A 130,158-nucleotide genomic window follows, 5' to 3' on the forward strand; every position below is an offset into this window, starting at 1 on the left:
TTTAACATATGCTAAACAACCCCAAACACGAAAATAACTCAGATTAGGTTTCTTACCAAAACACAATTCATAAGGTGATTTATCAGATTTGGAATAAGGAACTCGATTAAGAATATAACAAGCAGAAAGTATAGCCTCTCCCCATAAGTTGGAATGCAAACCCGTATTAAGCAGCATAGCATTCATCATTTCTACAAGTGTTCTGTTTTTCCTTTCTGCTACTCCATTCTGTTCAGGAGTTCTAGGAGCTGACGTTTGATGGATAATGCCATTATCTTCACAGAATTTATCAAATTCTCCACCTAAGTATTCACCTCCTCTATCTGTTCTTAAATGTACAATCTTTGTTTTAAACCTATTTTGTACTTCAGGTAGATAAAGAAGAAATTTGGAAAATGCTTCAGATTTATGTTTCAACAAATAAACATAACAAAATTTTGAGTAATCATCTATAAAGGTAATAAAGTACCTATTTCCACCACGACTCAAAACATTATCCATCGTACACACATCAGAATGCACTAATTCAAGCAATTTATAATTCTTTTCTACACTAGGAAACGAGAGTCTAGTTAGCTTAGTTTGAATGCATGTCTCACACTTATGTTTATGTTCTATTCTCACATGACACGGAAGAAGACCAAAGTTATTCATATTATGAATGCAACAAGAATTTATATGTTCTAATCGTGAATGCCAAAGAAAATAGGAGTCAACCATATAAACAGAAGTAGTAGCTTCATTTATGCTCATCTTGAACATACCACCAATGGCAAACCCTTTTCCTACAAAATTTTTCCTTTGGTCACAGTTACAATCCCAGACTCAATAACAATCTTAAAACCATTTCGTGACAGGAGATCTGCAGAGATTAAATTTTTTCGAACTTCTGGAGCATAGTGGACATTCTCAAGTGTTAGGACTTTCCCGGAGGTGAACTTAATTTTCACACTCCCTTTTCCCAGCACTTTAGTTGAGGAAGAGTTTCCCATAAAGAGATTGCATCCCTCCCCCACTACTTCATACGACTTGAACAAGTTCCTGTCGTTTGCCACATGAACAGTGCTTCCAGTATCCAGGTACCAGTCCTTATTTGCAGCAACCATAAAGGTTTCAGAGATTACAGCAACAAGCCTCTCCTCTGACTCATTTGGCTTAGGACCAGTCCTCTTCCGTTCTCTGCATTCTCTAGCAAAATGGCCAAACTTGCCACAAACATAACAACTAATTTTCTTTTTATCAGTTGGCTTTTTCCCTTTCACAAAATTCTTTTTGATTTTATGGGTTTTCATGATTTTGCCACCCTTATTACTAACAAAGTTCACTTTAGGATAACCTTCTTTAGGACTCGAATTCTTTTTGTCACGAAGACGAGTCTCTTCCTCAATTTGGATGTCCTTAAGAAGGCCATCTAAAGTGATTTTCTCATTTTTATGTTTTAGGTGATTCCTATATTCTTTCCAGGAATCCGGCAGTTTCCCAATGATGACAGCAACTTGGAAGTCATCATCAAGATACATACCTTCTCATTTGATCTTATAGGCCAGTATTTGCATCTCATGAATTTGAGCAAGTATAGGCTTATCATCAACAATAGAAAAATTAACATACTGATCTACGATAAACCTTTTGTTACCAGCATCTTCTGCATTGTACTTGATCTCGAGAGCATTCCACAATTCTCCAGCCGACTCCAATGGTGAATACAGGTCAAAGAGTGAATCGGCTAAAGTGTTCAGGATATGCCCTTTGCATCTGTAGTTGTCAGTATGCCACTTCTCTCGCTCTTTCTTCTGTTCTTCTGTCTCAACTTCTCCAGCAATGACAGTGGGACAGAGCTTTTTGAGGACATAGTCGATATACAGCTCGGACAGCAAGAAAGATACCTTTGAATGCCACCGCTTGAAGTTTGACCCATCAAATCGATCGAGTTTTTCAAGGTCACGGCTAAGCAGATTGATGGAGTTGGATGTCGAACAAGAGGCCATAATTGAAGTTCTAAAATTGTTATACCAACCTCTTGAAAATTGGATTTCTGAAAAGAGATTTCAAGCCTAGAGGCACGTTCTTAAGATCGCTATCTTTAGAACTTCAATCACCCCACTCCGGAAATTCCGAAGATGCGAAAAAGGGTTTTGTTACGACTGAGTTCCCAGGATACAACTAGGCTTGAACCTCAAGAGAGTCACTGCTTCGCAAGAACAGATGACCTCTCCCACACATGAACTCTGCAAGCCAAACCGAGAAGAAAGAAAGGAGAAAAATTGGAGAGTCAAAGATTCTGATGATGCTTAAAAGACGAAAATAAAAGAATTTATAGACTTTTAGAGTGGCCAAAACGTTTTGCGATAAATGAGATTAATGGCCATAAATCTGACGGTTTGAAAATAGGACAAAAAGGTACCTGAACGGTCACCCACCTTTGACTGTTAATCAAAAGCCTCCAAAATCGTCCAACAGTCACAAAGCGCCTTAATCTCAATATAAATGATATTAAACTTTTCAAACGGCCAGATATCTCAAAACCGAAAAATCAAAACGGATATTTGCGTCTCATATGCACCTCGCACCGCTGCGAGCGTGCGAAGTGCGCCATCAAAATGCCACATTGCGCCTCAAGCGCCCTTGCGCACGCACGCGCGTGCGCGCGAACGGCGTCCGCAAGCCACCCATGGACACAAGGCTTACCAAAGTAAAGAATGGAGAACAAAGTTTGTATTTAAACCACTAGAAAAACTGATTTCTCTTATATATGGGACTAAAGTTTTTAAAAACACTTTTGGTGGAAAGAAATCATCAATTTTAAAACTTTCCTAACAGTCTTCATCCAATTTAAAGCCTCTTCCAAGTAAGCCATACTCCATCTCAGATTTCATTCCCATTCAAAAAAATTCCTATGCTCGCTGTGCTTTTTTAGCATCCATTACCTGCCAGGTTGAACCTCAAAGGTTTAATGAAGTTGTTACGCATGAGCATTGGTGTAATGCCATGACTGCTAAAATTGAGGCTTTGCAAAAAAATAATACATGGCAGGTTGTTTCTCTTTCTCCCGGTAAAAAATCAATTGGATGTTGTTAGATTTATAAAATTAAGTATCGGCAATACGATTCAATCGAGCGTTATAGGGCTCATCTACTTTCAAAAGGCTACATTCAAGTTGAAGGTTTTTATTATCATGAGACATTCGCATCGGTCGCTACACTTGTCACGATGCGATGCTTGTTGGCACTTGATGTCATCAAAGGTTGGATCATTTCTCAATTGGATGTCAACAACCCTTTTTTGCATAGAGACCCCCAAGAAGAAGTCTATATGGACCTCCCTCCTGGATTTCAAAGTAAGGGGGAGCACCAAGTTTGCAAGCTTCAAAAATCATTATATGGACTCAAACAGTCTTCACAAAATTGGTTTGCCAATTTTCATCTGCACTCAAAGAAGCTGACTACGTGCAATCAGTCGTTGATTTCATGATATTCACCAAACGGTCTTGGTCCATATTTACCGCCATCCTTGTATATGTCGATGATATCATTTTTCTCGACAACGACCCTCAATCTATCACACAGCTGAAGTTTTTTTTAAATACTCGATTTCATATCAAAGACCTTGGTCATATCAAGTATTTTCTTGGCATTGAGGTCATTCGCTCGCCTACAGGAATTTTTTTAAGCCAACAAAAGTATGTTCTTGATACCTATCAGACAGTGGCTTATTAGGCACATGACCAGTGGATTTTCTCATGGAGCAACGCCATAACCTTTCAGCTGAGCAAGGAGAACTTTTGGCTAATCCCACATGTTATCGTCGATTGGTGGGTAGGCTCATTTATTTAACTATCACGTGACCTAACATCAACTATTCTATCAATGTTTTAAGCCAGTTTATGCAACCTCGCCAACCTCATATGGATGTTGTATATAGAGTTCTACGGTATTTGAAATCGACACTCAGCAAAGGCATTTTGCTTTCTGCTAATAGCTCTCTGCAATTCAACGCTTACTGTGATTCGAATTGGGCCAGTTGTCCTACTATCAGACAGTCCACCACTGGCTTCTTCACTCTCTTGGGTCACAACCCTCTTTCATGGAAAACTAAAAAGCAACACACAATTTCACGTTCTTCAGCTGAAGCTGAATACTGATCCATGGCCGCTGCTACATGTGAACTTATCTGATTGAAAGCTCTTTTATTGGATTTTGGAGTAAGTCATTCTCAACCTATGCAGTTATATTGCAACAATCAAGCTGCCCTTCATATTACCGTCAATCTAATCTTTCATGAGTGCACTAAACATATTGAGCTAGATTGTCATTTGGTTTGTGAAAAAAAAATTCAACTTGGATTAATTTCTACTACTCACGTTTTCTCCAACCAACAGCCAGCAGACATTCTCACTAAAGCTTTGGGTCGGGACTAGTTTCATCACTTCTCACGCAAGTTGGGTCTAACATATCTTCAAGCACCAACTTGAGGGGGAGTAATAACCGTCATATCCAGCACATACCTAAACAAGTAGATGAGTCAGCCCATCCTTATCTTAGAAAGTTGCTCTTATAAATTGTTGTAATGCCTGATCATCCTCATCTTAGAAAGTTGCTCTTGTAATCTGTTATAACGTCTGATTTCTAAAATCTCTAATCCCTACAATCATGGGATTGACATATACAAATGTATATCGTGTACAGCAATTGGTGTGTTGAGAAAATTATTGTTTATATTCACTCTTTATCATTTTTCACCTTTCTCAGTATTAAGGGCATTATGTAGGACTGTTGCATCCCACATAAGAATGTAAATCTGATATGAATTTACATTCTAAAAATAGATCTCACTCTTACCACACATCCTATATTTGCTAGATAGATGAAAACCCTTTGACTTTAAATACGAATATGTTTTAACTTTGTCCTTCAAAATTAAACAAGCAAAGATAGAGCAACGCACTGGAAGACCATCACCCCAAAGGGACCCCTTAGGTAAAAAACATACAGCAGGACATAGTGCTTTTTAACATGAATTCACCAGAAACTGTTCATCGGTGGAAAGCCTCCAAATGATTCTATCCTCTCAATCCCCAAAGTGAAATTGAGAAGAGAGAGAAAGAAAGACTTCATGTTCACCAAGGGCCTCAACAGATAACCCACCACCATTTAACCATAAAGGCCACATTATTCCAATGGAGGTCTCTAATGCTCAAGCCACCAATCTTAGTGGGCAATGCAACTGATTGCCAACCAAGCAAGCTGGGAGAGGTACCTCTCATCCTACCAGCCCACAAGAATTTTTTAAAAGCCTTTTGTACTCTTTTTACTATCTTCTTAGGCATCACAAAAACAATCATACGGTGTTGAGTAATTGTGGCCAACACATGCTTCACCAAAGTGATCCTTTGTTGACCACATGTCCAATCTAACACTAACCTTATCCTCCACCTCTGCCCAATATTGGTCCCGAGAAACACCTTTGTGCATAGGAATGCCCAAGTATTTAATAAGTAATTCTCCTTTGCTACACTCAAACAAGCATGAAGCAAAATCGCCCAGAGTCTCACTGTTATCATTAAAAGAAATGACCTTGCTTTTTGCCCTATTTATTTTCAATAAAGCCAATTCTAAAAAACATCTTAAGACCTACCAAAGAGATCTAAGATTTTCTTTTTCTCTGACGCTTCTCCAAAAATAAGAATATCATCTGTAAATAGGAGATGCAAAAAAATTTGTAGACCAAGAAACTTAGGGCCCTTAAACAAGTCTTGTTCGCAATAATTATTCATTAGACAAGAAAATCTCTGCTAGACAGAATAAATAAAAGAGGAGATAATGGGTCACCCTGCCTTATACCTCTGGATGGTGAAAACAAAAAGAACTTGTCGAAAGAACAACTTACTATACACAATATTACGTGGTTTGGTGTTGGGATCACCTACGTCCACGGCACAAGCTCTCTACTCAATTCCACGACTTGAGTAGGTTCCATTATTAAGAGTCTTTATATAGTTTTTGCAATCAGATATTTCAAACATATTCAGACTATCTCTTTTTTTATCATTCACGTATTGAGCATTATCGTGAACTTCTCTTTGCCTTAGTCGATCCTCCATTTGCCTTAGCCTCTGATTATCGATCATTCGGTTATACCTCTTCTCTTGATCAAGACTCTTCACTTGGTTATGCCTCTTATCATTCTCCATTTGCCTTAGCCTCTGATTATCGATCATTCGGTTATGCCTCTTATCTTGATCAAGACTCTTCATTCGGTTATGCCTCTTATCATTATCATTCTCCCTCAAACACGAGTTGGGGTGAATCCACAACTTAAGTTTGCTTCGAAGTCAATCAAAGTCCACCCGAGGAAGCACCTTGGTTAAGATATTGGCTATCTGTTGTGACGAAGGAACAAACTTAGTGATATGAATGCCACGAGCCACCTTTTCCCGAATAAAGTGAAAGTCAATCTCAACATGCTTCATGCAAGAATAAAATGTCAGTTTGATAGTCACTTGAAGAGCTGAAAGATTATCACAAAATAGAATAGGTGGTTTAGATAAATATATCCCAATGTCCCAAAGATATATCTCAATGTCCCAAAGAATTAACGACAATCATGTAAGTTTCATTGTTGTCGACATCATTGCTTTGTATTCAGCTTCAGTACTTGAATGAACCACTCTGTGTTGTTTCTTAGCACTCCACGATATGCAATTTGTGCCAAGGAAGGTGCAAAAACCTATGGTGGATCTTCTGGTAAGAGGACAATCGGCCCAACCCACATCAAAAAAGGCATAAAATTGAATTGGAGTGTTACCCAATAACCGGGTTCCATACTCAATAGTTCCATGAATATACTGTAAAATTCTTTTCACCATTTGAAAGTGAAACTCAGTAGAAATTTACATGAATTGACTAACATAATTTACACTGTATGAGATGTCTGGTCTAGTAAATGTCAAATATTGTAATCCTCCGACCAGACTTCTATACAAAGTACAGTCATAGAATAATCTTTCACTTTCTTTGGTGGGGCGAAGGTTAGATGTCATAGGAGTAGAGATTGGCTTGGCGCCTAGCATTTGAGCTCGATCCAATAGGGCATAAGCATATCGTTTCTGATTCAAAAATAAGCCTTGAGCGAAGCGATGAACCGCTATTCCCATAAAGTAGTGGAGATATCTCAAATCTTTCATAGCAAACTCATTGCTAACTTTGGTAACAAAATCATTTATCATGGTAAGATTATTTTCTGTGAGAATGATATCGTCAACATAAAGCAGAAGAAGCATTATCCCATGATGACTTCGATAAATAAATAGAGATGAATGAGCAATACTAGAATAAAATTCGATAGAGAATAAAAATGTAACAAACTTGTCATACCAGGCTCATGGAGCTTGTTTCAAACCATATAAGGCTCTATTTAATTTGCACACAAAGTCAGGTTTATTTTTATCTCTATATCCAGGTGGTTGATCAATATAGACATCTTGATTCAGGAACCCATGTAAAAAAGCAATCTTAACATCTAACTATTTGATATCCCAATTGTAGGCAAGAGCAACGGTTAGAATAATTCTAATTGATGGAGGTTTTATGACAAGAGAGAAGGTTTCTGCAAAATCAACTCCAGGTATTTGACTGAATCTTTTAGCCACCAAGCGAGCTTTAAGACGTTCTACGCTCCCATCACTTTTTATTTTTGTCTTAAAAATCCATTTTCTCCCTATCGCATTCATGTTGGGCCTACGAGGAACTAGAACCCATGTATCATTCTGTTCTAATGCTAGCAATTCTTTTTCCATAGCTTGATGCCAGTCAGAACTCTTCAATACCTCATTAATTATTTTTGGTTCTAATGGTACAGTTAAGGTTAAGAAATACTTTGGATTTGGTTTGATTATTTCTTTTTTTGATCGTGTGACCATATGATGGATATTCTGAACATCTGTCCCAACATCATCTGAGTTCTCGGGTTGAATAACACTTTCTTCATTTTGAACTTCAAGTTCAAGAGAAATCGAATTTCCATGATTCTCATGGTTATCAAGGTTTTGATGATCATTTTCACTCTCAGTAGGAAAGCTGAAAGTATTATCTTGGAGAGCACTAGTTTGGTGGTCATCATTAACGCAACTCCTCTGCATAACATTGTCAACTTGATGACAATGATTTGAATCAATAAAACTTACTAATTCTTCATTGGCAATTATAGAAGCAAACAGTTTACCAGGAGCTCTGTATGGAAAAGTGTATTCATCAAACACATGTCTAGAAATAAAAATGTGGCCAGTATGAGGATAAAGACATTTGTATCCCTTGTAGAATTCACTATATCCCAGAAATACACATGGTAATGATCGTGGTTCAAACCTATTTTTGTTGTAATCTCTAATATATGGAAAACATTTGCAGCCAAAAGATCTAAGGTATGAAAAATCTGATTATTTCTTTATTAGCAATTCAAATGGAGACTTCATGTGAAGATTTGGAGAAGGAAATCTATTAATCAGTCACACAACCGTGGAGAAATCTTTCACCCAAAAACGTGTTGGACTATTACTCTGAAAAATCATAGTTAATCTCAGTTCAATAATAAAGCGATGTTTACACTGCCATTCCATTTTGCTCGAGCATTTTTAGGCAGGCTTTAATATGTTTAATGTCTTTTTCTTTCAAAAAAAATTCCAACACAAGGCGATTGAATTATCCTCCATCAGCGGTTTGAAAAACTTTAATTTTTTTTCTCAAACAGAGTAATCATCAAATTATGAAATTTAATAAATTTTTCTGTGAGCTCAGATTTGGCATTTAATGGATAAAACTATGTGAATCTCAAATATTCATTAACAAATATAGCATAAAACTTGAATTATTGAAAAGAAGATATAGGTGATGGCCCCCACAAATGATTGTGAACAATGTTCATCAATATGAAGGAACGATAACCTGCACACTTTGCCCATTTGACAACTTGGGCATACTAAAGGAGATTTATTCTGTGCAGTTACCTCAATAGAATTATTTTTAACTAGAAAATCAACCAGCTACATATTAGGATGGTTGAGTCTTGTGTGCCAGACATCCTTTCTAACATATTGGGATCGTGAAGAATAGTAGACTTGCTTATTCTCCTGTGTGACTCCAAACAAGCCACCGATTCTATTGTCCGCCACCACCATCTTGTTGTTGGCTTGATCCTTCACCAAAAAACCATCAGACGAGAACTCAAATGAATAAGGCATGTCAGACGTTAACTGACTAACAGAAATCAATTTTTTCTTAATCTTAGAAACAACAAGAACATTCTCTAGTATCAATTCTTTGCTTCCAACTTTTAAGTTTGTTATCTCAGTGTGAGAAATAGCAAGTTTAGATCCATCACCAAACATGATTTTTTTCTGAATCACAATACTTATTAAGATTGTCAAGTTTACCTACATCTGAAGTGACATGGGCAATCGCTCCTGTATTTGAAAACCATGCATTATCTTGACCATCAAAGAGTTTTAGTGTTGTGAGCCCTTGAGAGACATCTTCTGCCTAAAATGCTTGATTAAATCGATGTTAACAATTGATAGCGCTATGATTTGGGAAGCAAATTTGATAGATCACGCCTTTCTCTTTAATTTTTTATTGAATTTGATTTCCTACTTGACCATAAAATTGCTTCTTTAGGGTTGAATTATTTCCTCGATTTATGGTTTGACCTGCTTGAGTGAACTTATGACATTTTGAAGAAAAATATTGTTTTTTTGTTGGAATATCGATATTTTTTATTTTTAGTTCTTTGGCTAAAAAACGTTGAGTGGTTGTTCACTCCTTCATAAAGATTGCATCAGGTTTGATGGATTTGCAACAACTCAACGACTTTTTCATATGACGGGGTTGGTGGCTTTAGCATGGTTATAACAAATGATTCATAACTGGATCCAAGCTCATTCAATAACCAAAATACCTTGGTATCATCATCAATTGTCTTGACTATGGCCGCAAGCTCATCACATATATTTTTGACGCATTTTATATAGTCAACTATAGGCATCTCATTTTTTTGATGCAATTATACAATTTTTGAACTAGCAAGAACTCTCGTTCTTTAGATACATGAGCAAGGGAGGTTATCAGAGCATTCCATACCTCTCGAGAGGTTTAAAGTCCAACAAAAATTTCAAGGACTTCTTCTGCAAAAGTCCTAGTAATCCATCCTCACAGTAAACGGTCTGATTTTCTCTATGTCATGTACTCGGGATTCATAGGATCACCAATTGGAGTCTGCATATACTGAGCCGGTGTGGGGTATTTCACATTAAGAAAGCTTGTCATGTCTTGACTTTCTACAATACCAAGAAATTGGGTTTGTCATAATAGAAAGTTGTTATGGTTAAGTTTGATTGTTACAAAATTGGTGACATTAAGGTTAAACGGATATGTGTATTTCACCAATGAAGTCGATTTGGTTGAAATAACAGCTATAATAATAAAAAAGAGCAATATGAAAGCAAAAACACCCTCACCAGGCAAATGGCTTTGATACCATGAAAACAAAAAGAACTTATCAAAAGAATAACTTTCTACACACGATATTACGTGGTTCGGTGTTGAGATCACCTATGTCCATGGCACAAGCTCTCTACTCAATTCCACGACTTGAGTAGGTTCCATTATTAAGGATCTTTATATAGTTTTTACAATCAAATATTTTAAACATATCCAGACTCTCTTTCTTTATCATTCACGTATTAAGCATTATCGTGAACTTCTCTTAACCTTAGCAGATCCTCTATTTACCTTAGCCAACCATTATCAAGATTCTTCATTCGATTATCAACCTTATCATTAACCTCCATTTGCCTTAGCCTCTGATTATCGATCATTCGGTTATGTCTCTTATCTTTATCAAAACTATATTGATCAAGACTCTTCATTTGGTTATGCCTCTTATCATTATCATGAACCTCCATTTGCCTTAGCCTCTTATTGATCATTTGATTATGCCTCTTATCTTGATCAAGACTCTTCATTGGGTTATACCTCTTATCTTAATCAAGACTATCTTGATTAGGACTCTTCATTCAGTTATGCCTCTTATCATTACCAGATAAGTGAAAATATTCACCCTGCTCACCATTGATGTGTATGAAAATAAAAGTAGAAAAAAGGATGGTTCTAACCCATCCTATCCATTTGTCCCTGAATCCTGACTGCTCCAAGCATCTAAAGAGAAAAAATCATTTGATAGAGTCAAATGCCTTACACAAGTTAATCTTGATAAGAAAAGCTTTTTGTTTGGAGGTGTGGATAGAATGAATAGCCTCATGCGCCAATACCACACAATCATGTAATCTTCTGCCTTGTACAAAAGCACAATGTTGGAAAATAATCAATGAAAAAACCCTTTTGACTCTATTTCTAAGAGCCTTAGTGAGCAATTTTTGAGTAGTATTTAATAAAGAGATGGGTCTAAAGTTTATGATATCAATGCTGCGGGATGAGAATGAGAAGAAATTGGCCCCAACCTACCAGGCAACCTTCCATTTTTATGAAAGTCTGCAAATGCTGTCAACAGATCCATCTTGCATGATTCCCAAATGGCTTTAAAAAAACTCAACTGGAAAGCCATCCGATCCTGGCGATTTTCTGAGAGGAAGTCCCCACACTACATTTAATTTCCTCTGAGAATGACACCTCCAACCCCAATGCATTTGCCCCAGTGATACGTGGTAAGGCCAACAAAATTATACCATAGTCTTCATATCTGAATTTCGAAAACTTTAAACGAAAGAACTTTGTGACATTTTCCATAACGTCAACTCCTTAGCATATGTGCCCTTCAATGGTGACAGCACCCAGATGATTAGTTCATCTACTGGAAGAGGCAAACACATGGAAGTATTTGCTATTAGCATCTCCATGTTTTAACCAATGTACTTTAGTCATTCTGCAATATTCTAAATAAATAAAAAATCTCTCTCTTTGCTAGTGATTCCCTACCATCCTCAAGAGACTCCCTAGCCAATTCTTCCTGAATGCTTCCCAGTTCTGTTTCCCAAGCCCTAACCATATCGAATTTTGCCTTCCCTTGATCTTTGGACCAATTTATCAATTTTCTTCTGGTGAAATCAAGCTTGGCAGAAATTCTGACTGCTGCCCACCAAGCCTCTTGTTAAACCGACCACCATTCATTCAGTTGTGAAGTCATGTCATCCTGCCTGAGCCACCATGTCCCAAATTTAAACCCGCCTTTCGATTCCGCCAACCCTCCCCCCATGATTAGGGGTGGCAATCGGGTCGGGTTGGCGGGTTGGCATGTCAGCATACCTCAACCCGAACCTGACCCGTTTATTAAATGGGTCGGCTGTGGCAAACACGAACCCGACCCGTTTAATAAACGGGTAACCCGACACGACCCGCCAACCCATTTAATAAATGGGTTGGGTCGGGTAAACGGGTTTTCAGGTTGGCGGGTTGACGGATCGGGTTGGCAGGTAGGCAGGTTGGCGGGTCGGGTTGACGGGTTGGCGGGTCAGGTTGGCGGGTTGGCGGGTTGACCCACCCACCTAACCCGTTTATTAAACGGGTCAGCCGGGTTGGCGGGTTGGCATACCCCCAACCCGAACCCGACCTGTTTAATAAACGGGTTACGCGGGTCGACCCGTTTATTAAACGGGTTGGCTTAAGCCCAACCCGAACCTGCCTAAGAGGCGGGTTGGCGGGTCGTGCCAGAAATTGCCACCCCTACCCATGATGCACCTCCGCAAGATCCCAATAATGAATGAATTTTGCAAATTAGCGCATGCTCTTAGTAAGAGATTGTGGTTGATTTGAGTCTCCCAAATGCAAAATGCAATTAAAATCCCCTCTTACACACCAAGGGGCTAATTTTCTATATCCCAATTCCAATTTCTGTCAGATATATTTTTTCATGGTACCAGTGGGCGGGGTCATACGCAGAAGTAATATCTATTTCCTTGGAACAACATCAAAAATTCTTTACCACCCAGGTGGTATCCCATGTGATAAGCGGGGTCCTGTATCAAGCTGAAGGCCTAGGATTGAATCCCTCTGCCACATGGGGGCGGCTGTTGTTCTGATAGGGATCCGCCTAACCCCAGCTTGCCTTTCAAAAAACATCAAAATTTCTTTATTTGATGTAATTCGAAAGGAACAATTGTTTAGGCATGCTGCCCAAACCGTGCATATTCCACATTACTATCTTCATTTTCCGCAACCGACACACCCCCTATGCCATTGTGGGTTTGCTCTTCCGATTGGAGATGCAATGGTTTTGAATTTTCATCTCCGAGATGATATTCTTTTTAGCCTGACTACCCAAGCAGATTCGCAAACGCCTCAGTGCTTCATTCAATGTTGTTTGGTCTGGAATTTTAGATTCCAATGATGGGTTTAGTTGTTCAGACTGACTAGTACCATTTTGGACCAGGATCTGTCCCAGGTCCACCCAAATTTCATGTATCGGAATGGTAATCACACCCTTCTAACGTGGCGCCGGCAATAGCTTTGAAACTGCCGGATAACTGGAGCTCATATGTGTTTCCGGATCAGTAGCAAGGTCCCAATCCACAAACCAATTAAAGTTCAATTTTGACCCCCTGATAAGGTACAATATCTATTTTCGTTCAAGATACTGAAAAGGAGAGACTTCCCTGGATGTAGGCCTCACCTCAAAACGGAATATGACTTCACGTTTTATTGAATGAGGATGGCAATTTTTAAATTTCCATTTATGGACCAAATGGACGCATGAAAGCTAGGCCCTACCCCCCTTCCTCCGTACAAGTATAGGCTTCCTTTTGGGCAAAATCCAAGAGGAAGTCTAGGCCATGTGGCAGGAGCTCCAACCCGCGGACCAGGGTGCCACTAAACTCCCTCATACCAAACAGACCTTGAAGGTGTTCAATTCGGAGGCACAGCATACCCGACTTCCTTTGCTTGAACAAGCTAAAATAGATCTGGTAATGGGTTCATCTTCTTGGCAAGCTTGATTATGGATAAAAACATGATCCTTAAGGATGATCTTGATGTAAAATAGCCTCAAGAAATTCAGAATTTTCCATTACCATAACCTAATGATTATTTTGATATAAAATGAAAATACCAATTTTCAGTATGATATTTTTTTTTATGATGAGGAACCCTCATCAAGAACCGGGTCACTTAATGGGCCTCCTCCCTTGCAAAGTAAACCCCTGGTGGGGTCACAGACACCCAAGCCCTTATGGAGCCCACCAGTTAAAGGCACCTGAACACCCAGTCGGAGTCAAACCCAGCATAAAGGGGTCAGCAACGGGCCCACTGCCACTCGGACCCAGGCAGTGTAGTTTGATATTCAGTATTATGTAGGAATATAATTCCACAGTTTGGTTAGTAATCCAGAACCCCGACTACACAGCATCGGACACCCAAAGTTTGTGGTACCACTCACCAAATTTCAAATTAGTAATAGGCTTAATATGACTTGTATCTAGGCCAATATCGACTAGTTCTACTCTGAAACTGACTCAGCAGTTCATCACTAAGCTTTTCTCAAGTTACTCAAACCCTGTTTTAACCAAAACATGAGAAGGGCACTAGATCAACATAGCCACTCATGACACCTCTTCCAGAGAAAGGATCACTCTTTTCTACATGCAATGTGGATTCCTGACCACATTTTCTATAAGTCCTACAAACTCGGGTTACCAAAGAAGGGAGCAGGAAAAAAAGGTATCAGCAGCAACTGCTTCTATTGTGAGAGTTCATAACATTCATATTAACCTATTATCTGACCCTGCATCTAGGATTGAGTAAAACCCCTATACACTCAACTGTCGTGGTACTAACTGTTATCTTTTGCTTCATTCCTTGTTCCTCAGGAACCAACAGAAATCCACTTTTGATCATAGACCTAGTTATGGGATTTCATTCCCAATCTCAACAATGAACACATATTCCTGAATAACACACATACACGCCAAATATATTAGATTCAGTACCATCCAATTTACTGCATGAGAAAACTCATCCACAAAAACCAAAAGACCACTATCGCTGATAGTAGTGTTGGTTGGAAAATCATAACGCGCACCGGCACGCTCAAGAGAGAGAGAGAGAGAGAGAGAGAGAGAGAGATCTACTTTCATGGTTATGAGTAATAGGGTCCCTGCATGGATGGTTGATTGGATTCTGGATCCAACTCGAACACATGTTCAGTTTTGGATCTAATTAGAATCATTAGATAGGTCTAGAGACGATAGATGACAATAACCAACACTAGGTCGATCTGCCTGGACCTATCAAGTGTTTCAAACCGTATCAATCACCACATTCATAGATTAGCAAGAATCTTTAAAGATTACTTTGAATGAAATACATGAGAGAACCGTACACACACAAGAGCTACACCATACACCATCATGCACAAATCAAGGATTTTTAAGAACTTTTGCATTAAATACAAGTCCATTCTCCTTTAGATCCAACTTGTTCAATTCACCTTTTCATTTTCTTGAAAATTCTATTTTACAGATTCATATGCAGGCATACAGGCTCATGCTTGGCAAGACAAGAAAGAAGTAGATGGTAGTTAAAAATAATCAGTTTCAGCAATTTAAGCATTTTTCCTGATAAACCTGTCGGTCTGCTCTCATTTTGAAACAAACAAAAATAGAGCACAAGCTTTATGCGCATGAACCTCTAAGTGAGATAAGAAGACAGGAAGCAATGCCTATATGCTTTTAATTTACATTAGTGTTAGTACTAGAAACAGGTCTCAACATGGAATGAGAAACACTAGGATTTGGAGGTGTAGAATTAACCACCACAGAAGCAGCCGGTGCAGCTGGTGGAGGGTGCAACGCAGAGAGTGGAACACGAGGGCCAAAAGTAAACATTGGCTGCCGAGGCATGAAAGACACAGCTGGATGATTTACCTGGTGATTAAACGCAGGAACTGTTGTTGGTGGAGTGGAGGTTGGCATCACTGGCCGATTATTGGTTGCCATTGCTGCTGCTGCAGCAGCTGTAGGAAGAGGCGATGAGACAGTTCCAGCAAATCGGCCTGATAGCAGACGTGCACGGTCAGCTGCAATCCTCTGTCTAGCCCTCTCAACCTGATCACATTCCTTTAACAGTAGAGTCTCGATTTCACCAATTTGCTTCAGCTTGAGCTCGATCCGTTTCAGCTGCATTAAGTCACCATTGAATTAATAACAGGAGAAACAAAACCCATCAAAAGAATTAATAGGCAAAACTTGGTATGGCTATTTTTAAACACAGCAAAATTGAAGACTGATGTAAGCAGAGTATGAGAAATCATCGCGTTGTAAGGCATTGAATTCCATGTTCTTATTGTTATTTCCAGTCATGAATTTTACCTAATATTTATTTTCTTTTTTGGATAGGCACGCTGGGGTTAGGCAGAACCCCACCAGATTACAAGAGCTGATTCAAAACTCATAATCTACATATTTGAAGGAAACCAATCAGGTAGTTTATCCTTCCAGCATTTATCAAAACCAGGCACTCCTAATTTTACAAGATTATCGGCAACATGAAGCTCGTCTTTAGGAGTCCAAACACAGTCTAATTCCGAGAACCTGGAAAACTACGTCACAGTGACACAGCACTTAGGGTCTGTGTTTAGGACACGAATTGGACATGCTGACACAACTCAGACGTGTATGGTTAATAAATTTTATTATATTTCAATAAAATTGCAGTTTTATATATCAAAATATCAAAAAATAGTTTTTTCTTGATTCAAAAATTAAACAATGTGTCCTGTGCCCTACTTGTAAAAATCATGTATTTGTGTCTTGAGTCCATGCCACATCTGTATCCATGTGACAGGATCGACACTAATTAGTTCATTAAAGAGTTCAGTCGATGTGTCCATGCAACAGAGCTGGAAAAGAAGATGCTGAGCAACAAGATAGTGAACAGACATAAAGGATAGTACTATGATCATATTTCACTCATTGATGATTTTCTATATCACTTATGACTTTCTAGCTCCAAGATATCTGAACTTGTCATCAACTTATGTTACAATATGCAAGTCCACAGTAAAACATTATGGATCAGAATATTGCATGATGCAGAAATCAAGTCAATTACATACTAAGACAGATATATGCTAAAGAAAATTGGAAGAATAAATGAGCAATCCAGATAACCGTGATGAGACAAATGCAGACTGTCAGCAAAAAGGGAGTGTAGGAGGTCTCCTACAGAGTCTCTGTACAATGAATAGAAAGAAAGTAAATCCTTAAGGATCAAGAGAAAACTGCATTTCAAAGAAAAGATTCATGGAATATGGCTCTTGACTTAATGGGGAAAGAAACCACACATAAACAACATGGATAGCTGACATTGGAAGCCTGCTTCCCAGAAACTCGCTTCGGAAGCGCGAAACTCCTCGCTTCTGAAACTTGATGAGAACCTCGATTCCCCCACGCTTCTTCTATGCTTTCCACACGCTTCATCTATTCTTCTTATATGTTCTCTTACTCAACTTTTCATGTTTCTTATGTGTTTTCTCTCTCTTCTCACTCACTTCTATGTGCTTTCTCTAAAGAAATTGGTAGTCATCATTTTTAGATTTTGTTAAAAATTTAATTCTTACACTAAAAAATAGTCACTTTTATTTTAGTTTTTATTTGTATTTGATTTTGATTTCCATTCAATTCTTATATATATATATATATATATATATATATATATATATATTATTCATCACTTCATATACATTTTAAATACATTGCTTCTCGCTTTCGCTTCCCATATCGTTTCCCACTTCCGCGTCTGGTAACCTTGGTTCCAAGCATCAGCCACCAAGTTAAACAATGCACGCACATCAAAGTGGAAATTGATGTTTTTTGTTCAAGGCATGTTTTGCCAATATGGGAACATGTCGGTGGCACAGAAATGAATAGATTCATTATTTCATATTTATTGGCAGTATCATGTAAACAGTATAACGTGAGGTGAAACAGCCAAATCTTAAACCCCAACATGCACAGGTGTATTTGTTCATCTGAAAAGAACTACAAGAACAAACTCTCTCTCTCTCTCTCTCTCTCTCTCTCTCTCTCTCTCTCTCTCTCTATATATATATATATATATATATATATATATATAGTGTGTGTGTGTGTGTGTGTGTGTGTGGTAGCTGCGCAACCCTTAGGTGCATAGCTACCTGCACAACCATATTGGCCATCAATCACGCCTGTGATGGACGGCCAGCACAAAAAACAGCTTTAGCGGCAGAAATTGGAGCCTTTAGTGACGGGTTTCTGACTGTCACTAAAGGTCCCAGTTTCTGCTGGGACGTTTAGGTTGATGCATGAATCAAGACACTTGATTTACTGCATGCACAACATATGGTCTTGTAAAGGTTCTTGTATTCAGTAAGATCAATATACATCTTTCCACCATTAACACTTAACTGCAGGTGTAGTGAAACATGAGTTAACAAAGGCTTACAATCAAACATACATGTTTTGCACAAGAGATCCATAGTGTACTTATACTGAGTTAAGACCAGACCATCTTTTCTTTTATCAACCTCAACTCCCAAGAAGTATTTCAACTAACTAAGATCCTTCATTTCAAAACGTTTTGTTCAGCATTTCCTTTATTTCCTAAATATGTTTATCGGCGCTCCCTGTAATAATGATGTCATCCACCTATATAAGCAAAAGAGTCATATACCCCATACCTTTGTGGATAAACAAAGAATGATCGAGTGAAGACCTGTAAAAGCCATGTCTCTGTATTTTCAACGAAAAACTCTCGAACCATAAATAAGAGGCTTGCTGTAGGACATATATAGCCCTCTTAAGTTTACACACATACTCAATTGGATCATTCTCAGCATAACTTTATGGTCATTCTATATAAACCTTTTCGTTCAAGTTTTCATGTAAGAATGCATTCTTAACATCAAGTTGGTGGGTTCAAAGCCCAACCATGATCTACTGCTAGAGACAAGATGATATGTATTGTCCTAATTTTAACCATGGGTTTGAATGTCTTCTCATAATCCATGTCATACTCTTGAGTATGTCATACTCTTGAGTATGTCATACTCTTGAGTATGTCATACTCTTGAGTGAAACCTTCTGCAATAAGTCGGGGCTTATACCTTTCAATAGTCTCATTTTCAACATAACTTTATACTCATTTTATATAAACCTTTCCGTTCAAGTTTTCATGTAAGAATGCATTCTTAACATCAAGTTGGTTGGTTCAAAGCCCAACCATGATCTACTGCTAGAGACAAGATGATATGTATTGTCCTAATTTTAACCACGGGTTTGAATGTCTCATAATCCATGTCATACTCTTGAGTGAAACCCTTTGCAATAAATTTGCTTAGACCGAAAGCACTTTAACCACTTTTCATGTTTGGCATTCATGCAACACTTTCATTTCATTATTCATGAATCCATTTCTTATTTTGGATAGCTCGAGAATAAGAAATTGGTTCTTCTTGTTTTTTTATTTGCATAAGAAAAGTCTGATAATCTGTACTAAAATTTTTATCCTACCCATCTTTCAACAGGATGTCTAACCATGTTTGATCTTCTGAACTCTAGTTGTGCTATGATTTCATCACATGGGCTGATGGTATTTTCATGAATATTCGTGTTTCTTGATTCCCTTTGTGCCCCGACTTCAAAACTAGTTGCCCCTTTATTTCTTTGGGTGTATACATGGCCTTCTTTATATATTTCATCCATAGCTGAATTTTTTTCAAAGAAGGTAGCAAATTCCCTTTCCAAACCATGGTCTTCTATAACTTCTTGTGGTATGGAACAATCATTAGGTTCAGAAAACAACCCCTCCTCACTTAACCATGGCTGATAATATTCAATGCTTCCCTCCTTTGTTTTCTAAACTTGTTTTGCATTAGAGCCATACTCAAAAGAACTTTCATAAAATACCACATTTCTGGAGATGTGAATATATTTATTTCTGATATCCTTTATAATTATCAGCATAGCCAATAAATTTACAAACATGAGCTTTGGGTTCAAGTTTATTTCTCTGAAACTTATCCAATATGAATATAGCAAATACACCCATAAGCTCATAAAGAATCATAATCAAGATGTTTTACGTACAAAGCATAATAGGGAAACTTGTAATTTAGAATCTTCATGGGCAACATATTTATAAGATGCACAATTGAATGAAAGGTCTCTATCCAAAGACATAAAGGGGTTTTTCTCGCATGTAAATCGCTAGGGCACTTTCAACAATATGACGATGCTTTCCTTCAGTTAGTCCATTTTGTTGAGAGGTGTAAGGGCAAGATACTCTTCTATTGATTCCATTATTTTCAAGATAAGTATATTACTTCGAAGAGTATTCGCCTCAACCAAATTCAGAATAGACATAGACAATTGATTTTTAATTAACACAATGGAATTTCGTGAATATGTTGAATACTGTTGAGAGTAGGTGGTTTAAAGTAAACTCTTCTTAGTTTTGGAGGTTATTTGAAAAGTTATTAAATATTGGACTTGGATGTAATTTATTAATTTGGACTCTCTCTATTTAACATAGAGAGAGCCCTAATGTCGATTAAGTGAATTAAGTTTTCTCTGTATGTGCTGCTCTCTCTCTCTCTCTCTCTCTCTCTCTCTCTCTCTCTCTCTCTCTCTCTCTCTCTCTAACCAGGGTTCGGTACAACATCCTTTATCATTCTACATGGTATCAGAGCATCGATCGTGGGATCTTACTCGATCGTGATCAAACTGTTGCCGAGCTTCTCCCTGCACCAACGAAGATTTTTTTTTCCAGGTTAGCTGCTTGTGATTTCTGTGTAAGATCTGATAACAGATCTGGGATTTGACCAAGGTCATGGCCCAGATCTGTCATCAGATCTAAGGAACAGGATGCGTGCCTCTAGTTTCTTGTTTTTTTTTCGTTCGTGATTCTCTGTTGCCGTGATCTCCCTGTTGCCGTGATTCCCTGGTATCGTGAATCCCTGCCGTGATTCCTTGCCGTGATTTCCTGGTGCCGTGATCCCCTATTGCTGTGATTCTTGTTGCTGTGATTTCCTGCAATCTTCTGGTCGATATTTGTTTATTTCTTGTCGTGACTTCCTGCTATTTGGGAGAAACAGCAATTGCACTTGTTGTGCTGTGCTGGTGATTAAGATATGATTGTCGAGCCCTATATGTCTGGGAACAGCCTCTGGTATGATTCAATTTATGCATATACAGAGTTGTGTTGGTCGTGACTTCATGATGTGCTGAAGAAAAATTATATTTTGGAACTATTACTCATGTGTATGGGCTGCTGTTCACTAATGTCGTGGAAACTGTGTTGAGAAAGTAACTTTGTTGTGGGCTGTGGATTCTTATTGTCGTGGTTTTGTGTGTGTGAACAGCTGCTGGTTGTCGTGTGAATGTAACACACGCTATCCCCTGTATTGGTTGAAGTCTCTCCAGTTTTTGTTTGCTGAAATAGAAGTATATCTTCAGTATGGCTGAAAGTTCGAAATGTGATTCCAAATTGGAACATGTTGGAGAGTATAAGGCATTTGCCAATCCCTTTTCGTATGGATCCTCTGTAAGGTTGAATGAAACTAACTATGTCAGGTGGTCCAGAACGTTCATGATGTCAGTATTTGGACATCGTAGAAAGCATATCTTGCTGGAAGAAGAACCCACTGAAAAATTGGGAAAATATGCTACCTGGGATGAAGATAATGACATAGTTATGTCATGGATCATGAATAGTGTTGAAACCCACATTGCAGATGGTTTAATTTATTATAATACAGCCAAGCAGATGTGGGACAATCTTAGAGATACGTATTCACAAGAGACCAATGTGAGTCGTATCCTGCAAGTCGAACAAGAGATATATAATTTACAGCAGAGAGATCAGACCTTGGCCCAGTATTATGCATCAGTAAAAGCTGCGTTTGAAAGACTCAATGCTCACAGGCCTCTTTGTTGCTCGAAGCAGAAAGATCATCAAGAACAGACTATGGTTGCTCGGTTTCTTACAGGTTTATCTTCAGAATTTTCTGTTGCAAAAGTCCAAATGTTGACTGGATCAGATGTACCTACTCTTGCTGATGCATATAATCGCCTTAGTAGACTTGCGATATCTCTTCCACAATCACAGCCTGTGACCCAGTCATCTGCTCTAGTTGCTTCCTCTGGTTATGGGCGTGGAAATATTCAGAATATCAGAGGACGAGGTCGTGGACGAGGTATAGGAGGCAGAGGAAAGCTTCAATGCACATTCTGTGGAAAATCTGGACATTTAGAAGATCGGTGTTGGGATAAACATGGCAGGCCAACCTCTTCATCATCAAATTCTTATGCTCCTAAAGCAAATGTTACTACTCTGGAGGCAACAAAGGTACAGAAAAATATCTCTGCTGGTGACAGTAGTATCACCCTCAGTCGTGCTGAATATGATGAGCTGATAGCCCTTCGTTCTGTGAGTTTCATCCCTCCTGTAGCTGGTGTTGCCTATTCAACAGGAAATCACCTACATCCAACAAACAGTAAGTGGATTATTGACTCCGGTGCATCCAGACATTTGTGTGGAAATTCTCTTGTTTTTTCAGATCTAAAGGATATTAATGCTCATCGAGGAGTCTCATTAGCCGATGGGAGTTCCTCACCTGTTGTTGGTCAGGGCAATATTTCTATATCCTCCTCATTACAGTTGCAAAATGTTCTTCATGCTCCAAACTTTCCTCTAAGTTTACTCTCTGTTAGTTGCCTTATAAAAGAACAAAACTGTAGAGTAATATTTGATCCGATGGGGTGTCATTTTCAGGATTTGCTGACAAGGAAGAAGATTGGTGGAGGCTATGAAGCAAATGGAGTTTACTACCTACATCATCCAATGGGTAATGTTCATGCTGCCGTGGAACATTCATCCAGTCCTGTTCAGTGGCATCGTCGTCTGGGCCATCCTTCATTGTCAAAGTTTCGTTCAGTCTTTCCTCAAATTCCTTCCACCACATCATTTCAGTGTGAAGCTTGTCAACTGGGCAAGCATCATCGAAGCTCGTTCTCTTCAAGTCAGAGTCAGTCTAGTAATAAAGTTTTTGAACTTCTTCATGCAGATGTATCTAGTAAGATTCCTACTAGGACTCAGTGTCGTTACTATTTGGTTATTGTTGATGATTTTTCTAAGTTGTCATGGGTGTTTTTAATAAATGAACGATCTGAAGTTCCACGTATTATTCAATCCTTAATTCTTGAAATAAAAACTCAGTTTGAATCTTTTGTCAAGATTGATCGCACTGATAATGCTCTCGAGTTTAAATCAAAAGGTCTGTTACAATTTTACCAAGATAATGGCATCCAACCCCAAACTTCTTGTGCCTATTCTTCTCAACAAAATGGTGTGGCTGAGCGAAAACATTGGCACTTGCTTGATGTTGTCAGGACTATTATGATTCAATCCAATGTTCCTGCGTTATTCTGGGGTGATGCGATTACCACTGCTTGCTATCTGATCAACCGCATGCCTTCGTCTTCTGTGGGCGATCAAATTCCATTTCATATCCTAAAACCTAATGCCTCACTCTTTTCTTTTTCACCCAAAATATTTGGATGTGTTTGTTTTGTACACAAACTTGGCCCTGACCGTGATAAATTAGCTGCTCAAGCTACAAAATGCATATTCATAGGCTATCCCAAAAATCAAAAGGGATATCGATGTTATGATCCTATTTCTCGCCGAGAGTATGTCACTGCGGATGTATCTTTCTTGGAATCCACTCCATATTACTCCAGTACCGGTTCTCCACTGCAGGTTGATCCAGCTGAGTCTTTTCCTTTACCTATACCTCCTTTTCCGTTGGAGTCTGTGCCCTCACTACCGAACCAAACTTCATCCGCTTCCAGATTTCATAATCCTCCATTGGTATATGTGCGTAGAGCTCCATCTCCGCAAGAGCCTTCATCTTCTTCTTCCCCTGAGGTAAGTTCTACTGACAATAGTGATCTTCATGATGATGATAACAGGCCTATTGCTCTACGAAAGGGGACACGACAATGTACCTTATATCCCATATCTCATTTTGTCTCCGATGTCAGAATTGGAAATCAGATGAAGTCTTTTATTTCAGCCTTATCTGCTGAAACTATTCCACTGAACTATCGGCAGGCAGAACTTGATAAGCGATGGAAACTGGCTATGCAAAAAGAAATGGATGCTTTAGTATCTCAGCATACATGGGATCTAGTTGATTCCCCAACAGATGCTGACATTGTTGGATGTAAATGGGTATATACAATAAAGTACAAATTTGATGGTTCTATTGAAAGGTACAAGGCCAGATTAGTAGCAAAAGGGTATACTCAGACATATGGAATTGATTTCTTTGAAACTTTTTCCCCTGTTGCACGGATGGGTACGATTCGTCTTGTTCTCTCAGTAGCTGTTCAGCATGGTTGGAGTTTGTACCAATTAGATGTGAAGAATGCGTTTCTATATGGGGATCTATCTGAGACTGTTTACATGCAACAACCTCCAGGATTCGAGGTTGAGGGGGAGTGTCAGAAAGTGTGTAGATTGAGAAAGGCGATTTATGGTTTGAAACAGAGTCCTCGCGCATGGTTTCAAAAGTTGTTTGAAGTGATGTCACGCTTTGGCTTTAATAGGTCAGCAGCCGATCATACACTATTTATCAAGAAAACTAGCTCTGGCATAGTTGTTATGGTGGTATATGTGGATGACATTATTCTTACAGGAGATGATGTGAAAGCCATTGAAGCCACAAAGGCTCATCTTCAAAAACATTTTGTTACAAAAGACCTTGGTTCACTGAGGTATTTTCTGGGTATAGAAGTTGCCAGGAGTCGTGAAGGGATGGTTCTGTCTCAACGGAAATATGTTCTTGACTTATTAAAGGAAACAGGAATGTTGGGAGCCAAACCAGCAAATATTCCCATGGACCATAAAGTTCAGTTGTTTGAAGAAGCGTCAAAAACGGTTGATAGCAAAAGCTATCGCTCCCTAGTAGGGAAGCTATTGTATGTGACTGTGACCAGACCGGATATTGCTTTAGCAGTAAGCAAGGTTAGCCAGTTTATGGACAAACCAACTGAGGTACACTGGAATGCAACTATTATGATTCTCAAATATCTAAAATCTTCTCCTGGAAAGGGGTTATTGTTCAGGAAAGGTGGAACTCTGGAGATAGTGGCCTATTCTGATGCTGACTATGCAGGATCTGTAGTGGATAGAAAATCTACCACAGGATTCTGTGTGTTTTTGGGAGACAACTTGATCTCATGGAGAAGTAAGAAACAAAATGTGGTTTCTAGGTCAAGTGCAGAATCAGAATATCGGGCTATGGCCCAAACAGCTGCTGAAATGATGTGGGTTCGTACTGTTCTTCATGATCTTCAGGTGAAGGTTTCATCTCCTATGACCATGATGTGTGATAACAAGGCTGCAACATATATAGCAAACAATCTGTCTTTCATGAGAGAACAAAGCATATTGAGGTTGATTGTCACTATGTAAGAGATATGGTCCAAGCTGGATATATCAATACCAAATATCTTAAGTCAGAAGATCAAGTTGCAGATATGTTTACAAAACCCCTTGCTAGACCAAATTTCTCAAAATGTTGTGACAAGCTGAACATGATTGATATCTATGCTCCAGCTTGAGGGGGAGTGTTGAGAGTAGGTGGTTTAAAGTAAAATCTTCTTAGTTTTGGAGGTTATTTGAAAAGTTATTAAATATTGGACTTGGATGTAATTTATTAATTTGGACTCTCTCTATTTAACATAGAGAGAGACCTAATGTCGATTAAGTGAATTAAGTTTTCTCTGTATGTGCTCTCTCTCTCTCTCTCTCTCTCTCTCTCTCTCTCTCTCTCTCTCTCTCTCTCCCTTTCTCCTCTCTCTCTCTCTAACCAGGGTTCGGTACAACATCCTTTATCATTCTACAAATACTTCATGTTTATGTTTCATAAAATATATCCACGTATAACGAGAAGTTATCAATGAAGGAAACATAATAATAACTACTGGAAGAAGTAGCACTGGTTGTTGATCCCATACATCAGAGTGGAGAATTTCAAAAGGTTTTGAAATTCTTTCATTCAAAGAACTAAAAGTACATGATTCTTTGAAATTTGACAACTTGGACAACACTAGCAAACTCACATTCTAAACTAAACTCGGGAATGAATTTATTAGAAACCAAACTTTCAATGAAACCACAACTACAATGAGCAAGACAATTGTGCTAGACATTAGCTTTACTTAATATAGAAGTACTAAACAAAACTGATGGACTGGGTGACTCTAGACTAGGCTTCGAAATATAACCAGCTGATTTGGATGTAGGATCTTCATTGAAGATGTACATATTCTCAATCTTTTGCCTTCAGAGAATATCCTCTTCGTGTGAAGATCTTTAGCACAAACAGATGACAGAGTAAATACCACACATGAATTTATATTATCAACAAGTTTAGAAACAGAAATAAGATTCTTCTTGATGTTGGAAACAAAATAAACATTAGAGATATTTAAATAACTAGACTTAGATAAAGGAATAAACACATTTCCAGTGTTTGTGATGGGGTGACGAGTCCCATCACCAGTAGCAATACTATCTTTACCATGATAAGGAACCAAAGTTAAAACTTACCCTCATCACTTTAATGTGATTCGCAGTCCCATAATCAAGATTCTACACTGCTTGCTCATTTTGCTTTAAATTGAGTCTTGTAAGGGCAGCAAGTAGCAATTGTTTATCTATTGGGAGTCGGCCTTCTCCATGTACTACTCTGACCTCCAAATTGGCTCTTATCTTTATTCATGTTTTGTGTTGCCCCTCGATTATATCCTAGGATCATCCTTAAACCAACAATTCGCTTTGACATAGCTTGATTTCTTTCATATGAAGCAAATAAGAATAGGGTGTTTCCTTTAAGCAACAGTGTTAAGAAGAACATTCGGTGTGGGTAGTATACCTCGGCTTCCCGGATTGCCCCCACGACTACGTCCCCTGCCTTCTCCAAAGTATCCACGGTCTGGTGAGACATTAGTAACCATAACTTCCTAAGTTTCATTAGAGATATCAACATCAACAGAAAGGGTCATCTCATAATGTAATAATTGGGCCCTCAAATTCTCAAGCATAGAAAGCAACTCCGAATACTATAAGGTAGTAGAGAGGACATGATAATCATGGCCAAGACTGCTAAAACCCTGTTGAACCATATCCTTATATGATACTTCATAGCCAACCATGGCAATATGCTCTTCATCGTATTCATATACTCCATGATTGACATGGAACTTTTCTTCAAATTCAAAAATTCTCTCTTCAAAAACATTACCCAGTATTCTAAAATTTGATAATATGTCTAGACTAATCTAATCCAGAGTTGCATTGTAGTGCAATCATCAGGCACTCCAATAAACACCTCATGTAACAAAGTGGAGATAACATAGGTGACCAATGCTTGATCTGCTTCATCCATGAGATAAAGTCAGAATTTTTGACATGAACAAAAGAAATCACAACCTCTTTGTCATTCTTTTTTTCTTTTAAAATATACTCGGTGGAGGGACGATGGACCAGAGTTACCGAAGCGCGCTTTTCCGAAACACATTTCGAAAGCGCGAAACGTCGCGCTTCCAAAACGCGCAGGGAAGCGTCTTTTTTTTGGGAAGTGTGCTTCCCATAAATGAGAAGCGTGTTTCCCTTTTATGGGAAGCGCACTTCCCTTTTATGGGAAGCACGCTTCTCCCTTTTCTCATTTTTAAAAAAAAAAAATCCTCTTTTTTCGCTTCCCCCTCGCTTTCTAGGTCGCTTCTGGTTCGCTTCCTAGGTCACTTCTGAAATGGTTCGTGATTCGTTTCTAAGTCATCCCACGCTTCCCGCTTCCTAAAATTTTGAAATTGCCTCGTTTCTCACTCCCGCTCCCGCTTCCTCTACTGGCAACCATGCGATGGACCCGTTAAGGTGTCCAAAGAGATCTTGACTCCTAATGAAAGGAGTTATTTGCCTATTCCAAGTTAGAAAATTAGAATTGTTCAATTTTTCAGAGACTAATTGACGTAAAAAGGTAGAAATATTCAGCCTATCACATCAGAATAAGAACTTAAAATTTTGCCGACTTTTTTTTGTCAGAATTTCACAGCAGGCATGTACCAAAATTAATCAGATCAGAAACTTGAAGTTTCTGATCTTAAGAAGAAATTTTATGTAATCTGGAGGTAAATGACGTGATATAGGGAACCCAAATAAATAAAAATCTGCAAACCTGAATATGCAGATAATAAACAGAGTATGCAATCAGTTTTGGATCCAAACAAGATGCGATAAATAACAGAGTGCCAGAATATCTATGACGTCAAGGCCAAAAGAAACGAAAGAGAGAAATCTGAGATTAACGTCAAACAGGGGTTTAGAAAGAAAACAAGAGATCACGATATCAGAGTTTTTTTTTTAAGAAAACGGAATCACAGCAGCAATAACAACAGTAAATCAGAGTAAGAATAACTGAAGATAGAAGAAAGAGAGGTTTAAAGAAGAAAAGGAGAGAAAGAATAAGTAGAGGAAGAAGAAAGGATGAACAGAAAAGAGGAAAACTTGAAGAGAGGCAAACAGGAAGATGAAAAACCCAAGATCTCTTAGGACGTACCTCAATAGATGCGAACAGACACTCTCCTGCTCTGATACCATGCTAGAACTGGTATTTTACGAATGGCCACAGTACAAACAAAGAAGAGAATACACTATGAGAGTTGAGGTTGTTTCTTCTTTCCAACGATTCCAATGAGGGATCATGGTGGAGTCTTTCACATTATATAGAAAACAATATACAAGGCAACTTTCCATATTTGTCCATAATACATACTTTACAAAAGGGAGCCCGTATTGAATCTGGGTATTGGATCCGGATCCAAAACTCAGATCCAATATTGTTATCTCTCAATAAGTTGTAGGTTGCATCTTCTCAATCAGACCTTATAGATGTACTTAACATAGTTTATTTAATAGGAACCATGTTTTGATTATGTTTTTTGGACATAAAAATAAGATTTTTTCATGAAATTTTGGTATATTGTGAGCCATTGATTTTTTGAAGATCATAAAAAACCTGCATGTATGTCATAATCACATGATCCAAAACTTGTTTTCCACTGAATAATGACTGTAGATCATATCTGTAGGGTCTGATCAACAAAAGATGCTCAAAATTTTTGAAATTTTGAAGCTTTTAATAGGTGGGAGTGGAGCACCTTATCATTACTAATATATATATATATATATATATATATATATATATATATATATATAGAGAGAGAGAGAGAGAGAGAGAGACGGCCATCCTAATGACTTGGAGAGGTAGATGAAGCAACACAAATTCAAAAAATAGCCATGCACCAATATCCTTTTTTCTACTTGTCCCATCAAAATATAAAAAAAGAACAAGATTCTTTTAATTTCTTCTTCACTCATCTTCTAATCTCTTCCTAATATTATTTAAGACAAGGAAATTATCAAATGCAATGCAGAGCATCTGAATTAAAATGTTCAACCAGTGATGAGGGTTTTCAGCACCAAGAGACCCACCACATGGATATGGAAAAAGAAACAAATACAATACCTTGGAGAAGATTAGGACACAAGAATACGTGTCAAATTGATAGTTCTTGATTAAAAAAAGAAAAAAAACCTAATCTATCTATTTTAGGGACTAATAGTTATTTGGTTGAAACAAGTGGACCCAATAAAAGATCTAGAAGTAAAGAAATCAATCACTTTTGAAACTTAAGAGAGAAAGAGAATTGCATATATAATGTCATATAAGAGAACCCATGTTGGATACTTGGAGTGTATGTGTGTGTGAGAGGGACTTCTCTATTCAGTTTTAATTATTTTTAATCTTTATCTAAATTATTTAAATTTTTTGGACAAATATAATATTAGACACTACTTTGATTCTGCTTGACATAGCCGACCACCATTGACTGAGTCAAACGAGGTTAAAATCGTGCCCCAATCAAGCCACTTGAAGGTGCCCAGTGATAGTGGAACTATCAAGGCAATCTTCTACTTATTTCTGGTTTATGTTGGATAAAATTTCCATCATCTTTCTCTTGGCTAAAGCATACAAACAGGGATATAGGATCAGCATATCAAATTAGCCTTGGGATATGTGGTGTGAGTTCATTGGCTTGTCAGGTAATTCTCGTATCTTTGTGACAGTTTTTATTCCACTTTTAGCTTCCTTGTTCCTCTCCTTTTGTCCACCTTTATTTCTTGTTCTATTAGATATCTTCTTCTTTGAAACCTACTCTTTCTTATCATTTTCTTCCTTTCGTCCCTTTTCCCTCTCTTCCTACGAAGGTTTTCCTCTGATCTCAGATGGATGAAGGATCAATATAACTTCAGTGCATTGCTAGAGGGAAAGCAAAACTTGATATGTCATCATCCACTTTTCTTTTCCTTATTGTCTTAGATTTTTGACACTCAACCAGAACCACTAAATACAGGATAAGGATCATCTTTTTGAAACATAAATACAGGATATGCGACCATTTTAAACACTCTCAGGCAGCAACTTACCTGGTGGTTTATAATAGTGGCACTCATACGCTGAATATCACGCTCCTCATGATCAGCAAAGAGCTTTGCTTTCATTGCTGCAGCAGAAAGACCAGCTATAGCAGCAGCTTTCCCAATTTCTTGTGATAAGAGTTCTGCAGCTTCATCGTTGTCAGCTTTTTTTTCTTCTGCATCCATCACAGAAACCAAGGTTGCAAAGAGCATTGTAACACGTATCAGCTGAGCCCAAAATAAGATATGTATCATATCATAACTAAAAAATCGCAGTTTTGATTAAAAAATATAAAAATATAAAAAATCAAGAAAAATCTTAAAAAATCATGACACAAGAAACAATGATGAATTGCAAAGGATAAAACCATAATATCACATATCAAACAGTCATGAGTTACATAAGACATCAACCCAATAACCAAGATAATATGCTACAAATGGCATGCATATTTCACAAGCTATGCAACATGGGTGCTTCTGTACCCCTGAAGCACCTGCGTCAACATTGTTCAGTGCGGGTGCAGCACCCGACACGACTGAGTGCAGGTCAACACGTGTCAGGTGTGGTCAACCTCACACAGGGATGTTTTCATCTAATTTTTAACTTGGTCAACTTTGAAAGTCCAAAATTGTTTAAATTTAAAAAACAAACTTAAAAACCTAAAGAAACTTATAGTTATGTGTGTGAGTATAGAATGCAAATTTGCTACAGTCATTTGTACATGCAATCTAATAGAAAGAGCAATTTTTTCACAAATTTTGTAAATTTAAATTTACAAATGTTACTATATAGTTTCTACAGTAGAAAACAAGTTTTACATCATTTTTTTGCAAAAAGGGTTTTTCAAGGGCTTTAAAATTAATGGCCCATAATGTACCAAAATTTCATGACTCATAAAATCTTACTTTTACATCAAACAATGATCCATAGTATGATGTACAGCAAACAAACCATGCTAAACACAACTATACATACATAATACCTACATACATACTATGTCACATAGGTGCGGATGCGGGTACAAATACGGTGATGCGGCATTTTAAAAAAACTCAGGTGCTCGAGTGCGGGAGGGTATATATATAAAAGGCTTGGTAGACCCGACCCTTCCCTCCCCAGACCTTCCTGCCCCACCCTGTCTCGCCCGACCCGCCCTGTCCCCCCGTCGAGCCCTGGGCCCTCTCTCTCGGCGAAGGGCAGTGGAGTGCAGCAGAGTGCAATGGAGGAGGTCATCTCCCGTTCTCCCTCTCTCTTTCTCATTCTTCCCGATTGAGGGGAGAGAGGGGAAGACTATCTTTCTCGTTCTTCCCCTCTCTCTTTCTTGTTCCTCCTGATTGAGGGGAGAGAAGGGAAGACTCTCTCTCTCTCTCTCTCTCTCTCTCTCTCTCTCTCTCTCTCTCTCTCTCTCTCTCTCTCTCTCTCTCTCTCTCTCTCTCTCTCTCTCTCTCTCTCTCTGCTGACTCAGCTCAATCTGTTGTGCGGAGCACTTACAAGCTAACGAGTCAGGCTCGGTTCCCAACATGAGTTCATTTTGGACAATGATAGCCCTGGTTGCAGGTTGACCGCACTGGGTTGTCCTTGAACGACATTTTATAGTTTACCTTTGCATTTGAAAATACCTCCAAGAAAAAACCTCGCTGATAAATTACCTTGAATGACATAAATAACTATGAAATATATATATATATATATGTGTGTGTGTGTGTGTGTGTGTGTGCACCCCCACACCCAATTTTTTTGAAATTTCCATGTCGCACCGGCACCCGCACCTATGTGACATAGCTCATAAGAAAAAAGTAAACTACAAAATAATATGCATATTAAATAACAAGATTCATAATAGTGTGTGTTTACATTAAAAAAAATAACAAAGTGTTTTTCAATACTTAAAAAATTTACATAACCAATTTTTTTTTAAATTCCAACAAAAATGAACTAGATAATATCAATCATGATCATCTTCTTTTTCTTGCGAGAACTCACCCTGACATCACTCTCAAGGTCTTTAGGAATGAGTATGAAGTGGCTTTAAGGGGCCTTATATGTTTCAAAAAACAAATCGAAATCAGTGCAACTTAAATAGCACTAATTACGTATCGTAGTATACAGGATGTATTGTAAGATACATCATGTATCGGTGCAATATACACCTGTATCGAGATGCAAGTGGTTATCATATGATACTTGCAACACTGACAGAAACTAAAGATTGAATATCAGCAGCATAACTAATTGAAAGACCATGCACACTACCAACCTTTATGGTGACCTAAGCTCCCCTGTATGCCGTCTTGATGCATATTTTCTGAACTTCCCCTTCAAAGAAAACAAAAGCTTCAGTGTTTTCAAATACTAGGAAATAGTGCCTACACATATGATAGCTAGCAACTGAAAAAAACAAGATGTATTACCAAAAATTGTAGCATAACAGAATATCATAAAAACATTTTGAAGAACTAGCAGTTAGTAAGCTTACAGTAAGCATGTTTAATGCCACAATTAGAATAATAGCTATGATAAAACTTTAAGATTTGCTAAAGGGATAAACATGTAAGAACTGCGTCCCACCTATCGCCTTGAGAAGAACAGTCCATCTGTAAGAGGCTATTGGTAGATACAAAATTGCTGTCTGCCTTAGATAATAGCGCAAGTGCTGCATGTGCAAAAGCAGCTGCAACCCGTGGACCCATGGCAGAGGCCAAGAATGACACCTGGAAAGCTTCAAATAATTAGATGAACAGCACATGAAACGCATTTTTAATCAAAATTTATAAATAAATTGACCGACTATGGCTTAAGGAAAATAAGTATGACAGCACAGCCTCTTAAAACCCCATTCTACACAAAACAAGACAAAATTCCATTGTGTATCAAGAAAATTATTGACAAATCACAAAGTCACTGCACATCAAAAACAGATCCAAACTCCAAAAAGAAAATTGCAGTAACAATAGATAGCCTCATCAGTATTTTATTTGGAAAAACCATAGAAAAACTAGAAGAGCAAAGGTTTTTGATATTCCAGAAGAGTTATTACAGGTAGTCGTTTCCTTCCTAATACTCGAAAAGGAAACCTTAGAACTTAAAAAATTTAAGCAAAAGAAGTAACATCTCAATGTTTCTTCTAGAGGGATTGTAACCCATCTTGATACCAAATATGGAAAATGTGAGGGCTGCCAAAGAGAGAATCTTTAGAGGGATCAAGCATACAAAACTCATACATACTGAAGATCTATCTACTATCAGGTCCCTTGTTGGGGGTTAGTGCTATGTAGTCAAAAGCACTGACTAGGCGCCTAGTCAGGCTAGGCGTCAGGAAACCTAAGAATCGGTCAGATTCCTAGGTTTCCCAAATTAGGGTACCATTTTTGCCAACTAGGCACTGGCGCATAGTTGGCTCCTAACCTGCCCTCACCTAGGCGTGATGGAAGTATTTTTTTATGATAACACAGGGGAAGGGTTATAACCTCTCTCTCTCTCTCTCTCTCTCTCTCTCTCTCTCTCTCTCTCTCTCTCTCTCTCTCTCTCTCTCTCTCTCTCTCTCTCTCTCTCTCTCTCAGGTCGTCGCCTCCAGGTACGCCTTCTCTCCCCCTCTACTTCTCTCCCCTTTCCCTTACCTCTACTTCTCTCCCTCTTCCTCGGCCTCTTCTTCTTCTCTCTCTCTGCCTCCTCTTCTTCTTCTCTCACTATTTTTTGTTGTTCCTCCCTAGTTTTGTAATTGTAGTAATTGTTTTGTCCCTGTTTTTTGGTGCTGCTGATTTTGTGACTGTGTTGAACTTGACTTTTAGGTTTACTTAATTTATGTGCCTTTGTTGCTTTTCTTTTTTAATTAATTTGTTATGAGTGTTTGTTTATGTAGATGTGACTTTGAATTGTTGTGTGTGTGGATGTGACATTGAATGAATATACATGTGTATATTTTATTTGAAGGTTAATTGGTTGTCTTTTATTTTAGATTTACTGATGGAACATCAATAGGGGTGGCAGTGGATCGGGGCGGGGGACAAGGTCTCCACCCCCGCCCCATCTCAAAATCCTGCCCTCCATCCCCGCATGGGTTTTGAATTTAACCTCCATCCCCATTTCATGTCCTTCATCCCCGGTCCAAACGGGGCAAGGCGGGGCTGGGCCCCGTTTTCCCTCGGTCCATTGCCATCCGTAAAGAAGGATTGGGGCCGGCCGGGGCAGGGCGGGGTGGGGAAAGCATAAGTCCATCCCCGCACGGGTTTTGATTTTAACGACCATCCCCGCCTCCATCCCCAGTCCAAACGGGGCGAGGCGGGGCCTGTTTCCCCCCGGACACTGCGATCCCTAAACATCAACGATGTGGATGTTAAGACTTGATATTATGTTTAAATTATATAACATGTCTACTATGCTTGACGATAGCAATAACTTATGCTTGGTGCATTTTTTTTATTAATTTTATGTTGGATACATGTTTGTTGTTAGTTTTGGCACTTTATTTTAAGAATTTAAATTATTTTTAAATCATTTGACATTTGTTGATAATCGTTTGCTTTGCTTATTCAACTGTTTTTAATATTTGGGCAGGTTTTGTAATGTTCAACATGTTTTTGTTATCTTTTGCTTATTGTTGATTGATTTTATGTTGCATACATGTTTGCTATTAATTTTAGCAGTTCATTTAAATATTATATATATATATATATTTTAATTAAGGTCCAGATTAGTCCGCCTAGTCTCTGACTAGTGTTTTTAGGGGTCCACTGACTAGACACCGCCTAGCGCTTTTAGCTACATAGACAATATGAGTTGCAAAACTCTAGTTTTGCCAATTGCCACTAGTTGACAATGAAAATAGGTATTATAAAGCGATGGAAACTGAAGCAGAAGGATGGAGAAATTAATTGATCACTAAAAGCCACCACATTACCATCTAACCTCATCATGGCACAATTTGAGGAATATGTAGTAGCTCGTTTAAGACCTTTTCTAGAAATGTATGCAATTGCAAACAGCTCTTTTAATATACAACAGATCAATTCAATGGCGCCATGGTACAATGGTTGTTGATTTAGGTAATGACAAAAAGACTCTTGTAATAGGTAGGGTTGCCACCCATCACAACCACATGAAGTAAAAGAGAGGAAATTCCAAATCCATCACCAGCCTAAATGATCATTCCATTTGCAGAATGTGTTTGATTGTGCAATTGACTGACACCACCTTTTCCACAACCATGCTGGTCAGAAGAAAAATGAACGATGATACTGTTTCACTTCTACTGGAATCCAGAATAACATGGTGGATCCTAAAGTCTTTTTTTTGCATGCCTCTCACTAGGTACGCTTTATGTACAACAGCACGTAATGACTGATGAAATTAAAAAAAATAGTGTTAATGTGCACCCAGCCCATTCTTATAAACAGTGAGAAAAATTGGCAAGCAAATTAAAAAAATTAATGAAAATTATTTAGTTTAGATTTTGATTCAACTTCATCGGCAGTGAATGAATCCAGAGACAAAGTGAGATAACAGGCATAAGAATGCAATATGACCTACCAAAGACATAATCAGGTTGCTAGAATTTGCAAAAGGGAGTCGGTCTTCAGAATCAACCTCTTCATGATGATAAGCTAAAACCAAAGGAAAACAAAAAAAAAAAAAACAAAAAAAGGTCATGATCATGAGACGAAAAAGATCTCACGAAAAAAGATCTTAGTAGGCAATCGGAAGACAAACAAACACATAAATACCTGAAGAATCTCCATTGGCAATTGGAAATTTATTAGCCTTTCCTTCTTTTGCAACATCAGATGAAAATATTGAGGTAGGAAGCTCAATACTTTCGAGAAAACTATCCTCCATAGGCAGACGAACAAATTGAAGTATGCATTGTGCTTTCGATTTTGTCCCAACATGTTCTGCAATTTCATTCCAATTGTCATTATAAATTTCCAAAGCCTCAAGCAACAACAGCGTCTCGTGGTCAGTCCAGCTGTCACTGTCAAGATCACTTGAATCTCTTGTGTCCATCTTCAAAAAATCTATACTTGAATTGCCAACAACAAATTTTCCATCGTGAAAGCAACCTGAGCACAGTATTGCATCAGCCTGTTCAGAAAAGCCAAACAATGTGATGAATAAGCTCAGTAACTAGGTCAATTGTGTCAAACCAAATCGAAATTTCCGATGACAGGAATGCATTAACACGAAACATCAGAAGGCAATCTGTTGCAGAATTGTGCCCGCCTGTTTACCAGGAGCCAATCAAAGATTAAAGAGCAAACAACGTTTTAACTGATTCAAGAACAGAAACCAAAACAAATTCATTATCGAAATAATATTAACTGAAAATCAGTGACTGTATGGCAAGGAAATAGAAAACAAACATATAACCACCATTTTCCCAAAATGTGGCAGTGCTATAAGTTTTACCTCATACTTTTGCTTCTCAACAAGATGCAGCTACTGTTGCATCAAAATGGGGATGTGTGAGTGTGTGTGCGTGAGAGAGAGATTTTCACCATTAAGTAGCAATTAATTTGTCCTTATATGGTAGTGCAACAACTTAAATGTTCAGAGAAAAGGTAGCATCTAGCATAAGAAATCAAAATTTTGATGGTAGACAGAATTCACAAGCAAACAACAAACCTCTTTCTTTTCATAACAGGGAGAGAGAAGCCATCATTTTGGTTTGGACATCCCATTACAGGTCAAGAGGTGCCACAATAGCCCCTGTTTAAGAGTCTGCGCTGTAAAACTCCATGAATACTCCCACTGTGCCTACTGAGATAGTTTTCAGTTGGCTTTGGGCTATTGGGACGTGATCTGGATCAGATCCAGATACAACACATTCAACCTGGGGTGTTATGTTTATTCACATGTGCCTTTAGTATTATTTATGTTTCCTTTATTACCCTTATTTGTGTGTATTCCCTTTTGTATTAATGGGGTAATGTCGTAACATTACAGAAAGGTAAGTTTATATATAATAGAAAGTAGACCCACATGTTCCCACATTGGAGAAAACGTGATTTCAAAATTCTGTCCAGCCTTATTCTCCTCTTCCTCCTCTGCAGCATCTCTGAAACTACAGCAAGATACCAAAATCTTTCATGGTATCGGAGCAGGGTTCCATTGATTGGGCTATCCAAGGTAAGTTCTTATAGATCATGATTGTTTTTCCAGATCTCTCCTTATATTTTGTTTTTGTTCTCTCTTCTTCTCCATCTGGTTTCTTTTGAATATCTTCTTTCAGTAGGTCACTTTGTCTGGTTTTCATCCTGTTTCCCAATCATTCTTCCTATTTTCTCGATTGATATCTTATCGCACTAACTTGCTGCACAAGTTAGGTTATTTTCTCCTTCTTTCTTTCAAGGATCAGATTTAATATTAAAATGCTGCATATCATATCTGATCTGCGTTTTTTCTTTTGTGATGAACCTATTTCAAAGAGAACTTTCTTTCTGATTTGCGTGAATCTTATCCTGAATCCCTAGAATCTTTCTTGGTATTTTCTCTAATCTTGTGCAGCCTACATCCTTTTGTGTTAAAAGGTTTCTATTGATCCATACTGATTAAAACAAAGTTGTGGATACAAGGGATCTGATTTTCTGGTACTAGCAGGAAAAAAAATGCTGCTTTTATGATCCCATTTATTTCTCATATAATGATGGATTGCATGGAATAGGTTACTTTTCTCATTTTTTATGTCTTTCCTTCTTCTTTTCTTGAATCATCTCTGTGTTACTTTTCTTTATTTATGTCATTATTACCTATATCGTGTCATGGATTCTCTTCAATCTTCTCCAAATATTTCAGCTAATTTCCTTCCACAGTTAGTTTCAGAAAAGCTCAATAATTCCATTTTTTTTTATCTGGAAAAGACAAATTACTCCTTTTATAAGTAGTCAAGGTATGTCGGTACACTTGGATGGCTCTGTCTCGGTCCAGCCAGAGTTTGTTTTGCAGAAAGAAAAAGATGAAAAATGACAGATCGTCAAATCTATGTAGGTTAGGAATCCAGCTTTTATCGGTTGGATGAAAAATGATCAAGCACTTGTTGCTTATATCACTTCGTCCCTTTCTCAAGAAGTTTTGATTGGGATTCCGGATGATTACACAACTATGCAATTGTGGATACACTTGGCTCAGACATATTCTCAGATATCTGAGTCTAAAGCCATGTATTTGACGCGAGAATTCCATAATTTGAAAAAAGACAGCAATACCAGTATTCTAGATTATCTGAACAAGATTAAAAGCATATCAGATCAACTTGCTCTTATTGGGTGTAAAGTTTTAGTTGAAGATAAAGTGCAGCAAGCCCTCAATGGGCTAGGTTCAGAGTATCATGTTCTAGCTACCACCATGTCATGCCTTGAGAAGCACCCAACCTTTGAGAATCTGAGACCAAAGTTACTTGACTATGAGATGTCGCTTAAGGGGTTGTCCGATAATTCTAACAAAGGACAAGGTGATGCACTCTTTCAAAAAAAAAGACAAGGTGATGCACATGATGTACTCTTTATGGGGTCTTCCCATGGGAGAGGTCGTAGTTTTCATGAAGGAAGAGGTCGAGAAAGGAACAATGGAAGTGGACGTGACTTATTGCCCACACCCAATATGCACCCGTGGACAAATAATCAAGGAGGGCATGGTGTTCCCACTTGCTTTTTGTGCGAGAAACCTGGTCACATAAAGGTAAAGTGTTGGTACAAAGATGATCCCAAGTACAATTCATAGGGAAAGAAAGTAGAAATCAAGGTCAGGAAAAGGCTCAATCGAGTGGGACAAATAGTTCAACCAACATTATCTTGGATTAGAAGTGCTATTGGCAGCAGCACTTATCGGGCTGAATCTGAAACAGAACGAGCAAGGGATAATGGTATATTGATTCTGGAACAGCAAATCATATCAGTGGTGATATGGGTAAGTTCTATGAGTTGATTCCTTATCATGAAAAAAGTAATGTCGTAACTGGTGATGGAACTCGACATCCCATATCACATATTGGTCAAATTTTCATTCTCATGTCCAATTTCAAGTATGTTACCTTGTCCACTATCCTTTATGTTTCCAAAATCAAGAAAATTTTAATTTTTGTTTTCTAACTTGTGGATGATACTAATTCTAGCATCGTATTTACCTCAGATTTTGTTTATGTGAAGGATTTTCTCATGAAAAAGATGTTCACTGAAAGGGAAAGATACAAGACAATGTATCTTCTCAAGGAGAGTCGTGTGAAGGATCTTCTCATAAAGAAGACGTTTGTTGAAGGAGAAAGATGCAAGAATATGTATCTTTTCAAGGAGAGTTGTGTAAAGCCTGTTAAGCCAAAGTTGAGTGTGCCATCAAAGTTGGAGTTGTTGTCATTGTCATTATCATCGTTAGTCTATGTTTTCAATGTTCAATAGTCAAATAAGCCAGAAATATGGCATAACTGTTTAGCTCATTGTAGTAGATCTTTCATTGAAAAACTTGTTTCCAGTCATTGATTCGTCTAAGAAAGATAAGTGAAGGCTCTTTATGTTGTAGTTGTCAAGTGTGCAAGAGTCATGTATTACATTTTTCTTTATCTGACAATGGCACTTCAAGGCCATTTGAAATTATTTCTTCTAATGTTTGGGGTCTGGCACCCAAGAATTCATGGTCTGGAAGAAAATATTATGGTATCTTTGTTGATGATTTTACTCGTTATTCATAGATTTATTTTATGAAACACAAATCTGAAGTCTTTCCTATCTTTTGTAAATTCCATGCTTTTGTTATGAATCAATTTTATATTCCTATTGCTAGTCTAGCAGAATGAAGGAACGAGCCCCACCTTCCCTCTTTCTATATGAAGTAATAGGGACCTTATATGCTCCAATAAGAGGGGACCATCCTTTTCCCCGAGTTTTCGGTAAGGAGAACAACCATGGAATAACATCATTTTGAATAATGCATGAAATGAGTAAGAAGACCCCCTTCTCTTATTTTAATAGAACCTGATCAAATGAAGCATTACAGCAGGTCAAAGGTACAATTGAACCTAGATCAGATAAAACCCAATCAAACAGTCATTTTGTTTTCCTCCATGCAGAAATCAATTTTGTCCCAAATCTAGCAGAAACTAAACCTGATGTCTGAAGTCAGATCAGAGTTGCTAGTCAGGGAAGCGGGAGCGGGAAGCATTTCAGGAAGAGAAAGGGAGAAGCGAGGCACTTCCAAAATTTTAGGAAGAGGGAAGCGCGGGATGACTTAGAAGCGAACCAGGAATCATCTTGGAAGCGAGAAAAGAAGCCAACCAGAAGTGATCTAGGAAGCGAGGAAGAAGCAAAAAAAAAGAAAAAGAAAAAGAAAAAAAGAAGGAAAAAACAAAAAGAAAAAGAAAAAAGGAGAAGCGAGCTTCTCATTTAGGGGAAGCGAGTTTCCCATTAAATGGGAAGTGTGCTTCCCAATTAATTTTGGTGCTTCCAAGCACATTTCGGAAGCGCCACGGTTCGCACTTCCGAAATGTGCTTCCCCGGGTCCTATGGCGCTTCCGGTAACCCTGAGTCAGATTTCCATCTAAAAGAAGTAGATCTCATCTGATTTTAGTGAAAGACATGAAACAGTTCAAAAAAGTGCCACAAATATCAAATATTCAAATTAAGCTATTTTCTGCAAGGGTTTTTATTGGGAGGTTTTAAAAAAGTGGTTTTCCTATGGAAATTCTCATAATTGAAAAACAAGAAAAATATAGAAGTAATACAAAAAATGGAATATGTTTTAGAAATATTTCTTACAAATATAAAACAACAAATAACTTCTATGATGTTATTGTGATTGTAATGTGATATTTTCAACATGGTGATATTTGAAAACATCATGATGTTTTCCATTTTTTCTGAAAAATAAAAATATCAAGATTTATTCAAAATATTACTGATCGACTATGGTTCAAACACAGCTCTTGTAGATCCTACAGATTATAAAGTCTGAATCTGGATACACCTTAATCCAGCCAAAATATGACCAGCCTAGTAGTAATTCAATGTGTTGAAGTAATGGTTAATGACAAACTAGAAGGATTAGGGGAAATCCCTTCATTCTGATATAAGAATTAAATATGGAGCCAAGAAAAGTGAAGCTAAGCCTCACAAAAGCCAAGCACCATAGTATTTCAAGTTCGACTACAAGTTGCTGTTCTGAGCTTGAAGAAAGCCAGTAAATGATTGCAAGGAAATTTCATGAGATTAAAAACTAGTACTAGAAAAAGAAAAGAAAAGATTCTACTGATATATCTTGCAATAACATCAAAATCAAAGTTGAATATTTTCGGTATCGTCAAAAGATTAGTAACAATAAAGGATTTAGAAACAATAATCTATTGAAACAGGAAAAATAAAAAAAGGGAGAAAATGGTGTGATATTTTTCAATTTCTGGTGTTTTCCACTTTCTGCTAAGTTCATGACATTTTAGTGGCATTTTGAGAATACCAACAATGTTTGCTACTATGAATGTTAGATGAATGATTGTAAGGATATCATGTGTAAACACTTTATGTCAGTAAATGTTTACTAAGATAGCAAACATAAACAAGGAAAATTTTAGGTGCAAATATTAGAAATCGATCATATTCCAAATGCTCCTGAAAACATGCAGGGTCTGCAATCAATACTTGACACCTCTATGTTATAGACTAATACACACTAATTGCAAGTATTGAATTCCCAAAAATGAAAAATACAATCAATTGACAGAGTTCTGGCTTTTCAACTATCTACTACTTATGGCCGACTATCAATATGTGCTCTCACTCGAGTGCTAGAGCACACACCTCCATAACTACTTTGTCCCCACCGATGGGGATGCCCATATAATAAGGACATCAGTCCAAGCCATTACCGCTCAATCTCTGCACTTATTACAAGAAAGTCCTCTACCAAGAGAAGAAATAATATAATGTAATACATCATTACAACAACTTCCAGGTTCTACTCGTTTGCTTCCTCAAAATACTTTCAAAAGGAATACTATGTGCCCTCATCATTATATCACATAATCAGAATTTGTTTGAACATGTGCTAGCAAAGTATAAGTTAAGACCTCCTTTTGCTACATTTACAACAGTTGCTGTTTGTAACCTCCATTTGCTACATTTACAACAGTTTCTAAACTGCAACTTCTTTCTCTGTTTGATATGTGAATCACCTTCCATTTCAAGGCAATGTGCTTGTTAATCCCCTGCTCTAACCCAGAAATCTTGAATTCACAATAGCTGACTAACAGCAAGAAGAACTGCCAAAAACCTATGAAGCAAATAAGTGATTATCAATTTTTACCTCAATGCACTTTTACTGGCTTAATGTGCTGATAATCACAGGCTATGTCATACTCCATTTGCCCCCCATTCTATGTCCCCTTATATATTACTGATTTTAGAAGCTTTAAAAAAATGGCTGTATCCCCACATCTGCAACCATATTTGTGTGATGTAGATCACATTGCATAAGCTCTAACAAACGCAATGGAAATATGGAACTGCTCAAAATGAACAGAAAGATTTAATATTCATGTGCAAATGCATATGATAGTATGTGCATGTGGATGTACAGTTTTGTGCCACCATTGATGGGTATGCATAGGCATACAGAGGGTTGTGAGAGTACCCCACAATAGCAGCATGCAGATAAATGACACTATTAATACCATCCAAAACAAAGAGGAGGCACTGATTTCAGACTGCTAACAAACCGTACTGCATAGTAATATAAACCTTTTGTGAGAATAGCTAACACATACATTCCCAGCTCATGAGAAAATATTGAAACAGTGACAAGGTACCACTACAGCCTAAATAAAGGGCATCCATCAAAAGTTCCCAACTAAATGTGGAAAATCAGATTGAATCCAATTGAATAAACACTATGAGAAAGAAACAAACAAAGAGAAAGGCATCCTTCAGAGGAATAGAGATCGAGGCTTGTGCACACACACCTCCTTCTGTGACTGGTAATAGATCTGGGGACAAGGCCGTGTACAGTGATGACACCGGTTTTCGTATAGCCGTTCCCGAATTCTCTTGTCCAAATCTCGCATGGCTTCGATAGAGCCTACATAAAGTGACAAAACATCTTCTTCTCTCAGCCGGCTCCTTGGTTTATCAAAATGAATCAGGCTGTCAATGGACCTAAGGTACGCAGATGGAATATGGATCTCTCCATTATAATCCTCCTGAAGAACTGGAGCACCACCTGAACCAGAATAGTCACTCTTGCGGGCACTTGCCGCCCTGTAATTGATGATTCCCCAGTGGTCTAGAAATCGTACTATCCTGCTCAAATCTTGAATACTAACATCAACCAATCCCTGTAAATCATTGACCATAAGCATCTTCTCAGGACACTCCAAATACTTTGCAATGATCTTATTCCTTATATCCATATATCTTTCTGGCGTGCAATCACTTGTTTTTCCAGTAAAATATCTTGGAACTACCTGCCTTTCTAGTCTATCTATCTTAGTGGAGCAAAACCAATCTGCAACGATGTCCCACGAAAGGATTGATCAAAAACAAGCAAGAAATAGATTGATACTAAGACATAAAGGTTTCACATACATTAAGAACAGCCAACTTTTTCCAAAGGCAAAAACAGAAAACACACACACACACACACACACACACACACAAAGGCAACTCAAACTACTGAATTTGGCCAATATTTGAGATATAATGGCCTAAAAGTGGACTGGCTTTTACAACAGACTGCAACCAACTAAGATTCAAGAACAAAAAGAGATACCAACCAGCGTGTGTGGGCAATATATGTAGGAGCCCACGCTCTTGTTCACGAACTTTAAACCGTTGAATAATGCCTCTTCCTTCCATCATACTTGGAGAAGTGCAGACGAATGCTGAAGACTCCGGCTTCTCCTGATCCGGTGGAACAAGGGCAGGACTATCAGCAGGAATCCTGGACAAGGATTGGAGCTGCCCATGAGAAATGTTCTCAAGAAAAAAAGCATGAATCTTAGATTTCTCATCGGCGGGCTCCGGTGAGACAACAGCCCTCTCTGCCGCTACAAGGGCGAAAACAGAGGAATGCGGCCGGCCAACCTTCTGCTTCATGACCGCGGGGAAGTCTGAGATTCGAACTCCTTTATCTGGGAAGACCTCCGGAGGAGGGTCGGTACAAGAATCCGAGTTGGGTATGGACGGACCCTCTCTCCCTTGCATCTTGGCTAACACAGGTTCATCGTCCTCAGAAGTTCCTCTGTGTAGACCTAGGCTGTTCTCTCTCTTTCTCTTGAGCTTTATTCTTATACCTGATGGTATTAAACCCAAGAAGAGAGAAGAAAAAGCATCCCATTAGAAAAAAAACGGTACAATATAGGAGAAGTAGATGAAATGTCGGAAATAGTCCATGTTGAAGGGAGAAAAATAAAGTGTTGAGGGACATGCCCAAAGAAATGCATCCTCAAAAAGGGAAAAGCTAACAAAATTATTCATATAAGACCAAATCAAAACGCGAGAGAGAGAGAGAGAGCAGGAAAAACGGAAAGCTGAACGATAGCAAGAGAATAAACTCTAAACTCACAACACCAACAACCAAGATACAAATATCCTGCCAAATAGCCCAAACCACCACACGGTCAAAATCAAAATGAAAGTCCGCCAACGGATCGACACTAGACCTAAAAAACAGATAACCGAAAAAAAACCACCAAACAAGAAAAGTAGGAACACCCAACAACAAAAAACCACAAAAAGATACGGAGGGACAATAAAACCTACTCCGAGACTCACAACACCTAGAATCTTGAATAAAACATGAACACCCAACAACAGAATTTACACAAGGTAGACACAGAGACGGCAAATCGAGGGCAATAAAAGTAGTAAACCATGGTTTTGAAACTCACCAACAATAAAAAATAACACAAAAAACCAACAAATTGTTCTAAGGAAATGGATGTAGGAATTTACCAGGAGGAAGAGAAGGGGAAGCGGACATAGTGAGGAGCTCTACTGATGATATATGGAAGAGAAAGAAGTTTCATAAATTTCCCCCTTTTTTCTTTCCTTTTTTTCCCTTGTGGGGAGGAGGAATGCTGACACCAAGTTGAAATTGGATCCCCAACGGCTAGCAAAGATCAAGAAGGGTTGTCCCCATTTGAAGGGGAGATGGGGAATTACGATTCTTGGAGTGTTTGCCCAATCATGCTTTTGTTTGGAGAGGAACAAACACCAGGCAAAAGAGACACTGACGAAGCTCCCCATTATTATTTTTTCTTATTTTATATAGTGAAGCTGAAAATTACAAATATGCCCTTTGACTTGTTGGTCAATGCCTTTTAGTACCTGGGTCTCAAGAGCTCTGGGGCCGAGCCAACTTCAAACCAATTAGCTGATATGATTTGGGTCAGAAGGACCAAGGGCAAGTTTGGTAAGGTAAAGTTTTGAAAGGTTTGGAGGTGTGGTCCACGTTAAGTTCAGGCCGAGCCAACTTCATAGACCTGTTGTTTTCTGTGCTTAAAATGTTAGGGCTGTAGGGATGGGAAATGACATGAGCTCAGCTCATGTTCGGCTCTTAAAGAGCTCGTTCCAACTCGTGAAATAAGCTCGACAACCTCGAGCATGAACAACCAATGTTCATCTCGGTTCAATCATATGACCTCGTTTATTATTAATAAATAAATTTTATATTATAGAATGAAGATGGTTAAAGTGTGTGGCCTTTAAGCTCTAAAAGTTCAAATCTTACTTTGAAACAGTCATTTATTTTATAAATGAGCTAGCTTGAGTTTGGCTGGGAAGGTTTATGGTTTAACTTTTATTGTTTTTAACTTTATATACATAGAGAGAGAGAGAGAGAAATGGGTAGGTGCGAAAATGATTCGTGATTATTGGATTTTTCTGCTCTTTTGGTGTGTTTTTTTTGGCAGTTTCAACCCCATAAAAGTGTTAGGCATGGTTGATTTAAGAGGAATCTACACCTGGATCATGTGTTTTTTATGAAAAAAATGATATTTGGAGCCTCAAAGATTTTGAACCATTGATTTTTTAAACCTTATAAAAACTCACCTATGTATCCAAATCTAACACTTCAAGAGCTGGTCCTTATAAAATCAAGTACATAGATCAGATCTGTATGGTCAGAATTTAAAAATAAAATTATCAAATACATTTAGCATGTATCATTTGACACCTATCCATTACTATATATAGATATACATATATACCAAAATGTAGGGGTGGCAATCGGGTCGGGTTGGCATGTCAGCATACCTCAACCCGAACCTGACCCGTTTATTAAACGGGTCGGCTGTGGCAAACACGAACCCGACCCGTTTAATAAACGGGTAACCCGACACGACCCGCCAACCCATTTAATAAATGGGTTGGGTCGGGTAAACCGGTTTTCAGGTTCGCGGGTCAGGTTGGCGGGTTGACGGATCGGGTTGGCAGGTATGCAGGTTGGCGGGTCGAGTTGGCGGGTTGACGGGTCGGGCAGACGGGTTGGCGGGTTGACCCACCCGCCTAACCCGTTTATTAAATGGGTCAGCCGGGTTGGCGGGTTGGCATACCCCCAACCCGAACCGACCTGTTTAATAAATGGGTTACGCGGGTCGACCCGTTTATTAAACGGGTTGGCTTAAGCCCAACCCGAACCCGCCTAAGAGGCGGGTTGGCGGGTCGGGTTGGCGGGTCGTGTCAGAAATTGCCACCCCTACCAAAATGTACAAGTGCATGATCACTTTGGAACATGACCAAAACAAACTCGCGCAGAGGCTCTGCACGAGGTTCCGCCAAGGTCTCACACTGCTGAGACTTTTAGTGGCAACTTTTGTTGCTAAAAGTCCTAGCGCAAAAACACTTTCGCTGCGTGGGATGGATGCTTAAGTGAAGTTCATTTTGGTCATGTTTGAAAGTGATCATGCACCTACTCTCTCTCTTTATATATATATATATATATATATATATATATATATATATATATATATATATATATATATATATATATATATATATAATCACTAGAATATGAAAACTAATGTGTGAACCACAAATTTTGTGAATTTTTTGTTCCTTTCTCTTGAATTTAACCGTACAAATGTGATTTGCATGCTTGGTTTTATAAAAACCCGCTCTTGAATCTTCTGATTTTGATGCATAAACTAGATTTTTTAAGGCTTTAAAATCAATGATTCATAATTTTCATAAATATTCAAGCATTCAAAAATCACATTTTACGATCCAATGTTTGATTCCTAGCAAATTCACCATGCCAAGCACATCCACATGGTCGGATTTGCAAAAAAAAGTGTTGGAAATGCCCATATTTTTTGTTCTCATATTCTAGTGACTAATATATATATATATATATATATATATATAGCTTTCAAACCATCCCAAACCCTTTAAAAAAATATACTTGCATGTGTTTTTCCCTAATTCAACCATCTTGAAACCCATTTAAAAAACATATTTGTATGTGTTTTTTCTCTAATTCAACCATCTCTAACCCCATTTAAAAAACATATTTGTATGTGTTTTTTTGCTTAATTCAACCATCTCAAACCTCATTTAAAAAACATAATTGTATGTGTTTTTTGCGTAATTCAAACATATAGATGTGTTCATCATTGTTTATTTAATAAAAATCATGCTTTGATTTCATCAGTTTAACAAAAATTCTTGATTTTTAGTTAATCAAGTTTTGGGTGCAATATAAATCATTGATTTTCTTGTTGAGTAAAAAATACATCTAAGTACAAAAAATATTTAAGTTAATACATGTTTTTGCTAAATAAAACATAGAGATCACATTTGTGGGTTTTGATTAAGCAAAAAAACACATCCTAGAATGTATTCTAAAAGGGTCTCGATGCTCTAAGAGATAAATGGTACTGAACACACACACACACACACACACACACACACACACACACACATATATATATATATATATATATATATATATATAATGGGTAGGTGCTAAATGAGTTTTTCAAGGCTTTTCATTTTATTTTTAAATTCTGACCCTACATATGTGATCTATCTACTTGATTTTATAGGGATAAACTCTTGCAGTATTCGATTTTGTCACATGGGTGGGTTTTTATAAGGTTCAAAAAATCAGTGGTCCAAAATCTTTGTATATGTTTTAGGCTTCGAATATCATTTTTTTATCAAAAACACATGATCCAAGTGTAGATTCCTTGTAAATCGACCATGCCCAACACATTTATGGGGTCGAAACTGCAAAAAAAAAACCAAAAGAGCAGAAAAACCCATTTACCACATATCAATTTTGCACCTCTCTCTCTCTCTCTCTCTATATATATATATATATATATATATATATATATATATATATATATATGTAATGAGCCAAACTTAAACACCCTCTGTCGGGTCATTTGCCAGCCAGCGCTAGGGCTGGCAGCCAACAATGATATCTGATTGGTGCATTTGAATAAGGGTGTCAATAGGTTCGGGCCTTTACCAGAGTCAGGTCGGTCCAGACCTGGATCTGACACTAAGGTGCTAGTACCTGAATCAGGCTCGTGTCCAACCGGACCTGCCATACAATAAGCATTCAGGAGTTTAATAAATATTACATAAACCATCACGTACCCACTAAAACAATATTGTTTTTCTTTTTAAATTGAAATTTTGTGGATTTTAATAGAAACTCAGGTGAGTCCAACCCACATTCTTAATGGATCCTCCTCCTTTATTATCAAGCACGGATGCTACTGCATTGACACCCTTAATTTGAAAACCTCAAGTGGAGTATCAAATGTCTAATAAATTCATTTCCATTGCTTCTAATACTTTATAGATGAGTATCAATTTTTTTTTCAATAGTTTTTCTTTCTCTGTTTTTTTTTTTATAAAATGACAGTGTCATTGCTTGAAGGAACCCATTTTTATTAAAGCTTTCAAATAATATTAATTATTTTTAAAATAATATAACTTAATAATTATTAAACGTGTACATTTTTTTTTTTTGGCTAGGCCAAAGGAAAATTCCCCAATTACATGTTGGCAGTCATTCCATTGGTAAAACCCTTCAAGTCCCCCTAACAATCAGGAAGTACACCCAGCTTCGACTTTGTAGCAAGGGACTCAAACTCTATCATGGACCGCACATTGGCAGGATTCCTGAAGTCAGCCCTGCCCTCCTACGAGTATACTTAGCTTTGACCTTGCAGCAAGGGACACCCCCCCACAAAGATTATGCCTACGTCGTAGGCACACGGCATTTTGCACCATGTCCTTGGTGACACGGCCATACACACTATGACATGTTGATTCAGACATGGATTCATGAAATATTATTTGAACATTTTATGTAGTTTTTAGTGCTTTTTATTAATATTTCAATAAAAATGCATTTTCAATATTAAAATATAAAAATTATTAATTAAAAAATACAAAATCCTTCTCTCCATATCCTATATTTGAATTTTTTTTTTTTGAACTTGAGAACCAAACCGCATCACATGTCCCCGTGTCCTCGTATCTCTGTGACAGCATTATTTACACGAAGGCAAACGATCCGCAACCAACTTTTTCATTTTCCAGACATCGACGGCTGTTTTTGGCCACTAAGGTTAAGCCACAGAATCTGGCCGTTGAGTATTTGACCACTTGTAATGACCATTTATAGATTTTCTCCTTTTAATTTCTAGGGCAAATGCGTACTGTCAAGCCTGGTACGAACCTGGAACCATGATGCAAGTGGTGCAAACGGATCAGGTTGGCTGGATGTTCAATCTTAGTCTGACACGGTATTTTGAGACAAGAGATCCTTAATACAAGATGCAAATGCGGATTTAGTGCAACTTGCTCAGACTACTTTTGGATTAAGTTCATCGGATTTTTACCGGATCCATGTTTGGATTCAAAACCAATCCAAACCATTTGCTTTTTTTACATGTAAAAGGCTTGTTTTTACTCCTTTTTAACCAGATCCAGTATAGACATTTGTATTTTGGGTCCAGATTCAACCCCACCTTATTGACATCATTCAAATCCAGATTCATTCATACATTTCAACTTTTTCTTCTATGATTGGTCGCTTGGAGATACTGGCAACTCAAACTGCTGATCCTATGATCAATAATTGGAACAAATATAATGGATGTGTTTAAGATTTGATTGTTGTTTGTTGCCAATTTTCAGATCAACTGCCATTAGCAGGATGGGCCACTTTTAGATATGTGGGTGTATGTCCTGTGTTTGCATGCGTGCAATCGTGTAGCCCAATTTTCTAAGAAAAACTCTCCACAAGAAAAACCCATGTATTTGCACTTTCAGTCTATTCAGGATACGGCGTACTGTCAAAGAGATCACCCATCACAAAAAGAATATAAGATCCTACTACACCCACAAATCAGACAGCATGTGAAATATGACAATGGACGTGGGACAAGCGGCACAGATGGAGCCACTCCCACCTTACTAATCTACAGGAATCAGCAAAGGAACTTACAGATGATTTCCTTCCTGTGCAAGAAGATGCACAGCATCACCATTTGCATCAGAAGAGGAATTCTCAATCCAAGCAGAAGCAGGGATGGCACAGGCAGAACGAAGCACACCAAACCAAGCACATGTCATGATGGCCGGAAAATTGGTAATCAGCATCGCAGGCCACGACAATAGCCCTCCCATAAAAAGTAATACTAAGCTTCTGAGCTGAACTATGGAGTTCTTGAACAATTATTCGACTTCAAAAGAGCTCTTCTGAGTTGAACTTATTTGAGGCTTCCTGTTTTTATGCCAAGAATTGAAATAGTATGTTAATAATGAAATAAATGATAGCTTAGTCTGTCAATTTTAACGATTAAATACCAAAACAGAATCTCAAACATAAGTGTCAGGACTAAATATGGATAAAGAACCAAAATATTCAAAGCCCAAACATCCGAAGCTGCAACAATCAACCCGGATTGGTGTCTCTAATATTTTGAGTATCTTACGATTTTATCCCTTTCACCAAGATACCAAAAGAAGAATCGGTAAAATTTTTTTAAGTGACTTCAATGTCTCCAAAGTTCAATTATCACTAACACTGACATCAGAATTTGAAACAAAAATTACTTTTTATTTCTCCTTTTGTTTTCCTTCTCTTATACCTTGAAATTATATTCTCAAGATTTCTACAAAACTTTTTAATCTACGAAAATGATGTCAGATATACAAGGCTAGAAACTGGAATATGACTAATTCCATGAGGTTTCCTGCAGCAACTGCTTTTTCTGCCTGAACATTGTCAGCATAATTTTTTTTCCTTTTTCATGGGATATTTTCATGCTTTATCTACAACATAGAAAATTGTGGCTGCTTTTAATAAATGGGCATCACAAATGTAACACAGGAAAAGGACAAATTTTTCAGGAGGAAAATGCCCTCTTTATACGAGACAGATTAAGGCCAAGGTACTTGGTCGATTTATTTTGGTCAATGGCAAGGCTTCAATTTATTCCAATCTATTCACCTCATGATAGCTATATGGGTAACAAATAGCTCAGCCATGGCTTCCAATCAGGTAGTATCCCTTTCATTGTACCTTGGCAAAATGTATACCCTCTTGGGCACCTTCATCATTACAAACTATGGAATTATAGCCAAGATGGATTCAAATAAACAATTTCTAAATTTGTCATATTATCATTAGTCTTAGCCCCCCTCAAAGAATTGCAAAGTTACAACGGATCTCATAATTTCCAAGTAATTACAAAACAGAAATTCTGATGTGTGTGTTTGTTGGAAGCTTATGTCGATACTGCAGTACAGATTGAATTGTTACTATATGCCCATCAAAGAAAAGACCTAAAGGTATCTGATAGAGAAATTATTTGAAATGGAAAAGCAACATGAAATGCAAGGGGAACAAATAAAGCATGAAGCTGATGCTAATACATTCACTGAACAGAATATCTATGTTAATCTTGAAGTGAAGCGACTCTATCATAAATAAAGTACCTTAAGCAGGTCAAACACTTTCTCTGCAATATACTTTTGCTGAATAGTTGCACCCTTCTGTTGCACCTTATCAGGGTGGACACACAAGGTTGCTTTCCTATAAACTTTCTTTACAGAAGCAGCAGTAATCAAATCAGTCAATGACACTGGTTGCCATCCACTTTCAGGCCAGAGAACCTGCTCATTGTCAAAAACATACACCAGTCAGCACATGACAGATGATAAATCATGGCAACTTCGAGTTCTGTTTCTCCTCCAACATGATTGGAGCAAAAAAAAATTTTAATTCCTTTGTAAGCCTGTGAACACCCAGTATGATCAGCATGAGACAGGCGAGTTGGAAGGGCCATTCAATCAAGTCACAGAATGACAGACTGAACCCAGATGAAATATCATTATAGACAGCAATATTCTGAAGGCATTCTCAACATTTGTCACCATGCTAGCAAAAAAAGGTTTGTTTCTTTGCAAATGAAGTACTATCACAATGTTGGCCATTCCCATTCCACTTTCTGGGATAGTATGCTTGTTTCAACACCCATTCATTATTCATGGTCAAATTGATTCACCAACCAGACTCAATCTTCAGCTCCATTTTCTAATCAACGGAGCTTCCACAACACCTTTGAGAGAAAAAGGAAGCAATGATGATTAATTTCATCAGTACAGAGTTTGACCAAAATGAAATAAACAAGTCCTTTTAGCAACGAAAGTCTACCACCATTTATGTTTCAATCACGATCAGCGAAGGTACTCCAATATCATGCGGTCTAAAATGCCCATGGGCAGCCTTGATATGCTTTGAAAATCCCACTAATGCATGTGATTATTTCCACATCTATCTCTATTCAATTGATTGTCTTACATCAAAGTTCACAATAGTGCAGTTCATTTATAAAGTTCATCTAGTGTCTGGCTCAGTTTACCATGATAATAATGGGATTCAAAATAGGCTGATTGGTTATCCAAAAGAAGAGAAATATTAACTCATATTAGGCCATTATAGTCATAGATTACATCTTGTTGAGGAAAGAACAATACAAAAACAAAATTCATTCACCATCGCAGGGTCACCCAGCATGGCCAGCAGGGGGGTTGTGAAGGTGTGGAGTTAAAGACCCGGGATCAAACCCCACTGGCACACAGGTGTGTCCGTAGCTTTCAGAGGTGGCCCACATAAGGCAGGGTGCTTGTGGGGATCCACCCAGGGTTTTCCCTCGCTTCGACGTGGGTTCCTTGTCATCAAAAAATAATAATAATAATAATAATAAAATTCATAGAGATTTTATCCACTCTTTTCTAGCTTCCTCAAATCCAATAGCCGATACGCCATTGTCTTACTTTTTTGCATGAATCAGTATTCTGATTACTATCATGCACTATAATATTTCATAAATATAAAGTATAAACCATCCAACTAGTGGCCTATCAATACTCAAACGCATCACTTTTTAAGTCATTTTGCAATTAGGCCAACATTATATGGTCTAATTCTTGCCTTCTACCAGTTTCCTTCTACGTTACATCCACAGCTACTTCTTACTTCACAGAAATAAAATTAATTCAATCTCATTCTTGAGTTAATACATGAATGGAATAGATATTTATATACAATGTTTAATTAAGTTCCAAAGTATGAATTGAAGTACCCAGCAAAATTCATAACTACATACAAACCACCTCATAGCACAGATATCACAAATGCCAAAATCTTTTCTGCAAAACATTTCCTATAGATGCAGCTCGCATCAGAGCATTATCTCAGATAACACTAGGAAATAATCATACACGCTTAACAGCTGACTATTATAGAAACAAGGAACAATGTGTTAAAAGAAGAACAAGGATAAACTTACGTATTGTAATGTTGACAATAAAGCACGTAAATTTCCTTCTTTTCCTGCAGCCCACCGTTTGATCTGAGGATCAAGTTCTTCTGCGATTCTCTGAATCAGGGGGAAAAAAATTATATATACATATAAGACTCATGCCATAAATGAAAGCAAGAAACATGATGAAAGTAAGGAAACATTCCTAAGAATAATTTTTTTTGAGCTAAATCACAAGCATCAAGATACAAGTACGAGCATAAAAATATTACTCTAAGATAGAGTGAAAACTTTCTGGAAAAATAAAACAACATGCTCTTGGTACTTTTCATAAGCACTTAGTCTAACAGATATGATAAACACTTTCTTGATGTATTATCATGTCTGAAATACATAGAGAATTTGGTGTAAACATCTTAATATCTTACATGTCTTTCTGCTTGATCCTTCTGAGTTTGCATGTCCCTTTCGTTTTTCTCAGCCAAAGCTTTTGCCTACACAAAAACATGCTTAATCTGAGAACACAAACAAATCAAACAGTAAATGACATACAGGTTATTGATTTTTCTCCCTTCTCTGAAAGCTCATTGAATTTAGCTTTTGAAATGCTATGCCATAAAACATAAGAATAAAGAAACATAATGGGTAGGCATACAGCACGCTCAAGTGTCCGCTGGTGCCGCTCGAATCTAGCTTTTCGCCTTTCTTCAGTTTCTCCTTCCACTTCTTGAAATTCCCTTGAAGATGGAACGCCTGCAATGGCCAAAAAACAAAGTGTAACAATAAAATAGAAGCATAAATCATAGAGGAAATCATGCAAACAAAACTTCCAAATGTGATGATACTTGGTAAAGCACCAGTACCTCCAAATATGGAAGTCAAATCATCAACCATATTTGTTGTGGATGATGCTTTCCTCATGGTAGATGGAGTTGCTGCAGGTGGCCTACGTGCTGCATCAGAAGCTCCTTTCTTTGGAACTTGGGTGTCAAAAATACTTTCCTAAAACATGCAGCTGAAAATGATGAGTTGTGGATAAATTACCATAAGGTACACAAGGATATCAACAGGCAACTCTTACCGAAGGAGTGGTCCGTTGCTTTGGTGCACTATTGGGTCGAGCACCCATACTAAAGAAAGATTCCAAGTCATCTCCATTTTTCTGCTGCTTTTCTTTTGCAGCAGCAGCTGCCCTTTCAGCAGCCCTTACCCTAGCTTCAGCATAAGCTCTCTCTACTGCTGCTCTCTCAGCTCTCAGCCGAGCCTCAGCAGTAGCCCTGTCTACAGCAGCTCTTTCTCTTGCTTCAGCCGCTCCCCTGTCTGCAGCTGCTCGTTCCCTTGCCTCTGCAGCTGCTCGTTCCCTTGCCTCTGCAGCCGCTCGTTCACGTGCCTCAGCAGATGCCCTTTCAACTGCAGCCCTCTCAGCCCGTTCCCTTGCGTCAGCAGCTGCTCGTTCTCTAGCCTCCGCAGCTGCCCTGTCAACAGCAGCTCTTTCTGCTCGTTGGCGTGCTTCAGCAGCTGCTCTCTCACGGGCCTCTCTAGTTGCCCTCTCCACGGCTATTCTTGCCCTTTCCTTCTCAAGCTCCTTCTCCCTCTCTACTCTCTTCATTTCTCTCTCTTTCTCCTCTTCTCTCTGTTCTCTTTCACGCTCCAACTTTTCCTGTTGCTCCTGTTCTTCACGCTCTTGAGACATTTTCTCATCTCTTTCTATTCTTATAGATTCTCTAGTTTTAGCAGCCTTAGCATCCTTTTCTCTCTCCCTTGCTTCTTTGGCTTGTTTCATCTTTGCTTCAGCTCTCTCCATTGCTTCCTTCATGGCAGCCGCTGATGCTGCAGCTGAATTGGCCTCCAAATCTTCTTCGGTCGGTATTGCATCTGCTCGTTCATCAGCATAGGTTCGCGTTCTGCCCATGGCAAAATCTTCAAATTCATCAATTTGAGATATGCCCGAACTCTTCATAGAATCAGCAGCAGCCTGGGTGAACTGGTGTTGTTGAGCAGATGCAGTGAAAGATGAGTATTCATTATCCTTTCTTTTTGCATCTGAAGCAAAAGAAGAGCTTCTCCCTGATTTTGATGTTGTTTTCTTAGCAGGTAGTGGTGGTGATGGCCTTGAAGGCGGTGGAGCACTTGTAGGTTGCGTGAACAGAGGAATTTCATCCACTGTGAGCCATATGTCAGCAGCAGATTCCATGTTTTCATCAGACTTGGGAGATGAAACCTGTGCATGTGGTGCAAATGAACCTAAATTTACACCTGAAGAATGACCACCACTTCTATTACCCATTTGCTGAGAATCAGATGAACCACTAGGGACATCAAACAGTGTTTGATGAGAATCTCTGTAATTGCTATTATGGTCCTTCTGTATGTTGTTCTCCAAGATTTTCCTAACAAATTTATCATCATTATGAATTTTTCCAGTAGTAGTTCGAACAGGACCACCTTGCTGTCCGAATCCAGATGAGTTCTTATCCCTTTCAGAAGAAAATAAAGGCACACTTTTAGGAAAACCATCAAAGGCATCATTCTCATGAAAGAATCCGCCATTAACTGAAGAAGAGTCCTTAGTGCTTGCTGAGTTGCTGGGCATATTTATGTGTTCAAGAGGATCAGTGAACAACCCTGAGGACTGTGCTGGCATTGAATTCGTTTCTAGAATAACAAAAGGGTCATCTGATGCACTAGCAGGTGATTTATCAGAAGTTGAATGCTGAAAGTGGTTCATTTCTTTAGGTTCCCTGCACACCATAAAATGACCAGTAAGATACTGTATAGCTTAATAAACATAATTTAGAATTAGGCAAAGGTGCCACAACTCAAAACAGGAAGAACAACACAAGCTTTCTTGAGAAATGGCCACAAGTTCATTAAAATGGCAAAAATAGTGTAGAGAGCTACGCATGAAGGCAAACAGTGAATGCAATAGAAGAAAAGCCACTCACTGGCATTACAACCTCCATACACAAGACTACTTCATACTACAAATAAAACATTGATGCTGCTGACATGATAGAAGCATACTCTGCAATTGCATCGTCATTGACTCCATGTCCCTCTACATCATTCAATTTTAGTCAGAAGATGTGATAAGAGCAATGCTCATTTGCATTGCATGACACATTCTCTTAATCCAAAATATTATGCAAATAAGTGACGGGCAGGTGGTATTGGTCATGCCCCTCCAAATTTAGACCCAGATTTATCAAGACATAGAAATATGTGTATGATAAGACTTTTTCCAGAAGCATATCTTCTAAATCAAGTAACACAAGAGTTTAAAAAAATTTCATCTTCGAGATTATATGGACCGACATTATTCGCGAGAGAGGAGAATAATATAAATCTTATCACATGGTGGTCAACATTTGGATCAGAAACACCTCTTCTCCAACGTAGTTCATCTTGTTGTGAAAGAAATTAAAGCACATATTCTTAAATCCACAACATGAACAGAAACAAACTCACCAGCAAACATGCAGAGGATTTAGTATATGTTCATTCAAATCTTCGACTACTTTCGCAAACCAATGATGAATACAGGTACTAATTTGCTCTTTTAGTTATTTGATTATTTCTTAGTTTTTCATTTAAATATATTTGTATTGTATTTAACATTTTCAAATTGAGTTTGTAACGCAGACAAGGAACATCTAAATTTTAGGATGTAAACCCAAAAGAGTGTGACTTCGAGGGAGAGCATGATTTCAACATGATAAACATAGATTTAGCCGAGCGCAATATTCCTTCTAATGATGTATTTGATGATAAAGAAGAAAATTATTAAGATCCATTACTTCATCATCATTTATGTAATTATTCATGGTCCTGTTGCGGCACCTCTTTTGGTATGTAATTTAGTTCTTTTTTGCTTTACTTATTTGATTGATATTTAGGTTGATTTATGTAATTGCTTTACTTATTTGATTGATATTTAGGTTGATATATTTCATGCATGATGAATGATATTATGACAATGTTAACTATTAAAACTTTAAAATTATATATATATATATATAACTATTAAAACTTTCAAAATGCATAGTGGCATGTTATCTGTGATTTTCGGATATGAATGTATCGATGATCAGATGGATCATCTTGGGCGGTGTGAGCCTCGAGCACTGGATGCTCCTTATTTAATTATTGTTAAATGCATCGCAAAAATCGCATTTATTTTTATTGCATTGTATTGCATTGTTCTATGTGTTTCCACGGGCGGGAGTCCCGTGATGACTCTCGTAGATTGTATTGCATTGTTCTATGTGTTTCCACGGGCGGAAGTCCCGTGATGACTCTCATAGGGGTAGATGTGAGTTGTTGTCTTTGTTTGCATGTTAAGTTGTAAATTAAAGAAATGGGGCAATAGTAATATAATGAAAATAAAAGAACAGTGTAATATACTTTCTATGATGTCTCATCAAGAGTACGGGACTCTTGGAGTTGCAGTTTTGGGAAAACCACGAGGATACAAAAACTCGGTGTCATTATTGTTGCCCCTGAACTCGATATTGAGGTTCTTTTTCTTGGCCACGGTTTTAGGAAAAATCCGCCACTTTGCCTGGGGTGGTGTGTAGACACAACTGTTGTTTTGGTATACCAAGAAAAGTGACACTTGTGGATGGGGTAGTCTCTGGTGTCCCCGACATTAGATGGGTAGTCTAATGTTTCGAAGGTTGTTTCTGTCGAGGGCTAAGTTTGAAACCCAATAATAAAATACAAATCGTGTGCTAAGCTACTTTGAGAACCTAAATTAACCTCAGAGATTTTACATGTTTGGTATATCCGCAGGCAACGATAATTAAAAAGAGAAACTTAAAATATATGCATTTAATAGGGTATGCATATGAAAAAAAATCCTAATAAAAGATAATAATTTACTCATACTTTGCACTGAAGTCATGCATATTCCTGTTATGCATTAGATCATGCATGTTTACCTGTTCTCTTAACTGTTAAATGTTGGTAAATGCTTAATGTTGTTCCTTAATGTATGTTAAATGATTGTATTGCTTAAATTGTGATCTCTGCTAGTTATTAAATATTCCCTCATGCTTAATAATTGTCTCTAATGCATGAATGCTTAATCGAATCATGAATTTGTCATAATTACATACATCTAAGTTATTTCATGAATTCCTATATGTATTCTTTATGCTCATTTGATTCATTAGAGGGATTCGTACGCAGAATTTCTCGAATTTCTGACACCCTATTTCTGTAGTTTTTTGCAACCGCAAAGGATCAGTGAAGCGACTCGCTTCCGAGAAGAGCTACGAATGCTACACGTTTGCTAAACAGCTTCACAGAGGGATAGTGTGACTCTGCTTTTCTTTACATTCAATTGTTTATGCACTCTGAATTTCCTTATGCAATTGTCTCGAGACTATCATTAATTATTCACTAAAAGTTTGGTTTGGTTTGGTATGGATGATAAATGTAAGATCCCTTCTAGTTGGTTGGGTTATCCAATAATGAGAGGAACTGTAAAGACCCCGGGTCTCTGGGAATGTTTCCGCAATGATTTAAAAAAATAATTCTGCATTTTCAAAGGGTATGAGTTGGGGTCGTTACATATGCACAACAATATGTCAATTGATGCAATTATATGCAATACGTGATGATCATTTTTCACAAATTTAAATAAGCAATCAACACAGAGAAGATGAAATTTTATATTACCTCATAAAATCGCCAATCAAGGGACACGTGCACCAAGGCACAAAGATCTAATCAAAGGAGAAAAATAATAGTTTTAAGAAGCTTAATCTAAATCATAAGTCCACTATGAGACAATGAAGGCACATATATAGAGATTCAAAAAGATCTTTCATATAGATGTTTAATACATAATTTTCTCTAATCATGAACTCACATATGTCATACAAGAAATTTCGCAACAAGTGCATAATCTCTAAGAATCATTATATAAAATATCAAGAAAGAAACCACTAAGAGTTGCAAGAGAACACAAGAATCCAAGTTAATAAATCATCAATAGGCAAAACACATAAAGTTACTTAAGACTCAACAATAAGGATTTTTTTTAAAAATATGTTCTAACATGAAAGGAAACAAGGTTTCTCGAAGATGTTCACCAAATCAACAAAGTGAGCACCCAAAGAGTTCTACCAATGCATCAAAAGAACATACACAAGTCACAAGATGGGCTCACACACTAAATCCACCCAAGGTGGTTAACACAACAAAATAATATTTTATTGATGATAGGATAGAAAAAAAAGTATCCACTAAAACTTTAAACGAACAAACACAACAAGTGTCTAAGGACACACCAAAGCAAGAAACATGAAAAACATGTAATCATAATTTTAAAATCCTTAATAAATCACATATTTACTTAGTACATAACTTTTAATATGCTTTGTTAAAACAAAAGTACTAGCATATTCAAAATATACTTTGAATCAACATACTCATGCAAGAGCCAACAAAACAATAATACATTTAAAAGGAGATTTAAAAGAAAACTTTAATTTCAATTAATTTGAAAAACATGTCAATTTTTCAACATAACATACCAAAAACAACTTTTGAAATTTTACCATAGACACTACCAAATATAAAACATATACTGGAACGAGAGATCATCGAGTCCAAGCCATTGATCAATTAAGAGTTTTCTTTAGATGAACAAACACGTCCAAGATACCAAGACCAAGATGCCAAGTTTTGATACCATGTCAGGAGAATGACGTGAATCCTGATGTGCTCTAAAATGGATCAAGAACCAACAAATACAATGTATTTGAATACATATTCATCATAGAAATAAGTCATCGGGATTCGGTCAACCAGGTGTCGCACCCGCGTCATCATCGGGATTCGATCAAACAGGTGCCGCACCCGCGACGACGCAACGCGGGTGCGGCACCTGCATGTGGTCAATGCACCCAGGGTAAAAAATGTTCAATGTTTGGACTAAAAAAAAAAGAAGCCCGATAAAAACAGGTTGAGAGGAGGATTAGGGCAGAGTTTTTTTGCCCTACAATCCTTCAAATCTCTCCTCCCGACCCCGACGCCAGCGACGACTAGTCTCCCTACCCCGATGCCAGTGACGACCTTGAGCGACACCGTCCAGTACACATTCTCTCTCTCTCATTTAGATGATGCAAAATTTGTATTTTAGACGATGAAAAATCTATATTTTTAATTGATGCAAAACTTGTAGTTTAGATTGATGAAAAATCTGTAATTTTAGGTGTTGAAAAATCTTGTTTTATTTATAGATGTTCACGTTGGGTTTTAAAGCAACGAGAATCAGATTTTTTTTTCCAGAGGTTCACGTTGGATTTTAGGGAAAAAAACTTTGTTTGACAGATGCTCACGTTAGGGTTCAAATTAAAAAAAACACTATTTGATAGGGATTGGAATGGGTTTTAGGATTCATGAAAAAATTCTATATTCCCTTTTTACCTATATGTTGTTCGTTATTTTATTGTGCACATGTGCAATTTAATTGTTTCTCTGTAATGCATTGCTCCTGTAAATTTGGATGTACTGTGTGTTGGGATTTTCATGCATAGCAGTAGGTTGTTTGCTTTTTTTTTTTTTGCTAGCTATGTATATCTGCTGTTATGCAAACCTGTATGTGTAGAGGTACATGTGTTTCCTTTAAAAAGCCTATGTACCTGCATCATTGCTGTTGCATATTTACATGCAATTTTTATGATGTATGTGTTTTAAATTTTTAATGAAGAGGTACAGGGGTTTTCTTTTTGTTGTGCACATGTATATGTGTTTTGGATGATGCCATGTACATGCAGTTTTTAGTGCCTATGTACATACATTTTTGGTAACACTTGTACATGTAGTTCTTAATGCCATGTACTTGCAGGTTTTATTTAAAAACCCTTTTGGTATTTATTTATACATGCTACTACTATATTTTTTAGAACTTATTGTATATGTTATTGACCATGCACTCAATATTTTTAATCTTGATCATGTGCATAATTGATTTTAATATAACATTTTTTTTGTTTTCAGGATAAAAATGTCGGATAAAGAGAAAGGACTTAAGTCATCCTCATCCCCACATGTGAGCTATGCCGCTAGTGTTGCCGGTAGTTGTAGTGGGAATGTTGATTCAAGTTTTTTAGCTGCAACTTGTGATGATATGGGGCCACTATAGACACATGCAGATAAGCGTGCAAAAACTGAAGGAGGTGGTAGAAACAAGAGATTTCGATGCAAGCTTTGTGAAAGAGATTTTGTTGGGTCTTACACAAGAGTTAATGCTCATTTGTTGAAGATACTAGAACATGGCATTTCAGGATGCAAAAGAGTTTATGAGGCAATGCGAAAACAATACAAGAAAATACAAGAAGAATATGAGAAGAGAAAGACAATGAGTGATTCTTGTGCAATTAATGTGTCACTTTTAAGCCACCAAGAAGATGCTAAAAAAAAAAAGTGAATGCAGGAGGTAAAGGAAGAGGAACGATACAAGCAACATTCAATAGATATGAAAGGGAGGAGATAGATAGAAAAGTAGGGAGGTGTTTTTATTCTAGTTCACTTCCATTTAATGCATCTAGAAATCCTTATTGGAAGGATCTATGTCTCAGGGACTCAGCTAGCAGGGTGTCGCACACGCATCGACGCGGGTGCGGCACCGAGTGTGGTCAACCCGACCCTGGGTGCGTTGACCGCACCCAGGGTCATTTTGGTCCATTTTTGTTTTTTTTTCAATTTTGCCCTATGAAATGGGCTGCGAATGGTCCATTTTTTTGGTTTTTTTTTTTAAAAATTGCCCTAAGAAATGCGTTGCGGAATTTAAAAAAAATTGTGTGTATGTGTGTGTGGGGGGGGGGGGGGGGGCACTGCCCCCTATAACCCCCCCGCAAGGGGCACCCCCCCTGGACCCCCGCCCACTGACCGCGCAGCGGGACCCGCACCAGGGGGAACCCCCGAGCCCCCCTTATATATATATATATATATATTTATTTATTTTTTTTACATTTTTGACCCTGCCGCACCCCCGCACCCGGGTTTTTTAGAAGTGACGAATCCCCGCACCCGCACCCATGTGACATAGGGAAGGATTTAATTACTTCTTTGGCAAATTGTAATTTGAGTGGCTATGTACCAAAGTTACCGAAAGCGCCTATACATTAGGGGAAGCGCGCTTTCCCGAGACGCGCTTCAGAAGTGCGAAATGCAGCGCTTCCGAAACGTGCGGGGAGGCACACGATTAAACTAGGAAGCGTGTTTCCCTTCGTACCCCTTTAAAGGGGTACGCGTACCCGTGTAAAGGAAAACATGTATCCCTTTAAATGGGTACGCCTTTCCCTTTAAAGGAGGTGATTTATTTAATTAAAAATAAAATAAAATCAATGGACATTTTTGCCCTTTTTTAACCTTTTTTACCAAAAAAATAAAAGAAAAAGTTTTCTTAATAAGGGCAAAATAGAGATTTTTAAAAACTCGTGAAAAAACAAAAACTCGAAAAGGGCTTTAGGGTTTTTCTTTTTCACCATTGCTTCGTCTGACTCCTCCCTCTCTCTCTCTCTCTCAAGATTTCAGCTACCGACCGGCGACCTCCAAGACTTTCGACGACCTTCACCGACGCCCGACAACCTTGCGATGAGGATCTTCAGGTATGTTACTCTCCTCTCACTCTCTCTATCTCTTTATCTCTTCATCTCTTCATCTCTTCTCTCCATCTCATGACTCACGCTCTCTCTCACGGAATACCCACTCGGCCCAGCCGAGTTAGGTTATGTAGCAATCTAGTGTTTTGGATCCCATAGGCATGGTAGCCGCATTGGTCATGCGGTCCTCCTTCCAGAACCACCTTCATTTGAAAATGGTATTTCTGCTGGTGATAGTCGGATTCATGCCCGGTTCCCAGCCTTTCCATTTGTTGCTCCTCCTCCATCATCCCCTGCATCTTTCCTTCAATCTGAACCTCTGTCTGCTGGGCAATCACCTGCTGGTCTTCTATCCCTTTGTTCCCTCTCTTCTAATGTTTATTCTCCAGGTGGACCTTCCATCTTTGCTATTGGCCCCTATGCGCTTGAGAGCAGTTAGTCTCACCTCCAGGTGGACCTTCCACGGCTCCCTTCACGCCACCTCCGGAATCTGTTCTTGTGACCACTGAAATCATTATTGAAATTCATTTTATTCTTGTTGAGCTTATGCTTGATTTTCTATCATCACTATTAGGACTCTAATAAAGTTTTATTTTGAGTGTTATAAATTTACCAATTCAGCTATCGATTCCATTTAGCACAAAAAATATATATTAATTTTGTATGTATGATGTTATATATACGAAATCACTAATTGCTAGCAATATATTCTAGTTTTTCTCAAAAAAGCGCTATTTGGCAGTGATTTTCTTTGTTTGATGTTATATATGTAGAGAACTAGATGATGATCTTTGTTTAATGTTATATAAATTCGTGAGATGGAAGTGAACAATTCTCGCCTGTAGTTACCCCATTCCTTTAGTCTAAAATATCCTAGCATGTGGGTGGAGGTTTTTCAACAAAATATACATGCATAAATTATAAGGAGTTCTGTCTTTTTTTTTTTAATGAGCTACTTTTGGATGATTGGTATCTATCTATTTATGAAAGAAAAACTAGACGAACTAATGCTTAGAAAACATTAGCGTTGAATTTCATTAGTTTTGCTTGCTTAGATATTGGCATGCATTTTGTTGTTAGGAAGATATGCGGAGCTGTTGTACACAATTAATTAGATTAACACATTATGTTTTCTATGAAGTGAAGGAAAAAAGTCAAGTTGATCATGCATGTGGTCTCATTGTTACCAAGCCCACCAATGCTTCGAGTTTAATTTTTTTACTTTTGGTGTTTAAGATATCTACTGATTGTTTATTTTTTGTTTTATTTTTTGTTTTATTTTTGGTGTTTAAGATATATAAACATAGATCTTTCATGGTTTCACCTCCTTGAATGTTGTTTATTTTTTTGTTTTAGTAATTGGTAAATTATGAGAGTAATGATTTGTGTTCTTCACTCTCCATCCTTTGTTGTTAATAATAGTTTTTTTTAAAGTGTTTTAGGCTCATTCTTATACTTTTATTATGCAGGTATATTTGTCTATTATTTGCTTCACTAATGACCATCACAAACTACGATCATAACAATTATGATGATGATGATTCTTTTTGCAATTTGGAGCATAAATAGTCTAGTGGTGTTGGGAATAACAATGCAAGAAAGGGCAAGGGGTTTTCTAATTGTTCATTTAAGTTTGAGGACAGAAAAAAAATTGATGAGGAAGATGAAGAAGAATATGACTTGGATGACTACTATTCTAAAGATGACCCAGATGACGAACCACGTAGCATGCATAAAACAACAGTGTTATGGCGTCATGTATTGAAACAAAAGAAAAGTGGGCAAGGAAAGCAAGGTGGAACTCAGGTTTTTAGGTGCAGGCACTGAAAAAATATTTATCATGGGTCATATACTCGAGTTTTTGCACATCTCATGGGAGCTCCAAAGAAAAAAAGTGTTGGGATTACCTTTTGTCCTGTAGTTGCAAAAAATGACAAATTGGCAAGAAAAATTAAGAGGCAAGTTAGATGAGAGAAAGTTTCATCAAGTGCATTTAAGTTGAAGAGATCAAGAATTAATAAATTGAAGCTTATTAGTATGACTACATCTTCTAGTGGAAGCCGAAACAAGTTGATATTTGCGATACTTTTAAAAAGGTAGAAAGAGACGATGTAGATCATAAAATTATCAGGGTTTTTTGTGCAAATGACATATCTTTCAATGTGCTTCGATCACCGTAGTGAGAAGAGATGATATCTGCAGTTAGTAAAGTGCCTGGATATAAACCCCCATCATATGAAAAAGCTCGAATAACGTTGCTTGACAATAAGAAAGAGTGTGTTTACAGAGAGTTAAGTGAATTTTGAGAAAAGTTTGAGCAGTTTGGAGTTTTCATTGTCTCAGACGGTTGAACAAATATAAAGAACAAACACCTGATAAATATACTTGCATCAAATTGTTTTGGCTCGATGTTCTTATATGCGAGCGACTTTTCTAATATGCAACAATCAGCTGCAAATATTATCGAGTTTTTAAAGGCAGAATTTAAACTTGTGGGGCCTTTTAATGTAGTGCAAGTGATTACAGACATTGCAGCAAATTGCAAGTTAGTTGATGAAGAATTAAAATAAACGTATAAGTATATTTTTTGGTCACCTTGTATTGTGCACACACTTAATTTGATCTTCAAGGATTTGGCACATGAGTTTCATTGGTTAAGAGAGACATATTTGCAAAATAAATAAATTGTGAAGTATATCACCAATCATTGGAAAGGATTAGCAATCTTTAGAAGTAATGAAAAATTAGAACTAATAAAGATTGCAAAAACAATGTTTGCTTCACTACTTTGAAGCGCTTGCTTGATGTGAAGGAGAGCTTGGGGCTTACAATCATATCAGATAGATGGAGCGAGTGAAAGCAATCATGCACTGATGAGACTATGAAAAAAATGACGGTTACACCAAATACAACTGCTCTTGATAATGAATATTAGGATTCTCTTCGTTTAGCATTATTGATTACAAAACTCATCTACAAGATGATTAAATTTTGTTATCAGGAAGGCCCTATAATTGGTGAAGTGTATGAAGGCATGGACAACATGTTGGAAGAAATCAAAGACAATCTAAAAAGACAACCAGATTTGTATGAAAAGATTCATAAGATTGTCTCAAATAGATATGATCGAATGAATGTGCCTCTCCATAATCTAGCCCACATGCTTACTCCAAAATATTACGAGTCAGAGTATCTCAAGATCCCAGCACCAAGAGGGGTCAAACAAGTTTCTCCTGGTAAAATTTTTATTCTATCTATTTAATAAATTTTAAAGTTTAATGATTTAATTTTTTTATTATCTCATTTGTATTTTCTTATTATAGTTAAACATTTTTTTCTGCAAAAAAGAACAATGATATCATAGATGATGCAATGCTCGCGCTTGAAGTCATATCTACTAGAAATGAAGAGCTCTCTACACTTTACAGGTCACAACTTATAGCTTTTGCAACAAGAAGTAGAAGATTTAGTCCAAATACAGCAAGAATAGATGCATTGAATCCTATAATGACGATCCTTAATTGATGGCATTTTTATGATAGTGATACACCCGAGTTGAGAGCATTAGCAATTACGGTTTTATCTCAACCTATTAGCACATCTTCTGCAGAAATAGCGTAGAGCACCTATAGCTATATTCACAATGTTAAAAGAAATAGGCTCAATGAAGATTGTGTTTATACCTTGATGTATATTCATTTCAATCTTCGATTGATTGATAGATATAATTAAAGTGTTGTACTTTTGTTTTGCTATATTATAAAATATTTATCTATCATTGATTATTTGTTAACAACTTAGCATTCATATTTTGTATTCTTGTTATAAAAAGGTGCAACAATCGCTACAAATAAGGACCTAGTAAAAAATAAGATATCAATCCAGAACTTTCTATTATAGAAGAAAATACGTTGAGATTAGAGGACATGCGTTGGAGAGATTTGGATGATAGTGCACAACAATCAAGCATTATTTTCAAATCCAAATCCAAATCCAAATCCAAAGATGCACAACCAAGAGCTCCATTGTCTCTAATAATTGTAGACAGGGGCAGCCACCTGTGTAGAGAGAGAGAGGGAGAGAGAGAGAGAGAGACGGCTGCACAGAAAACTCAATGACATAAAATTGATTAGGGCTTCTCTCTATATTAAATAGAGAGAGACAAAAAAGAGAAATTACATCTAAATCCTTATAAGAGTAAAATTTCAAAAAGACTCTAATATAAGAGTACTTAACATAAAACCACCTATTCTCAACACTCCCCCTCAAGCTGGAGCATAGATATCAATCATGCTCAGCTTGTCACAACATTTGGAGAAATTTGGCCTAGCAAGAGGCTTTGTAAACATATCTGCAACTTGGTCTTCCGACTTTAGGTATTTTGTAGTGATATGCCCAGCTTGAATCATATCTCTTACATAGTGACAATCAACCTCAATGTGCTTTGTTCTCTCATGAAAGACAGGATTGTTTGCTATATATGTTGCCGCTTTGTTATCACACATCATGGTCATTGGAGAGGAAACCTTCACCTGAAGATCATGAAGAACAGTGCGAACCCATATCAATTCAGCAGCTGTTTGGGCCATAGCCCGATATTCTGATTCTGCACTTGACCTGGAAACCACATTTTGTTTCTTACTTCTCCATGAAATCAAGTTGTCTCCCAAAAACACACAGAATCCTGTGGTAGACTTTCTATCTACTACAGATCCAGCATAGTCAGCATCAGAATAGGCTACTATCTCCAGAGTTCCACCTTTCCTGAACAATAACCCCTTTCCAGGAGAAGATTTTAGATATCTGAGAATCATTATGGCTGCATTCCAGTGTACCTCAGTTGGTTTTTCCATAAACTGGCTAACTTTGCTTACTGCTAAAGCAATATCTGGTCTGGTAACAGTTACATATAATAACTTTCCTACTAGGGAGCGATAGCTTTTGCTATCAACTGGTTTTGACCCTTCTTCAAACAATTGAACTTTATGGTCCATGGGAATATTTGCTGGTTTAGCTCCCAACATGCCCGTTTTCTTTAATAAGTCAAGAACATACTTCCGTTGAGACAAAACCATCCCTTCACGGCTTCTAGCGACTTTTATACCCAGAAAATACCTGAGTGACCCAAGGTCTTTTGTAACAAAGTGTTTTTGAAGATGAGCCTTTGTGGCTTCAATAGCTTTCACATCATCTCCTGTAAGAATGATGTCATCCACATATACCACCATAACAACTATGCCAGAACTAGTTTTCTTTATAAAAAGTGTATGATCTGCTGCTGATCTATTAAAGCCAAATCTGGACATCACGTCAAACAACTTTTGAAACCATGCACGAGGACTTTGTTTCAAGCCATAAATCGCCTTTCTCAATCTGCACACCTTCTGACACTCCCCCTCAACCTCGAAACCTGGAGGTTGTTGCATGTAAACGGTCTCAGATAGATCCCCATATAGAAATGCATTTTTCACATCTAATTGACACAAGTTCCAACCATGCTGAACAGCTACTGAGAGAACAAGACGGATGGTACCCATCCGTGCAACAGGAGAAAAAGTTTCAAAGAAGTCAATTCCATATGTCTGAGTGTTAAAATGTAAAACTGTACATATATGTATATATAATAATATTATATTATTATATATATATATAAATACATTTTTAATTTCTTTCTTTTCTGTATTTTTTTTCCTTTATTTTTATTTTTTTGTCTTTATGTCATCTAGTTCAGTTTGAACTAGAATGACTGTTGCTAGTCAAGTCCTGTCCAGACTTGACTAGCAATAGAGCTGTTGGACTGACACAGTCGAACAACTCTTAATAGAGCTGTTGGACTGACACATTCCAACAGCTCTAAATAGAGTTGTTGGACTGTGCCCAACAGCTCTATTGAGTCCTCTTTCAGCTGTGTATATAAAGGGGTGCAGCCCCTCTTGTATTTTACCCCAATGCTTCTTAAGCAATTGGTTTTTCATATCAATAAAGAATACATTTTTATTTTTATTTTGTTTCCAGTTATACCCTTTTTAAGGGTTGTGCTTTAGTGTCATTCTTGACACTTGCTCTTGTTAATCAAAGCACGTGTTTCGAAGATCCCCATTTCATTTCATGGTATCAGAGCCGCGGAAGTACTAAATCTTGAGGAAAAGCTGCCTCGGTTTTCGTGCCCGTTTGCAAAAGTGTTCGCCACTTGAAGAGAAGTGTTTTATCACTTCATTGGAGAAGATTTCACATCTTGTTGTATTGTTTTTTTTTCTTTCTTTCTCATTTTCCTTCTTGTTTCTCTTCTATCCCTATTCTTTCTCTCCTTGTAATCGATGGATGACAATGATAAAGTCACCATCATGCCTATGAAACTAAGCGATACGAACTATGTAACATGGGCTTCAATCATGAAGCACCATATATGGGGAAAAGGCTTATGGGGATTGTGGATGGTTCCGATTCGGAACCTAAGCTATCTCTTACTAAAAAGGAGGGAGATAAAGAGGTCCCTCTATCGGAAGAAGAGAAAATCAAGGCTATTGCCTCATACGAGAAGAAATGGAAAGAATGGAGAATATCTCATGCGAAGATAATGTCATGGCTTATCAATAGCGTTGACATTAAAAAATGCTCAAGTCTTGCCAAATTTGATCATGCCGATAAGGCATGGGAATACCTTAAGAATATGTATTCCCTTAAAGATATTGCACACGTGTGCAACCTCCAAGAAAAAGTTCGAATGATGACACAAGGAGACAAAACTATTCGTGAATATTACAATGGGTTGTCCGAACTTTGGGAAGAACTTTCCCTTTTAGAACCAAAGTGGCATTGTGCCGAAGACATCGAGCTTTGTCAGAAACAACTCGATGCTGAACATTTTTACCAGTTTATCACTGGATTAAGGCCGGAATTTGAAACCACTAAATCGGCCCTACTTCACCGGGGAAAAATTCCTTCTATTGTTGAAACTATTGAAGAGTTAACAATGGAAGAAAATCGTCTCCGGAAAGGTTCTTTAAAAATTGAAGATGATTCCGTTTTAGCCGTGTCTAGACCAGGGAATCATGTTCGATCATATAGGCCTCCTCACTTTAACCGACAAAATGGTGACTATGATAAGAAGAAAGTTATTTGTCATCACTGTCATGAACCGGGACACTACAGGCCACAATGTCCCAAACTTAAGGAGCTGAGAGAAAAAAGAGCTGCAATTGCTGGATCGGAGCCTAAAGATCAGGATGCACCAGTTTCCCTGGACCAACTAATGGAGATTCTTCAGCCTCTCATCAAAGGTGCCTCTTCCTCATCTGAAGCTTCAACCGGTGCAGCAGCCTCATCTTTTTCTGATTTAGGTAAAATTTCTTGGCTTCTTGACTCTGGTGCATCTTTTCATATGACCCCAAATAATCAAAGTCCATCCAAATGTGTTAAAAATAAAACAAGTGTGTCAAAGGTCTTTACTGCTGATGGGACTTCTCTTGAAATAGAAGGAATAGAAAATTTTGAAAAAATTTATAAAACAAATTTTTTTTTTATTCCAGAAATTAGACATGTTCCCAAATTAAATTTAAATCTTTTATCTGTATCTCAAATTTCTGATTATGGGTGTAATATTTCTTTTTCTTCTCATGGTTGTTGGGTACAGGATCGCCAGTCAGGCAAGCTGATTGGGGAAGGCCATAGAGAAGGAGGACTCTATTACATGGATTTTTTGGAAATGCCGAAGAAAGCTTTTTGTTATAATATTAAAAAAATAGAGTTGGAACTGTGGCATAAGAGACTTGGTCACCCACATATAGCCAAAATCCAACATTTTCCAAATCTAGGAAAATTTTGTAACTCTGAATCATTTGATTGTAAAGATTGTATTCTCGGCAAAATGAAAAGATTATCATTTCAGAACAGAACCTTTTTCTCTTCAAGACCACTTGAATTAATACACTCGGATGTTTGGGGTCCTGCACCAGTAATTTCTAAAGGAGGATTTGTTTACTATGTTATTTTTGTCGATGATTTCTCCCGACATACGTGGATGTACTTTCTCAAACATAAGTCTGAAGTATTTTCATACTTTCAAACTTTTCATAATATGGTTAAAAACAAATTTCAAAATGATATTACTATTTTTCGCACAGATTCAGGGGGAGAGTTTTTATCCACAGATTTTCAAAATTATCTTAAATTGCATGGCATCACACATCAAAGATCTTGTCCTTATACACCTCAACAAAATGGACTGGCAGAACGAAAACATCGCCATATTATAGAAACCACTAGAACTTTATTAATAGCAAATCAAGTCCCTAAAGACTTTTGGGCAGAAGCTGCCTTAACTGCCACCTATCTCATTAATAGGATGCCATCTTCTTCGTTACAAAATATCACTCCCATTGAAAAACTAATGAACATTTCTCCAGACTACTCTAGATTAAGAATATTTGGGTGCAAATGTTTCATATTTACTGACAAAAATGATAAACTTTCCCCTCGTGCGATTCCCTGTGCCTTTTTAGGATATGCTGAAAACCAGAAAGGTTATAGATGTTTTGACTTCAAAAATAATAAACTATATGTGTCTAGAAATGTTTCCTTTCTTGAAAAGGAGAGCTTCTTTGATTTTAGAAAATTAAAAGACGTCACTGAGTACTCCTTTTTGCTAGATCTAACATCAACATCTGATGAATATGACCTTGATTGTAACTTTGATGATGATCAAAGAATTATTGATCTTAATGTTGAAAATGAAGAAGTTCATAGAGATACTAGTATTCAATATTCCAGGCGACAAGAGTCTAATACTCCATGTGCACTTGAGAAATATTCTAACATTCCAACTAGACAATCATCCCGAATCTCGAGGCCTCCAGAAAAGTTTGTATCATACGAGTCTTTCTCACCCACATATAGGGCAGTTATTGCATTAATTCACTCATATGAAGAACCATCCACATATTTTCAAGCAAAAAATGATATCAAATGGATAGAAGCCATGAAAGCTGAATTAGATGCACTTGAAAAGGCTTCTACATGGAATATTCAAGATCTTCCTCCAGGGAAGAAAACTATAGGATGTCGATGGGTTTATAAAATTAAAACCAAGAGTGATGGTACTCTTGAAAGATATAAAGCCCGTTTAGTAGCCAAAGGTTATGCCCAAGAATATGGGATTGATTATGAAGAAACCTTTGCTCCGGTGGCTCGTATGACTACTGTCCGAACCTTAATTGCCTTAGCTTCTATCAAAAAATGGTCTATTTTTCAAATGGATGTCAAAAATGCTTTTTTAAATGGAAAGCTAGTTGAAGAAGTATATATGGAACCCCCTCCTGGTCTAAGTATTCCTAAGGGTAAAGTCCTTCGCTTAGAAAAAACTCTTTATGGACTTAAACATGCACCAAAAGCTTGGTATGAAAGGTTTAGTCGTGTTATGATTGATATTGGTTTTCAATTCTGTTTAACTGACACTGCTTTGTTTATTAAGAATTCTGATGCAGGGATCATTGTGCTTCTTCTCTATGTGGATGATATGATCATCACCGGAAGCGATAAACAGGGAGTTAAAACAATCAAAACACTTCTTAAATCTCATTTTGAAATGACTGATTTGGGCTTGTTGAGATATTTTTTAGGCATTGAAGTTGCTTATTCTCCTAGAGGATATTTATTATCTCAGACTAAATTTGCTTTTGATATTGTTTTCAGGTCTGATATTACTGATGATAAGAAAGTTGACACTCCAGAAGTTGTTAATGTTAAAATGAAGATTGATGATGGAGAACTTCTTGCAGACCCTACTCCTTACAGACAGCTTGTCGGGGCACTTTCCTATCTATCCATTACCAGACCAGATATAGCACATGTTGTTCATACAGCAAGTCAATTTCAACATGCTCCTACTTCTGTTCATATGGGAGCAGTCATGCGTATTATCAGATACATCAAGTCCTCTCTTTCACGAGGACTTTTCTTATCTTCCTCCTCTTCTCTTGATTTAATTGCATATACTGATGCTGATTGAGGAGGTGATCCCAATAACAGACACTCAACCACTGGCTTTTGTGTCTTTTTAGGGGAATCATTAATCTCGTGGAGGTGTAAAAAGCAGCAGAAGGTATCTCTCTCATCCACCGAAGCTGAATACAGAGCCATGGCAACCACGACCATGGAAGTAGTTTGGCTCCGACGACTGCTTGCTGACATGGGAGTTGAAGCAACAAAGGCTTCACAAATGTGTTGTGACAACAAAAGTGCGATCTACATTGCCAGTAACAGAACATTCCACGAACGCACCAAACACATCGAAATGGATTGTCACTACGTCAGAGAGGAATATCTACACGGGATAATTGATCTGCCATATGTCACTTCAGAATATCAGTTAGCAGACTTCTTTACAAAGCCTCTCGCTGCTCCCCGATTTCACTTTCTCTTAGACAAACTTTCGCTCATTGTACCGTAAGTTTGAGGGGGAGTGTTAAAATGTAAAACTGTACATATATGTATATATAATAATATTATATTATTATATATATATATAAATATATTTTTAATTTCTTTCTTTTCTGTATTTTTTTTCCTTTATTTTTATTTTTTTGTCTTTATGTCATCTAGTTCAGTTTGAACTAGAATGACTGTTGCTAGTCAAGTCCTGTCCAGACTTGACTAGCAATAGAGCTGTTGGACTGACACAGTAAGAGCTGTTGGACTGACACATTCCAACAGCTCTAAATAGAGCTGTTGGACTGTGCCCAACAGCTCTATTGAGTCCTCTTTCAGCTGTGTATATAAAGGGGTGCAGCCCCTCTTGTATTTTACCCCAATGCTTCTTAAGCAATTGGTTTTTCATATCAATAAAGAATACATTTTTATTTTTATTTTGTTTCCAGTTATACCCTTTTTAAGGGTTGTGCTTTAGTGTCATTCTTGACACTTGCTCTTGTTAATCAAAGCACGTGTTTCGAAGATCCCCATTTCATTTCACTGAGTATACCCTTTCGCGACTAATCTGGCCTTGTACCTTTCAATAGAACCATCAGATTTGTACTTTATTGTATATACCCATTTACATCCAACAATGTCAGCATCTCCTGGAGAATCAACTAGATCCCAGGTATGCTGAGATACTAAAGCTATCATTTCTTCTTGCATAGCCAACTTCCAACGAGTATCAAGTTTTGCCTGTTGATAGTTCAGAGGAATAGTTTCAGCAGATAAGGCTGAGATAAACGACTTCATCTGATGTCCAATTCTGGCATGGGAGACAAAGTGAGATATGGGATATAAGGTACATTGTCTTGTCCCCTTTCGTAGAGCAATAGGCCTGTTATCATCATCCTGAAGATCACAATTGTCAGTAGAACTTACCTTAGGAGAAGAAGAAGATGAAGGCTCTTGCGGAAGTGGAGCTCTACGCACATATACCAATGGTGGATTATTAAATCTGGAAGAGGATGAAGGTTGGTTTGGTAATGAGGGCAACGATTCCAAAGGAAAAGGAGGTATAGGTAATGGAAAAGACTCAGTTGGACCAACCTGCAGCGGGGAACCGGAAATGGAGTAATATGGAGAGGATTCCAGGAAAGATACATCCGCACTGACATACTCTCGGCGAGAAGTAGGATCATAACATCGATAGCCCTTTTGATTTTTAGGATAACCGATAAATATGCATTTTGTAGCTTGAGCAGCTAATTTATCACGGTCAGGGCCAAGTTTGTGCACAAAACAAACACATCCAAATATTTTTGGTGATAAAGGAAAAAGTGGAGCATTAGGTTTGAGGATATGTAATGGAATTTGATCACCCACAGAAGACGAAGGCATGCGGTTGATCAGATAGCAAGCAGTGGTAATCGCATCACCCCAGTATAACGCAGGAACATTAGATTGAATCATAATGGTCCTGGCAACATCAAGGAGGTGCCGATGTTTTCGCTCAGCCACCCCATTTTGTTGAGATGAATAGGCACAGGAAGTTTGTGGTTGGATGCCATGATCTTGGTAAAATTGTAACAGACCTTTTGATTTAAACTCGAGAGCATTATCAGTGCGAACAATCTTGACAATAGATTCAAACTGAGTTTTTATTTCAAGAATTAGGGATTTGATAAGACTTGGAACTTCAGATCGTTCTTTTATTAAAAAAACCCATGATAACTTAGAGAAATCATCAACAATAACAAGATAATAACGACACTGAGTCCTAGTAAGAATCTTACTAGGACCCCATACATCTGCATGAAGAAATTCAAACAATTTATTACTAGACTGACTCTGACTAGAAGGGAACGAACTTCGATGATGCTTGTCCAACTGACATGCTTCACACTGAAATGATGTGGTGGAAGGAATCTGAGGAAAGACCGACCGAAGTTTTGACAATGAAGGATGACCAAGACGACGATGCCACTGAACAGGACTGAGTGAATGTTCCACTGCAGCATTAACAGAACCCATTGGATGATGTAGGTAGTAAATTCCATTTTCTTCATAGCCCCCACCAATCTTCTTCCCCGTCAGCAAATCCTGAAAATGACAACCCATTTGATCAAAAATCACTCTACAGTTTTTTTCTTTTATAAGGCAACTAACAGAGAGTAAACTTTGAGGAAAGTTTGGGGCATGAAGAACATTATTCAACTCTAATGAGGAGGATATAGAAATATTTCCCTGACCAGCAACCGGGAAGGAGCTCCCATCGGCTAAGGAGACTCCAAGCTGAGCCTTAACATCCTTAAGATCTGAAAAAACATGTGAATTTCCACACAAATGTCTGGAAGCACCAGAGTCAATAACCCACTTACTATCAGTCGGATGAAGATGATTTCCGGTTGAATATGCAACACCAGCTACAGGAGGTCGAAGAGCTATCAGCTCATCATATTCTGCACGACTAAGGGTGATACTACTTTCATTTTCAGCGATATTCTCTTGTACATTTGTTGCCTCGAGAGTAGTCACATTTGCTTTAGGAGTATATGACTTTGATGAAGAAGATGTTGGCCGACCATGCTTATCCCAGCAACGATCTTCTAAATGTCCAGATTTTTCACAAAATGTACATTGAAGCTTTCCTCTGCCTCCCATACCACGTCCACGTCCTCGTCCTCTGATATTCTGAATATTTCCACGCCCATAACTAGATGGGACAACAAGAGCAGATGACTGAGTTATAGGCTGAGACTGTGGCAGAGAGATCGCAAGTCTACTCAGACGATTATAAGCATCAGCAAGAGTGGGAACATCAGATCCAGTCAACATTTGAACTTTTGCAACAGAAAAATCTGAAGAAAGCCCTGTAAGAAAACGAGCAACCATGGTTTGTTCTTGATAATCCTTTTGCTTCGAGCAACAAAGAGGCCTGTGAGCATTAAGTCTTTCAAACGCAGCTTTGACAGAAGCATAATACTGGGCCAAGGTCTGATTTCCCTGTTGTAAATTATATATTTCTTGTTCGACTTGCAGGATACGACTCACATTCGTTTCTTGTGAGTATGTATCACGAAGATTGTCCCACATCAGTTTTGCTGAATTATAGTAGATCAATCCATCTGCAATATGGGGTTCAACACTATTCATGATCCATGACATAACTATGTTATTATCTTCATCCCAAGTAACATATTTTCCCAACTTTTCAGTGGGTTCGCCTTCCAACAAAATGTGTTTTCGACGATGTCCAGATACCGACATCATAAAAGTTCTGGACCACCTGGCATAGTTGGTTTCATTCAACCTAACAGAAGAGCCATACGCGAAGGGGTTGGCAAACGCCTTATACTCCCCAATCTGTTCCATTTTCGAATCATATTTCGAACTTTCAGCCATACTGTTCTCTAGAACAACAAGTATTTAAGTAGAGTTTTCCACCACTATAAGGAAGCAGCCCTGCTGTTTCCACAAAACAGTCCACAACCAGCAGGTAATCACTCCTGCTGCTTCCACGACAAATGTATAGCTGAAACTAATACAACACGAAACACAACTCACCCCAGCAGAGAGTTAAGACCATTGCTGCACCCAAACACACCACGACCAACAATACTATTCAGTTGCAAAGCATACGAATACGACAAATGTTGTTTCCAAAACATATAGAGCATAACTGACAATCAGTCTTCAAACAATTAAATAGATCAATCATATCTCGATGACACGCAGCAAAAAAAAATCAGAATCACGGTAGTCACGCAATCAGCACAGAAAAATATGACACTCTCGGCTGGCACGCAATATCACAAACACTTGTTGTGTGGCAGGAACAACCCAGAACAGCCAACAACTCTCGGCTGCGATACAGCAGCACAGAAGCCTGCTGCGTTACCCAAATAGCAGCACGTCAATCACAGCATGCACGCATCAGCAGGAACTCATCATGCTCCAGAAAATCACGCCAGGCGATAAAAAATCCAAAAAAAACCCAGATAAAATCTGTTTACAGCTCCAGGAGATCACGACAGATCTGGGTAAGATCCATCCTTAGATCTGACGACAGATCTGGGTGACATCCCAGATCTGTTATCAGATCTTCCCACTAGTGCAACAGCAAACCTGATATAAATTTTTTTTTTCCGCAGTCTGAAATTTTTCGTTGGTGACGATCAGTCCTCTTCGAAATCACGCTCCCGAGATCGCAAGCTCTGATACCATGTAGACAGGGGCAGCCACCTGTGTAGAGAGAGAGAGGGAGAGAGAGAGAGAGAGAGAGAGAGACGGCTGCACAGAAAACTCAATGACATAAAATTGATTAGGGCTTCTCTCTATATTAAATAGAGAGAGACAAAAAAGAGAAATTACATCTAAATCCTTATAAGAGTAAAATTTCAAAAAGACTCTAATATAAGAGTACTTAACATAAAACCACCTATTCTCAACAATAATCATGCATACAAATGAGGTTGAAGAGGATACAAATCAATCCAAGAGAGCTAGTAGAACTAGTGCAGATATAGTACAAGAGCGACCATCAATTCCCCAAGGCCGGATTAATCGTTTCTTCAGCAGGAGACCTAAGCAAGGTATGCATTATATGCATCTTGTATTTTTTATTTTACTTTATTCTATACATGCATTTTTTATATTTTAGATTAAGGTTTTTGAACATTTTAATTTTTTAACATATTCATTATAAGAAATGAAGGAACAAAAGGCATGGTCGTGAAAGGCAAGGAGGATGTGATGATGCAGAAAGTTCTCGATCTATTGCGGACCTGAAGGAGAACAGAAAAATGACAGATTATTGATTGTTGTCAATGAAATGAAATCTTGAATTCTTAATTATTCTTTTGATGATGTAGTTGGAGTAGTCCAACTTAGAAACTTTTATGTTACTTTTTTTTCTCATGGTCTTATAATATTTTGTTGCTTTGATATGATTTTTTTTAAGCTTGCACGAGGAAGTGAAGTAATGAATTATGTTAATTTTAAGTTTACAGTTTAGAACTTTATAGCTTAAAAATTTAATCATATCACTATGTATTATGTAATCTTTGAGTTTATTGATTTCTCATTTTCTATGTTGTAGAGATCACAAGAATCACAACATTAAATAACAAGTCATTTGATTTTTTTATTGCAAAAGGTACGTTTTTTAATTAAATTTATTAATTCCCTTAATTCATTATTTAGTGCTTGCATGCATTTGTTAAATGGTTGCAACAAAAATGTGAATTATGATGTTTTCTTGATGTATTATTTTTTAGAAAGTTGCAATATAATGCATTTAGATAATTGCAACATGTATTATTTATTGTGTTAGATACTCATGTTTTATTTTGTCAATGATAACATAAATCTTATTTTTTAATAAATTAAAAGTATATCATTACATTTTTGCTTCCCTTTCGCTTCCCACTCGAATCTTAGGTCGCTTCCTTCTTCGTTTCCTAGGTCGCTTTCAGTTCGCTTCCGAGACGCTTCCTGGTTCATTTCTAAGTCATTCCGTGCTTCCCACTTCCTAAAATTTTAGAAGTGTCTCGCTTCCCGCTCCCGCTTTCTCGACTGGCAACTCTGTTGTGTACCTCCAAGCTCAAAAAAACTATGAACCACACTTATTGCAGAAGAGAGGGCAAATGTTGAGAGATTGCTAGAGATTAAAAAATATTCATGGGAGCAAAATGGAGTTTCCATTGTTTCTGATGGGTGGACAGATATTCAAAGGCGTCCACTAATCAATTTCATTGCTTCTTCGCTTAGTGGCCCAGTATTCTTGAAAGCAGTTGATGCATCTGAAGAATATAAAAATGCTAAGTATTTGAAGAATATAAAAATGTTAAGTAATAAAAGAAGTAGGTGATCAGAAAGTAAAACAAATCTTACACACAACGCTTCAGTTTGTAAAAGTGCAGCATTGAGTTTGGAGAGTGAGTATCCTCATATTTTTTTGACTCCCTGTATAGCACACAACTTGAATCTGATCCTCAAGAGCATCTGCAACCCCAAATAAGAAGAAAATTCACCAACATATGCTCTATGTTCATGGATTGATGAATTAAAAAAAATATCAAAAGCATTAGAAATTTTGTTGTCAGCCATCATCATGTTAATGCTATATTTAATAGGCATTTTGACATGAAATTGTTGAAGGTCACTGAAATACGTTTTGCGTCCATCATTGTGATAGTAAAGAAAATTAAGGAAGTGAAAAATGCTTTGGTTAGCATAGTGACTGATGAGAATTGAACATTCTATCATGTCTATGATGATGTCAAGGCTCAAGAAATTAAGAAATTCATTATTGATGATGAGTTTGGGGACAAAGTCATATATTTACTTCAATTTACACAACTTATTTGAGAAATGTTGAGAGAGGTGGATAAGGATGAACACATGTTTCACAAAGTTTATGAAATGTGGGATAATATGATTGAAAAAATACAAGTTGTAGTTTTCAAGCATGAAGGAAAAAATTCTGCATTGGATGATTCAAAATTTTTTAACCATATTCATTCAGTTTTAGTCAGAAGATGGGATAAGAGCAACACTCCTTTGCATTGCATGACACATTCTCTTAATTCAAAATATTATGCAAAAAAGTGGCAAGACAGTGGTATTGATCGTGTCCCTCCAAATTTAGACTCAGAGCTATCAAGGCATAGAAATATGTATATGACAAGACTTTATCCAGAATCACGTATTCTAAATTAAGTCACACAAGAGTTTGAAAAATTTGCATCTTCGAGATTATATGGACATGCATTACTAGCAAGAGAAAAGGATAATATAAATCCTATTATATGGTGGTCAACATTTGGATCAAAAACACCTCTTCTCCAACGTCTTGCATGAGATTGTTATCCCAATCAACTAGTTCATCCTGTTGTGAAAGAAATTAGAGCAAAAACAAACTTACCAGCAAGCGTTCAGAGGATTTAGTATATGTTCATTCAAATCTTCTACTACTTTCGCGAACCAATGACGAATACAGGTACTAATTTGCTCTCTTAGTTATTTGACTATTTCTTAGTTTTTTCATTTAAATATACTTATATTTACCATTTTCAAAATGTTTAAACTTTTTAATAATATAGACAAGGATCATCCAAATTTTAAGATGTAAACCCAAAAGAGTGTGACTTAAAGGGAGAGCATGATTTCAACATTACAAACATGGATTCATCTGAGCCCAGTCTTCCTTCTTATGATGCATTTGATGATGAAGCAGAAAATTATTAAAATCAATTACCTCATCGTCTTATACATTGTGTAGGATATACTTTTGGTATGTAATTATGCATTTTTTGCTTCTTTTGTTAGTATACTATATAATTTACTTCTTTTCTGCTTTACTTATTTTATTGTTTCTATAATATATTTAGGTTGATTTAATTGTGGTGTTAGTTTTTATGATGTAAAATAGAATTATAGATTGTTAATTTGATTTATTGCATTCATGATGATATTATGATAATTGTTTTTTATTTCATTAGTGTTACCGGTGGATGATTGTTTCAAATATTTGGGATCTACCATTCAAAAGTACGGAGAAGTTGATGGAGATGTAAATCATAGGATAAAGGTTGGGTGGATGAAATGGAAAAGTGCAACTGGAGTGTTGTGCGATCGTAGAATGCCATTGTGGTTGAAGGGAAAGTTTTATAGGATGACTATTAGACCTGCTTTACTATATGGTACGGAATGTTGGGCTGCCAAGAGACATCATATTCAAAAAATGAGTATAGTTGAGATGCGTATGCTTAGATGGATGTGTGGAAATACAATAAAAGATAAGATTCAGAACGAGGAGATACGTAAGAAGGTAGGTGTTGCACCCATTGAAAATAAGATGAGAGAGAATCGTTTACGATGGTTTGGACATATTCGGCGAAGGCCTAATGATGCTCCAATTAGAATGATGGAGAAATGGGAAAATATATTAGTTAAAAGAGGTCGGAGTAGGCCTAGGAAGACATGGATGGAGATGATAGGAAAGGATATGAATGCTTTGAACCTCACCGAGGACATGGCATTGGATATAAATGATTGGAGGAGAAGGATTCATGTGGAAGACCCAGAATGATTTTTTTTTTCATATCGCTGACCCCAATTGTTTTGGGATGAAGGCGTTGTTGTTGTTGTTGTTGTAGTGTTATTGTTGTTATTTGTTAACTGTTAAAACTTAAAAATTACATATAATGTATATATATATATATATATATATATAATTTTTTATATTTTTGCCGCACCCGCACCCATGTGACATAGGAAATAACAATGGAACACAAGACTTAAAAAAACAAACAATTTCATTAAGAATGAAATTCACATAATACAAAAGAAATGCAAAATTACAAAAAACCTCACTATAATCACTCAACCACCCACACTCTCTCAAAAAACACATATGCACACCCCCTCTTATTTATAGAGGGGAGAAGAGAATAAAAGGAGACAGAGCCCCCTTCTAGTTGTTGGAGAGGGTCCAATGGCTAGAAGTCAACCATATGTTGACTAAACATATATATATATATATATATAATATTTATATATACATACAATATATATTATATTAATATATATATGTATACACACCAATATATATACAAAAGAATACATCCATCTTAACAATGTGGATAGGGGATACACATGCTAAGCGAAGTGCCCGTGTGACATAAGCTATACTCTAAGACCAGCACTGTAACACTGAAGCAAAATGAACACCAGCTCATCCATGGTTAGAAATCATTCAAGCTAGACATTACAAACTAAAAAGTGAAGGAAAACAGTAAAAATAGAAGCGCTTTCTCAGGCCTCAACCTTCATGAATACCTTGATGGAAGAAACCACTACAAGGAGTCAGTTTCCCAAAGCAGGCATTGTGTCATCTCAGAAACAAAACAATTGAAAGAGGGCGGGTGGAGGGAATCTGCAGGATAAGAGGGGGGATTGTAAGCAGGGAAAAGAAGAAAAGAGGAGGAAAAAAATCCAGCAATAGTTGCTCATCAGACTGTTTCCTGTCAACCTTCGTAATGCAATCCAGATCTCATTTCAGAACAAAAGAGAGTTTAATTTGTCCTTGACAATTTCGGAGGAATCCAGTCAAAACGAATGTTGAAAAAAGCAGTTTTCTGAGATAGTCATGCCTGGCTGCCCAAACAGAGCAGCAGAGACAAACCAACAAACATCATAAATGGTCTTAAAACATCCTAATGAGGTTGTGATTATTTCCCCTATTCGTACAAACATAAAGACCTAACCATAAGCCATTCAGACAATAAGAGATAAATGCAAGAATGTTCTTCTAATTAAGTGATAGACTGAAAACATGAATACAAGTTCAACAAAAGTCAGCAGCATAAACATGCATATACGGGAAAGTTCCAACTTCCAACCATAGAGAACCCAATGGTTGGATCATGGATCATCACAAAAACTACAAAACCTCATAAACATGGATATTAGAGTTACCCCCAACAAAACTCAAGTTAGAACAACATGTAAAACACTCAATAACCCATAATCTCCATATGTTGGACCACAATTACCATGTTCTCTACCTTCAGACAACACCTGTGAGCCACATTTGGCCATCTCATTTGATGAACCATGGTTTCATGCATATCCAGAAACCATTGAATCCAATACATCAAGAAAGAAACAAATTAAAGTGTACTTTATGTGTATTATTGGAATTAAATATGCATCATACTATCTCACCTTTAGAACCCTAACATATTTTGATCTTTGTGTACCTCTAAACCACAATAAGTGATCTGGTCACTAGCAATCTAGAAACCACAACCACGGTGGCCACATATGCAACATTCCAAAGGCTGTTAAATATAGGAGTTATAGTGTGATCCTAGAACTGATAAAATTACTTCACTTTTGTGATCTGTTGTTTTTTTTCCACTTCTTATATCAATTACTGTACTTGCTTTCTGTTTTTCTTGTTCGACAAGAATGAGAATGCGACATCCTGAACTCCATGTTGCTTATTTTTAGCAGGATGGACTCAAAAGTAATTAGCACACTATTAATGAAATAGAGGCATAACTGAGTTGAAAAATAATGGCATATTGGCTACACTTGAAAGCAGTAGTGAAATATCCAATAAAAGGATAGTGAGTTCAAGTCACATGCTAGCTTGTAAAGCAAGAAAAAAGGAAGAAAAAAAAAGTAAATAAATTGAGAAGATGCATGCTAACAAAATCACACACTCAAAAATTCAATCAAAGAAATTGAGAAGATGCACGCTAACAAATTCACATACTCAAAAAATTCAGTTAACTAAAAATTTTGATCTCATAGTTGAACATGGAAAATTGCAAAAAAATAAAAGAATAGCGTTATTAGTGTTGAGACTAAGATGTTTTTAGTAAATAAGTTTTTCTAAACTAGAGGTTATTTGAATCTTATTCTTTAATGAGGGACCTGGGTGTAATTTTGTTCCTTGGACTATCTCTATTTAATATAGAGATTAGCCCTAATTGAAAGTAAGAAGTACGATTATTCTCCAGCCGTCTCTCTCTCTCTCTCTCTCGGTTGCTGCGCATCTCACCTTACCTTTAACATGGTATCAGAGCCGCGTCCCCTCCTGGGATACAGTTTCTGATCGTGGGTCGTGTAATGCTGTTGTGGCTGATCGTGGAAAACTGCAGCAATTTGTATCAAGTGTCGTGAAACGTGGAAAGTGGCTGATCGTGGAAGCACTCAGATCGTGGCTGATCATGGAAGCACTCAGATCGTGGGTCGTGTGATGCTGCTGATCTGATTTGATTCTCTGTGTTGTCGACACAGATTTTTACATGAAAAAAAATCTGATCGTTGCAAATTGATTGGATGCTGCGGGCTTCAAAACAAATGATCTTTGACGTGTGGATGGTGGAGAAGTTCAGATCGAGTGAAGATCTGATGCAGAGAAGTCGCGAAATCAAATCAAGTGGGGGTCGGTTCTGTTGAAGGCTGTGAAGAATCAGATACAGCAGAGATCTGATCCATTGTCCTTGGGAGCGTGATCTCGTGCCCTGCGCCAAGTTTGAGTGAGTTCTGTTGAAGGCTGTGAAGAATCAGATACAGCAGAGATCTGATCCATTGTCCTTGGGAGCGTGATCTCGTGCCCTGCACCAAGTTTGAGTGATTACAGAAAAGGTGTGATCGATCTTTGTTTCGAAATAAGTAATACAGATCTGAGATCTGACAAATGTCATGACTCAGATCTGTAATCAGATCTAATGGTTATGGTGAATATCTATATTCATGTTGATAAGTACGAGTGTTGAGCAAAAGTCGTGAAACTGATTTTATTATGGCTGTCGTGATTTATATTGCTGGGAGCAACTGTTGTGAATACCTTTATCCATGTTGATAAGTACAAATGTTGTGCAAAAGTCGTGAAATTGATTTTTTTTTGCTGTCATGATGTATATGGCTGGGAGCAGATGTCGTGAGTTAAAAAAAAATTTGTTTCTGCTCATGTTATCGCTGGTTGTGCTCAGATTCTATTTAGCAAGCAGTTGGGTGCTGTGTCGTGATCTTTTTGATTCAGCAGGCTTGAAAGAAGTCTTTGCGTGCTCATAGTATTGTTGGTCGTGCATCTGGTTGCTGTGTCGTGACGTTTGAAAAACAGCATGTTAAAATTTTTTTTTGGAATCAACAGGCGTGATTCCCTGCTGTGTTGAAAAATATTCTGTTTGTGGGAACCTTGTCTTTTGAAGTGGGATTCTGTGTTGGGTGCTGCTACTGGTTGTCGTAGTGGCGAATGTGTGATGGTAACACATTCTAAGTCGTGTTGGATGTGTGATCTTGATTTACAACCTATAGTCATCCTTGGTTGAGGTAAAAGGTTTTGGTCAAGTTTCTTTAAAATTATATTTGAAATTTGGATCTGAACAGTCGAAGGTCATGTTTCTCAGATTTCATTGGTGAAGTCAAAACTTGATATAGTCGGGCTTGTTGTTGATTGTGGGCATGCGCGTGTGGTTGCTCCTGCATTTTGTGAATCAAGCCCATTAGTTTATATTATGGCTCAAGTGGTTAAATCAGATGCAGATTCCTCCAATGATTGTGTAACTCTTAGTAGGGCTGAATATGACAAGCTCCTTGCTTTACGATCATCCAATTCGAAGTCTTCTGTTGCGGAGGTTGTGTGCTCGGCAGGTGATGGCGTATCTGCTCAAGGTGGTAGGTGGGTCATTGATTCTGGAGCCTCTGGTCACTTGTGCGGAAACTCGAGCAACTTTTTGAGTTTAAAACCTGTGACAGGTCAAAAAGGGGTACGTCTTGCTGATGGTAGCTCTTCCCTAATTGTAGGGCAGGGAAACATGTCTATTACCCCTACTCTTCAATTGTCACATGTTCTTCATGCTCCTTCGTTTCCACAGAATTTATTATCCGTCAGTCGAATGACAAAAAAGTTGAATTGTAGAGTGATTTTTGATCCTATGGGATGCACCTTTCAGGACTTGCTGACGGGGAGAAGGATTGGTGGTGGCTATGAGGAAGGTGGTTTGTATTACCTATACCAACCAGAGGTTTCGGCCTATTCTGTTGTTACATCATCCTCAAGTCCTCTATTGTGGCATCATCGTTTGGGTCACCTTCCAGTGACAAAACTTCGTCGTGTCATTCCTCATATACCTCCCTCAGTTTCTTTTCAGTGTGAAACATGTCAATTGGGAAAACATTGTCGAAGCTCTTTTCCCTCCAATCAGAGTCCATCAAGTCAAGGATTGTTTGAACTTCTTCATGTAGATGTGTGGGGTCCGAGAAGGATTCCGAATAGATCTCAATGTCGTTATTATCTAGTTATTGTTGATGACTTCTCGAGACTATCGTGGGTGTTCCTATTAAAAGATCGGTCTCAAGGTCCTGTCATTCTTAAATCTTTAATTGCAGAGATAAAAACTCAATTTGAAATATGTGTTAAAATTGTTCGCATTGATAATGCTCTTGAGTTCAAATCCAAAGACTTACTTCAATTCTACTCTGTTAATGGGATTCAACCTCAATTTACATGTCCTCATACCTTCCAGCAAAATGGGGTGGCTGAGAGGAAACATAGACAAATCCTTAATGTTGCTCGGTGTCTTATGATTCAATCCAATATGCCTGCTACATACTGGGGCGATGCGGTTTTGACAGCCGGGTTTCTTATAAATCGCATGCCATCAGGTTCTGTAGAAGACCAGATCCCAATTCAAATTCTCCATCCAGAGGCTCCTCTCTTTCCTATACCCCCTAAAGTTTTTGGATGTGTGTGTTTTGTGCATAAGTTGGGTCCTGATCGAGATAAACTTGTTGCGCAGTCTATTAGATGTGTTTTCCTTGGGTATCCTAAGAACCAAAAAGGATATCGTTGCTATGACCCTATATCTGATAAAGAGTATGTCAGTGCAGACGTTACCTTCTTTGAGTCTATTCCTTATTTTTCGAGTACTACTCCAAGGTTACAAGATAGTCAGGGTGATGTTTTTCCTATGCCAATTCCCCCTTTTCCTTTAGAGTCGTTCACTCCAAAGCCTGTGGCTCCATCCTCTAGGGAGAACCGATACAGAAACCCTCCTATAGTGTATACTCACAGGTTACCACCTACCTCCATGCCCCCATTATCTCCTTCTCCTGAGGCAAGTATCTCTGAGCATACTGAAGTTTCAGCTATTGATGAGGATCTTCCTATTGCTCTGCGAAAAGGGAAAAGACAGTGCACTCTTCATCCCATTTCTCAGTTTGTTTCTGAAGTTAATCTTGGGGCGTCTATGAAGAATTTTATCTCGGCTTTGTCTGCCTCCTCTGTTCCGCTTCATCACAGTCAGGCTCTATTCGACCCCAAATGGATGCAGGCTATGAAGGATGAGATGGATGCCCTAGGTTCTAAGGGCACTTGGGATTTGGTGGATCCTCCAACTGATGCAGATATTGTTGGCTGCAAATGGGTATATACCATTAAATACAACTCGGATGGGTCAATTGAACGGTACAAAGCCCGGTTGGTTGCAAAAGGGTATGCTCAGACTTATGGTGTTCACTTTTTTGAAACTTTCTCCCCAGTTGCTCGTCTTGGCACTATTCGTCTTGTTCTTTCTGTTGATGTGCACCATGGATGACTCTTGTTTCAGTTGGATGTCAAGAATGCCTTTTTGTATGGGGATTTGCATGAAACTGTCTACATGCAATAACCCCCAGGCTTCGAGGTTCAGGGGGAGTGTAAGAAGGTGTGCAAGTTGAAGAAGGCTATTTATGGCCTGAAGCAGAGTCCAAGGGCATGGTTTCACAAATTATTTGAGGTAATGTCGAGTTTTGGCTTTGTCAGGTCAGCTTCAGATCCCTCCTTGTTCATCAAGAAAACCAGTGCTGGAATTGTTGTTATGGTGGTATATTTCGATGACATCATATTAACAGGGAGCAGTGCCCAAGATATTTCTACCACAAAAGATCATCTTCATAAACACTTTGTTACTAAAGATCGTGGTCACCTTCGATATTTTCTGGGTATCGAAGTTGCAAGAAACAAAGAGGGCTTAGTGTTGTCTCAAAGAAAGTATGTGTTGGACTTATTAAAAGAGACTGGAATGCTAGGAGCCAAGCCAACTAATATTCCAATGGATCCCAAAACTCACATGTTCGATGAGAAGTCTGAGTATGTGGACAGTGCCAGCTTTAGATCCTTGGTGGGTAAGTTACTATATGTGACTGTTACTAGACCTGACATTTCATTAGCTGTGAGTAAAATCAGTCAGTTCATGGAAAAACCTATAAAAGTTCACTGGGATGCAGCTATGATGGTTATTCGGTACTTAAAGGCATCTCCTGGTAAAGGTCTGTTGTTTAAACGAAATCCATCTTTGGACGTTGTTGCTTACACTGACGCGGATTATGCAGGATCTGTTGAAGATAGGAAGTCAACATCTGGATTTTGTGTGTTTGTGGGAGGAAATCTTGTTACCTGGAGGAGTAAGAAACAAACTGTTGTAGCCAGGTCGAGTGCTGAATCTGAATACCGAGCAATGGCCCAGACTGCAGCTGAGATTATGTGGATAAAATCAGTCTTGACCGAGCTTCAGGAGAAAGTATCCCTACCTATGTTGATGATGTGTGACAATAGGGCTGCTACATATATTGCCAACAATCCAGTGTTTCATGAAAGGACTAAACATATTGAAGTTGATTGTCACTATGTTCGCGACTTGGTTCAGGCTGGGTATATCTGCACCGATCATGTATCTTCCGAAGATCAAGTAGCTGATGTTTTTACCAAAGCCTTGGCGAGACCAAATTTCTCAAAGTGTTGTGACAAGCTGAGCATGATTAATATCTATGCTTCAGCTTGAGGGGGAGTGTTGAGACTAAGATGTTTTTAGTAAATAAGTTTTTTCTAAACTAGATGTTATTTGAATATTATTCTTTAATGAGGGACCTGGGTGTAATTTTGTTCCTTGGACTATCTCTATTTAATATAGAGATTAGCCCTAATTGAAAGTAAGAAGTACGATTATTCTCCAGCCGTCTCTCTCTCTCTCTCTCTCTCTCTCTCTCTTGCTGCGCATCTCACCTTACCTTTAACAATTAGGATTCAACACATGAAATAACTAGCGTGTTCTTAAATCAATAAATGCAGTCACAACGTCATAAATCAGGTATAAGTGATGAGCCGATTGAACATATCAAATTTTCCCATATTTCCACTTAAAAGTAATTTCACTTGGAAGGTCAAACCACAATGCTGACATTCTTCAGATGGGTATCCCTTTAATTGCTTTCTATGTTGACTCTGGTGTAGTATATGATTCAATATCAAGTTAGTGACAGACGATGAATCAAAAAACACAAAATCAAACCAAACATAACCAGAATTTGTACTGATTTTGTCATGAGATAACCAAGAATGGAAACTCTGTCAGAAAATTAGCCAATCAAGGGAATGAAGCAACTTAATAAACCAAGAGAGCATACACTTTTGCTTTAAGAAACAGCTGAAAGTTCAAAAAGAGAAGACTACTCTTCCAAATGAACCTGGTGCCAAGGAAAGAGATCACAATGCACACAAATTTTGCTATTGAATACATAAACAGCCCAATCCACAGCTCATGGATTTAACGCTTGTGAATCCCATCAACTGATCACACCAATCAACATAAAAATAAAAAGGTCATAAACTAACTTCAAATGAATCAGATGGCCCATGCATTTTGCACACATCTAATAGATTCATTGCATCACCACATTGATTCATCACACCAACATAAACAATAAAAAGATCACAAAGCCACATTCAAATGAATCAGACAGTCCATAATAGAAGGCCTCATTCTCAAATAATCAAACATCAACAAAATAGTTCATTCACAACAACCAACTTTTCTTCATGAAATTGGATCTTTCAAATTCCCACATCGCAGTCCACATACATACCAATCTATCATTACATTGGGAAGTCAACGAAGAAATTCTCAATCTGACGGGATGGGCAATAATTGGATCAGAGTTTAGTCAATTTCAATGGATCAATCACCGTTTATCAAGTCATATAAACCGCCATACAATTTGCACGAAAATGAAGAATTCAGATATAGAACAGCAACATAATTGAAGATCAAAATCTAAGAATGCAAGTACATAATTTTTACCTATTCTTCTTTGTAGGTGGATCGCTGAGACCGAACCCCGGGATCAGATCGTCGAAAGCATCCACTTTTGGCTTTGTTTCAGCTGCGACCTTTTTTGACTCCATCCCCATTCTACCAAGCTCGCCGAGAAGGTCATCATATTGTGGTGGCGATGGATTAGGTGCCCCTGAGGACATCGACGCAAACACATCATCAAACTTGACCTTCGCCGAGCTCCGCAACCCTGGAACCCCCTCGAAGATATCATCATCGTAGACCGGCTTGTCGAAGACGGGCAACGACGAAGACTTCGGCGGATCCTTCAATCCCGGGAAAACAGAATCTAACCCGGACGAGGCAGCTGGGCTGGAGAACTTGGGCGGTCCCCCAAAGACATCGTCATAGGCTGCCGGATCCGGCCGGGCAGCACCAGCAGCCGGAGGGCCGCCGAAGAAATCGTCGTGGTTGTCAAGGAAGGAGTTCGGCGACGTGTTCCGGCCAGATTTCGTCGGGGGTGGAGGCGGCGGCCGCCTCGCTGACAACATCGGGGCCGATTTCCCCTGCGGCTTGAATCCGAAGTCGCGCTGCAGCAGCCCAGGGAAATCCTCCATTGGTGGCGGAGATCGGACGGTGGGGGATCGGTTTGGTGGGTGATGGGGGCGATCGAATTAGGGTTTCTTCCGTGCCCTAATTTCAGCAGATCAGGTGATCGGGCAGAGAATTAGGGCAAGAAACACAAGGGAAGAGGGATTTCATAAACATGGTAGGAGGCGAGGGAATGAGAAAGAGCTCCCCCGTGATGGAATTGGGAAGAGGAGCTTGACGGGTCTTCTTTTGTCTCGTTTTATCCAGAATTTCTCCTCTAATTTCCGGATAAACGGAAAGAATTTGGGCATGGGAAGGTGGGGAAGAAATGGAAGGGGGGAAAGGAGAGAATCTCTCACTCACTCTCTCTCTCTCTCTCTCTCTCTTCTCTCTCTCTCTCTCTCTTCTCTCTCTCTCTCTCTCTGTTAGGTCCCTATTTGAAGATTTCTTCTTTATATATCATTATTGACTTTTCTTTAATTTTTTTTATTTTCCATTTAATTGGTTTTAATTATTTTTAGTGTTAAATTATCTGGGTAAGTAGAACCGATTATCGAAATTATGGAGCATCATTCAAGAAACCTTTTTAGGAATTGGGATAATATAATTTCTTTCATCTTTCCATTTTTGCTGTAATGACCCAGATGAAATCCAAACATCATGGATGTCAATAGATCGGATTTTATTTGATATTCCACCAAATTTGATTAGTGTTAGCGGCCAAAACCATACTTGATATAAGCTGATGCAGATATGGCATTGATTTTTTGCTGCTGAATCTAGACAATATCCAAATTTGGCAGATACCTGAATCTGATTAATGTAAAAAAACAAAATTGGTATGAGCTTTTTCATTATTGGGATCTGAATTCAAACTCGATTCACTTTAGCCAATAGTCAGGACTCCGACAGGCAGAGCCAATGCAGATAGGTCTCTGATCCTGAAAGTGATTTCTCTGTATAAATATCAAAAAATTGGGATATAGTATCAGTTACATCGGATATGAACCCTAACCATTTACATGCCTATTCGCAAGGAATGCCTTTTGACACTTTCTAGTTCTGCCATCTCAAAATTCATCGTTTTTGGCTTCCTAGCCGGAAAAAACTGGTACCTTCATAGTTATTGATTTTGGATTACCGGAAAAACTTGTATACAGGTCGTCATTCAAAAACTGGTTGCCACTAAACAAAACCTAGATAACATTTATGGTGTTAGATGTGAGAAAAAATGCCAAAAACGATGATTTTTGCGGGGTAGAATGAAAAAGTGTGAAGAAAGAGTGGACAGGTAGTAGGGTTGCAAACTAATCCGACCTAAGATCTCCCAAAATTCATTGGAAAGTCAGATCAGTTCGGATCCAGGATAGCCAATTTTTACAAATTTGGCTTCTGTCAATCGCCCCGTTTGCAATGCTATCAGGTAGGGTGACACTCAATTTGGACTCTCACCAGAACTGAGTGGATCCAAAGACAGATTCAATCACGAGGTGCTGGTACCAGGTTCAAACTGCAGTCTGGCCAGATCAATGTTGTCAATATCTTGAATCATTTTGAAAACAATTCAGGTGAATTGACAGATCCAGATTCCAAGCTGTATTGAACTGAATCGGCCAACTTTCAACTAGAAAATGACATCTTTTCAAAAAATATTAATTTTAACCATTATTTGAAATTTTTAGAAAATAAACCGAATTAGCCTTGTACCGTATTGAAGTTTTACAAAATAAAACATTATTTGAAATTTTAAAAAATGTACCTGTCTCTTACACTAACCGGATTCTATAGGTCCAACCCCAATTTTTAATCAGACCTCATTCTTTGTTACCGAATTCAGATTCAATCGATTTAGTACATGTGGGGATCCTTTCATGCTTGATGCGTTCAGACCCCTTGGCTGGCCACTCCAGATAGGGGTGTCAATGGGTTGGGTTTGACCCGTACCCAACCTTATAGGGTCATGGTTTGGCGATAAAAAAAAGAGATCCTATTAGAAACTGGGTCAGACTGAAAGGGTTCGATTAATATATGGAGCCGGGTATGGTTTGTGAAATTTCATATCAGACTAGGGCCTGGCCTGAGTTCCGATTAAGACCGGTGATTTTCAACGAAAAAAAAAAGTATTATTTTACCAGGTATGAACTAGGTCCGGTTTATGTGATCCTTATAGGATCTGGGTATGGTTTTTCTTATAATAGACCCAATAGGGTTTAGGTTTGAACCCGATACCAGCACTTCAAAGACAGATCTAGGTTTGGACTCACTTGGGTATGTACCAAATCCAACCCGTTGATGCCCCTAATACAAGTAGGGGTGGGCAACCGGCTGGGCAGCTCGATGGGCCAAGTCAACCCGGCCCCCTATGGGCTGGGTTTGGGCCAAGGTTTTAGGCCTGTGCTGGTTAGGTACTGAGCCTGGGCCGACCTGCAGTCTACCAGCCTGGCCCAATGAGCCTGAATTATTTATTGATTTTTTAATAATATAAAACGATAAAAATAACTATTGCAAAATAACTTTGTAACTATTACTATTTACCTAATTATTTATATTAATTTTATAGAGACTGGAAAGATAATTAATTGAGTGGAAAGTTGGAAACTTGAAAACCAGGGTTCTGCTGGTCCAGTCCATCTGGTGCATCCCCAGACCTAACCCAGGTAATCTCATTCATGTCGATAACTTGTCCTGAATGGACTTCACCTCCTTACTCTGTATGTTTGAAAAGATTGAATCCCAATGGAGAAGGACAATTGATGATTATTGATCCTCATTGTGAGACTTTTTATCAACAGAGAAATCAGACACCGTAAAGAGCAAGTAGATTGGAGGGAGCGATGCATGATAGCAGCCCAACATCCATAATGTGAAAACTTTTGTCCTTGATAAGACTTCTAATGTCAATTGGTCTTCTTCAGGAAAAACTCCTAATAATGTATCTCAACTTAATATGGACTGTAAGATGCTTAAAATTATAGTCCTTTCTAAAGTTGAGTGTAATAATAGATGTACAATTGGACTTTGTTAAATGAAGAGAGACCCTTTCCTCTATGCATCAAAGAGACAAGTTTTCTCAGGGATGTAGGTCGCCGCGCCCGGACCTAACCACGTAATTTTGTGTGTACTTGTGATTGTGTGGTTTCCTATTCTACATGAGTGAGCTCTTTACATGGTATCAGAGTCAACTTGACTCTTACAAGTTATTGTGTCTGTGTAGTATTCTCTCTTTGGTTGGTTGATATGGCGTTAAGTTCATCCTCCCTTGTTCCCAATCTGACAGTTCAATGAAATGTATTCTCCTCCCTTGTGTACAGAGACAAGTACATGTGGTGGTTTCAAATTGAGTTTGTTATATATAGTGAGGACCTCATCAAATATGTAGATGGTTCTCATCCTCTGCCAAGTTTGTATATCAAAGAAGGTAAGCAGTTAAAACCCAATCCAAAATTTATTATATGAAAATGGGTTGATCAACTCACGTTCAGTTGGATCAAAGCCACTCTTACCAAGGTCGTATTGAGACAGATCATTCGAGTTCTTACCAGAGAAGTGTGGATTGCGTTAGAACAATCTTATGCATCTCATTCAAATGTTTGAATCCTTTAGTTGAAATGTGATATTCAAAACATGAGAAAGGAGGAAAAGAGAATGACCGAATATTTGAATCGTGTAAATTGTTTTGCAAACTCTCTTTGCGCAGTTGATGAACATGCTTCTGATGAAAATCTGATTTAATAAACCCTGAATGGTCTGATGTGAGACTATGAAAGTTTTGCTACAATAATTACTACATCATCTCTTAATAAGCTCCCTAAGTTCTTTGAGATTTATGACCTCTTGCTAAATTAAAAAAAGAGACTTCAAATGTTAAATCTCAAGTCTCCTCAACAAATAGAAACTTCTGTGACAACTTTCTTATCTCAAAGAGGGCATGTTTGAGGTTGTGGTGGTCGTGGTAGAGGAAAAGAGATTGGTTGTTATAATCCATTTTTTTTAAATTTTGGTACTGGAGATAATCAGGGGCGGTCAAGGACACCCCAACGTGATTGTAGTCAAAGAGATGGTCAGGTAATCTACCAGTTTTGTAGTTGCAAAAATTACACCAATTGTATGTGTTACAATATTACAAAAGTGTTTGCAGCCATGACACTCAACAATATGTAGGACTCTCCATGGTACCCAAATATAGTGGCTACACATGTTACATAAGAGAATCAAAACATGACGAACAAGAGTGAATATCATGGACCGGATAGTGTTGTGGTTGAAAGTGACTCGCAATTGCCTAATTTCAGTTCAAATAACATATCTTTACACCATGAAAATAAGTTTTTTAAGTTAACAGATGTTCTTCATGTGCCTTTCATTAAGCAAAATCTCTTATCATTTGCTGAGTTTTTTTGAGATAATCATTGCTTATTTCAATTTGATGCTACCAAATTTCGTGTTAAGGACTTACAAAATTAGACTACTCTCCTCAAATGAGAGAGTAAATGATGACTTTACCCATGGCTGAGTAGACAACGTGGACAAAAAAATCAGTTTTCTGAAATTAGTTTTGCTAGTCATAATAAATTTAGATGTTCTAATGAAGTTTGATGTTGCAGGTTGGGTCACCTTGGATTTAAAGTTTTGAAAAAAATAAAGAACAATAAATCTATTTTATTTGTGAGCAATAATGATCCTGAGTTATGTTCTTGTGCAGTTAGCAAAATTCACAAGTTATCGTTTGCTAAAGTGGATTTCTTTGTGCAAGCTCCATTAGAGTTGATTCATGTGGATCTTTTGAGTCTCGCATCGATGCTATCTTGAAAAGGGTATCAGTTTTAATTGTTGCTTGTTGATTTCTTAAAATTTTTTTTTTGCTATTTCCATTAGTCAAGAAGTTTGATGCTCTTTCATGTTTCATAAATTTCAAAAATATCATTGAAAAGCAAATTGATAGTCAAATCAAGATATTCCATAATGATGATAGAGGAGAATTTATCAGTGAAAGTTTTATGAGTTTTTTAAATAATTGTGATATCAAATGCTAGTTCCCTTGTTCTCACACCTCCAAATAGAATGATATAGTAGATAGAAAACACAAACATGTTGAAACATGATTGACTCTATTATTTCATGCTTTTTTTGGATCATAAATTTTGAGTAGATGCTTTCAGAACTGTGGTATATCTTATTAACTGGTTTCCTACTCCAAACCTTGGCTAAAAAACATCATATGAGCTCCTATTAAAATATGTACCTGGTTATGAGCATCTAAAGATTTTTTATGCACATTTTATCCTTATTTAGTTCCCTATGTCAAGTTCAAACTTGATCCAAAATCCAAGCCTTATGTTTTTATATGATATGATTGAACTACAAATGATACATATGTCATGATCACATTACCAAAAAAACCATTATTTCAAGATATGCATTTTTGTTGAAAAAAAAAAATCTTTATGCAAAAAAGAAAGTCTCTTACACTTTAAGAAGTGTCAAACGGGATCCAAAGTCATAAACCCAATCTTATAAGAGTCCAACATTAACTCAAACTACTCAAAAGAGTCAATTTATAAACCCATTACTCTTAGCTAATCCTGTTGAAATTGTGTCACCTATTGAACCATCCCATGAGTCCATCCATGAAACACCAATCCAACCTAGTCACTTTCATCATGGATCTTAAAATGAACCTAAAATTCTAACATCTATCCAACTCAGTCATTCAAGTGAACTTGACATGTTCAGGTCTTTATCCTCATGTTTGAATCTTATTGTTGATCTCTCAAATCAAACTCCTCACATAACACATCACATGATTGCAAGATCTTAGGATGGAACTTTAAAACCTAGATTAATTTTTATATCAAAATACCTCATTGCACTCTTAAGTGAAATGAATCAAGAAGAACAAAAATCATTCGCTTTTGATCAAGTCGTCACCAAACCTAAGTGGTGTCAAGCTATGAAAAAAGAAATAACGACTCATTACCAAAATCGAACTTAGATCCTTGTCTCTCCCAATAACGCTTCTAATCTTGTTGGGATGTAAGTGAATCTATAAAATTAAGAAGCATGCAGATGGAACCATAGCTAAGTATAAAGCATGTCTAGTTGCCAAGGTATACAATCAGTAGGAGAGGGTCAACTACTTTGAAACTTTCAACCTTGTTATCAAGCCCATGTTTGTCAGGATGATGTTATATATTGTTGTTAGTTTTTGTTGGCTTATTCATTAGTTAGATGTTAATAATGTCTTTCTTCATGGTGTTCTAAAAAAAAAAGTTTATATGAGTCAACCAACAATCTTTAAAGATAAGAGTTGTCCTAACTTTGTGTGCAAATTAAATCGTGCTCTTTATGAATTAAAACAGGCTCCTCGAACATGGTTCGAGAGACTTCATGTCTATTTAGAAAAAGTTAGGTTTTACTTAATCCAAATTGATTCATCTCTGTTCAGCTATTATAATAATGATTTTCATATGTTTTTTCTCATATATATATATTAATGACATCATTATTACAAAAAATTCATATGATAATATTAGACATATTATTCAAGATTTTGGTTGCAAATTTTCTATCATGGACTTGGGCCCTCTACATTACTTTCTTGAAATTGAAGTGGTTTACGAGTCCTCATGAGTGATGCTATGTCAGAGAAAATATATTTTGGATCTTTTGCGCAGAACAAGCATGATAAAGTGTAAACATATGGTTACTCCTGTTGCACAAAATGTTGTTCTCTCTAGACACGAGAGAACACAGTTAGAAGACACCACTTAGTACAAAAGTATCGTTGGGGTCTTATAGTATGTTACCTTTAGTAGACAAATATAATCTATTCAGTTAATAAAGCTTGTTTGTTCATGCATGAACCAACTCAAGACCATTATGCCCATGTAAAAAGAATTCTGAGATATCTCAAGGGAACCTTAAATTTGGGTCTACATGTCAAGAAGTCTAATTCTCTTCATTTTATATGCATACTCTGATGGTGGCTGAGCAAGATGACCAGATAATCGCAAATCTATCAATGGTTATTTGACATTTATGAGAACAAATATGTTATCTTGAAGCTCATTCAAACAATGCAATGTTGTCATATCTAGTACAAAAGTTGACTATAAGCCAGTCGTAGGTGCCATCTCTGAGATAGTTTGGCTCAAACAACTGTTAACAAAGTTGAATGGCATTTCTCCACGAAGAAGTTCTTACCCTATGGTGTGATAACCTAAGAACCATGTATCTTGTTGCAAATCTCGTCTTTCATGTTTGAACTAAACAAATTGAGACTGACTACCACTTTGTTTATGAAAAAGTTTCTAAAGGAGAAATTGATGTGCAATTCATCTCTTATCAAGATCAAGTGACTGATAGCCTTACTAAGTCGTTGACAAAGCCTAAGTTCAATTATTTTTGAGACAAGCTCAATCTCATGGAGATTGGTTTGAAGAAGCATGTTAAGATGACAGCTGAGAGTCCATGAGATCTAGAACCAGCTCAAAGTCCCACATCGAATGTAAAGACTCTCAGTGGATCCAACATGAAGAGCTCCAAGGAGTTGAAGACTCCTAATATGAAAATATCTATTCCTGATAACACTCCTAATGTTAATTGGTCTTTTACAGGAAGAACTCCTCTTAATAATGGATTTGCATGTGATCTCTTTATAACTGGGAGCTGGGATGAGAGTTAATGCACTTGTAATGGGAAGTGGCATTGTATTTACACTAAAGCATGGAATTAACAGCCACCACCTCGCCACTTCCTGAAATGCGACTTCCCCATCCCATCTACTTGTTTCCAAACAGGGCTTAAATTGTTGTAGGCCTTTGGAAGGGAGCCCTTTCCCAGCATGATAATAATAATAAAAAAAAATCGAGGTGCCCACGAAGGTAGGGGTATGGAAAGCAGACACCATGTTGGGCTACATGGTTAGAGCTGCAGACATAGAATGTGTTCGCCCAATCACTCAATATGTTTTCCTCCTAAATTTAGTGTCACGGGCTTGGAAGCGAAGGCCCCCGTGACGCAGCTTCGGGCAATCACAAACACCAAAGGCAGACCTTTTTAGCGCACAAGAACACACAGCACACGCGCACGAGAGGAAGCAAGAGTACTCGTATGTCCAACCATAAAGAGCGCAAAGAGACAAGGATGCAAAAAGCTTCTTTATAGATACTTAAAAGCAAAGTACATCAAGAGGGGGAAAGAGGGTTCAAATACACGGGGTGCTTAGGCCGTAAGGCCTTGTGGGGCACTCTAGAGTGCCAAAGAGGTATATACATCAGAGCAAAAAGGTGAAAAACACGGCGGTCCGGAACACGCTCCCCCGCCTAAGTTGGCGCCGTCCTCGACGCCAATTGTTTATGGTAGCCTTCTACAAGCTGACGATGCTGAAACATGCTGTTGGCTTTCTTCCAGATGGCTTCATATTCTGGCAATCCCTTCCACTGCACTAAGTACTTTTTGACTTCCCCTAGATAGTTGTTGGAATGGTTGAGGATGATATCTGGATCTCTGCCTGGTACACTAACTGTTGAAGGAGCTCGCTGCGGGATCGAGGCACGTTGAGGCATGCTCCGTTGAGGATCTCCTTCATCTTCATGGAATGGCTTCAGGTTGCATATATGGAATACCGGGTGCACTTGAAAGTTTGCTGGCAAGTCGAGTCGGTACGCCAAGTTTTCCACACGTTTGATAATGGTGAAGGGGCCATCATACTTGCGAATAAGGCCTCGGTGGTGGCCCCGAAAGATAGTTGTGCGGTCAGGAAAGAGCTTGGCCAACACTTTGTCTCCAACTTGAAATTCTGCTGGGCGACGCTTCTCATCTGCCCATTTCTTCATGCGCTTGGTTGCCTTGTTTAGATATGCCTTCGCCAACTCTGTCTGATCTTGCCAATTCCTGACAAACTTGTATGCATAAGGTGCTTTTCCATGTCCTCGCGCAACAAGGGAGTGCGGAGTCTGCGACTGTTGTCCAGTTGCGACTTCAAATGGACTATGGACGGATGACTCGCTCTTTTGAAGATTATAACAGAATTGAGCCGCATCAAGTAAATCAACCCAATCCCTTTGGTTGGCACTGACAAAGTGCCACAAATATTTCTCCAGCATGCCATTTATTCTCTATGTCTGTCTGTCGGTTTGGGGGTGGAAACTTGTGTTGAAGTGCAAGTTCGTCCCCATTAAGCGAAACACTTCTCGCCAAAACTTGCTAGTGAAGTGTGCATCACGATCACTGACGATGCTCTCTGGAATTCCCCAATGCTTAATTACGTTTTGCACGAACAACTTTACAGTATCCGCGGCTGAGCAGGTGGCAGGGGCAGACACGAAGATACCATACTTCGAGAACCTATCCACAACCACATAAATCGAACTGCAACCTTGTGCTTTCAGCAAGCTTACAATGAACTCCATGGTTATGCACTCCCACAGGCGACTAGGCACATGTAGGGGCTCCAGTAGTCCACCGGGTCTCTGATTGATGGGTTTGTCTTGTTGGCAAATCAAGCAAGTCCGCACATAGGCATCTACGTCATCGCGCATCCGCGGCCAGTAGAATGCACGTTCCAACAATGCCAAGGTCCTCTGTTGTCCTGGGTGACCCGCCCAAGTAGTATCATGGCACTCATGCATCAAGCGCCTTCTCAAGGTATCTTGTCGCGGAATATATAGACGATCGCCCGCGGCGCGGAGAAAACCATCCTCTAACCAGAATCTTCGCGTCTTTCCTTCCTTCACCAATGTGATCAATTGTTGAGCTATTGGGTCACTTTTTTAAGCTTCACGCACTTGTTCAAGAAGATCGCTCGTCGGTTGGCTCACACTGTCATCCCAGGTGAGCAAGGCTGCAAGTTCCGCCTTTCGACTCAAGGTGTCGGCCACAATATTGGTCTTGCCTGGTTTATACTCAAGGACCATATTGTATTCTGCCAAGAAATCCTGCCAACGTGCTTGCCTTGGACTCAGCTTCTTCTGAGTTTGGAAGTAGCTTGTCGCAACATTGTCAGTGCGCACAACGGATTGTGATCCCAAGAGATAGTGTCTCCATGTGCGGAGACAATGCACGACCGCCAACATCTCGCGCTCGTGCATCGTGTATCGACGTTCAACGTCGTTCAACTTCCTGCTTTCAAATGCGATAGGGTGTCCTTCTTGGAGCAACACCCCACCAATAGCAAAGTCAGACGCATCGGTCTGCACTTCAAAGGGTTGCCGACAGTCAGGCAACTTCAGCACTGACTCCTCTGTCAAGGCATGTTTTAACTCATCAAAAGCCTTCTGGCAGACATCAGACCAAAGCCATGGTCTGTCTTTTTTCAACAGATCTGTGAGCGCAACCGCAATCTGCGAGTATCCCTTGATGAAACGTCGGTAATAATTTGCAAGCCCCAAGAAAGTGCGCAACTCAGGAACCTTAGAGGGTGGCTCTCATGCTTGAATAACTTCAATTTTCTTATGATCCATTTTGAGAGTGCCTCTTCCCACAATATGCTCCAAAAAATGGACTTCCTTCTAGCCGAATAGGCACTTCTCTCGCTTGACATACAATTCGTGGTCCTTCAAAGTCTGAAACACAATCTGAAGGTGTTGTACATGCTACTCCAGCGAGTCGCTATACACCACTATGTCATCCAAATACACGACGACAAACTTGTCAAGGTGCGGGTAGAAGATCTCATTCATTAGGGTCGAAAAGGTAGCGGGCGCGTTCGTCAAGCCAAAGGGCATGACAAGGAATTCGAACGCACCATATCGTGTTACACAAGTAGTCTTTGCCTCATCCCCTTCTGCAACTCTCATTTGTCAGTAGCCAGATCTCAAATCCAACTTAAAGAAGACCTTTGCCTTTCCAAGTTGATCAAACAAGTCTGCGATCAAAAAAAGCGAATACTTGTTCTTCACCGTCATTTTGTTTAGTGCCCTATAGTCGACGCACAACTGCTTCGACCCATCGTGCTTTGCTTGAAAGAGCACGGGCGCTCCAAAGGGAGCTTTCGATGGTTAGATGATTCCTACTTCGAGCATATCATCCAATTGTCTGTGTAATTTCTGCAGCTCAGGAATTGTCATGCGATAAGGAGTCATTGCGGATGGTCGTGCACCCGGTATTAATTCAATCTGATGATCTACCTCACGCCTCGGAGGTAGCTCCTTCGGCATCTCGGCGGGCATAACATCACCAAACTCCCTCAATACTGACGCTAAGGCCTCTGGGACATTCGCGACTTTTTATGCCTCATCTATAGCACGGATTGTGACAAGAAAAGTCTCGTCACCACTTTTCATGCCTCTCTTCAACTGGAGCGCAGACACCAAGCGCTCACAAGGCTTCCCTGTCATCGCAGTAACCATGCAGAGCTGACTCTCACTCTCAAAGCTGACAACGTTGAGGTGGGGCATCGGCACTGCCTTGTTGCTTCTCAAGAATTCCATCCTGATGATGACTTTAAAATCATCCATGGGTGAGACTGATAACACGATCCTTCCTGACCAGTTGTGGATCCGCACTGGTACATCTCGAGCGACGCCGTAGATGGCTTTAGCCTCTGAATTAACCGCTTTTATGCGACTCTTTTTTTGTTCTCACTGTAATCCCAACCGTTCTGCTTCTTCACGCGAGATGAAGTTGTGTGTGGCACCCGTGTCTACCAATGCCTTGGTAAGTCTTCCATTGAGCAAAAGTTCTAAATACATCAATTCTTTGCATACTGTCGGTTCCACACTGGTTGTGACCTTTACTGCATTCATCATCTGCATTGCGCCAACTGTTGGCGCCTCTGCAGGTTAATCCTCTTCTTCACCCTGAACAGCATTCGCAACTCGGGGTGCGCGGTTATCTCCATTCTCTTGACCGTGGTTTCTATTGGGACATGTATCCTGGCAATGATCCCCATGGCAGATACGACAGTCACGGAGACGATAATTACCACCTTAAAAGTTATTCCAATTCTGATTATTATTTTGGCCATCTTGCCGGCTATGATTCTGCTGGTTTCTCCGACCAGCATTTTGTCCTTGGTCGTTCCTTCGATTGTCCTTTCGATTGTTGCGATCATTTCCCTGCTGTCTGCCTTGAAATGCAGGGTCATTCCTATCCAGCTCGGCAAGTTTCTCTGCAACCGCAAGCGCCTCAGCTAGTGTTGCGGGGTCATGCCGAATGAGTTCTTGGTTTGCCCATCCTTGCAGCCCGTTGCCAAAGTAAAACAACCGATCATCATCATCCATTCTCTCCACTTCCAACATTATCGAAGAGAATGCCTTGACATAGTCATGTACTGACCCTGTCTATTTCAATGCCAATAACCTTTTGCGGGTCATTTTCTCTTGATTTTTAGGTAGAAAGTGGTCTCGCATTTCCTTCTGGAGGTCTTCCCATGAGACTATAGCAACCAATCCCCGTCGAACATCACCTAAGCGACGTCTCCACCAAAGGGTCGCTTCATCCGCAAAGTATAATGTTGCGGTGCGCAGCCTATCTGCATCTTCCTTTATACTCGCAGCTTCTAAAAATTAGTCCATCTCGTAGATAAAATTCTTGAGATCCTTTGAGTCCTGCGTGCCTTTATACTTTGTGGGCTCAGGTAGCTTGTAACGTGGTCTATCCACATATGTCGCAACACCGCCAGCCGGGGCAGTTCTCAACTGTCGCTCTAACTGTTCATTCTTTCGTCGAACAACATCCAATTCAGCAGCCATGATGTTGAGCCGACCCAACAAATCATCAAATCTAGTAGAAAAGTCCTCCACCGAGTAGTTAAGTTTAGTGGCAAGACTTTCCACCGAGTCTTCCACTCCCTCTACTGCTGTCTTGATCTCTGCATTGAGATCTCTAAAAGCAACACAAGTTCTATTAACCAACTTCTCCATGTTGGTCATTGACCCAGTCAGCTCCGCCATATCGCGCGAGATGGCTGACACCCGATCATCGGCCATGAAGTCCTCTTCAGCAGGAACCATACTGCTTGAAGGAGTCATGGCAATCTTCTTCGGCGCCATTGTCACTCCCAATGTCGTCAACGCTCTGATACCAACTTGTCACGGGCTTAGAAGAGAAGGCCCTCGTGACGCAGCTTCGGGCAATCACAAACACCGAAGGCAAGCCTTTTTAGCGCACAAGAACACACAACACACGCGCACGAGCGAAAGCAAGAGTACGCGTATGCCCAACCACAAAGAGAGCAAAGAGACAAGGATGCAAAAAGCTTCTTTATAGATACTTAAAAGCAAAGTACATCAAGAGGGGGAAAGAGAGTCTGAATACATGGGATGCTTAGGCCGTAAGGCCTTGTGGGGCACTCTAGAGTGCCAAAGAGGTATATACATCAGAGCAAAAAGGTGAAAAACATGGCGGTCCGGAACACTTAGAATACCAGTACAAAATAGTTTATAAGAAAAAAAAACTGTTATGTCCGTAAACACAATCTGTTTCCAGGCATTACGCATTGGCTTGCATAGAGAGGAGACACTCATGTGAATCGAACCTTGACCGACAGTCTAACAGCCAAGGCCCCCCACCCCACTACGCTAACCGCCCACCATTGGGGCGAGTTCATTTGCAACATGATACTTCAAAAAATGCCAATTTCTAAAACTGGATAAATGGCTAAACCTGCTTCTTGGAACGCCCAATAAATGTCATCCTCGGTGGACAGAATTCTGCATAATTTCTTTTTCATTTTTCAAACCCTTGCCCTATCAGATTGTGGTCAATCCAAGGGCGCGGCTGTCTCAGAAATCCCTCATTTCAAACCTCCAGATATTCACATTTTGTCAAGTTCGTTCAATCAGAACCTCCAAAATATGCAGAATTATTCAATACTTGCCATTTAAAGATCACACTCACGCAACTTGTATCAAATGAAGCTTTCAGATGAGATTGGAAAGAAAGAGATGACAAGAAGATCATAGCCCTCAACATGTAAAAAATAGTCATCAAAATCTACTCTCTCTCTCTCTCTCTCTATATATATATATATATATATATATATATATATATATATATATATATATATATATATATATATATATATATATATATCAAGTTCTGCTTAATTAACATGGCCAGTGGGGGTTGCATGAGATGAGAGCATCAAGATGAAGACGTTGGATCAAACCCCAATGGAGAGTGGGTGTATTTGCAGCTTTTACATAGTTGGGGCACATAAAGCAGGGTAGGCACGGATCCCATCTAGGGTTTATCTCACAAGGGGGCAAATCCATTAAGGGACCCGGTTCTTAGGGAGGGTTTCTCATCATAAAAAAAAAGAGATAATTTCATTTAAGGATTAACCTTTTTTGCCCTATTTCAAAAATAAGCTTGACCTTTTTAAAATTCCTTATATTGGCCACAAGTTTAATGAACACTACCAATTGGAAGAGTGAGGTTAATATCCAACATCTTGCAAAAAAATGATTCTTTTGAGTTTTCAGTAGTGCTCTTTGGAGTTGAAAAATACTCATCCACCCTCATAGAAAGGAGGAAAGGAGGGTGAGAGTATTTTTAGTCATTTGAGTATATTAATATCATTTGACCCAATTTAACTGAGGTATGGCGGAGCCACATTGAGGCCAGGGTGGACACGTACCCACTATAACCCAAAAATCCCCTCAATAAGGAAGTTCAAGTCAGGGTGGTTAGTATCCCACTATTATTAAGCTTGGATCTGGTTTGAGTATGCATAACCTTGCACATGACCCATAGTTAGACTTGGACCCATATAACTGTCAAAGTGCCCCCCTGTTTAGGCTCTAGAGAGGCCTTGCAGGGGTGCTTTAAATTGGACATTGTTTTGGACGTAGAAGTTTGGTAAACTGTTATCCATTTTCATCACCAAATTGAGACTACAGTTGATACATGATTATTACTGGGTCAGTATCAAGTTTAGTTGGATAAAAGCCAACTTGTTGGCAGTTAATTCTCTGTTTCCCTGTACCCCAAAGTTAGGATGAAAAAGGGTCGAAATTGAGTCGGATCAGAATGACTCCAAACTATGTCGAAGTTTGAAGAGTTAGTCCGGTTTCTTAATGAGATCCAAATTGAATATCACATTGAGGCAGATACTAGATTTGGTTATGAGTTGTGTTCTTATGGTACATGATGTACCGAAATTGAGTAAAATCTATTGTTATCATGTGTAGAATATAAAAGATGGATAAGATTTTTTTGTTTTTGAAAGAGAAAGCTGGGGTTAGGCAGACCCCTACAAGTTATGCAACCATACCATTTGGGGTTCGAACTTGTGAAGTCCCAACACAAGGTGACGTGAACTAACTGCTCCTGCCAGACAAGATGGATAAGATTTTACTGAATCATATCCTGGAACCATCCATACCTGTTTACACCAATTCATATATGAATTCCAAGCAGACCTGACCATACTGTTATGCACTTCATGACTCAAAAATCTTCCAAATAGAGGGGTTTGTGCCACCCTAATCTAGATTCCTGGCTATGCCCTGCAATGGTAGTTTTCACTATTGCCCTTTGATGTTAAAAACTAAGAAAAAATCCATTTAGGTGCCAATCTTTTGCCCCTAATTCAAATATGAGCCAGATTATTCTGAAATTCCAAATATAAGCCAAACTTTTCATAAAAACAGTGAACTAGGGACCTCAGGTTGGCATGCATCGTCTTGTATTATCCCTTGAAAACCAAAAAATATTCATTTATCCTCGTCAATAAAAAAAAAGTAAACAGTTTGAACTCTTAATGATGAATGTCACTGTTCTAATTTGACTTATTATTAAGCGTTAGAGGACAACAACAAATGCTGGCTGTTGTTTCCAGGAAAAGGTTGGCCCATATTTGAAATTTCCAAAAAAGTTTGGCTCATATTTGAAATTAGGAGTAAAAGGTTGGCCCCTAAATGAAATTCCCTCTTAGAAAAAAAAAGCCAAGAGTAGGTATTTTAGTCGCTCCATGTTATTATTATCATTTGACTCAATCTAACTAGGTTTAACTTGTGTAATGGTAAATGGTAAAAGGTAAGTCTCTGTTAGCTAGTTTTGGAAAAATAGAGACTCATATCAGAAAAATTTAGAAATTTGAGGCCGTGATTAGGGAAAAAATTTGGCCTTAGATGTAATTTTCCAAAGATCGACCAAATAAAGAATAAATTTGTTGACCTGATGGTAACTCTATTCTATTATTCTTTATGACTCTTCTTATCCCAGCAATAGGCTGGATGAGGTGCAACCACATTGCACTAAAGCAATCCATGTGTTGCTGCACTTGAGCACCCTACCCCTCTCATCATGAACATCCATTGTTCAAACTATGTGGCATACGTAACAGCAGCAACTAAGCCAAGATACAGTCTAAAATCAGAAAAAAGGGAGAAATTTTAGGCATGAAAGAGCATGCACTAATGATACTAATTACATGGCAACCCGAGGGCCGAGGCATTGACTTGAGAGCCGATTGTATAAGCGTCACCCACGGTTTTATAAGCGGAGATATTGCCTTCACCTTCCAATATTTGGGATTCTGTTGGACGAGGTACTGTTGCAGCCCATATGGCAGCAACTTTATTGGGGTGCAGTTGGAGACTTTTAATTCTTCAAGTTTTAGATGGGAACACAGTATGGCTGGGACGGGCCTTCATTGCCCAACTCTTGTGCTTGGACAAGGTCCTCTAGCTCAACGAGCTTGGGACAGTTATCGATAAGCAGATGATATTCTGGTTGCTTGGCTTCAAATGCTAAATAATTCAAAATACAAATTAGATACAAATGAATCCTTATGAACTCGGGTCTTCTGCGTCACATTGCCAACCGCTCAAGGTTCAAGAGATGCCACGGAGCGCAGTCAGTGAGGGGCCATCAAGAGCCGGAAGATGCGATCCGAATCTTGAAATCACTCAGTTTGATGAGCTGGGACGTGTCAATTTGGGAACGCACCTTTGGACAGTCCTCCACTACTAGACTCTCAAGCTCCGTCGGCTCTCCCCCTTTTTCCCACAGATCAACCAACTCATCGCATCCTCGAACTTTCATGGATACAAGTGCAGGAAATCGAGGCAGTTTCTTCAAGTTTGTGCAACTTCTTATATCTAGTTTATGTAGATGTGACATTGCATAATCTTGGTTTCCTGTGAGCCGTTCCTCCTGGTTGTCCAAGCCGTTCGTTTCCAGCGTCTGAACTGCGTTCAAACATGAAAGTTGCTCCAGTCCACGGCAGTTTTCTATCTTCAAAGTCTTTAAGAGCGGCATGATAGGCAATGCGCAGAGTTTGTTGCATCCATATATTACCAGATCTGATAGTGCAGAAAGCTCTCTTGTGTCCCCATGTGCTTCTTGCAGAGTATGCAGCTCTTCACAGTTTCTAATCTCAAGTCTCTCGAGTTTAGGGAAGTGTGGTAGTGTCCTCAACCTTGGGCAGCCACATATTTTCAATGCTTTTAACACAGGCATGAGTGACAATGTGGATATTTTCGTGCACTCTTCTGCTACCAGGTCTTCAAGCTTAAGCAGATCAGGCAATGCCTCCAGACCATTGCATTTACAGAGATGCAATGATGTTATAGTTGTGAAATCCGGTAACCTCTCGAGGAGCGGACAATTTTTAAGTGTAAACATCCTTAGTTGGCTATAGCTCCTGCCATCCTGAAACCAAACGGCCGGACAAACCCTTCCGCAATAACCGCCCAAAGTCAAGCGTTCAATTTTAGGTGGTGGTCGCAATTCTTGAAATAGATTCTCATGCACTGTTGGAATCTTTTGCTGTGCTTCTTTTAAGTTTGCTTCATCAACATTGAGCTCCAAACCAACAAGGTCCTCTTTTTTATGAAGACCAGCTTTTTTTGCATCAATTTGCTTCACTCTCTCCAAATGATCTATGATCAACGTATCGCTCAATTTTTTCAAATGATTCAACTCCTTGATACTGCACCCGGCGTCAAAGCCTTTGGGGTAGCATACTACCAGATTACTCAATATGCGTAGTGAAGTGAGCTTACCCAAACCCTCAGCAACAAACTCCAGATTATGGGTATCCTTGAAACTAAGATGCCGTAGGTTACATAGTTTTCCCATCTCTTTGGGCAACCTTCTGATTTTGCTACCATCTAGGAGCAACGTTTGCAAATTGTAAAGTTTGCCAATCGACGTAGGCAACTCTTTTATTTGTGTCTTACATAAGTTGAGATACTTCAAAAATGTAAGATCTCCTACTGACTCTGGCAGCTTTAAGAGTTCACTATCTTCCAAATCTAGCACTCTCAACATCTTTAAATGATCAAATTTCTTAAGATCAGAATCAGCTAATTTTTTATAGCAGACAAGTGTTCGTAATGCTTTGATAGCATGTGATTCCATAGCATCAAGTGAACACCCTTCCCCTTCAGCCAAGATCAGATGGCGGGTGTAATGATTAATGGAGTTATGATATTCTCTCCCACCAACATGTTGAACAAGATTATGAATAATTTCTTGCATTTTAAACGATCTGCCAGATTTTTCTGCTTGAATCAGGCAGCGTCCTACTAAATCTTCTATAAGTTGGTTTGCAATGACTTCCATATCTTTTCCATCAATGTCATCAACAAACCCATGTGCCATCCACTCTGCAATCAAGTATCTCTTCTCAAAATCCTTACCTTTGGGCAATGTGCAAAAGTACAGGAGACAACGTTTTAAATTAGAAGGTAAATCGTCATAGCTTAATATGAGTCCTGGAAGAAGAGAGCTATATCGAGTGGATGAGAAAGGTATCTTCCAATCCCAAATTTTGCTATCAGATATGAATTTCCAATCTTCTCTCCTCCTCAACTTAGTCTGCATGACACACCCAATTGTCTGGACCAGAAGTGGCAGCCCTCCACATTTCTTAACTATATCCTCTCCAATATCTTTTAAGTTCAACCTCTCCAATTCCTCCTCGGTCTCTTCATTCCTCAATACTTTACGCAAGAACAGTTCCCAATTTTCGTTTAATGTTAAAACATCTAGTTGATGCATATAAACTGCCCCAATCCAAGTTGAAAAGTGTTTGTTCCTGGTAGTGACTAAAATCCTGCTTCCAGATTTACCGTTCCTAAGAGGAGCCTCCACTTGCTCCCACCAATGTAAATCGCAGACATCATCTAACACCAACAGAAATTTCTGCTCGGAAAGTGTTGGAGCGAGCACTTTGGACAGAGTGCTCAGCTCAGAGATGTTGATGGCTTCTTTTTGATGAATTTCCTCCAACATCTTTTTTATCACGCCTTCAGCATTTGTGGATTGTGAAACACAAACCCACCACATGCACCTTCCAAAATGTTCCTTTACCCGAACATCATTGAAAATCATCTTGGCTAGAGTTGTTTTCCCAAGCCCACTGATACCCACAATGGAAATGATTGAAACATCACGTTTCTCTCCGAGGACTGCAGCATCCTCTGATAGCAGCCTTTTTATGATGGCTTCCTTATCAGAATGCCTACCAATGATATCTTTTTCAACCAAAAAAGAACTGGTCTTTTGGTTGCCAATGATTTCTTCATTTTGTATAGTAAATCCATCAGGATTATAGCGTTCCTTCTCTTTGGAAATCTGAGCTAGTTTCTCATGGATAGCTCTGATTTCTTTCCCAAGTTTAAAGTGGAGAAAGACACGCTTATTAAATAAAGAGAAGGCATGTATAACGGGGCCACATACCTGTTTCATTTTGCTTTTGCCAACTCTGGCCTGGTATTCATCAATAACATCCTCAGCATCATAAGTGACATCCTTGAGCTTCTGCAACCAGTCCTTCACTCCTTCCACCATGAAATATCGGGGACCATCTGCATCTTTAATTGCCGATTTTATTGCATACAGTTCACTATTTAAGGTCTGCAGTTCCTTCTTGGCACTCCGAAATTTCCCAACCTCCTCCTTGATGAGAGTTGCCAATTTCAGCGACACGGGGGAAACAAAGGATTCAACCATGCCTCCACTCGTCTTTGCAAAGATCAATTGTGAAGAAAATAGCGAGTAGAGATGCTTCTTATATTGCACTCATTAGTGACATTGCATGATGTACAGTGTTATTTCATTTCATTTTTATTTTTTCATGATGTATATAATGTTGTTTTTTTAACAATTTGGTTGACTACATTATCATTGACTTCCTTGTAATTATAACAATTTGGTTCTCCACTACCCATGGTCAATTGAGAAAATTGACCAAATTATTTTTCCTTAAAAAACCAAAAAAAGGAAATCTCTCTCTCTCTCTCTCTCTCTCTCTCTCTCTCTCTCTCTCTCTCTCATCTAGGAAAATTAACCAATTATTGTTGCGTAGAAGAAAACTTGAGATGGTTCATTGCCGCAAACAACGTGACGTTCCAGGACATTCACGCTTCTCTTGTGATTCTTTTTTGTTTATTTGAAGGAAACGAATATTTGTTCATGAATACAGTAACAAATTTATTGACTTGTGATTCGACCATGCACAACAATGCGTTGCCCAATCCTAACCTGAAAGGATCTTGTGGGTTGTTAGTGAGTCAGGTTGGAGAGCAGATCAGGTGATCTGTTGACATCTTCACTGTCCATTGCTTCATCCCACAAGGACCTCATGATCTTGTGTATATTGTGGAGGGTGAGGATGCCAAATCACTTTATCTGCTTGTGGCTTTGATGTTGGACCGGTAAGATCATCAAATAATAATGTGGAGCCTTATAGTTAGCTCATGATTTTGTTGGAGGTGTGTGAAACTTGTTTCCTACATTGATATAAATCTTAAATCCAACTTCACTGTAAGATGGTTGGGGTTGCAAGGGGTGAGCTCTTTGCCCATAAGGTAGGGGTTTAAGAGCGTTAGCTTCCAAACAAATTTTTTGGAGGGTAGTTTTATAATTTTATTGTAGAGTTTTTTTTTAATTGAGCAATACCAATATATTTCATATAAAATTTGTAAACTCTTTCTATTTAAAGAAACATCCTCCTTAAAGAAGAAGGCTCCGTGCGGGTCACGAACGTAGGCAATTATTATCGAATATTCTTATTTTGGTATGTGGTTGTTTTTCTTCTTTTGCTTTTTTCATGCTTGTTTCTTTTATCCATGGGTATGTTTTGAAGAGTCATTCTTAATATATTATGCCTTCTTTAAAAAACAAAACAATAAAAAAGAGAAAAGAACTACTCCTTCATGAAAACTTGTAAGCTACAACTTGAGAAAGGAAAAACCATCAATGATTGGACAATTTTTAAATTGAGAACACAAAAGTCAAAGCTATCAAACATATTAGCTTTACAAAAAAATCTATTTAAGGGCTAACCTTTTACTATAAATTTCAAAAATGGGTCTCATTTTCATCAAATTATTGATATGAGCTATACTCTCATGAAAACTGTCAAATAAGGACCTCAAGTCAACATTCATCACCTTAGAAAATATGATTCCTGTTTTTTTATCCTTTCAAAATGAAAATTACTCACTCACAATGTTATCAGTATGGGCCCGCATCGTATCAGTAGAAAATCGATACGCTTCACCGCTGAATCGGCTATTTTTTTAATAAATGTAAAAAAATATTGAAAAACAATTTTTTATTATTATTTTAATGCTTTTTAACATGTGTCATGTTATGATTGATACATAATATTTTTTATTATTTTTTGGCTGATAAAAATTGATTCACTCGAGTATCGGTATTGGCCGATACAGTTGAAACTGTGGCCAAACAATTAGGGGCCGATACCGATAATGACAACATTGGTCACTCATCCTCACAAGAAAGAAAAGGGTAAACTGTAAACATTTTGAAATTTTGATGAGAAGGTTACTGTTATAATTTGACTTGTGATTTAAGAACAAGTAGGCCTTTGTTTGGCAGTTTTAAAGAAAGTAGAAGTCCTTACCATGAAATTCATAAACATGAGGCTCACTTTTGAGATTAAGAGCAAAAGGTTGGCCCTTAAATGGATTGCTTCCTTGAATTTAACCTAAAATAGGGCACAAATAATTGCGAAGCTAGCAATAGGTTTCCGAATATAATGTGATAATAGTGAATCTTTAGGCAAGTCACAGTTTTTTTTTTAATACAGTTGCTTCTGAGATTTCAGCAAAAGGCTGGGTTTAACCTAAAATATTGTGAGCCCCAAGGCTTTTGGCACATTGGAGGGGTTCTTGGCCACTAGACGGGTGGTCAGGGTACCATTTCTATGAGTGTCAGACTGCTTGAATTAATGATAACAAGGGATAAACTCGTGCTCAGACCAATTGTAAGGCGATTTGCTTGGGGTAAAGGGTGCGCCACAGGTTTATACCGTCGAGAAGGTGACTGTAAGTATGGCAGGCTGAGCCAACGCAACTAGGTCTTTAATCCCGAAGACAATTTTCCCATCCTTCATGAAAAAAAATAATGTGGAAAGTAGCTATGGCTCCTCTATATAATATCATCATGAAAAAATCCATGACAGCAAAAGCTTCTAACTAGCTAGCATTTTGTGGAAGTCATGGTATTATGCTCAACTCCTTCAATAAAGCCAGTGGGCCAGGGTCTTCTTGGTCAGGTGAACCTTTGTCCGGTAGGATGCTTCCCAACTGGCCTGCATCTGAACGCAGATCCAAGCAGTTCACCCCATTGCCACAAACTCATTCCCGGGAAAACATTGACTCAAAAAGATCTTGTAATATTTTGAAATTTTGAAAGATTTCTAAAAAAGTTTCAGGGAAATATAAGATATATATGAATATAAATATATATGAAAATATAAAATTTTAGAAATGGCACTTTTATGTGTTAATAACATGATAAAGGCATGATATTTTCAAAATAGGCAACATTTCTCAATATAATATGATAATATAGAGAATCTTTATGCAAGTGAGCAATAGCAAAAGGGTGGATCTGTCTCAAAATAGTCTGGGAAGTAGTTATGGCCCCTCTGTATAATACTGAAAAATGATGGGTACTACCCCTAAGATTAAAAAATATCAAATATCATTTTACCGGGTATGGCCCGGGTCTGGTTCATGTCATCTTTATAGGATCTGGGTATGATTTCTCTTATGGTGGGTCCGATTCGGCTTGGGTCAGGACCCGTACCAGCATTTAAAATCTGATCTGGGTTTGGTCCCATCTGGGTCTGAACCAAACCCGACAGGTTGACACCCTCGTCACGACCTAACTAATTGAAACTCAGCCTGATAAGACCCAGCCCTGGCCCGAGCCAGACAATAGTCTGGTTGGGCTTTCAGTGGGCCCAAGTCTAGGTCGGGTCCTACTTGGTGCCAGCTAAGGCCGAGACAGAACAGCCTAATGCCCAGCCCTAATGGTGCATGAAATGGTGAATCCGATAACCTGTACCTTCATCCAAAATGGACCATTGCCTATCGAAAATCTGATTTAATGAAGCTTAGGCTGGTTAAATTAGGCTTCCTTTTGAGAACTGGCAGCTGGGATGGGAGTTTATGCATTTGCTAGAAACTTTGTCAAACTACCTTGATGGTGATTGTTTGGGAGAATGATGTTGAGGAAGCAGTTTATGTGTCACGGAAACATCCGTGCATCAGTGGGATTTGATCGGGTGCCCTAATCTCAGCACCCTCACATTCACTCTGCTGGCCATGTGGGCAACCCTATGGTGGTGTCTAGGGATGGCAGTGGACCGGGGCAGGGGCAGGAAACAAGGTCTCCACCCCTGTCACGTCTCAAAATCTTGCCCTCCATTCTCGCCTCCTTCCCCGCACGAGTTTTGATTTTAACTTCCATCCCCGCCTTTCTCCCCGGTCCAAACGAAGCGAGGCAGGGTGGAGCCCCGTTTCCTCTCGGTCTACTGCCATTCCTAAAGAAGGATTGGGGACGGGGCGGGGTGGGGCAAGACGAGGATTGAGATGGGGATATGGAGGGGTAGGGGAAAGCCTAATTTCATCCTGACACGGGTTTTGATTTTAACCTCCATCCCCATTTCATGTCCCCCATCCCCAGTCCAAATGGGGCAGGGCCCTATTTTCCCCTAGTCCGCTGCCATGCCTAGTGGTGTCTGGGTCCACCTATGGATCATACCCCTTACCTTATACTATTGACAATGATGGTGCATTTGTGTAGCGTGGAAGGACGCTCCACACTGCACGAAGTGTCCTATGGCGAAAACGAAATCGGGCCAACCCCCCACGGGAATAGTTTTCGCAGAAATGGGGAGGATCTCGTTGATTTTGATATGGGGCCCAAAGAAACACTTGGTGTTTCATGCATTTCCATTGAAACCCCAGTGTTTTTGTGGCACACAAACGAGCTTGTCTTGGATTAGACAAAATGTCCAAAAACGACAGGATTGTGTTCCAAATGTCTGTTGTTTGATGACGACGTGTGAACAACTTGGACAGTCATGGATAATGGGTCAAATTACTTCATTTTGAATAGTATGACCCGTTCCATCTACCATTTTACACGGTTTAACAAGTTTATTATGGATTTTTGGCCCGGATATGGACCCAATTATGAAAGTATGTCTAAAATCATGAATTTTTGCCCCAAAAATGAAAATTTTCCTGAATATGGATCTCAAAATGGATCCAAATACCAAAACATACAAAAATATAAGTAAAACAAGTGCACAATAACTTTTTTGATATTTCGATGTATAATTGGTATCGAATATGAATCCAATTACGAACGTATGTCTAAAATCATGACTTTTTTCTTTGAATATAGATCTCAAATTGGATCCAAATACCAAAACATAAAATGTATGTAAAACAACTATGCAACAACTTTTTTGATATCATGACGTTATAATTGGTATCGAATATGGATTCAAATACGAACGTATAGCTAAAATCATGAAAATTTTCTTCATATATGAATCTTGAATTGAATTTAAATACCAAAACATATAAAAACTTATGTAAAACAATTGCTGTAACAACTTTTTTGATATCCTGACGTTATAATTGGTATCCGATATGGATCCAATTACAAAATATGTTTAAAATCATGAATTTTTTCCCAGAATATGGATCTCGAATTGGATCCAAATTTCAAAACATAAAAAAAATGTATGTAAAACATACAATAAAATTAAAGGTTAACTAAAATGATTTGAGTGAAAATCATATTCTTGTAGTTTTGAAACAATGTATTTTCTCCATAAAAGAGCCATCCTGGTCTAGAGTTCAAAATCTATTACTTCCATATATATATATATATATATATATATATATATATATATATATATATATATATATATATATATATATATAGAGAGAGAGAGAGAGAGAGAGAGAGCTAAAACCTGACTCTTTTAGATCGAATTCACCATAAGCTCAAGCCCAGTTCAACTCATCATAAAAACAAGCCAAGCATGAATCACTTTGTTTGGCTCATTGACCAACCCTAGTTGAGAAGCATGTATCTTGGAGCGTAGAATGAAGCACAATTTACAACAACTCATGAATGTCTCACATTCGGGTTTTAGTGGACAATGCAAGAATAAATGATAATCTAATTTCATCAATATAATTGTCAATTAATTCAATAAGACCAAAATCAAGAATCATCAACGGAGCAAGGAAGAGTTACACATGGAAGTCTTATTAAATTAAAATACAAGTAGTAGATCTCTATAAAATATTAGTGGGAAGGAGTATGGCTGGCAACATTTATTCTACTAACTGCTTTTCTGGGGTCTTCTACTTCTTGCTTAGGACAACTTCCCGCATGACATCCACCGGTACCGCATCAACCAATAGCTCATGTCAATTTGCCTATTTGAGGAACATCCCCACACTACTAATAAGGATAGCTTCTGACTCCTTTGCCTCAACCAAGAGACGAGTATCTATAGGGGTGTAAATTGCATCAAACACCAGTGTGTAATGCTTTAGAGCATGTTGCAACAGACACAAATATATTACCTTGTAAGTACTTTACTACATCGTTGAGAACAAGTATTATCTGAAGAAAGAAAATAACAAGAGTTGGTAAACTTAGATGTAGAGTGAACATCTTATGGCCAATGCCAAAAGTTTAGTTCATGCAATGGTTGAAGAGAATCCATACCATAATTGCTATTGGCAGCAACCACTCTGGCTTCCTTTTCTTTGGCACCATGAGCAAGTGATTTTCCAGCTCCTCCAATTCCAATGACTACAAATAGGTTCCCATCAAGGGGTGAACCACCAGAAATATCACCTTGAATATTTGCAGTTGTGATAAATTACACTAGGCACATAACTTGCCAGACAATGTAGCTAGCATTTGTTAAGTATCACCTAAAAAGAGTTCAAAATAAAGGCCTCTTAGTGTATCTTCAATAGCAGAGATGGCACCGATATAATCAGTGTTGTATCCAAGCAGCTTCCCATGATGTCTAATAATCACATTTACGGCCCCAATAGCTTGCAAATCAAAGAATGTGAATGAGACTGTAGCAAATATTGGATCTTTAATTTTGAGGCATTGTCTCACAATAATGGCTCTTAGCAAGTAGAGCTTTACAGTTTGTTATACTTGTGTTGCCGAACTGTATCCTCATAGCATTGTATTAAACCTATTAGAGGCATTGCTTCTATTCAATTTTATTCAACTTGAATTGTCCTTATCATTGATATTGAGCATTCTTCTACTGTGAACTGCTAATAACTTTTTATTGACTGCAATTCAATAAGCAACTCCCTGACAAGTATGACAAACTAGAGAATTAACATATTTGAGCAATGTTGCAACTTTCTAGCCCATGAACAATGAGCCATGCCCTAAACCATTTAGGTAAAATTCTGGTTTCAGATGAGGTGGGAGGTCCAACAGATTCTAGAAAAACTGGATTAGATGTTTGCTTCTTTAATCATTAAGCATGAATTTCGTATCAAATAGGTATTGACTACAACTAATAATTGAACAAAGAAATGACAGTTGGTACTTGGTAAACATGAACATCAATGGAAGCCTACACCAAGTGAAGGTTAGTTTTGAACATCATTATCGATAGGAAAATCGAGGAGGTTTTTCTCTGAGATAGTGATGTAGCTGATTGGAGTAATTGTTGGTTATGTGCTTTGGAGAACAAATGCCATATTTTTGGTTTTCGAGTTCACTCTGCCTACTTATGCAACTCAAATAAATGATGCATCCATACCTCTACCCCTATGTTATATTTGTTTGACATGCTTCAGGAGTTAATATTTTGACAAATGCATATATGCTTCTAATTGGATAAAAATTACTATTAAAATCATGCATATATGCTTCGATTTCAAACTTGCTGATATAGAGGAGATGTTGTACACTTGCCAAAATTGTATCTCTTTCGAGTCAATGAACTTATTGGTATTCACCTTCTAGAGGTTGGAGAAACATTGATGTGGCAATTGTAATGTTTTGAAAATTAATGCAAGATGACTATATAGTTTATTGATTTTGAGATTTGATCTTATCTTAATGGCATTGTACATGCTTGATAAAAAAGTACCTTATAGATTAAGAAACTGATAAAATGTAGTTGACTCTAGCCATGAATATCTTTGATGTAAAGAGTTTCTTTTATTCGCATGTTAAGGCATGAACTGAAGATCCTCCTGTTTAGTGAATTCAAAATATACACAAAGCAAATAAATCCAAAAATTTTGGATATATTAACTCACCCAGCTTATAAGTATTCCTTTGTTTGTAAAGTTTTAGAGTGTAATCATTGAATTTTTTTACATCTTTTTGTACATTTTTTGACAGGTACCAAATTGTGGTGGTGCAGCTTCTACTGGCTTCAAATTCATCAGAGGTTTCAACCTTTGCTTGCAAAAAGGATTTGAAACAATGCAACTTTACGAATAGGCAGGCAAGCAAGTCAAGTGCCCTAGACAGGGTTCAAACAATGCAACTTTACGGATCCAACAATAAAATTCAAGATGCTTTATGGATCCAGCAATCAAATTCAAGATGCAGGATTTATTTTAATATACTTTGATTTTCAAATCGAGTCACAGAAACCAGCAAAGCTGGTCCCAACAGACAAATTGCAAAAAATTATAGGCTCTAAGCAGGTTCATGATCTAGCAATGTTTTGACAGGAATGGGCACAAGTTTAGACGCAAAAGAGTAAACTTTAACCTTCAATTGATGAATATTTATGATACAAAGCATATACAAAAAAACTTTCACATAATATAAAAGAATGGAATATGAGTTCCATCTGAATTTCATGCTGAACATGCCAACTAAAATGATATTTTTTGATACATCAATGGAAAACCTTTATTAAGTCTATCATCTATAGCATTATAAAGATCCACCATTGTCAATAACATGTTCGAATTTGATTTAGGAAAAACATCTTTATTCGTTCCTAAATTTGTTCATACTATATCATTGAAAAGATAAAAAATAAATAAAGTACAATGCGGAAGCATACCCAAATCCATCGTTACACCGGTAGATCTTGATGGGGTTAGATCTTCTAAAACCTTTATTAGTGACCTTTCTTTTTTCTCTAAACCTAATGAAAGACGACTTTCTTTCTTGATGGAGAGAAAAAAAAACCACTATATATGGTTTTGGGGATCATAACCTAATTATAACCACCTTATAGTCTTCTTTCCAATTTAACCCATCATAAAATTAGAAATTGACATATGAGGGCACATATAAGGTATCTACATATTATTATAACCATACTTTATAAGATGTCATATGGCCCAAACGTATAAGACCACTTTAAATGGGTCTTCACCTTAGACAGTTTATAATGAGTGATTAATTACATATGTAGGCCCACATAAAACATATAGCAATCTCTCACTTGGGTTTCATATGTTACAATATAATTACGCATTATATAATAACCTTATGAGCTCAAAAATATTGTCTTACCAAATGACATCTCTAACAATCTGGTGTAGTTCCAAATCAAAATGAGCCACAAGTGTCATTATTATTCTAAAAGAGTCTTTCATAGAAACTGAAGAGAAAGTATCTGTATAGTCAATGCCTTTCTTTTGAGCAAACTCTTTCACAACAAGATGAGTCTTATATCTTTCCACATCACCCTTCGAATCCTTCTTGTTTTTAAATATTTATTTGCAACCAATGGGTTTCACACTTACAGGTAATGGGACAAGATCCCATACGTCATTATCTTTCATGGATTTGAACTCTTCATGCATGACATCAATCCATTTTTTAAAGTCATAACTCTGTATTGCTTGATGGAAGTTGATTGGGTCGTCTTCCTTTAAGCCAATGTCACCATCGTGTTCTTGGCGAAAAACAATATAATCATCTGGAATTTCCCTTCTCTTCTCTCTAGTAGATTTTCTCAATGACACTTGTTCTTGAGTTTCTTGAGGTGTTTCTTAAGGTTGTTGAGTTTGTTCTTTAGAAGTAAACTCTTGATTTTGGATATAGAAATTCGTTTATAAACATAATAAAATATTATTGACCATTCCATGAAGCTATAACAAATTGCTCACAAATATCCGTATGAATAAGTTCTAAGACGTCTGTTATTATGTCGATACCTATTTTGCTTATGTTTGTTCGTTTTCCTTTTATGCACTCAACATAAACCTGAAAGTCAGTTAAATCAAGGTAATCAAGAATTTCACTTATCACAAGCCTTTTTATTCTTTGTTTAGAAATGTGACTCAAGCGCTTGTGCCATAATATAGCAGAATTCTCATTGGCCAATTTATGTTTTATACCTTGTGAACTTGCATGCATGGTTTCATGATATGATGCAACCGTATCAAGTAAATATAGGTTATCGATTATAGATAAAGAACTAGTTCAAATAAGATTTGTATTAAGAAACAACTTAAAATGACTATTTTTAAATAAACAAGAATAACTAAATTTGTTTAATGCAGAAATAGAAACCAAATTTCGTCTAAATGACAGTACAATGTATGTATCTTTCAAATCTAAATAACAACCAACCTTTAATAATAACCTAAAAGTCTCTATTGCATTAACTTGAACTGATTTGTCATCGCCCATATAAATGAAACTTTCAACATCAATTGGTGTTCGACAACTTAGGCAACCCTGCATAGACACACTTATATGAGTGGTAGCATCAGAATTTATCCACCAAATGTGCTTATGTAAAGAAGTTAAATTAACCTCAGAACAAACCAAAGTAATGAAGATACATTTGTTTTCACGCCAAGCATAATATTTGGTATAATCATTTTTCATGTGACCCTCGCTCTTACAAAAAAATAACTGAACTTTGCATCTTGATGTTTCTTCTGCGATGAAGGGTCTACTACAGCTTTCTTATCATTTTTCCTTTTCTTATATTTGCCTTTAGAGATGACTGTCAAGTGAGTACTCTTTGTCATTTCTTGTTTCATTCTTTCCTCTTCTTGCACACAAAGGAAAATATTTAGAGTTCATTTATCCTTTTGATAGTTATAACTGACCTTAAATTGACTGTATTGTTCATGAAGAGATATCAAAACTAAATGCAAGAGTATGTCCTCAGACAACTCTAACTTTAGTACCTTTAGTTTTGAAGTAAGATGAGACATTTTCATAATGTACTCCCTTATGTTCCCTTTACCTTTATACCTCATTAAAACAAGACTCGAAAAGAGAGTGCTTGTCTCAACCTTTCATTTTTAGTAAAATGTTTTTCAATTTTCTCAAGAAACTTCTTGGCATTAACCTATTCAAGCATAGCGCCCGTGAAGGTTTCCAAAATTGCATGTTTCATGATCATAAGACTCATGCGATTGGATCGATCCCACTTCTTATGGTTCATTTTATCCTCAGTGAAACTCCTATCTGTGAGAGCACTGGGTTGATCCTCTCAAAGTGCAAGAGAACAAATTCATACACCCGAGAACAATCATCACGTTCTTTTTCTAATTTTTGAAGCTTGTGTCATTCAAAACAGAGATTGAATTGATGTTTGCAGATATTGTAGAAGCAGAAGAATTTACTGAATCAAGAACAAAATAAATCATAATAAGCTCATTGTTCACATGTACATATTCACATGCATTAACATTAATTAACATATTTAAACTATGGTGAGCCCCATCACAAGATACCCAAAACAACATTGACATTTAGTCTTTCAACAGAAATGTCAACTTGTAAGTGGTACTCTTATTACAGTAATCAAACATGGACAATTAATCCTATCAAACATCAATCCTTTATTTAGACTGACTCATTGTTCACATGAAAAACTTGATAATCATCCAATATTTATTAATAAATGTACATTTGAACTCGACCAAATAGTAATCTTCCTTTGGACCGACTTATTGTTCACATGAAAAACTTGATAATCATCTAATATTTATTACTAAATATACATTTGAACTCAACCAAATAGTAATCTTCCTTTGGGCCGATCACTATTCGCATGAATTTTAAATATATAAACATTTTAATATTTCAAATAAGTCAATATTCATAAGAGAGGTTACTTTGGTAACATATTGTTTTAATCAATTAATTTTAGAATATTAAACCATTATACCAAAGAAGAATACCAAAGTTCGAATATAATATATAAAATCATGCATATATATATAATTAAAACCATAATCCAAATCGGGTAAAAAATATATGAAGTCAACCCTCTAAAGTGACTCAAAAAGCATACCTGATGGCTTAGACCAAAAAAAAAAATTCTTAAAAAAAACCCTTTTTTTTAAGGTTCCAAAGCACATTCGTCAAGGGTGTGGGTCGTCGGGTCAGGTCGGACCTGACCCGACCTGGGTCGGTGCCCGCAAAACCTGAAGGGGGGACCGAGCCAACCCCGCCCGCCGCCGGATTCAGATCACCCAATGGTGGTCATGGGACAGATAACCCCCCTTCTGAAAATCGGTGAGGGATTGGGGAGGACCGTCTGGTCCTCCCTCTCTCCTCTCACCCTATGCAGGCACTCGACGGTGCCTGCGCAAAGCTGGGTGACATATGGCAATCCGCCCAACGTCGTTCGATGGTCTGTGGCCACTGAAAAAAAGGTGAGCCACCCCTTACGGTTGGTCGTTGATCCCAAAAGCACTCAAACGATGCTGCCAGTTGCAGTAGTAATAATAATTTTTTTTACTAATAACCCCTAATGTCGACTGTTAAAAAAATGAATTTGATGAGATTCCGACGACCCAAAAGAAATATCATGGTAAAATCAAATATTTCAACGATTTTAACGCGAACAAGCAACTTTGATACCAATTGTTAGAATTTGATTTAAGAAAAACATCTTTATTCGTCCATAAATTTGTTCATGCTAAATAATTAAAAAGACAAAAAACAAATAAAGCATAATGTAAAAGTGTACCCGAATCCATCATTGCACCAGTAGATCTTGACGGGGTTAGATCTTCCAAAACCTCTTTTGGTAACATTTTCTCTTCTCTAAACTAATTAGAGAGGAACATTTTTCTTTCTTGATGGGAAGAAAAAAGAAAACATCCACTATATATAGTTTTGGAGACCATAACCTAATTGTAACCACCCTATAATCTTCTTTTCAATTTAGTCCATCATAAAATAAAAAATTGACATATGAGAGCACATACAAGATATCAACACGTTATTATAGCCATACTTTATAAAATGTCATATAACCCAACCTTATAAAATCACTTTAAATGAACCTTAGACCGTTTAGAACGAGTGATTAATTACATATGTACTTCCATATAAAATATCTAACATAGCCATTTTTTTCGCAAACAAATAATCAATTCACAAGTGTCACACACAAAAGATTGCCTGCTGCCTTCTAAATGAAGCAGCAACTTCTCGCATCTCTTAATTCAATGTCTCTGAGTACATGGTGAAGGGTGATCCATCAAGTATTTCTTAATTCATTGTCTCTGAGTCAGAGGATGGCCATTAACCGGGACCAGTAAAGTCAAGTAGTATTTTCATCTTCAAGCCCTACTCTTATGTCATCCATGAAAACAAAGAACCCAACAACCAGCAACACAGAATAGAATCCACAAATCCCTCTATAAGTTTATAAGAACCACAAAAATAATACATTTATCAATGCAAGTCATCGAAAACTAATCCAGAGTATTTGGCATATGTCTCTATCAGAAATCATGTTATCAAACAACCAATAGAAGACAAACTTCCACTTTTGCGGTTGCTGATAAACTCTTGTGAATAAATGATGAACTGAACAATTTAGATTGGACAATTCCAAATGCACCTGAAAGTGAAGCCACAAACAATTGGCATGACCAGACTTGAAATAATAATACAATGAGCATGAATAACATCCACAAAATTCCTACCATAAAAAACAGTCTTATGAATTCTTTCCAACAGGCTTCAATAGAGATTCTTAAAAGCCCTAATCAAGAAGAAAATAAAAAAAAAAGCACGAAGAAGAATAAGAAGAGAAGAAATCAAAGAAAAAAAGCCCTAATCAACAAGAAAATAAAGAAGAAGAAGAATGAAGAGAAGAAAAAGAACGAAGGGGCTGGGCGGCCTCGCCTCCGCCCCTCGGCCTGGCCGCCACCCCTTCGCCGTTCACCGCTGAGAGAGAGCATCACCCCACTGGCCGCTACACAGGAGAGAGAGACAGCTTTGAGAGAGAGTTTGTCGGGCGCGCGAGAGATGGTCGGCCGTGCCCGCAGATGATTTTTTTTTTTAAATTTTGTTCTCCCGTCCTGTTATTTTTGTAACAGAGGGAAGTTGGAACGGAAATAACGCCTATTTTTTAACACTGCGGACGACATAGCGTCCAACGTTTGAAAAAAAGCGTATCTTTTTCGTCTTTTTCGTCTCGCGCAACGCACAGGACACGCCATCAAACATACCTTAAGGGTACATACGTGAATAAGGGAAATCAATATCGGTCTATTTGAGGACCTGTGTCCGCTCAGTACCAGTCTGAATTGGTTGATATGCAAATGAATCAGGTTCAGTCGAACCCAAGATCTGAATCTCACATGGATTCTTAAAATGAGATCCACAAGTTTACTCACTTCCGATTCAGATTTAGACATTTGGCTTACTTTCAGATTTGGACGAGTCTTTCAAGTCAGATCTATGTTCACATTTGGATCAAATCCATTCCGCTTGCATCTTCTTACCACTGGAAACCATGATTTTTATCTTCTTTGTTCAAAACCATTATCACCATAAACACTTTGGATCCACATTCAACCTTACATCAGCAAATCATGCTCGCACCCGGACTCAGTCTTGGATCTGCTGCAGAAAATTCGGACTAGGATTCAAACCAGGCATCATCCAACCCGTATCTAAAGTCCTTCTAAAGGAAGCAGAGTAACGAGCTGCATTGCTTGATGAATCGATATGTTTCAGCAAACTTATAACTGCAAATTGCACTCTTTGGGTCTTAATTAAAGACTGATCTAGAAATATAAATGGATAAAAGATCCATTTTTTCAGTAACTACAAAGCAAGGTTAGCCTCAGGGGGTTGGCATAGTGGGGTTGGGACAAGACCGTCATACCAGCAGTTGAGGTTCGAATCTTGTGGGCATCATATCCTCTCGCATAAGCCAATAGCCAGCATAGGCCTTAGAGGCAAGGGTCTTAGCCACTGAGTTTTCCCTCCTGGAGGGTCGATCTATGCCATACCTGCCACCAGACTCTGGGCTTCTCCATGTAGCAAAATGACTTGTTTTGGGTGGGTATGACTGAGATCAGGTTCATGTGAACATAGTGTGGGTCTACTTTGACGTTGACTCCCTTCAAAATTGCCATGTGTGGTCTTTTCTCAATGAACAGGAAAACCAACCCAGAGTAGGGGTGGCAATTTCTGACACGACCCGCCAACCCGCTTCTTAGCCGGGTTCGGATTTGGCTTAAACGGGTTCGTGTCGTAAACGGGTCGACCCGCCTAACCCATTTATTAAACGAGTCGGGTTCATGTTAGGGGTATGCCAACCCGCCAACCCGTTTAATAAACGGGTTAGGCGGGTCAGGTTGACCCGTTTACCCGAACCTGACCCGTCAACCCTCCCGCTAACCCGCCAACCCGTAAACTTTTCAATGTAAAACCCTGAACCGGACCCGCTAACTTGTTTACCCGACCCGACCCGTTTATTAAACGGGTTAACCATGTCGTGTCGGGTTACCCGTTTAATAAATGGGTCGGGTTCATATTTGCCACAACCGACCCGTTTAATAAACGGGTCGGGTGCGTGTTGAGGTATGCTGACCCGCCAACCCGACCCGATTGCCACCCCTACTCCAGAGTAAGAGACCTGACTGTGCTGGACTTATGCCTGCTAAACCTACAGTCGCTTCTCTAGCGGCAAAAAGTCATAGTGAACTTCTCGCCCCCAAGAAGTTGCCTTGCTTCGACTAGATGTGCAAGAGACTGCTGTCCGTACAACTTGGACGAATCTGGATTTGAATTCAGACTACCAGTCTAATGGGCCAAGCCCCATCCCAGTACGTCAAACCCCTTTCGGACTTACCAAATATGGTAATGCAACTAGTAACAACGGACATTTTCTTTTAAATAAAGGAAAGTACAAGAAATAAAAGATATACAAACAAACATATACACGTTTTAAGAAAAGCAATCTCTTAAGTTTTGAAAAACTGCCGCAAACTTACACTCCAATCGTACAAACATTACAATTTATTAATGAAAAATAACCATATTATACGGTAAAAATGACGTGTTTAAAAAAATGCCCCACAATTTACCAAATCTGTCATATGGACAATTTTGCAGGTTCTTACTTTTTTCTAGACGCTTTTATACCTCGTGGCTGCAAATTTCTAATTTTTGCTGGTCACAATGCTAAAAAAATATACCCACGAAACTCGTCAACAAAATCACATCCAAGGTTGCGGTATTTTAAAACAGATTGTGAAATTCCAAAATGTGACAAGTTTTACAAGGCACGTTGCAAAAATCCTTTTAGTGTTACAAAGGTTCGTACCTTGCAAATTTTCAAAAGAGTATTGCATGAGGTATTGCTAAATTATAAAAAACTTACGAAAGTCTGATACTGCAAAATTGTGACGAGTATCGCACCGATATTGCAAAAATATTTTTCTTATAAAAAATTGTTCTATATAAATGATGCTTCATTTTTTAACCATTTATTTGCTTCTGGATGTTATATTTTCACAACCTTAGGGTTCTTGTGGTCCTCGATCATTTCAATGAGTTTTCGATAACATTTTGGTGACATTCATACAAAATTTTTAGGTGTGTTTATTTGTTTTGATCGTATGTGGATTCTTTTAAAAATAACATGAGTGAATATACCTATTTGATGCATGTTTGTGTGGACTCATTTAAATCTAAAATCTATCACATATTTTTATGATGTAACATATAGAAAGATTCATAGAGGGACTCCAAAAATACCTCATGGAGCAAATGCAAGCAGGACATAGACTCTCAAAGACCATTTACTATATCCCATATATTCTATTTTGACAATAAAAAAATGTAGATATAATTTTGAGAAAATAAATAAAAACTTGGATGTCATTTGAATGTAAAGTTCATTCATGGTTATATTTAAAAACTTGTTGTAATTTTTACATGTAAGGTTAACAAAATTTGTAGTTGTTCTGTTATGTTTGTGGATGAATTTTAATTGTAAAATTCAGTTATGTTTGTATGTATTGTTAAATTGTTAAATAGGCGGATTTGTTTTGTAATAGTGAAATTTAAAGAAAAGATATAACATAAGTAGGAAATTCACATATTTTGAACGAAATATGTATATATACGTGCAAATTTGTATAAAAAAATTGCATGTATACGTGTAACGTGTTCTTTCACAAAATAAAGTCATTCATACATTGCATTCATTTCATTTTCATTTTATTCTTTAACAAAAAGAAGTTACTCATACATTGCATTTATCTCATCATCCTCATTCTACTCAATGAAACTTTAGGTTTTCTTCAAAAAACAACATGGTTTTTGCCAACCTGCGAGTGCTTGGAGGCAGACAAGTAACCTTAGGCCTGTCATATCCATGGCTCATGTAATGGAGTCTTGTAATGAACCTTGTAAACATTATGATATTGAATTTGGAACATGGTGGAAATGCTATTGTTAAAAGGTATAAATAGTTAACTATATGTTTGTAGTTTATGTTATGTTTTGCATTTTTTTTTCATGTATTGTATTTTTTACTGTTCACCTACAATGGCAGTTTAAAGTGTCATTGTTGCTGCTAGTGGCAATAAGAGCTTTCCTTGTAGTCAGAGCTATAGTGGCGGTTTTAAATGTCACCATAACCTAATGGCAATTAGGTAATGCTGCTATTGGTTGTTATAGAGGTTGCCACTGTAGGTCGGATAACTGCCAGCGATACCAACAATGACCAGACCTACAATGGGCATTGCTAAATTGCGCTATTTGTTGCAGTGGCAGTTACACAAGTCTATAGCAGCAGTTTTGACTGCAGCTATAGATTCCTTTTATTGTAGTGGAAAGGGCAGTTCTATGCATATGGAAACACAATAGTTTTCTGTTTTTTCTCTTTTTTTTCAAAGAAACATGAAGTCTGCTTGAAGAAGATACAAAAAGTTGAAAACAAAGCGGTAAAGAACAAAAATAGAAATAAAATAGAAAGGAACAAAAGATCAGTTATATATATATAATGAAGGTAAGGAACTAATGAGCTAAAAATCATAGGTACCACATAGATGTGTTCAGTATGATTTGTTTGCTAAAGATCAAGCTTTGGATCATGCTTTTCTTATGTAAAAATGTGATATTTTGAGTTATGAAATTTTGGCACATTGTGGGCGGTTGATTTTTGAATCCCTTTAAAAACCTAATAACTTGTCATAATCAAAACAGGTATCCTACTAATCAAGCCATATAGATCACATGGGTAACACTACAAAAAATTGGAAATTTTTTAAGAGTGATTTATACTCATTAGTTCCTTACCTTTATTAGTAGCCAATATTTTTCATATATACATATATTCCCTTTCATGTACAGTCTCGATTTATTTTATTTTTTCTATTTGAAAGAAAAAACTTTCATGCACAGTCAAATACTATAAGAACTATAAATGAAAACTGATCAGGTGTGGACATGAACCAGAGATGAGCAGCGGAAACTACCTTTTGTAATTGCCCTAAGCCTTAATGCGTTATTCTGAATTTGGTCAAATTTCTGATAGCAGACAAAAGGTGACTTCATAGAGAAATGCAAAGAAAAGACTTCAAAATTCTTCATAATCCATCTCTACATCTGATCGTGGACATAAACTGAAAAAACGAGAGAATGCATGGTTGTGCGATGGTTGAATGTTGGATCGTTTAGCCCTCCTCCAAACCAACCATCGGTCACTTATATATATATATATATATATATATATATATATATATATATATATATATATATATATATATATATATAGTGAGCAGATGCTTGAACGTTAGGTGCTTGATGGATTTTTCAGCTTCTCCGGTGCCTTTTATGCAGTACCGGCCTTATAAATGTGTTGGGCATGGTCGATTTACAAATAATCCACACCTAAATCATGTGTTTTCGATGAAAAAAATGATGGTTGGAGCCTCAAAAAATTTACAAAGATTTTGGACCATTGATTTTTCAAACATTATAAAAACAATCCATGTGTCAGAATCAAACACTTCAAGAGCTGATCCCTGTAAAATCAATACATAGATCACATTTGTACGGTCAGAATTTAAAAATAAAATGAAAAAAG

General features: G+C 38.0%; 3 protein-coding genes across 4 annotated transcripts; all 3 read right to left on the reverse strand.

The window, feature by feature from the left end:
* Nucleotides 1-9,012: 9,012 nt before the first annotated feature.
* On the reverse strand, nt 9,013-45,726 carry SWI3C (SWITCH/sucrose nonfermenting 3C). 2 transcript variants are annotated; one of them, XM_089998406.1, is made up of 10 exons: nt 45,504-45,726; nt 44,324-44,842; nt 43,514-44,055; nt 36,303-36,660; nt 36,109-36,182; nt 33,151-33,293; nt 32,840-32,898; nt 30,588-30,754; nt 15,923-16,174; nt 9,013-9,190 (listed from the first exon to the last, which is right to left on the reverse strand). In XM_089998406.1, exons 1-10 carry the CDS (start codon nt 45,529-45,531, stop codon nt 9,038-9,040), a joined length of 2,295 nt encoding a protein of 764 aa, XP_089854532.1. In that variant the 5' UTR covers nt 45,532-45,726; the 3' UTR covers nt 9,013-9,037. The 2 variants fall into 2 exon arrangements, with proteins under 2 accessions (XP_089854532.1, XP_089854531.1); XM_089998405.1 differs by lacking the exon at nt 9,013-9,190 and having other exon boundaries at nt 15,409-16,174.
* Nucleotides 45,727-50,795: 5,069 nt separating this feature from the next.
* On the reverse strand, nt 50,796-91,965 carry LOC149847391 (auxilin-related protein 2-like). Its single transcript, XM_089996990.1, has 8 exons — nt 91,014-91,965; nt 55,428-57,087; nt 55,210-55,348; nt 55,002-55,099; nt 54,775-54,840; nt 54,374-54,463; nt 52,518-52,694; nt 50,796-51,300 (listed from the first exon to the last, which is right to left on the reverse strand). The coding sequence occupies exons 1-8, from the start codon at nt 91,601-91,603 to the stop codon at nt 51,262-51,264; spliced, it is 2,859 nt and encodes a 952-aa protein (XP_089853116.1). The 5' UTR covers nt 91,604-91,965; the 3' UTR covers nt 50,796-51,261.
* A 16,433-nt stretch (nt 91,966-108,398) lies between these two features.
* Nucleotides 108,399-111,488, reverse strand: LOC149847392 (putative disease resistance protein RGA3). The gene has a single exon (XM_089994021.1). The coding sequence runs from the start codon at nt 111,486-111,488 to the stop codon at nt 108,399-108,401; it is 3,090 nt and encodes a 1,029-aa protein (XP_089850147.1).
* Between the last annotated feature and the right edge of the window lie 18,670 nt (nt 111,489-130,158).

This window comes from Nuphar pumila, chromosome 2 (genome assembly GCF_984573655.1).
Source record: "Nuphar pumila chromosome 2, dmNupPumi1.hap1.1, whole genome shotgun sequence".
Lineage (NCBI taxonomy): Eukaryota > Viridiplantae > Streptophyta > Magnoliopsida > Nymphaeales > Nymphaeaceae > Nuphar > Nuphar pumila.

Excerpts from the sequence above, each read along its gene's own strand:
- SWI3C (XM_089998405.1), bottom strand. The coding sequence starts at position 45,531 with ATGTCCGCTTCCCCTTCTCTTCCTCCTG. Across the intron at positions 44,843-45,503 it reads TTCCCCTTCTCTTCCTCCTG|GTATAAGAATAAAGCTCAAG; the intron begins GTAAATTCCTAC and ends TAATACCATCAG. Across the intron at positions 32,899-33,150 it reads TGTTCTTCTCAAGGCGATAG|GGGAAGTTCAGAAAATATGC; the intron begins GTGGGACGCAGT and ends TTTTCTTTGAAG.
- LOC149847391 (XM_089996990.1), bottom strand. The coding sequence starts at position 91,603 with ATGGAGGATTTCCCTGGGCTGCTGCAGCGCGACTTCGGATTCAAGCCG. Across the intron at positions 52,695-54,373 it reads TATTGTCAACATTACAATAC|GTTCTCTGGCCTGAAAGTGG; the intron begins GTAAGTTTATCC and ends GACAATGAGCAG. Across the intron at positions 51,301-52,517 it reads AAGTGTTTGACCTGCTTAAG|GAAGCCTCAAATAAGTTCAA; the intron begins GTACTTTATTTA and ends GCATAAAAACAG.
- LOC149847392 (XM_089994021.1), bottom strand. The coding sequence starts at position 111,488 with ATGGTTGAATCCTTTGTTTCCCCCGTGTCGCTGAAATTGGCAACTCTC.